General features: G+C 43.6%; 4 protein-coding genes across 4 annotated transcripts; all 4 read right to left on the bottom strand.

Moving 5' to 3' along the window:
- Positions 1 to 2,967: 2,967 nt before the first annotated feature.
- On the bottom strand, positions 2,968 to 17,014 carry LOC134395537 (vomeronasal type-2 receptor 26-like). Its single transcript, XM_063121701.1, has 5 exons — positions 16,733 to 17,014; positions 7,417 to 8,214; positions 5,751 to 5,978; positions 4,933 to 5,059; positions 2,968 to 3,878 (listed from the first exon to the last, which is right to left on the bottom strand). Exons 1-5 carry the CDS (start codon positions 17,012 to 17,014, stop codon positions 2,968 to 2,970), a joined length of 2,346 nt encoding a protein of 781 aa, XP_062977771.1.
- An 8,257-nt stretch (positions 17,015 to 25,271) lies between these two features.
- Positions 25,272 to 84,492, bottom strand: LOC134395536 (vomeronasal type-2 receptor 26-like). The gene is made up of 7 exons (XM_063121699.1): positions 84,211 to 84,492; positions 81,589 to 82,386; positions 79,884 to 80,111; positions 76,748 to 76,874; positions 74,628 to 74,917; positions 28,401 to 28,671; positions 25,272 to 25,327 (listed from the first exon to the last, which is right to left on the bottom strand). Exons 1-7 carry the CDS (start codon positions 84,490 to 84,492, stop codon positions 25,272 to 25,274), a joined length of 2,052 nt encoding a protein of 683 aa, XP_062977769.1.
- An 8,193-nt stretch (positions 84,493 to 92,685) lies between these two features.
- Positions 92,686 to 124,710, bottom strand: LOC134395535 (vomeronasal type-2 receptor 26-like). The gene is made up of 8 exons (XM_063121698.1): positions 124,567 to 124,710; positions 117,809 to 117,881; positions 116,080 to 116,218; positions 115,457 to 115,748; positions 113,261 to 114,058; positions 110,871 to 111,098; positions 110,055 to 110,181; positions 92,686 to 93,596 (listed from the first exon to the last, which is right to left on the bottom strand). The coding sequence occupies exons 1-8, from the start codon at positions 124,708 to 124,710 to the stop codon at positions 92,686 to 92,688; spliced, it is 2,712 nt and encodes a 903-aa protein (XP_062977768.1).
- Positions 124,711 to 128,843: 4,133 nt separating this feature from the next.
- LOC134395534 (vomeronasal type-2 receptor 26-like) lies at positions 128,844 to 143,709 on the bottom strand. Its single transcript, XM_063121697.1, has 6 exons — positions 143,549 to 143,709; positions 140,780 to 141,071; positions 138,411 to 139,220; positions 135,885 to 136,112; positions 132,136 to 132,262; positions 128,844 to 129,754 (listed from the first exon to the last, which is right to left on the bottom strand). The coding sequence occupies exons 1-6, from the start codon at positions 143,707 to 143,709 to the stop codon at positions 128,844 to 128,846; spliced, it is 2,529 nt and encodes an 842-aa protein (XP_062977767.1).
- Positions 143,710 to 144,179: the final 470 nt, after the last annotated feature.

Below are 144,179 nucleotides of genomic sequence, written 5' to 3'. Positions count from 1 at the left end.
AGGCAATAAGAGATATTCCTTTGTACCACCAACCCATTCCCTCTACTGATACTCTTCTTTTACAAATCCTATAAACCTGTCTTTCTCATGTTTTCCATATTTCATCCCCTCAGGAGGGCTTGCTATGCTGGAATACTTCATTCGTTCATGTCAGAAAGTAAAAACATTATAACTGTTTGTTTATATTCCCGTAATAGTAAATGGGTTTGGATCCGAGACAAAACAACCTGCTTTCTGAGTTACCAAATTGAGATCTGAACTGAATCTTCTTTAATACTATTTCAGATTCTGAGCCCATAACAAAGTGAGAAATGACCATTTGTAAAGAGAATGGCTTCAGGCTAGAGCTGTATTTGAAATTCAGCTTTAGTTCATTTTTATTAGGATTTACCCAGTTCACACTTTTCAACCCAAACATTCACTCCAACACAACCTGTGGTTGAAATCCGAGCTTGCATGTGATGTATGGACCCAAAGGAAATGTGGTCAACAGTATGCGTACCTTTGAAGAAATGTGCATGAAAAATGAATTGCACCCAGGCTTTCAGCAGCGGGAGAAGAATCCATACATTTCAAAGATCTGCACAATTATTGTATACACTTAGGAATATATGCATGAAAAATGTGGAAAAAACAGAGATCACAAAGCTGTTATGAACATGAGATGGAACAAGCTTCAAGGTGAAATTTGGATCACTTTGGGCTCATCTACACCAAGCAGGAGATTCCACTATGAAAGCGGTATATAAAAGGCAGGAGACACACTACTGCTTTATAGTGATATTGATGAGCACTGCAGGATCTACACTACTGCTTTATAGTGGTAATGAAGTGCACTGACAACTGTTGGGGCCCATTGACACATCTACATCAAGCAGGATGTAATGCTACGAAAGTGGTATGAAAGCAGTATATGGTATGTGTCATGGGTCCCAACAGTTGTCAGTGCACTTCAGTACCACTATAAAGCACTAGTGTGGCTCCTGCCTTTTATATATTCATAGTAGGCATGTGCTCCGCTCCGATTAGGAGCGGAGAAGCAGTAGCGGATTGGCCTGCTCCGCCTTACCCAGAGGCGGAGTAGAAGCGGACCGCGGACCCCTAGAAGCAAGGCGAAGAGAAGCGACCATTTTTCAGAGCTCCTAGATCAGGCGGAGCGCTCCGATCACCATCTTGAAAACATTTCGCCCATAGGATTGCATTGCGGGTAATAATCGCGGATAACTGGGTTGTTATCCCTATAATATGCTCCCGGTCATGATCACATGATCCTAAAGTTAGAGGAGGGTATAGGCAAAACGGGTAACTTGGGATTCTGGGAAACTTCTCTTTCTTAATCTGAATGGACTTTTCCCAGTGTTTTTTAACACAGTAGCCCCACCAAATGCACAAACACAACCTGAAATCATATACTAAGCCAAGAATAAGAGATAGAAACACAGCACTGCTACCCACCCTAACTTTGGGGAACAACTGAAAAGATGTGGTGCAAGGGGATGAGCTCCCCTAGGGCATCTCATCGTGGACGTGCCCCCACTCTCTCCTGTACTGGAAGGCCATTAGAGCCTTCCAAAGAGTAAAACGGTGGAGCAATGCCTATCATGAGTCGAAGTGAGCGTTCTACTTCTCTCTTAGTGGTGGAGCGATGCCTATTATGAGTTGAAGTGAGCGTTTACTTCTTAGAGCTGTTGGTGAGGCAATGGCTTTCTTGAGCTGAACTGGCAGCTGCTTCCCTCTCCCCTGGGCACGTCCCCCTATTGCTGGTAAAAGACAGATATAACCTTTTTTAAAAAGTTCTTCTTGCTGTTTATTCAGCAACACTGCTGCTTTTAATTCCACCCCTCCTTCGTTTATTTATTTGTTTATTTATTCCATTTTATATGCATTACTGGCTTATCCTTGGCTCACTTCCTTATGCCCCCAGAAATGCCAGCTGCATGCCTGCCTGCCTTCCCTCCCTCCTCCCCTGCCCACCTCGCAGGGATGTTGTGTGTGTGTGGCTTTGACTCAGGGGAGAAGTCCTTCCTGCGCTCACTTGGTTTTGGAAGTTCCAAATTTTGCAGGTTTAAGCCCCGCCAAAAAACAGGGGATGATGGGACTGCCTTGAGTCTCGGCATGCGTATGTATCCCTGGATAAGCTTTCATGGTAGCGAGTTTGAGGTTTCTAACGTGTAAATTGATGGAGCTATGGAAAGGGGTGTGAATGGGGTGCCCGATTTTCAAAAATTCCCCAAAAATCAGGGGATGATGGGACTGCCTTGAGTCTCGGTGTGCATCTGTATCCCTGGATAAGCTTTCATGGTTGTGAGTTTGAGGTTTCTAACGTGCAAATTGACGGAGCTATGGAAAGGGGTGTGAATGGGGTGCCCGATTTTCAAAAATTCCCCAAAAATCAGGGGATGATGGGATTCCCTTGAAACTTGGCGTACGTGTGTATACCTCCATGAGGTGTCATGGTGCCAAACATGAGTTTTCTAACTTGAACAGAAAAAAAGTTGTATAATTTTTTAGCTTTCAATGCAACCCTATGGGGGGGGAAAAACGGAGCTCCGATCCGGATCCGGAGCTCCGAGCGGAGCAGAGCGGAAGTGGGCAGAGCGGGGGCGGGGCGAAGTGGCCCGCTCCGAAAATCACGGATCTGCAAGTGAAGCGGAGCGGGGGGTCCGTGCACACCCCTAATTCATAGTGGAATATTATTATTATTATTATTATTATTTATTTATATAGCACCATCAATGTACATCTGCTTGGTGTGGATGAGCCCTTAGACAAATACAAGTTTTACTTGTGCAAACATCCCTACCTGAAGCCTTCCTGGGTTCCTTATTCATTCATCATGATTAAAACAAGTCTGTTTTGTTTTTACATGGAGAGAAGAGAAATTATTTGAAGTAGTATAAAAAAGAAGTTCACTCCCACATTGGTTTTAGTATTTTTGCTGGACCAAAAAAAATATGTACTAAAAGATCAGATGCCATCTTTAGATTTCATCATTAAATGCTCTTTGCTATTTAGATCTCGCCTTAATATGATAATGTAGCTTTTGGGGATGAAGATGCAAACCAATAAACCCAAACTGGAAGCCAAGATAGAGAAGACCTGCACAGCTACCATGTATTTCCCTTTGGTGCTCAGGTAGGCCGGCACAAAGGACACCCAAACACTGGAAAAGACCAACATGCTGAAGGTGATCAGCTTGGCTTCATTGAAGGCTCCAGGCAGCTTCCTGGCTAGGAAGGCCACCGTGAAACAGATGGCAGCCAGGAAGCCCATGTAGCCAAGGGCAGTATAAAACATGACTGCAGACCCTTCGTTACATTGCAGGATGATCTGACCAGGCTGGGAATGCATGTCAGAATCTGGGAATGGGGGAAAGATTCCCAGCCAGATCATGCAGATGCCCACTTGGACACTGGAACAAGAAATTACAATGGAGTTGGCCAAACTCTTCCCCAGCCATTTCCTCATCCTATTCCCTGGCTTTGTGGCCATAAATGCCACCACCACCATGACAGTTTTTGCCAACAAGGACGAGACGGCAACTGAGAAGATGATGCTGAAGGTGGTTTGTTGGAGAAGGCAGGTCACCTTCTGGGGCCGTCCAATGAATAAGAAGGAGGACAAGAAGGATAGCAGGAGGGAGACAAGGAGTATGTAGGTGAGATCTCGGTTGTTGGCTTTGACCACTGGAGTTTCTCGATATTTCATGAAGATTCCTAAAAGTAGGCCAGTGGTTAGGGACAAGATTAGGGCAAATAAAGCTAGGATGATTCCCAGAATTTCTTCATAGGAGAGGAAGCTGATAAGCTTCAGAACACATTGATCTCGGGCCTTGTTTGGATGCTGGTCATCCGGACACTTGGTGCAATGGTCTGCATCTGACAAGAACAAGAACCGCAGCAGCATTTATGTAAATTGTTTTCCACCAATCATAGTCTGTGGTTTCCTGCATTCCCTAAAAGGTGTATAGTGCTCCTCTGACCCATTGTGGTTTCTGCAGGCCCCACCCTGTCTCTGAAACTGGGAAAAGCACTTTTCTCGTGGAAGCTGATAAATAGCCATTGAAATTGCATTCCATCTATGTGCTTGCCAAAAATGTCATCATTACTGATTAAGATTAATCAGAAATAAGCAGTTCTCGAATAACATCACCCTTACCAAGCTGTCTGCATCTCTACTCAGAAGTAAAGTAGAGCAACATGTCTACTCATACATCAGCACATCAAAAAATTGCATGTCTACTCACATGTAAGCAGGGCAGGTCTCTGCAGGACAAGCCTCAGAAGTAAGCAGGACTGGATGCCTTGCTTATTAAGATATGCGGGGCAGCATTCGATATTGCCTATCTGTGAACTGGCTCCATCACTGCTTCCACTCTGCAAGCTGCAAGCCCCACTGATTTCGTTCTGTAAGTGCTGCCCACCCCTTGTAGAACTGAAATGAGCAAAAGGCTCATATCTACAACAGGGCAGCTCTCCAGAGCAACCTTATGTGAGCTTTGCCAGCCTGGTCCATTCCAGAAACTAATGTTTCTGCTTGTTTGGGGTTGCCCTAAATACCACTAAATCTAGGGTGACCCTATGAAAAGGAGGGCAGGGCTCCTGCATCCTTAAAAGTTGTATATAAAAAAGGGAAATTTCATCAAGTGTCATTTGTATGCATGCAGCACCTGTGAAATTCCCTCTTCCTAAAAACAGACATTAGAAGAAGATATTGTTGGCAGCCTATGTTGCATTCTCATATGGTAGCCCACTAAGTTATTTTCACTCAATTTGTGGAATTAAATAGCAAATACACTAATAATTAGCTATACACAAAGCAACAAAGAAATCAAGTTCAGTTTAGAACAAAACAAAAAACCCTCTCTAGCCACGTGCGAGTGGGTGTTTGTTCTCTTTCTCAAGGGCAGCTCCTCGCTCTGGAGTCACTTACCTTCCTGGGAGGAGATGGTTCCTTCGGGACATGGGACACAATCGTAGCAGCAGATGGGCTCTCCTTCCCTAATCGTCTTGGCGTGTCCAGGCAGGCAACTTCTAGTACATCTAGAAAAAGGGACTGTCTAACCATATAAAGAGAAGGTGCGTCAAGCATAACGTTGCGGAAAGGGGGCTTTATTAACTGCTGGAAATGAGTTATATCATGGAAGTGACCCTATGGAAGGCAGGACAGGGCTCCTGTGTCTTCAACAGTTGTACAGAGAAGGGAAATTCAGCAGGTGCCCTTTGTATGCATGCAGCACCTGGTGAAACACCGTCTTCATCACAACAGTTAAAGCTGCAGGAGCCTTGCCTAGTGTGACAAGTTACAAAAGAGGGCATATTACAGGAAGCTGCTTACCATAGGGGCAAATGGTTTATACATGCCACCATGAGGGTCCAGTCTTCCACTGGCCAACCTCTGTTGTCTATTAAATGGTGTCCTAGCCTTTGTGCGTTTCCCCCCCTTCTCCTGGGATTAATTAAAGGCAGGAAGAGCTTTAGTCTACACTATGCTGGTATGTTTTGTGTCTTGTCCCCACTTCCTTTGACTTCAGCCCCGCCCACCACTGGCATATGAGCCCTTACAGCTACGTTGTTGCTGTTTTGCGGCATGAAGAAGGCTAGAAGGGGCGGGAGGCAAACATTGCAAGAGGAGACTCGCGAAAACCTGTGAGTGCCCAGTAACGAATGTTCAATAAAATGCTCATCTGATGGCGCTCTCAGTGATGGCTAGATAGGAAAGGGAACAAGGAAACGAGTGGTTTCCCCTACCTGGTTAAATGTTCTGGGCCACGTAATGGCATTCTGATCAATGGTGAACTTTATCTCAGAGGAGGACAGTCTCTCTATACTGCCAACATTCACTCCAGCAGTGGACTTGTTGGGAAACATCACCCAGTTCATGATATCAAAGTTGGCTGCCAGATCTCCATTTTCATCCAAATAAGCTCCGTCCATGGAAGTATTATAAAGCTGAAAGTTTCTCAGGAAAGGGTGAAGCTAGAATAGAGGGGGGGAAGAAGTTGTTATACTGCAAGTCCCATCAGCTCTAGCCAGGATAACCAAGGGTGAGGGATGATGGGAGTTACAGTCCTACGACATCTCAAGGAACACATGCTACCCAACCCTGTCACAGAAAAGCACGTGCATTTAGGAAACAGGAAATCCCATTCTACATCTCAGCCTGACTCATTAGGAGGTCTCATCACAACCAGTTCTTCCAAGCTCATAGTGGCTATGAATTTTGTTTTCATTATTTATGTTTACAATGCACCTGAGATCCCTTTCTAAATTTCCTTTTTCTGTTTTGCCATTTTGGGGAGGTAATAAAAATGTTCTATAAGCCTTGTTTGGCATCCTAAGAAAGTTCTGACACCAGGGGCTGGTCCTATTATTAGGAAAAGTGGGGTTAGTTAATAAACCCAACAAGGCAGAGATTTATCAATGACTGACCAACTGCATTCCGTACCTCCGTCCCTAGATTATCATCATCCCATCCAGGGCAAAAAAAGTAGAACCTGAGTGTGTCCTCCTGCTATGTAAGTAAGCCTGATATCATTTGGGACAGTCCACCAAGGCCATGACGTCCTGTTCAAAATGTTGAAGTGACCCAACCCAATCCATTTAGGAGACTGCAATACGAACCCATCTCAGACCACACCAGCTAGCTGAGGTAATCAGGTTGTTGAGGGGAGGACCGAAAGCATCCTCATACTGTCCCAGCTGCCTTGCCCCATTCTGCTGGGCAACTCAAACCTGGATTGCTCATTTGGGCACCTCATAGACCCCCGCAACTCTGCCACATCTGCGCCTCCTGATGCCTCTGCCTAGAACAAAGCCATTAATTAGGTCTGTGCACTGCCTCGCATCCAAATTTGGATCCTGTACCTATGCAGGCCAGTTGGGCCCTCCTCTGTCTATATCTGGATTGGGCTGCAGTGGAGGGGACCAGGCCTGAGGAGCTTCTGGAAATGGCCCTTTCCAGCTGCTGTAGTTTGAAATTAGATCTAGGAAATGGACGACCTGCCATCTTCCTTAAAAATGGCAGCTCTCATTGAAGACAGGCGGCTTCCAGATGGGTCAGATAAGTCCATGGGAGGGGAGAAGCAAAGGCTCTCTCAGATCAGGAAGCAAGCACAGAGGGGGGAATGAGGAGCAGGAGGATGAGTGAGGAGGAAGGCAAACATGGAATCCAGTGGATTCCTGGTCGGCCTCATAGCTGGGAACACACAACATCTGACCCGCTTCAGATGTCTGGATCTCACTTCAGCTCAGGAACCAAAGTGAGTCGCACTGGGACATAAGCTGCTCCAGGCAGATCAGGGCTGATTTGGAACCTCCAACGCAGCCTCTGAAGAAATCAGGAAATCTCTGCACAGACCTATAATGAATGGTGATTTACAAAGGCACTCTCTGTGAAGGAGAAGGAATACTGTACCCTTTGAAGACCCAGCCGGTCTCCACCCACCATCCCCATCCGGTTCAAATGGGATGAGTACGCAGCATGTAAGGTCCAGGCCACAGCCTGGATGGAATTGTAAATACTGTAGGTGTCTTGAGAGAGGATACTTTCAATCACATCCTGGGGCAGGTTGTCCCAATTCTCTTTTTCTCTGCATCTTTCCCAGACTTTCACAGACAACATGTCTCTTGAATAGAAACAATGAAATGCTTTAGTCTCAAACTGCTGGATAGCCAAGAGAAGTGCACCAAAATTATCATGTCGTGTCCTTTTGTGCGTCTTGATTAAGAAGGACAAAGAAACATGGGTGTGCTGGAGATCAATCATCTTGTAAAACATTCTCAAGCTGAGGTCCTGCAAAGTTGTTGTAATACATACTTTTCCTACAGTTGAATTTTTGATCTTTTCAATATTTTGCATGAATAGTGCTAGAATTAAGATGGCATTGGTGTCCACTTGACAAACAACTACATTAACTTGAGTGTCCAGCAAATATAATATCAGGTTGAAATGTCTTTCCCATTTCACTGTCGCTGGGATACTTTTGGAATAGGCAATGCAAATACCATTGTTTATGACCACTGGCATGAAGGTGCTCATGAATCTTTCTCCACTGTCATTCTCTGGAGCAATGAGACCAATCCACGTCCATCTGAAATGCCGGAGCAGTTTAACAATCCCCAGGTAATGCGGTTCTGATTTTGGGACCATCCGGTAGATAAAAGGAAACTGATGTTTGTCCTTAGGGATTTGACTAACAAAACCATAACTGACCTATTAAAAAGTGAAAGAGATAAGTGTTTGACTTGCTTTTAAGGACAACACTCAGGCCGTTGCTAGACAAGGACTTAGCCCGGTGTGAGGCCCGGGCTCCCTGCTGTGCATCCAGATGACGCACAGGGGATCCTGGGGTCAGGCCAGGCTAAGTCCTCCCTTGACCCGGGATAAGCGGATCCGCTTATGGCCCGGCTTTTCCGCAGCCCCGGGCTGAGGCCGGGGCAGTGGAAAGCCTAGCAACTCCCGTGGCTTTTCCCGGCTGCTCGCTTACTCGCGAGAAGCTGGGAGAAGCCACACACTGGGCACAGCATTCCATAGGAGCGCTGTGCCCATCAGGCCGTGGCGGAAATCACGGGTGGGGGAGATTGGGGCTGGGGGAAAGAGCGGACCCAGCAGAAGAATGGGGATGGGCATGGCGGACCGTGTGAAGAACGGGGACAGGGCTTGGCAGACAGGGGGGAGAAGAACGGGAACGGGCATGGCGGACGGGGACAGGGCATGGCGGATGGGGGGAAGAAGAATGGGGATGGGCATGGCGGACGGGGACAGGGCAAGGCGGATGGGGGGAAGGAGAACGGGGACGGGCATGGCAGACGGGGACGGGGCATGGTGGACGGGGGAAGAACAGGGACGGGCATGGCAGATGGGGACAGGGCATGGTGGACAGGGGGGAAAGAAGAACAGGGATGGGCATGGCGGACGGGGACAGGGCATGGCGGACGGGGGAAGAACAGGAACGGGCATGGCAGACAGGGACAGGGCATGGTGGACAGGGGGAAAAGAAGAACAGGGATGGGCATGGCGGATGGGGACAGGGGGGAAGAACAGGGTCGGGCATGGCAGACGGGAACAGGGCATGGTGCACAGGGGGGAAAGAAGAATGGGGACAGGCAAGGCGGACAGGGACAGCGGATGGCGGACAGGGAGAAGAACGGGGACAGGCATGGTGGACAGGGACGGGCATGGCAAGCGGGGACAGGCATGGCGAGCGGGGGACGGGCATCGTGAGCGGGGGGAGGACGGGCGAGCAAGCAGGCGGGGGGCATCAGGCATTGTGGGGGGTAAATCAGGGACAGGGGTAGTGGGGAACCCTTTATTTTTTTAAAAAAAACACTTACTGTTTCGTTGGTGCGCTCCTGCGCACATGGCCCTTTAAGGCAAAAAAATATGGCGGATGCGACGGGGCTTCCCTCGGCCCTGTCACGTGTGGACGGGGTCTACTTCTAGCGCGGCCTGACCCCTCCTCCCACACTATTATCAGGTAGGTCTAGCAAGGCCCTCAGTTGTTTATTAATCTAAAATATCAGTAAATACCAATAAAATATCAATTGCCACTTAGATACTGTAAAATAATAAACCTTCCTGCATTTAAAAATACTTTGAAGGTTTATTTCTCTCACCTTGTAAGTCAGGCCAGATCTACACTACTGCTTTAAAGTGCTTTAAAGTGCCTTATAACAGTTTTGACAACTCTATATGGAGTGTGTCCTGGGCCTCCACAGTTCTCAAAACTGTTTTTAAAAATCCCCTTTGTATTCCTTCCCCACAGCAGACCCATCCCATCCGTCCTTTCTATCTGAACTACTGTATTGGATAACTGCGTTATGTAGACAAGATTTTATCTTCCAAAGCTAACTTAAAGTGGCCTCTATGATCCACAAAAACATATGCCATGATAAATCGAATGTGCAGAATGGAGAACCCACTCCAACAGGTTGCTGTCATTCGAGAGAATAGTTGACTGCAATTTGAAAATAGAGATCTCTGGTAATAATACATGCACTCAGTTCTTGTTTATGTCTATTTATTTTATTTATTTATTTAAAACATTTATATCCGGGGCGGAGCTGGACACCATGAGAGGGTAAGACTTCTTTTTGAGAGGCCCCCTTATGGGAGATCTGAGAACTCAATTATCTCATTTAAAAAGGCATGGGTCTTTATTGAAAATTAATGGAAATGACTATGACTTTTAACTGTGTGTGAAAATGTTATCTTTGGAACCATAATCAGTATAAGGAGTGAGGAAATTAGCCCAGTGCTCAGGCTTGTAAATTAGTCGGGTGGAGCGGAGAGCGGAAGAACGAAATTGAAAGTAGAGTGTTATTATTGGAGCTCTTCCATCGCCTGGTCTGACAAATTACTGTGAAATATACTCCTTATCTGGGAAGAACGAATAATTGGCAATAAATTCACCCATCAGAAAGCATCGAAAGAGGAAAGTGCTTTATATGCATGGAAAGAGAGACGGTGTTGATTGTTATTCGGGACATTAAGCAATAGTTATAAATAGATCTATGCCGAACGTTAAAAAAAAACCCTCCTGGAAAAGCTACTTGGTAGCGAATACGCCCCTCTAATAATCATAGAATCATAGAATAGCAGAGTTGGAAGGGGCCTACAAGGCCATCGAGTCCAACCCCCTGCTCAATGCAGGAATCCACCCTAAAGCATCCCTGACAGATGGTTGTCCAGCTGCCTCTTGAAGGCCTCTAGTGTGGGAGAGCCCACAACCTCCCTAGGTAACTGATTCCACCGTCGCACTGCTCTAACAGTTAGGAAGTTTTTCCTGATGTCCAGCCGGAATCTGGCTTCCTTTAACTTGAGCCCGTTATTCCGTGTCCTGCACTCTGGGAGGATCAAGAAGAGATCCTTGCCCTCCTCTGTGTGACAACCTTTTAAGTATTTGAAGAGTGCTATCATGTCTCCCCTCAATCTTCTCTTCTCCAGGCTAAACATGCCCAGTTCTTTCAGTCTCTCTTCATAGGGCTTTGTTTCTTGCCCGTCTTGAAAAGGTGCCCACAGAAGAAGTTACATGAAGTAGTGGGAGTGGGAGTGGGAATGAGAGCAAAAACAGGACTGACAAGATGGTGGAGAAAGCTGGCGTGGCGCCAACTTCTATGTAGGAACTTAAGAGCTTGATATTGGATAGCAACGCAACTCTGATTAAAAAGATGGATGAACATTCCAAGAAGGCAGATAAGCGCATGGGGATGCTGGCTGACAAGATTGCCCAGAATGACAGAGCTATAAAGATGTTAGAAGTTGAAGTAAAATCATTGGAGAAAAGGCAGGATGTCTTTGAAAAAAGCTGTGATGTGAAGTCCCAGGATCAAGAATTAAAGTTGATCCATTTACAGGATCAAGATCGAAGATGTAATCTACGAATTAAAAACTTTATTGAAGAACCAGGAGAGGATTTGAGAAAAATAATTTTGAAGTGGTTTAAAGACATGATGCCTGATCTGGAATTAAAAGACTGTGACCTGGAAAGGATTCATAGGGTGGGAGGAGCAAACTACACAGGAGCAATCAAAGACATCCTAGTGAAATTTGGCAGTTATTACAAAAAAGAGCAAATTATGAAGAAATTGAGGTCTATGGCTATGATAAAATATAAAGGCAGAGCAGTGCAAATCTGCAATGATCTTTGTCAGCAAACACTCCAATGGAGATGCAGCGTTAAGCAAATAACTGAAACGTTAACAAAGAATGCAATAAAGTATGCTTGGGGTTACCCTGTTTTTTTAAGGTTTGCACATGGTGGGAGGCAGTACAGAGTAACCTCTTTGGATCAGGGCAAGGAGTTGCTGAAGAGTTTGGTTTGTTTAAGGTTGCAAGTCTGGAAGCTGAAGTTGGGAATGGAGCTGAAGCTGGGGCGTCTGGGACGCAATAATTTGATAAATGGTTTATGAGATAATAATACATAAAAGTTGTTAAATATAGAGGTCTTGCCGCTGAGGCGGAGCACTGCCTCCCCCTCCCTTAAGGTAGAAAATGGCCGGAGTGGTAGACTTACGGGGATCTGGGGGGGGAAGAGGTGGGGGTGGGATGGGGGCAGGGGGGGTTAATAGGGAGGGAGGGAGGGATTTGAAGGGGTTTAGGGTTTTTGTGTTTTGCTGTATGTGTTTATGAGTTGCAGAGCACACGGGATCGGAAGGAGTATCAAAAGATTAAATATGGATAAGAAAATTAAAGTATCAACGCTCAGTGTTAAAGGTCTGGGGGCAGTCGTGAAAAGGAGGAGAATTGAACAAATGTTAAATAGAGAAAGATCTGATATCATTATGTTGCAAGAAACTCACCAAGGGTTCGATGGAATAAACAAAATACGTACAAAATGGTCAGTTTATTATGAAAAGTCACTGGGGACAACAACAAAAAATGGAGTAGCTATTTTGATTTTTTTAAAAAGTGGATTTACATTAGAAACTATAAAAAAGGATGATAACGGTAGATATCTTATGATAAAGGAACAAATTGAAAGTGAAGCATATACATTAGTTAATGTTTATGCCCCCAATGAGAGACATAGAGAGTTTTATATGGAATTATTTAAAGAAATAGAGGAGTTTAAGGAGGGGTATGTTATTTTAGCTGGGGACTTTAATATGGTAATGGATAATAGATTGGACAGGTCAAACCCCACTAATGCGGAAAAGAGAAATAACATTAGTATATTGAATAAACTAGTAAAAGAAAAAGATTATGTGGATTGTTGGCGTTTACTTAGTGGGGCGAACCCTGGCTTTTCTTACTACCCTTCAGTTCATCATACATACTCTAGGATAGATTATATATTTGTTTCAAAAGAGTTTGCAACTAAGGTATGTAAAATGGAAACGGGGGTAATAAAGGTATAAGATCACGCATTGTTAAGTTTAGAGTTTACAGTTAGAAAGAATTATAAAGAAGCGTTTAGGTGGAAATTAAATACAAAAATTTTGAAGTATAATGAAGTGGTAGAAAAAATGCAAAGGGAACTGTCAGAGACTTGGGAAATTAATGAGAAGGGAGGAACGACAAGGGCAGTTGTTTGGGATACCATGAAGGCAGTAGCAAGAGGGATATGTATTAGAGAAATGTAATTTAAGGAGGCAACAATTTGTAGATCAGGAAAAGTTGGAGGAAGAGATTAAAAAATTGGAGAAAGATTATTGGCAATTTAAAAATAAACATAAATTAATAGAAATACAAGCAAAGAAAAAACAATTAGAAAATTTAAATTTAGAGGAAGTTCAGAAAAATTAAATTTATATGAAAAGGGAGTATTTTGAAAATAGCAATAGAAATTCTAGATTGCTTGCCAGACTCACACAAAAGGAGAAAGCCAGGAATGGGATAGGAATATTGAAAGATAAACAAGGGAACTATTGTCATATAATGAAGGGTAAAATAAAAAAATTTCAAGAATTCTATCAAGAATTATATAAGGGAAAGGATATTCAAAAAAAGAAGTTGGAAGCCTATATAGAAAAGTATATAAAGAAGCGAATAAAAATAGAACATAAAGAGTTAATGGAGAAGGTAATAACTCAAAGAGAAATTGAAGAAGTAATTGAGAATTTGAAAGTGGGTAAATCACCTAGGGTAGATGGTTTAGGATCGGAATATTATAAGGTTTTTAAAACCTTCTTAGTACCGAAATTATTGAAGCTGTACAATTCCATATTGGAAGGAGAAAGGACATCAGAATCATGGGAACATTCATTAATAATTTTAATACCAAAACCAGATAAAGATTTGACTGTCCCTGATTCATATAGACCTATTTCATTAATAAATCAAGATGCTAAAAAATTTTCAACTATTTTAGCAAGGCGGTTGAATAAATTTATAGGTGAATATATAGGGGAAGATCAATGTGGATTTGTAGCAGGTAGACAAATGCATAACTTAGTGGGAAGAGTTTTAAATGCAATACAGGTGATAAAAAAGGCTAAGATCAAAGCGGGAATTTTGGCATTGGATATTTTCAAGGCTTTTGATTGTGTGAGCTGGCAAGCTTTAAAGATGGTTCTAAATAAAATGGGATTTGGAAATAAATTTAAAGCTATAATAGAACAGTTGTACTCTCAAAATACAGCCGTAGTGGTAGTGAATGACGGAGTTACGGATAAGATACGACTAGCCAGAGGGACAAGACAAGGATGTCCACTCTCGCCGGTCCTGTTTGTAATGGTAATGGAATTATTGGCGAATGCAATAAGAGATGATGGGGAGATAGAAGGAATAGGTAGTATTAAAAAAATAAAATTGAATATGTTTGCAGATGATACCTTGCTAAGTATTAAAAATCCTATAGGAAAGATGGCAAGAATTAAACAACAATTGAGAGAATTTGAGGATATTACTGGGTTAAGAATAAATTGGTCCAAATCAGAGATGACGTTATTTAATTATACTAAAAAGGAAGAGAAGGATTGGGAAGAAAAGGGAAGAGAAATGAGAGTTAAGGAACAGATTAGATATTTGGGAATTAAAATTACACAGAATTTAGAGAGTTTAGAGAAAGAGAATTTAAATAGTTTAAAAAAAGAGATTTTAGTAAAATTGGAAAAATATAAAAGATTAACTTTATCCTGGTTTGGAAGAATAGCATTAATAAAAATGAAGATTTTAGCAAAGATTAATTTTGTGTTTAGGATGTCACCAATAAAAATTTCAGAATTAGAGATAAAAAGTTGGCAAAATATCATAAATAATTATTGTAATGGAGATTAGAAAGCGAGGGTAAATAAGAATAAATGGTATTTAAGTCAAAAAAAGGGAGGATTGGGTCTTCCAAATATTAAACTATATTACGTAGCTAATAGGCTAAGACATATTGTGGAGGCAATTATAGGAATAGGAGAATTAGATTGGATGGATGATAAAACTACAAGTAATATAGAGATTAATTTGGAAAATGTATTTTTTAGGGAAGGGAGGAAAAATGGGTGGAAAGTATAGGTAACCCGCTCTTGAGGTTTCACTGGGAAATTTGGAGTAAATATAAAGGTGAGTTGCTCTGAGCAACTCACCTCTATCACCGGTAATAATGTTAAAGAATTTCCCGGAGGAATTAAAGAGTAGATTAAGTAAAGTCTTAATAGAAAAAAATAAAATGAAATTAAGGGAATGGTTAAGAGAAATGAATACAAGAGAGGATTTGGAAGAGGTTTTAAAAGATAAAAAAATTAACTTGGTTAAATTATTGGCAATTAGAACAGTGGACTAAAAAGTGGGTAAGAGAAAATGGAGATTGTAGAGAATTGACGAAGTTTGAGGAATTAATAGTTAAGAAAGAAAATGATAAGGGAAAAAGAACAGTGTCAAAAGGATTAATGAGTGAAATTTATAGAATACTGTTGGAGAAAGGGTTGAGGGATAGTTCAGGTAAAATGGTTTGGGAGACAGACTTGAATGTACAAATAGGACAACAGAGCTGGGAGGGACTTTGGAAACAAAGAGTGTTGAGAAATATATCAGTGAGAATAAAAGAGAATTACTTTAAAATTATATGGAGGTGGTACCTAACCCCGGTTAGATTGAATAACATAAATAATCAGCACTCAGCAAATTGTTGGAGAGGTTGTGGGGGGAAAGGAACATATTTACATATGTGGTGGGAATGCAAATATGTACAAAGATTGTGGAAGATGCTGTTTTTGGAGATTGAAGAAATAGGGGGAATGAAGATAGAACGAACACCAAAAGTTGCATTACTGTCACTATTTGAAGATTTAAAATGTAAAAAAGAAACTAAGGAATTGATATCGAATTTGCTGACTGCGGCACGATTGATTGTAGCTAGGAACTGGATGACTTAAGGGGATTATTGTATTGAAGAACGGTATAAAGAAGTTTGGGATATAGCTATTAATGATAAATTGACTTGTAATATTAAATTGAGAAGAGGTATAGCTAAAACAAATGATTTTGAAGGAATTTGGAAACAGTTCCTAATATTTGTATTTTCTAAGGGAAGTGGGAAACCGCCAGCAGAAGAAAGTATGAGATTTTGGAATCAGGAATGAGATCCCGAGGTGGGGGGAGCACTTATATGTTAAGTTTGATTATGTTATGTAGACATGATATTATGTATTCAACATTTATTCAACATTTATGTAGTATGTTGTTTTCTTTAATTGTATGCGGTATGTTTAAGTATTGTAGAAAATAAAAATATTTTTTTAAAAAACACATTTATATCCCGTCCTCTATCATTAAGATCTCAGAGCGGCGTACAGATAAAAACATACAGTATAAAATAATAAATATACACAGTTAAAAACAAATTAAACTATGATCTAAGTTAAAACAATACATAACTGAACAGCAATAAAAGCAGTTAAAAGCAGTCTACTTATATTTGAAATTTTTATATCCCACCCTGGATGGTTTACATTAATCTTAGTACATTAGTACATTATAGGTTGGATTGCCGTTGAAAAGTAAAGTCACGGTTACAATGGGACTCAGGTGCGATTCACTTGGTCTGGATTTAATTCAATATCAAAAGCTATGTCATCCCCAAAATCACAAAAATCCCCATGCAGAGCTGACAGGAGAACCCGTTTATTCTAGAGAAAGTTAAACCTCTCTCAAACCATATTCAGCTCTTTTGAGAAGTGCTGCCTTTCTCTGGCCTTACTTGGTGATGTCCACCCCAGGGCCACCTTCTGGACTCTTCTGGAAAGATTGCAAAGTGGCAGCAGACTCAGTCTACATCCCCCACCCACCCCATTCCTACCTGTGGGATTTTGTAGATGCCCAGCATGGTTGAAATCTGGTTGGAGAGTTCAAAGTTGGCCCCTTCAAGGACCGCCAAGAGCTTATTCTGTCCTCCACATCTGTAGTTTGGAACATGCTGCTGCCCAAGAGACATCAGGTCTACCAAGGCCTCATAAGTCATTCTTGGGTTGAAATAGTTCTCATAGATGTTGTAGCCCAGGGTGATATTGGGCAAGAGCCTCGGATTCTGGTTGATCTCATGAATGGCAAACAAGAAGGGAAGGATGTGCCACTGGCTCATACTTTTTACACTGCAACAAAAACAGATGCCATCAGATTTTTATCCTTCATTCCATAAAAACAGAAAGCAATTCCTGCAACGCTTAGTAAAGAAGAAATCTCTTAGAACCATACTCCCATTCAACTGATGCGAATGGGAATTTTCTTCCCAATGCAAATCGCAGGGTTAGGGCAACAACGTTTGTCAACACCATGGCAGGAAGGAAAAGGGCTCAATTCCCCCTCCCCTCTCCAATGCAAGGAGTTTTGAGCCTGATTGTCGACACTTCCCAGCATCCGTTTGTCTGGTTTTTTTAAAATGAACCCATTAAATGGAAAAACACATTTTGTGTCATGTTTGGTTTAGCCGTCATGCTAAATCAATCTGAGAGCATAAAGCATCAGATCTGATCCCAACATTATTGGTTGTGCCTAATGGAGAACCGCCTGCAACAAGGCCCTCGTCTATACGACTTCGATAAAATTGCACCCGGCGGCATGAGCTGGGGCACAGCCGCATTGATGCTCCTTCCCAGCGTCTTAATTTCCCCTTAATCTAAAGAAACCCCTACTCACACTGAGCACACGCTAAGATACAAAAAAGTGCAGGAAAGGGCAACCCAAATGACCTATGGGCTGGATCAAGTCCCCTATGGGAAGAGTTTGCAATGTCTGGGATTGTTTAGCTCAGAAATAAGGTGAGTAAGGGAGACATGTTTCCCCCTGATGTATGGTGTGGAGAAAGCATATAGGGAGACATGTTTCTCCCTCTCTCAAAAGACTAGAACCCCATGGGGTCACCCCGTGAAGCTGATTGTTGGGAGATTCAGGACAGATAAAAGGAAGGACACCTTCACACAGTGCATAGTTAAACCATACAATTATAGCTTACCTATGTACAGGTGATATCCACTGATTTTAATGGCTTTAAAAGGGAATTAGACAAATTCATGGAGGATAATGCCAACGATGGCTACTAGAATCATAAAATCTTGGAACAGTAGTTGAAAGAGGCCTACAAGGCCATCGAGAACTACCCCCTGCTCAGTGCAGGAATAAACCACACAAGTTGGAAAGCTTGATATGGCAGGTTGTGCACTGACTAAACGGTGTCTCAGCATTTCTGCATCTGCCCCAAGCATTTTCCCACCCACTCCCCGAAGCAAAATTGGACTAAACAGAATCATGATTCACATGATTTATGAGGAGCAGCTTCCACAAAAGAGAGATTCTCTGTCCCTGCTTAAAGAAGAAAAAAAAGTGACACCTGGAAAGTATGAATTCAGAGTCAGTTGAGCTCCTGATCACTTACGAGGTAAAACTGTTAGAAGGAGGCTTGAAGAAAACATATGGACTAAACATTGTATTTGAGGTAGATATAATTCCACTAATCAGGTAGTCTCCTAGCCTGTAATAATTAAAAGGTTTGTTCCGGTCACTTCTCACATGCAGTGGGCATTTGGTTTTTCTTGTTCCACAGGTGGGGCAGGGCAGCAGCAGCATAAAACTTAGCAGCAGCCACCATATCATGCTGGAGAATCTCTCTCTCTCTCTCTCTCTCTCTCTCTCTCTCTCCCTCCCTCCCTCCCTCCCTCTCCTACACACACACACACACACACACACACAGCCTTGTGACTAGTCTCAGAGACAGCTAATTGGAAGCCAAACCCTTTCACAAAAGCACAGTGGCAGAGACTTTGCTAAAAAAAAAAAAATGGAGCCCAGCCACGGTCTTAGAACTGAAGGAGGGGAGTGAAAGGCACAGTCCCTGCCTTCCCTAAATCTCACCCCAGGCTCTCGGGGGCACAGCAGGTATTTATGCCCCAGCTTTTCTGGCTTTGTATATCAGGAATGACCAAGCATTGCTCTTGGTTTGTGATTTCTTGCATCACTTTCAAAAGTCATCTTGAGGGGAATCCTTTGAGCTTTGGTGAGAACTCAAGTAAATCACCATGATTTTGATAATTATAAGGGAGCAAGGATCACTCCTGCAATGGCATTGATTCCCTGCGTGGCTCCATGCGCAGGTGTGCAGCTGGAGAAAACATGTTAGCGTGACTCTCTCGTGAAGCGCTAGTGCATGGTCAGTGAGGGGGCAGTTCAGCACAGTTCAACTGACCTTTAGCGCAGAATAAAAATCTTGAGGTATTAAAGGTTACAGTATGACAGTTCCCAAAGTCCTCTCCAGACATGTGTACCGATGTTCCAATGTACACTTGTCTAAGGTGTCTTTCAACTTGATCATAGCACTCCTTGGCAGAAGGGACCCAGTGACCCTCACATACACAGGTTTCTTCGAGATTACAGGACACGAAATAATGGGCTCAAGTTACAGGAAGCCAGATTCCAACTGAACATCAGGAAAAACTTCCTGACTGTTAGAGCAGTACGACAATGGAACCAGTGACCTAGGGAGGTTGTGGGCTCTCGTACACTAGAGGCATTCAAGAGGCAGCTGGACAACCATCTGTCAGGGAAGCTTTAGGGGGGGATTCCTGCACTGAGCAGGGGGTTGGACTCGATAACCTTATAGGCCCCTTCCAACTCTACTATTCTATGATTTTAGGAACAGGGGCATTGTTATTAAAAACATAAGAATCTCATATATATATACACACACACACACACACACACACACACACACACACACACACACATTTTACTGCCCAATAGCTGAAGCTCTCTGGGTGGTTCACAAAAATTAAAATCATGAAGAGCATAAAAACAACCAACAATCTAAAAACACAAATACAAAATACAATATAAAAAGCACAACCAGGATAAAATCACACAGCAAAAATTGATATAGGTTAAAATATGGAATTAAAACAGCGAAGTTTAAATTTAAGTTAAATTAGGTGTTAAAAGATTGAGAAAATAAAAAGGTCTTCATCGGGTGACGGAAGGAGTACAGTGCAGGCGCCAAGCGAACCTCTCTGGGGAGCTCGTTCCACAGCCGGGGTGCCACAGCAGAGAAAGCCCTCCTCCTATATCTAGCCAACTATGCACATATCCCTGTACAGAATACCTTAGGAAACTGGTTGGATGGCAAAATGCACTATATCAGTCATTCCCAAAGTGGGTGGTACCGTCCCCTTGCGAGTTTTGGGATTGCATAGGCGGGCATTAAGAGGCAAGGGGGCGGCAGGGGCTGCTAAGAGGCAAAGGGGCAGCAGGGGGTGCTAAGAGGCAAAGGGGCATTAGGGGGGCATTCAAGGTGGTCTTTTCCGAGAAGCGCCTCTCCGAAGGTCTTAAAACTCAGGGACATTTTTATGGGAGAATGTAGTTTGGTCCCAAGCCATATAGGGGAAGAATCCACACATGTATTAATACTGTTTAAGAAGAGTCCTTTTAACGGTGAATTGAAATGTTTCAAAAGCACCAAAACACTAATCAAGAGACATACCTTGCTTGGTGTGCCCTGCCACGCCTGCTGCAAAACAGGCGTTTGCTCTCTTTTCACTCCCTCCCTCGGCAAGCCTGCGGCGGGTGCTTCCCATTTAAAGGGGTCAATTGAGCTTCAAAATGATATTGAGCTAAAACCAAAGTTTATGAAATCGTACCAGGAGTTTTGGTTACAGAAGGAAATTTCTGATCGCTACCTTACTCTATGGAGAGTGGTTCAGAAGCTCCTGGTTGCATTTCCAACATCATATTTGGTGGAATGTAATTTTAGTGTGGTCGGCCTACTTCTCTCCAAGCAAAGAAATTGACTCCAGATTACTAAACGTGGTGATTTAAGACTCAGGTTAAGTGACTTTAAACCAGACATTGGGAAAGTGGTATCACTTCATCAGGCCCATCCATCACATTAAGGATTTACAGAAAAGTGAAGTACTCTACCTTAGTTACTAAATGTGATACCTAATATTTTTGCTAAATGACTATCAGACTTTGAAAATATGAAATCACTGGATCAAGTTCATGAATTATGTTTAATTGAATAAACGAAAAAAATGTAATTGGATTTTGAAGAAATATTCAATTAATGGTTACTGTTTTGAATTTCATTGGTATTATCTTTCTTAGTGGGTCGTTGAAAACGGCTATTCTGAAGAAGGATTTTTGTAGAGTAGGGTAGGGGGCACTGGGCATGAGTTTGTGGAACCAAGGGGGCGGTTACCTGAAAAAGCTTGAGAGCCACTGCACTATATGAACTCCAGGATATAATGTATCCTAGACAAACATAGGGCTTCTTCACCTGAGCAAAATAAGGCACCCTCGTGACCGGCCTTTCTTGCAGCCATATCGCACTGTTGGCTCATATTCAGCTTGTGATCTACAATAATTCCAAGATCCTTCTCGTTTGTAGTATTGCTGAGCCAAGTATCTCCCATCTTGTAACTGTGCATTTGGTTTCTATTTCCTACATGTAGAACTTGGCATTTATCCCTATTAAATTTCATCCTGTTGTTTTCAGCCCAGCACTCCAGCCTATCAAGATCACTTAGAAGTTTGTTTCTGTCTTCCAGGGTATTAGCTATCCCACCCAATTTTCTGTCATCTACAAATTTGATCAGCGTTCCCTGCACCTCCACGTCCAAATCATTAATAAAAATGTTGAAGAGCACTGGGCCCAGGTCTGAGCCCTGCGGCACCCCACTCATTGCCTCTCCCCAGTTTGAGAAGGTTCCGTTGATAAGTACTCTTTGAGTCTGATTCTGTAGCCAACTGTGAATCCACCTAATAGTTGTTCCATCTAGCCCACTTTTAGCTAGTTTGTTAATCAGAATATCATGGGGAACTTTGTCAAAAGCTTTGCTGAAGTCAAGATATATGACGTCCACAGCATTCCCACAGTCCACAAGGGACGTTACCCAATCAAAAAATGAGATCAAATTAGTCTGACAGGATTTGTTCCTGACAAATCCATGTTGGCTTCTAGTAATCACTGCATTGATTTCAAGGTGTTTACTAGGCATGTGCTCCGCTCCGATTAGTAGCGGAGAAGCAGTAGCGGATTGGCCTGCTACGCCTTACCAAGAGGCGGAGTAGAAACGGACCGCGGACCCCTAGAAGCAAGGCGAAGAGAAGCGCCCATTTTTTGGAGCTCCTAGTTCAGGCGGAGCGCTCCGATCGCCATCTTGAAACATTTCGCCCATAGGATTGCATTGCGGAAAACAATCGGGGATAACTGGGTTGATTTTTAAGCTATCATTCTGAAAATTCTTGTGCACAGAGAGTCGTGGATGGGGGTCATTTTGAGACTACTCTCACCTCTCTGCGTGGTGCGGGTCGCGCGCTAGAATTTTTGGAAAAATCGGTGGGAAAAATACCTTTTTCAAAGGGCTGAGGGGCAGAGTCAGCTCCCGGTCATGATCACATGATCCCAAAGTTAGAGGAGGGCATAGGCAAAACGGGTAACTTGGAATTCTGGGAAACTTCTCTTTCTTCATCTGAACGGACTTTTCCCAGTGTTTTTTAACACAGTAGCCCCACCAAATGCACAAACACAACCTGAAATCATATACTAAGCCAATAATAAGTGATAGAAACACAGCACTGCTACCCACCCTTTGGGGAACAACTGAAAAGATGTGGTGCAAGGGGATGAGCTCCCCTAGGGCATCTCATCGTGGACGTGCCCCCACTCTCTCCTGCACTGGAAGGCCATTAGAGCCTTCCAAAGAGAGTAAAACGGTGGAGCAATGCCTATCATGAGTCGAAGTGAGCGTTTACTTCTTAGTGGTGGAGTGATGCCTGTTATGAGTTGAAGTGAGCGTTTACTTCTCAATCTCAGAGCTGTTGGTGAAGCAATGGCTTTCTTGAGCTGAACTAGCAGCTGCTTCCCCCTCCCCCGGGCACGTCCCCCTATTGCTGGTAAAAGACAGATATAGCCTTTTTAAAAATATTATTCTTGCTGTTTATTGAGCAACACTGCTGTTTTTAATTCCATCCCTCCTTTGTTTATTTATTTATTTATTCCATTTTATATGCATTACTGGCTTATCCTTGGCTCATTTCCTTATGCCCCCAGAAATGCCAGCTGCATGCCTGCCTGCCTTCCCTCCCTCCTCCCCTGCCCACCTTGCAGGGATGTTGTGTGTGTGTGTCTTTGACTCAGGGGAGAAGTCCTTCCTGCGCTCACTTGGAGTTTTGGAAGTTCCAAATTTTGCAGGTTTAAGCCCCGCCAAAAAACAGGGGATGATGGGACTGCCTTGAGTCTCGGCGTGCGTATGTATCCCTGGATAAGCTTTCATGGTGGTGAGTTTGAGGAGTTTTTTTAATGTGCAAAATTGACGGAGCTATGGAAAGGGGTGTGAATGGGTGTTGGATTTTCAAAAATTCCCCACAAATCAGGGGATGATGGGATTTGCTTGAGACTCAGCGTGCATATGTATCCCTGGATAAGCTTTCATGGTGGCGAGTTTGAGGTTTCTAACGTGCAAATTGACGGAGCTATGGAAAGGGGTGTGAATGGGGTGCCCAATTTTCAAAAATTCCTCAAAAATCAGGGGATGATGGGATTGCTTTGAAACTTGGCGTGCGTGTGTATACGTCCATGAGGTGTCATGGTGCCAAACGTGAGGTTTCTAACTTGAACAGAAAAAATGTTGTATAATTTTTTAGCTTTCAATGCAAGCCTATGGGGGGGGAAACGGAGCTCCGATCCGGATCCGGAGCTCCGAGCGGAGTGGAGCGGAAGTGGGTGGAGCGAGGGCGGGGTGAAGCGGCCCGCTCCGAAAATCATGGATCTGCAAGTGAAGCGGAGCAGGGGGTCTGTGCACACCCCTAGTGTTTACAGATTGACTTCTTTATAATCTGCTCCAGAATTTTCCCAGGGATGGATGTCAGACTGACTGGTCTGTAGTTCCCAGGTTAAACCTTTTTGCCCTTTTTGAAGATAGGGACAACGTTAGCCCTCTTCCAGTCGTCCTGCACCTCACCCGTCTTCCATGATTTTGCAGAGATAATAGACAAAGGTTCTGAGAGTTCTTCTGCTAGCTCCTTCATTACTCTAGGATGCAGTTCATCGGGCCCTGGAGATTTGAACTCATTCAAGGAAATTAGGTGTTTTTTGACCATTTGTTTATCAATCTCAAACTGCAATCCTGCCCCCTCAACTTCTGCTTCACTTTTTCCAGGGGGGTCATAGACCCACTTTTGGGAGAAGACTGAAGCAAAGAAGGAATTGAGCACTTCAGCCTTTTCTTTGGCATCTGTTATCAATTTGCCATCCTCATTAAGCGGTTGAACCACCATTTCTTTCCTCTGTCTTTTACTACTCACGTATCTAAGAAAGCCTTTTTATGCTTTTAGCATCCCTCGCTAATCTCAGCTCATTCACAGCTTTAGCCTTCCTGATGCCATTTCGGCACTTCCGTGCCACTTGTCTGTACTCTTCTTTTGTAGCCTGGCCTTCCTTCCACTTCCTATATGTATCCTTTTTTGTTTTCAGGTCATCTCTAAGCTCTTTGTGGAGCCACATTGTTTTCCTCTGTTGTCTTCTATCTTTTCTCCTTGTTGGAATTGTTTGTAACTCTGCCTTTAAAATTTCCTTTTTAAAATACTCCCACCCATCCTGCACTCCTTTTCTCATTAGGCTCATTTGCCACGGGACCTTACTTATCATAGTTCTGAGTTTATTCAAATCAGCTTTGCTAAAATCCAGAGTACGTTTATGGCTACACTCAACTTTTGTGTCCTTCATAATCAAGAATTCAAGTATGACGTGGTCACTTTCCCCCAGACTTCCCGTATACTATTTCTGTACAAATGGCCCCCAAAACCACTGAGGCAATAAGAGATATTCCTTTGTACCACCAACCCATTCCCTCTACTGATACTCTTCTTTTACAAATCCTATAAACCTGTCTTTCTCATGTTTTCCATATTTCATCCCCTCAGGAGGGCTTGCTATGCTGGAATACTTCATTCGTTCATGTCAGAAAGTAAAAACATTATAACTGTTTGTTTATATTCCCATAATAGTAAATGGGTTTGGATCCGAGACAAAACAACCTGCTTTCTGAGTTACCAAATTGAGATCTGAACTGAATCTTCTTTAATACTATTTCAGATTCTGAGCCCATAACAAAGTGAGAAATGACCATTTGTAAAGAGAATGGCTTCAGGCTAGAGCTGTATTTGAAATTCAGCTTTAGTTCATTTTTATTAGGATTTACCCAGTTCACACTTTTCAACCCAAACATGCACTCCAACACAACCTGTGGTTGAAATCCGAGCTTGCATGTGATGTATGGACCCAAAGGAAATGTGGTCAACAGTATGCGTACCTTTGAAGAAATGTGCATGAAAAATGAATTGCACCCAGGCTTTCAGCAGCGGGAGAAGAATCCATACATTTCAAAGATCTGCACAATTATTGTATACACTTAGGAATATATGCATGAAAAATGTGGAAAAAACAGAGATCACAAAGCTGTTATGAACATGAGATGGAACAAGCTTCAAGGTGAAATTTGGATCACTTTGGGCTCATCTACACCAAGCAGGAGATTCCACTATGAAAGCGGTATATTAAAGGCAGGAGACACACTAATGCTTTATAGTGATATTGATGAGCACTGCAGGATCTACACTACTGCTTTATAGTGGTAATGAAGTGCACTGACAACTGTTGGGGCCCATTGACACATCTACATCAAGCAGGATGTAATGCTACGAAAGTGGTATGAAAGCAGTATATGGTATGTGTCATGGGTCCCAACAGTTGTCAGTGCACTTCAGTACCACTATAAAGCACTAGTGTGGCTCCTGCCTTTTATATATTCATAGTAGGCATGTGCTCCGCTCCGATTAGGAGCGGAGAAGCAGTAGCGGATTGGCCTGCTCCGCCTTACCCAGAGGCGGAGTAGAAGCGGACCGCGGACCCCTAGAAGCAAGGCGAAGAGAAGCGACCATTTTTCAGAGCTCCTAGATCAGGCAGAGCGCTCCGATCGCCATCTTGAAAACATTTCGCCCATAGGATTGCATTGCGGGTAATAATCGCGGATAACTGGGTTGTTTTTGAAGCTATCGTTCTGGAAATTCTTGTGCTCAGAGAGTCGTGGATGGGGGTCATTTTGAGACTACTCTCACCTCTCTGCGTCATGTGGGTCGCATGCTAGAATTTTTTACAAATCAGGTAAACAAACGGACAGCGTGGGTCAAACTGCGGTTTTCGCCCATAGGATTGCATTGAGGAAAACAATCGGGGATAACTGGGTTGATTTTTAAGCTATCATTCTGAAAATTCTTGTGCACAGAGAGTCGTGGATGGGGGTCATTTTGAGACTACTCTCACCTCTCTGCGTGGTGCGGGTCGCGCACTAGAATTTTTTTTAAAAATCGGCGGGAAAAATACCTTTTTCAAAGGGCTGAGGGGCAGAGTCAGCTCCCGGTCATGATCACATGATCCTAAAGTTAGAGGAGGGTATAGGCAAAACGGGTAACTTGGGATTCTGGGAAACTTCTCTTTCTTAATCTGAATGGACTTTTCCCAGTGTTTTTTAACACAGTAGCCCCACCAAATGCACAAACACAACCTGAAATCATATACTAAGCCAATAATAAGAGATAGAAACACAGCACTGCTACCCACCCTAACTTTGGGGAACAACTGAAAAGATGTGGTGCAAGGGGATGAGCTCCCCTAGGGCATCTCATCGTGGACGTGCCCCCACTCTCTCCTGTACTGGAAGGCCATTAGAGCCTTCCAAAGAGAGTAAAACGGTGGAGCAATGCCTATCATGAATCGAAGTGAGCGTTCTACTTCTCTCTTAGTGGTGGAGCGATGCCTATTATGAGTTGAAGTGAGCGTTTACTTCTTAGAGCTGTTGGTGAAGCAATGGCTTTCTTGAGCTGAACTGGCAGCTGCTTCCCTCTCCCCCGGGCACGTCCCCCTATTGCTGGTAAAAGACAGATATAACCTTTTTTTTAAAGTTCTTCTTGCTGTTTATTCAGCAACACTGCTGCTTTTAATTCCACCCCTCCTTCGTTTATTTATTTGTTTATTTATTCCATTTTATATGCATTACTGGCTTATCCTTGGCTCACTTCCTTATGCCCCCAGAAATGCCAGCTGCATGCCTGCCTGCCTTCCCTCCCTCCTCCCCTGCCCACCTCGCAGGGATGTTGTGTGTGTGTGGCTTTGACTCAGGGGAGAAGTCCTTCCTGCGCTCACTTGGTTTTGGAAGTTCCAAATTTTGCAGGTTTAAGCCCCGCCAAAAAACAGGGGATGATGGGACTGCCTTGAGTCTCGGCATGCATATGTATCCCTGGATAAGCTTTCATGGTAGCGAGTTTGAGGTTTCTAACGTGTAAATTGATGGAGCTATGGAAAGGGGTGTGAATGGGGTGCCCGATTTTCAAAAATTCCCCAAAAATCAGGGGATGATGGGACTGCCTTGAGTCTCGGTGTGCATCTGTATCCCTGGATAAGCTTTCATGGTTGTGAGTTTGAGGTTTCTAACGTGCAAATTGACGGAGCTATGGAAAGGGGTGTGAATGGGGTGCCCGATTTTCAAAAATTCCCCAAAAATCAGGGAATGATGGGATTCCCTTGAAACTTGGCGTACGTGTGTATACCTCCATGAGGTGTCATGGTGCCAAACATGAGTTTTCTAACTTGAACAGAAAAAAAGTTGTATAATTTTTTAGCTTTCAATGCAACCCTATGGGGGGGGGAAAACGGAGCTCCGATCCGGATCCGGAGCTCCGAGCGGAGCAGAGCGGAAGTGGGCAGAGCGGGGGCGGGGCGAAGTGGCCCGCTCCGAAAATCACGGATCTGCAAGTGAAGCGGAGCGGGGGGTCCGTGCACACCCCTAATTCATAGTGGAATATTATTATTATTATTATTATTATTTATTTATATAGCACCATCAATGTACATCTGCTTGGTGTGGATGAGCCCTTAGACAAATACAAGTTTTACTTGTGCAAACATCCCTACCTGAAGCCTTCCTGGGTTCCTTATTCATTCATCATGATTAAAACAAGTCTGTTTTGTTTTTACATGGAGAGAAGAGAAATTATTTGAAGTAGTATAAAAAAGAAGTTCACTCCCACATTGGTTTTAGTATTTTTGCTGGACCAAAAAAAATATGTACTAAAAGATCAGATGCCATCTTTAGATTTCATCATTAAATGCTCTTTGCTATTTAGATCTCGCCTTAATATGATAATGTAGCTTTTGGGGATGAAGATGCAAACCAATAAACCCAAACTGGAAGCCAAGATAGAGAAGACCTGCACAGCTACCATGTATTTCCCTTTGGTGCTCAGGTAGGCCGGCACAAAGGACACCCAAACACTGGAAAACACCAGCATGCTGAAGGTGATCAGCTTGGCTTCATTGAAGGCCCCAGGCAGCTTCCTGGCTAGGAAGGCCACCGTGAAACAGATGGCAGCCAGGAAGCCCATGTAGCCAAGGGCAGTATAAAACATGACTGCAGACCCTTCATTACATTGCAGGATGATCTGACCAGGCTGGGAATGCATGTCAGAATCTGGGAATGGGGGAAAGATTCCCAGCCAGATCATGCAGATGCCCACTTGGACACTGGAACAAGAAATTACAATGGAGTTGGCCAAACTCTTCCCCAGCCATTTCCTCATCCTGTTCCCTGGCTTTGTGGCCATAAATGCCACCACCACCATGACAGTTTTTGCCAACAAGGAAGAGACGGCAACTGAGAAGATGATGCTGAAGGTGGTTTGTTGGAGAAGGCAGGTCACCTTCTGGGGCCGTCCAATGAATAAGAAGGAGGACAAGAAGGATAGCAGGAGGGAGACGAGGAGTATGTAGGTGAGATCTCGGTTGTTGGCTTTGACCACTGGAGTTTCTCGATATTTCATGAAGATTCCTAAAAGTAGGCCAGTGGTTAGGGACAAGATTAGGGCAAATAAAGCTAGGATGATTCCCAGAATTTCTTCATAGGAGAGGAAGCTGATAAGCTTCAGAACACATTGATCTCGGGCCTTGTTTGGATGCTGGTCATCCGGACACTTGGTGCAATGGTCTGCATCTGAAAAGAACAAGAACCGCAGCAGCATTTATGTAAATTGTTTTCCACCAATCATAGTCTGTGGTTTATTGCATTCCCTAAAAGGTGTATAGTGCTCCTCTGACCCATTGTGGTTTCTGCAGGCCCCACCCTGTCTCTGAAACTGGGAAAAGCACTTTTCTCGTGGAAGCTGATAAATAGCCATTGAAATTGCATTCCATCTATGTGCTTGCCAAAAATGTCATCATTACTGATTAAGATTAATCAGAAATAAGCAGTTCTCGAATAACATCACCCTTACCAAGCTGTCTGCATCTCTACTCAGAAGTAAAGTAGAGCAACATGTCTACTCATACATCAGCACATCAAAAAATTGCATGTCTACTCACATGTAAGCAGGGCAGGTCTCTGCAGGACAAGCCTCAGAAGTAAGCAGGACTAGATGCCTTGCTTATTAAGATATGCGGGGCAGCATTCGATATTGCCTATCTGTGAACTGGCTCCATCACTGCTTCCACTCTGCAAGCTGCAAGCCCCACTGATTTCGTTCTGTAAGTGCTGCCCACCCCTTGTAGAACTGAAATGAGCAAAAGGCTCATATCTACAACAGGGCAGCTCTCCAGAGCAACCTTATGTGAGCTTTGCCAGCCTGGTCCATTCCAGAACCTAATGTTTCTGCTTGTTTGGGGTTGCCCTAAATACCACTAAATCTAGGGTGACCCTATGAAAAGAAGGGCAGGGCTCCTGCATCCTTAAAAGTTGTATATAAAAAAGGGAAATTTCATCAAGTGTCATTTGTATGCATGCAGCACCTGTGAAATTCCCTCTTCCTAAAAACAGACATTAGAAGAAGATTTTGTTGGCACCCTACGTTGCATTCTCATATGGTAGCCCACTAAGTTATTTTCACTCAATTTGTGGAATTAAATAGCAAATACACTAATAATTAGCTATACACAAAGCAACAAAGAAATCAAGTTCAGTTTAGAACAAAACAAAAAACCCGCTCTAGCCACCTGCGAGTGGGTGTTTGTTCTCTTTCTCCAGGGCAGCTCCTCGCTCTGGAGTCACTTACCTTCCTGGGAGGAGATGGTTCCTTCAGGACATGGGACACAATCGTAGCAGCAGATGGGCTCTCCTTCCCTAATCGTCTTGGCGTGTCCAGGCAGGCAACTTCTAGTACATCTAGAAAAAGGGACTGTCTAACCATATAAAGAGAAGGTGCGTCAAGCATAACGTTGCGGAAAGGGGGCTTTATTAACTGCTGGAAATGAGTTATATCATGGAAGTGACCCTATGGAAGGCAGGACAGGGCTCCTGTGTCTTCAACAGTTGTACAGAGAAGGGAAATTCAGCAGGTGCCCTTTGTATGCATGCAGCACCTGGTGAAACACCGTCTTCATCACAACAGTTAAAGCTGCAGGAGCCTTGCCTAGTGTGACAAGTTACAAAAGAGGGCATATTACAGGAAGCTGCTTACCATAGGGGCAAATGGTTTATACATGCCACCATGAGGGTCCAGTCTTCCACTGGCCAACCTCTGTTGTCTATTAAATGGTGTCCTAGCCTTTGTGCGTTTTCCCCCCTTCTCCTGAGGATTAATTAAAGGCAGGAAGAGCTTTAGTCTACACTATGCTGGTATGTTTTGTGTCTTGTCCCCACTTCCTTTGACTTCAGCCCCGCCCACCACTGGCATATGAGCCATTATAGCTACGTTGTTGTTGTTGTTGCTGCTGTTTTGCGGCATGAAGAAGGCTAGAAGGGGCGGGAGGCAAACACTGCGAGAGGGGACTCGCGAAAACCTGTGAGTGCCCAGTAACGAATGTTCAATAAAATGTTCATCTGATGGAGCTCTCAGTGATGGCTAGATAGGAAAGGGAACAAGGAAACGAGTGGTTTCCCCTACCTGGTTAAACGTTCTGGGCCACGTAATGGCATTCTGATCAATGGTGAACTTTATCTCAGAGGAGGACAGTCTCTCTATACTGCCAACATTCACTCCAGCAGTGGACTTGTTGGGAAACATCACCCAGTTCATGATATCAAAGTTGGCTGCCAGATCTCCATTTTCATCCAAATAAGCTCCGTCCATGGAAGTATTATAAAGCTGAAAGTTTCTCAGGAAAGGGTGAAGCTAGAATAGAGGGGGGGGAAGAAGTTGTTATACTGAAAGTCCCATCAGCTCTAGCCAGGATAACCAAGGGTGAGGGATGATGGGAGTTACAGTCCTACGACGTCTCAAGGAACACATGCTACCCAACCCTGTCACAGAAAAGCACGTGCATTTAGGAAACAGAAAATCCCATTCTACATCTCAGCCTGACTCATTAGGAGGTCTCATCACAACCAGTTCTTCCAAGCTCATAGTGGCTATGAATTTTGTTTTCATTATTTATGTTTACAATGCACCTGAGATCCCTTTCTAAATTTCCTTTTTCTGTTTTGCCATTTTGAGGAGGTAATAAAAATGTTCTATAAGCCTTGTTTGGCATCCTAGGAGAGTTCTGACACCAGGGGCTGGTCCTATTATTAGGAAAAGTGGGGTTAGTTAATAAACCCAACAAGGCAGAGATTTATCAATGACTGACCAACTGCATTCCGTACCTCCGTCCCCAGATTATCATCATCCCATCCAGGGCAAAAAAAGTAGAACCAGAGTGTGTCCTCCTGCTATGTAAGTAAGCCTGATATCATTTGGGACAGTCCACCAAGGCCATGACGTCCTGTTCAAAATGTTGAAGTGACCCAACCCAATCCATTTAGGAGGCTGCAATACGAACCCATCTCAGACCACACCAGCTAGCTGAGGTAATCAGGTTGTTGAGGGGAGGACCGAAAGCATCCTCATACTGTCCCAGCTGCCTTGCCCCATTCTGCTGGGCAACTCAAACCTGGATTGCTCATTTGGGCACCTCACAGACCCCCGCAACTCTGCCACATCTACCCCTCCTGATGCCTCTGCCTAGAACAAAGCCATTAATTAGGTCTGTGCACTGCCTCGCATCCAAATTTGGATCCTGTACCTATGCAGGCCAGTTGGGCCCTCCTCAGTCTATATCTGGATAGGGCTGCAGTGGAGGGGACCAGGCCTGAGGAGCTTCTGGAAATGGCCCTTTCCAGCTGCTGTAGTTTGAAATTAGATCTAGGAAATGGACGACCTGCCATCTTCCTTAAAAATGGCAGCTCTCATTGAAGACAGGCGGCTTCCAGATGGGTCAGATAAGTCCATGGGAGGGGAGAAGCAAAGGCTCTCTCAGATCAGGAAGCAAGCACAGAGGGGGGAATGAGGAGCAGGAGGATGAGTGAGGAGGAAGGCAAACATGGAATCCAGTGGATTCCTGGTCGGCCTCATAGCTGGGAACACACAACATCTGACCCGCTTCAGATGTTCGGATCTCACTTCAGCTCAGGAACCGAAGTGAGTCGCACTGGGACATAAGCTGCTCCAGGCAGATCAGGGCTGATTTGGAACCTCCAACGCAGCCTCTGAAGAAATCAGGAAATCTCTGCACAGCCCTATAATGAATGGTGATTTACACAGGAACTCTCTGTGAAGGAGAAGGAATACTGTACCCTTTGAAGACCCAGCCGGTCTCCACCCACCATCCCCATCTGGTTCAAATGGGATGAGTACGCAGCATGTAAGGTCCAGGCCACAGCCTGGATGGAATTGTAAATACTGTAGGTGTCTTGAGAGAGGATACTTTCAATCACATCCTGGGGCAGGTTGTCCCAATTCTCTTTTTCTCTGCATCTTTCCCAGACTTTCACAGACAACATGTCTCTTGAATAGAAACAATGAAATGCTTTAGTCTCAAACTGCTGGATAGCCAAGAGAAGTGCGCCAAAATTATCATGTCGTGTCCTTTTGTGCGTCTTGATTAAGAAGGACAAAGAAACATGGGTGTGCTGGAGATCAATCATCCTGTAAAACATTCTCAAGCTGAGGTCCTGCAAAGTTGTTGTAATACATACTTTTCCTACAGTTGAATTTTTGATCTTTTCAATATTTTGCATGAATAGTGCTAGAATTAAGATGGCATTGGTGTCCACTTGACCAACAACTACATTAACTTGAGTGTCCAGCAAATATAATATCAGGTTGAAATGTCTTTCCCCTTTCACTGTCGCTGGGATACTTTTGGAATAGGCAACGCAAATACCATTGTTCATGACCACTGGCATGAAGGTGCTCATGAATCTTTCTCCACTGTCATTCTCTGGAGCAATGAGACCAATCCACGTCCATCTGAAATGCCGGAGCAGTTTAACAATCCCCAGGTAATGCGGTTCTGATTTTGGGACCATCCGGTAGATAAAAGGAAACTGATGTTTGTCCTTAGGGATTTGACTAACAAAACCATAACTGACCTATTAAAAAGTGAAAGAGATAAGTGTTTGACTTGCTTTTAAGGACAACACTCAGGCCGTTGCTAGACAAGGACTTAGCCCGGTGTGAGGCCCGGGCTCCCTGCTGTGCATCCAGATGACGCACAGGGGATCCTGGGGTCAGGGCAGGCTAAGTCCTCCCTTGACCCGGGATAAGCGGATCCGCTTATGGCCCGGCTTTTCCGCAGCCCCGGGCTGAGGCCGGGACAGTGGAAAGCCTAGCAACTCCAGTGGCTTTTCCCGGCTGCTCGCTTACTCACGAGAAGCTGGGAGAAGCCACACACTGGGCACAGCATTCCATAGGAGCGCTGTGCCCATCAGGCCGTGGCGGAAATCACGGGTGGGGGGAGATTGGGGCTGGGGGAAAGAGCGGACCCAGCAGAAGAATGGGGATGGGCATGGCGGACCGTGTGAAGAACGGGGACGGGCATGGTGGACGGGGACAGGGCTTGGCAGACAGGGGGGAGAAGAACGGGAACGGGCATGGCGGACGGGGACAGGGCATGGCGGATGGGGGGAAGAAGAATGGGGATGGGCATGGCGGACGGGGACAGGGCATGGCGGATGGGGGAAGGAGAACAGGGATGGGCATGGCAGACGGGGACAGGGCATGGTGGACAGGGTTGAAAGAAGAACAGGGATGGGCATGGCGGACGGGGACAGGGCATGGCGGACGGGGGAAGAACAGGAACGGGCATGGCAGACAGGGACAGGGCATGGTGTACAGGGGGAAAAGAAGAACAGGGATGGGCATGGCGGATGGGGACAGGGCACGCCGGACGGGGGAAGAACAGGGTCGGGCATGGCAGACGGGAACAGGGCATGGTGCACAGGGGGGAAAGAAGAATGGGGACAGGCATGGCGGACAGGGACAGCGGATGGCGGACAGGGAGAAGAACGGGGACAGGCATGGTGGACAGGGACGGGCATGGCAAGCGGGGACAGGCATGGCGAGCGGGGGACGGGCATCGTGAGCCGGGGGAGGACGGGCGAGCAAGCAGGCGGGGGGGCATCAGGCATTGTCGGGGGGAAATCAGGGACAGGGGTAGTGGGGAACCCTTTATTTTTTAAAAAAAACACTTACTGTTTCGTTGGTGCGCTCCTGCGCACATGGCCCTTTAAGGCAAAAAAAATGGCGGATGCAACGGGGCTTCCCTCAGCCCTGTCACGTGTGAATGGGGTCTACTTCTAGCGCGGCCTGACCCCTCCTCCCACACTATTATCAGGTAGGTCTAGCAAGGCCCTCAGTTGTTTATTAATCTAAAATATCAGTAAATACCAATAAAATATCAATTGCCACTTAGATACTGTAAAATAATAAACCTTTCTGCATTTAAAAATACTTTGAAGGTTTATTTCTCTCACCTTGTAAGTCAGGCCAGATCTACACTACTGCTTTAAAGTGCTTTAAAGTGCCTTTTGACAACTGTATATGGAGTGTGTCCTGGGCCTCCACAGTTCTCAAAACTGTTTTTAAAAATCCCCTGTGTATTCCTTCCCCACAGCAGACCCATCCCATCCGTCCTTTCTATCTGAACTACTGTATTGGATAACTGCGTTATGTAGACAAGATTTCATCTTCCAAAGCTAACTTAAAGTGGCCTCTATGATCCACAAAAACATATGCCATGATAAATCGAATGTGCAGAATGGAGAACCCACTCCAACAGGTTGCTGTCATTTGAAAGAATAGTTGACTGCAATTTGAAAATAGAGATCTCTGGTAATAATACATGCACTCAGTTCTTGTTTATGTCTATTTATTTTATTTATTTATTTAAAACATTTATATCCGGGGCGGAGCTGGACACCATGAGAGGGTAAGACTTCTTTTTGAGAGGCCCCCTTATGGGAGATCTGAGAACTCAATTATTTCATTTAAAAAGGCATGGGTCTTTATTGAAAATTAATGGAAATGACTATGACTTTTAACTGTGGGTGAAAATGTTATCTTTGGAACCATAATCAGTATAAGGAGTGAGGAAATTAGCCCAGTGCTCGGGCTTGTAAATTAGTCGGGTGGAGCGGAGAGCGGAAGAACGAAATTGAAAGTAGAGTGTTATTATTGGAGCTCTTCCATCGCCTGGTCTGACAAATTACTGTGAAATATATTCCTTATCTGGGAAGAACGAATAATTGGCAATAAATTCACCCATCAGAAAGCATCGAAAGAGGAAAGTGCTTTATATGCATGGAAAGAGAGACGGTGTTGATTGTTATTCGGGACATTAAGCAATAGTTATAAATAGATCTATGCCGAACGTTAAAAAAAAAAACTCCTGGAAAAGCTACTTGGTAGCGAATACGCCCCTCTAATAATCATAGAATCATAGAATCATAGAATAGCAGAGTTGGAAGGGGCCTACAAGGCCATCGTCCAACCCCTGCTCAATGCAGGAATCCACCCTAAAGCATCCCTGACAGATGGTTGTCCAGCTGCCTCTTGAAGGCCTCTAGTGTGGGAGAGCCCACAACCTCCCTAGGTAACTGATTCCACCGTCGCACTGCTCTAACAGTTAGGAAGTTTTTCCTGATGTCCAGCCGGAATCTGGCTTCCTTTAACTTGAGCCTGTTATTCCGTGTCCTGCACTCTGGGAGGATCAAGAAGAGATCCTGGCCCTCCTCTGTGTGACAACCTTTTAAGTATTTGAAGAGTGCTATCATGTCTCCCCTCAATCTTCTCTTCTCCAGGCTAAACATGCCCAGTTCTTTCAGTCTCTCTTCATAGGGCTTTGTTTCTTGCCCGTCTTGAAAAGGTGCCCACAGAAGAAGTTACACGAAGGAGTGGGAGTGGGAGTGGGAACGAGAGCAAAAACAGGACTGACAAGATGGTGGAGAAAGCTGGCGTGGCGCCAACTTCTATGTAGGAACTTAAGAGCTTGATATTGGATAGCAACGCAACTCTGATTAAAAAGATGGATGAACATTCCAAGAAGGCAGATAAGCGCATGGGGATGCTGGCTGACAAGATTGCCCAGAATGACAGAGCTATAAAGATGTTAGAAGTTGAAGTAAAATCATTGGAGAAAAGGCAGGATGTCTTTGAAAAAAGCTGTGATGTGAAGTCCCAGGATCAAGAATTAAAGTTGATCCATTTACAGGATCAAGATCGAAGATGTAATCTACGAATTAAAAACTTTATTGAAGAACCAGGAGAGGATTTGAGAAAAATAATTTTGAAGTGGTTTAAAGACATGATGCCTGATCTGGAATTAAAAGACTGTGACCTGGAAAGGATTCATAGGGTGGGAGGAGCAAACTACACAGGAGCAATCAAAGACATCCTAGTGAAATTTGGCAGTTATTACAAAAAAGAGCAAATTATGAAGAAATTGAGGTCTATGGCTATGAAAAAATATAAAGGCAGAGCAGTGCAAATCTGCAATGATCTTTGTCAGCAAACACTCCAATGGAGATGCAGTGTTAAGCAAATAACTGAAACGTTAACAAAGAATGCAATAAAGTATGCTTGGGGTTACCCTGTTTTTTTAAGGTTTGCACATGGTGGGAGGCAGTACAGAGTAACCTCTTTGGATCAGGGCAAGGAGTTGCTGAAGAGTTTGGGTTTGTTTAAGGATGCAAGTCTGGAAGCTGAAGTTGGGAATGGAGCTGAAGCTGGGGCATCTGGGACGCAATAATTTGATAAATGGTTTATGAGATAATAATACATAAAAGTTGTTAAATATAGAGGTCTTGCCGCTCAGGCGGAGCACTGCCTCCCCCCTCCCTTAAGGTAGAAAATGGCCAGAGTGGTAGACTTACGGGGATCTGGGGTGGGAAGAGGTGGGGGGGATGGGGGCAGAGGGTTTAATAGGGAGGGAGGGAGGGATTTGAAGGGGGTTTAGGGTTTTTGTGTTTTGCTGTATGTGTTTATGAGTTGCAGAGCACACGGGATCGGAAGGAGTATCAAAAGATTAAATATGGATAAGAAAATTAAAGTATCAATGCTCAGTGTTAAAGGTCTGGGGGCAGTCGTGAAAAGGAGGAGAATTGAACAAATGTTAAATAGAGAAAGATCTGATATCATTATGTTGCAAGAAACTCACCAAGGGTTCGATGGAATAAACAAAATACGTACAAAATGGTCAGTTTATTATGAAAAGTCACTGGGGACAACAACAAAAAATGGAGTAGCTATTTTGATTTTTTAAAAAAGTGGATTTACATTAGAAACTATAAAAAAGGATGATAACGGTAGATATCTTATGATAAAGGAACAAATTGAAAGTGAAGCATATACATTAGTTAATGTTTATGCCCCCAATGAGAGACATAGAGAGTTTTATATGGAATTATTTAAAGAAATAGAGGAGTTTAAGGAGGGGTATGTTATTTTAGCTGGGGACTTTAATATGGTAATGGATAATAGATTGGACAGGTCAAACCCCACTAATGCGGAAAAGAGAAATAACATTAGTATATTGAATAAACTAGTAAAAGAAAAAGATTATGTGGATTGTTGGCGTTTACTTAGTGGGGCGAACCCTGGCTTTTCTTACTACTCTTCAGTTCATCATACATACTCTAGGATAGATTATATATTTGTTTCAAAAGAGTTTGCAACTAAGGTATGTAAAATGGAAACGGGGGTAATAAAGGTATAAGATCACGCATTGTTAAGTTTAGAATTTACAGTTAGAAAGAATTATAAAGAAGCGTTTAGGTGGAAATTAAATACAAACATTTTGAAGTATAATAAAGTGGTAGAAAAAAGGCAAAGGGAACTGTCAGAGACTTGGGAAATTAATGAGAAGGGAGGAATGACAAGGGCAGTTGTTTGGGATACCATGAAGGCAGTAGCAAGAGGGATATGTATTAGAGAAATGTGTAATTTAAGGAGGCAACAATTTATAGAGCAGGAAAAGTTGGAGGAAGAGATTAAAAAATTGGAGAAAGATTATTGGCAATTTAAAAATAAACATAAATGAATAGAAATACAAGCAAAGAAAAAACAATTAGAAAATTTAAATTTAGAGGAAGTTCAGAAAAATTAAATTTATATGAAAAGGGGGTATTTTGAAATTAGCAATAGAAATTCTAGATTGCTTGCCAGACTCACACAAAAGGAGAAAGCCAGGAATGGGATAGGAATATTGAAAGATAAACAAGGGAACTATTGTCGTATAATGAAGGGTAAAATAAAAAAATTTCAAGAATTCTATCAAGAATTATATAAGGGAAAGGATATTCAAAAAAAGAAGTTGGAAGCCTATATAGAAAAGTATATAAAGAAGCGAATAAAAATAGAACATAAAGAGTTAATGGAGAAGGTAATAACTCAAAGAGAAATTGAAGAAGTAATTGAGAATTTGAAAGTGGGTAAATCACCTGGGGTAGATGGTTTAGGATCGGAATATTATAAGGTTTTTAAAACCTTCTTAGTACCGAAATTATTGAAGCTGTACAATTCCATATTGGAAGGAGAAAGGACACCAGAATCATGGGAACATTCATTAATAATTTTAATACCAAAACCAGATAAAGATTTGACTGTCCCTGATTCATATAGACCTATTTCATTAATAAATCAAGATGCTAAAAAAATTTCAACTATTTTAGCAAGGCGGTTGAATAAATGTATAGGTGAATATATAGGGGAAGATCAATGAGGATTTGTAGCAGGTAGACAAATGCATAACTTAGTGGGAAGAGTTTTAAATGCAATACAGGTGATAAAAAAGGCTAAGATCAAAGCGGGAATTTTGGCATTGGATATTTTCAAGGCTTTTGATTGTGTGAGCTGGCAAGCTTTAAAGATGGTTCTAAATAAAATGGGATTTGGAAATAAATTTAAAGCTATAATAGAACAGTTGTACTCTCAAAATACAGCTGTAGTGGTAGTGAATGACGGAGTTACGGATAAGATACGACTAGCCAGAGGGACAAGACAAGGATGTCCACTCTCGCCGGTCCTGTTTGTAATGGTAATGGAATTATTGGCGAATGCAATAAGAGATGATGGGGAGATAGAAGGAATAGGTAGTATTAAAAAAATAAAATTGAATATGTTTGCAGATGATACCTTGCTAAGTATTAAAAATCCTATAGGAAAGATGGCAAGAATTAAACAACAATTGAGAGAATTTGAGGATATTACTGGGTTAAGAATAAATTGGTCCAAATCAGAGATGACGTTATTTAATTATACTAAAAAGGAAGAGAAGGATTGGGAAGAAAAGGGAAGAGAAATGAGAGTTAAGGAACAGATTAGATATTTGGGAATTAAAATTACACAGAATTTAGAGAGTTTAGAGAAAGAGAATTTAAATAGTTTAAAAAAAGAGATTTTAGTAAAATTGGAAAAATATAAAAGATTAACTTTATCCTGGTTTGGAAGAATAGCATTAATAAAAATGAAGATTTTAGCAAAGATTAATTTTGTGTTTAGGATGTCACCAATAAAAATTTCAGAATTAGAGATAAAAAGTTGGCAAAATATCATAAATAATTATTGTAATGGAGATTAGAAAGCGAGGGTAAATAAGAATAAATGGTATTTAAGTCAAAAAAAGGGAGGATTGGGTCTTCCAAATATTAAACTATATTACGTAGCTAATAGGCTAAGACATATTGTGGAGGCAATTATAGGAATAGGAGAATTAGATTGGATGGATGATAAAACTACAAGTAATATAGAGATTAATTTGGAAAATGTATTTTTTAGGGAAGGGAGGAAAAATGGGTGGAAAGTATAGGTAACCCGCTCTTGAGGTTTCACTGGGAAATTTGGAGTAAATATAAAGGTGAGTTGCTCGGGAGCAACTCACCTCTATCACCGGTAATAATGTTAAAGAATTTCCCGGAGGAATTAAAGAGTAGATTAAGTAAAGTCTTAATAGAAAAAAATAAAATGAAATTAAGGGAATGGTTAAGAGAAATGAATACAAGAGAGGATTTGGAAGAGGTTTTAAAAGATAAAAAAATTAACTTGGTTAAATTATTGGCAATTAGAACAGTGGACTAAAAAGTGGGTAAGAGAAAATGGAGATTGTAGAGAATTGACGAAGTTTGAGGAATTAATAGTTAAGAAAGAAAATGATAAGGGAAAAAGAACAGTGTCAAAAGGATTAATGAGTGAAATTTATAGAATACTGTTGGAGAAAGGGTTGAGGGATAGTTCAGGTAAAATGGTTTGGGAGACAGACTTGAATGTACAAATAGGACAACAGAGCTGGGAGGGACTTTGGAAACAAAGAGTGTTGAGAAATATATCAGTGAGAATAAAAGAGAATTACTTTAAAATTATATGGAGGTGGTACCTAACCCCGGTTAGATTGAATAAGATAAATAATCAGCACTCAGCAAATTGTTGGAGAGGTTGTGGGGGAAAAGGAACATATTTACATATGTGGTGGGAATGCAAATATGTACAAAGATTGTGGAAGATGCTGTTTTGGGAGATTGAAGAAATAGGGGGAATGAAGATAGAACGAACACCAAAAGTTGCATTACAGTCACTATTTGAAGATTTAAAATGTAAAAAAGAAACTAAGGAATTGATATCGAATTTGCTGACTGCAGCACGATTGATTGTAGCTAGGAACTGGAAGACTTAAGGGGATTATTGTATTGAAGAATGGTATAAAGAAGTTTGGGATATAGCTATTAATGATAAATTGACTTGTAATATTAAATTGAGAAGAGGTATAGCTAAAACAAATGATTTTGAAGGAATTTGGAAACAGTTCCTAATATTTGTATTTTCTAAGGGAAGTGGGAAACCGCCAGCAGAAGAAAGTATGAGATTTTGGAATCAGGAATGAGATCCCGAGGTGGGGGGAGCACTTATATGTTAAGTTTGATTATGTTATATAGACATGATATTATGTATTCAACATTTATTCAACATTTATGTAGTATGTTGTTTTCTTTAACTGTATGCGGTATGTTTAAGTATTGTAGAAAATAAAAATATTTTTTTAAAAAACACATTTATATCCCGTCCTCTATCATTAAGATCTCAGAGCGGCGTACAGATAAAAACATACAGTATAAAATAATAAATATACACAGTTAAAAACAAATTAAACTATGATCCAAGTTAAAACAATACTTAATTTAACAGCAATAAAAGCAGTTAAAAGCAGTCTACTTATATTTGAAATTTTTATATCCCACCCTGGATGGTTTACATTAATCTTAGTACATTAGTACATTATAGGTTGGATTGCCGTTGAAAAGTAAAGTCACGGTTACAATGGGACTCAGGTGTGATTCACTTGGTCTGGATTTAATTCAATATCAAAAGCTATATCATCCCCCAAATCACAAAAATCCCCATGCAGAGCTGACAGGAGAACCCGTTTATTCTAGAGAAAGTTAAACCTCTCTCAAACCATATTCAGCTCTTTTGAGAAGTGCTGCCTTTCTCTGGCCTTACTTGGTGATGTCCACCCAGGGCCACCTTCTGGACTCTTCTGGAAAGATTGCAAAGTGGAAGCAGACTCAGTCTACATCCCCCACCCACCCCATTCCTACCTGTGGGATTTTGTAGATGCCCAGCATGGTTGAAATCTGGTTGGAGAGTTCAAAGTTGGCCCCTTCAAGCACCGCCAAGAGCTTATTCTGTCCTCCACAACTGTAGTTTGGAACATGCTGCTGCCCAAGAGACATCAGGTCTACCAAGGCCTCATAAGTCATTCTTGGGTTGAAATAGTTCTCATAGATGTTGTAGCCCAGGGTGATATTGGGCAAGAGCCTCGGATTCTGGTTGATCTCATGAATGGCAAACAAGAAGGGAAGGATGTGCCACTGGCTCATACTTTTTACACTGCAACAAAAACAGATGCCATCAGATTTTTATCCTTCATTCCATAAAAACAGAAAGCAATTCCTGCAACACTTAGTAAAGTAGAAATCTCTTAGAACCATACTCCCATTCAACTGATGTGAATGGGCATTTTCTTCCAACTGCAAATCGCAGGGTTAGGGCAACAACGTTTGTCAACACCATGGCAGGAAGGAAAAGGGCTCAATTCCCCCTCCCCTCTCCAATGCAAGGAGTTTTCAGCCTGATTGTCGACACTTCCCAGCATCCGTTTGTCTGTTTTTTTAAAATGAACCGATTAAATGGAAAAACACATTTTGTGTCATGTTTGGTTTAGCCTTCATGCTAAATCAATCTGAGAGCATAAAGCATCAGAGCTGATCCCAACATTATTGGTTGTGCCTAATGGAGAACCGCCTGCAACAAGGCCCTCGTCTATACGACTTCGATAATGCTGCACCCGGCGGCATGAGCTGGGGTGCAGCCGCATTGATGCTCCTTCCCAGCGTCTTAATTTCCCCTTAATCTAAAGAAACCCCTACTCACACTGAGCACACGCTAAGATACAAAAAAGTGCAGGAAAGGGCAACCCAAATGACCTATGGGCTGGATCAAGTCCCCTATGGGGAGAGTTTGCAATGTCTGGGATTATTTAGCTCAGAAATAAGGTGATTAAGGGAGACATGTTTCCCCCTGATGCATGGTGTGGAGAAAGCAGATAGGGAGACATGTTTTTCCCTCGCTCAAAAGACTAGGACCCCATGGGGTCACCCCATGAAGCTGATTGGTGGGAGATTCAGGACAGATAAAAGGAAGGACTCCTTCACACAGTGCATAGTTAAACCATACAATTATAGCTTACCTATGTACAGATGTAGTGATATCCACTGATTTTAATGGTTTAAAGTGGAATTAGACGAATTCATGGAGGATAAAGCCAACGATGGCTACTAGAATCATAGAATCTTGGAATAGTAGTTGAAAGAGGCCTACAAGGCCATCGAGACCAACCCCCTGCTCAGTGCACGAATCCACCTTAAGGCATCCCTATGTATCATCACAATTCTTTTTAACTGAGGGACAGTATATAGGTGAGCTAGTTCGGGAGTTGAAGGGTTTCTGGTCAAAATGCTTCTTTGGCTCTGCCAAACCTGTGATGCATTTACCTATGTTTGGAGAGTGGGTGTGTTGAAGTGGACAGTGGTTACAAGCGCTGAGTCTAGGACTTGGAGACTTGGGTTCACAGTCCCCACTCAGCCATTTAGTTTACTGGGTGAACTTGGGCCCCTCTCACTCTCTCAGTCTAACGTACCTCACTGGGGGGCTTACTAGATGAGGCCTTAGCATGCCTTTTCACCCGGTTTCCCTGCTGTGCGTCCAGATGACGCACAGGGGAATCCGGAGACAGGCAGCGCTGAGGCCTCCTTCAACGCGGCATAAGCAAATGCGCTTATGGCGCGCTTTTTCCCCAGCTCCAGCCTCAGGCCGGAGCTGGGGAACGTCTAGCGACTTTCGCGGCTTTTCGCAGCTCCTCGCTTACTCGTGAGGAGCCGCGAAAAGCCGCGGACCGGCCTGGCACAGCGCTCATATGAGCGCTGTGCCCATCGGCCTGGAGGCGGGGGGTAAAGAGAGGGGAGGGCGAAGGATGGGAGGGTGGGTGGCAAGGGGGGGCGGGTGACAGAGGGTGCGCCGCTCGCCGCCGCTCGCAAGCAGGCGAGTGCCGCTTGCCCGGGCAAGCGGAGCTCGCCTGCTTGCGAGCGGCGGCGGCGGCGAGTGGCACTCCCTTTGTCAACCGCCCCCCTTCCCACCCACCCTCCCATCCTCCCCCCCCCCCGGTTTTTACAAAAACACCCCTTACCTTCACGAAGTCTTCGGGCCACCCGTGGCCCCTTTAAACAAAAAAAAAATGGCGGACGCCGCAGGGCTTGCGTCCTCCCTGCGGCTCATCTACACCAAGCAGGATATTGCAGTATGAAAGCGGTATATAAAAGCAGGAGCCACACCAAGCAGGATATAGCACAATGAAAGTGGTATATGGTACGTGTCAGTGGGCCCCAACAGTTGTCAGTGCACTTCAATACTGCTATAAAGCAGTAGTGTGGCTCCTGCCTTTTATATACCGCTTTCATACTGCATTATCCCGCCTGGTGTAGATGAGGCCATGGTTAATATAACATAGGAAGAACCCTGTTGGATCAGACCAAGGGTTCATCTAGCATCCTGTTCACACAGTGGCTGACCAGCTGCCTGTGGAAAACCTACATATGCAAGACATGTGTGCAGTAGCATCCTCCTGGTCATGTCCCCCAACCACCAGGATACATAGCCATATAGCCTCTGAAACTGGGCACAATATATAGCCATCAGGTCGATGCTTTAAGGTGGATTCCTGCAATGAGCAGGGGGTTGGACTCTATGGCCTTGTAGGCCCCTTCCAACTACTGTTCCACGATTCTATGATTCTAGGAGCCTTATAGGCCGCTTCCAACTGTACTATTCTATGATTCTAGGGGACCAGTTGCTAGCGGAAGACAGAACTGAGTCCAAGGGCAAGAGCTGAGGAAAGCTTGTCGAACTCCCCCGCAAATGGATTCTTTGACATCCCTAAACTGCACCATGGCTAACAGCTGCCCAACGACTGAAGACCTCAAAAATAAACTACACAAGTTGGAAAGCTTGATATGGCAGCTTGTGCACTGACTAAATGGTGTCTCAGCATTTCTGCATCTGCCCCAAGCATTTTCCCACCCACCCCCTGAAGCAAAATTGGAAAAAACAGAATCATGATTCACATGATTTATGAGGAGCAGCTTCCACAAAAGATAGGACCATATTTGGGAAACCAAAAAAGAGGACACCTAGTGTGTGTGTGGGGAAGCAGCTTTCTGAGTCCTGCAGAAAGTACGTTATTCCCCCGCCATCTTAAAGAACCCGATTGGAGTGGAGGAGGAGAAAGGATTTTATTCTGCACCACCACCATCCACTCCAATTGGGGCCTTTTCTATAATGTCCACGAATGACCCACTTTCCCCTTTAAGACCTCAATTGGAGCTCAGGGTGGGGGAATGATGTGCCTCAAGAAAGCATGTCATTCTCTCCTGCCATGCTAACGGCAGCCTTAAAGAGGAAGGTGTGTCATTCCAGGACATTTTTGAAAATTATAGAAAATCCCCCCTGACACCATGGAAAGAACAAAAACCAGGACAAATCTGGGGAAATCCTGACAGTTGGTCACCCTAACAAAAGAGAGATTCTCTGTCCCTGCTTAAATAAGAAAAAAAAGCGACACCTGGAAAGTATGAATTCAGAGTCAGTTGAGCACCTGATCACTTACGAGGTAAAACTGTTAGAAGGAGGCTTGAAGAAAACATATGGATTAAATACTGTATTTGTGGTAGATATAATTCCACTGATCAGGTAGTCTCCTAGCCTGTAATAATTAAATGGATCTTTCCGGTCACTTCTCACATTCAGTGGGCATTTGGTTTTTCTTGTTCCACAGGTGGGGCAGAGCTGCAGCAGCATAAAACTTAGCAGCAGCCACCATATCATGCTGGAGAATCTCTCTCTCTCTCTCTCTCTCTCTCTCTCTCTCTCTCTCCCTCTCTCTCCCTTCCTCTCCTACACACACACACACACACACACACACACACACACAAACACACACACACCCTTGTGACTAGTCTCAGAGACAGCTAATTGGAAGCCAACCCCTTTCACAAAAGCACAGTGGCAGAGACTTTGCTAAAAAAAAAAGATGGAGCCCAGCCACGGTCTTAGATCTGAAGGGGGGTGGGGAGTGAAAGGCACAGTCCCTGCCTTCCCTAAATCTCACCCCAGGCTCTCGGGGGCACAGCAGGTATTTATGCCCCAGCTTTTCTGGCTTTGTATATGAGGAATGACCAAGCATTGCTCTTGGTTTGTGATTTCTTGCATCACTTTCAAAAGTCATCTTGAGGGGAATCCTTTGAGCTTTGGTGAGAACTCAAGTAAATCACCATGATTTTGATAATTATAAGGGAGCAAGGATCACTCCTGCAATGGCATTGATTCCCTGCGTGGCTCCATGCGCAGGTGTGCAGCTGGAGAAAACATGTTAGCATGACTCTCTCGTGAAGCGCTAGTGTGTGGTCAGTGAGGGGGCAGTTCAGCACAGTTCAACTGACCTTTAGCACAGAAAAAAAAAATCTTGATGTATTAAAGGTTACAATATGACATTGAAAACTGTACAGTTCCCAAAGTCCTCTCCAGATATGTGTACCGATGTTCCAATGTACACTTGTCTAAGGTGTCTTTCAACTTGATTATAGCACTCCTTGGCAGAAGGGACCCAGTGACCCTCACATACGCAGGTTTCTTCAAGATTACAGGACAGGAAGTAATGGGCTCAAGTTACAGGAAGTCAGATTCCAGCTGAACATCAGGAAAAACTTCCTGACTGTTAGAGCAGTACGACAATGGAACCAGTGACCTAGGGAGGTTGTGGGCTCTCCTACACTAGAGGCCTTCAAGAGGCAGCTGGACAACCATCTGCCAGGGATGCTTTAGGGGGGATTCCTGCACTGAGCAGGGGCTTGGACTCGATAATCTTATAGGCCCCTTCCAACTCTACTATTCTATGATTTTAGGAACAGGGGCATTGTTTTTAAAAACATAAGAATCTCAGATATATAGATATACACACACACACACACACACACACACACACACACATTTTACTGCCCAATAGCTGAAGCTCTCTGGGTGGTTCACAAAAATTAAAATCATGAAGAGCATAAAAACAACCAACAATCTAAAAACACAAATACAAAATACAATATAAAAAGCACAAACAGGATAAAATCACACAGCAAAAATTGATATAGGTTAAAATATGGAATTAAAACAGCGAAGTTTAAATTTAAGTTAAATTAGGTGTTAAAAGACTGAGAAAATAATAAGGTCTTCATCTGGTGATGGAAGCGAACCTCTCTGGGGAGCTCGTTCCACAGCCGGGGTGCCACAGCAGAGAAAGCCCTCCTCCTATATCTAGCCAACTATGCACATGTCCCTGTACAGTACGGTGACCAAACGTCCGGATCTGCCCGGACATGACAGGAAATGGGCGGGGAAATGCCCGTCCGGCTGGAAATGGCCTTCCCCCCCCCCTTTTGCCCGGCAAAAAACGCTTCCCCGGCTTCTATCAGGGCATGGCGACCAAGGAGAGGCCCCGATAGAAGCCGGGGGAGCCTTAAAACGCTTGTTTCCCAAATGCAGAAACACCCGGCTTAAGATCCGCCCGCCTCATCCAATCGGGTCTCTCCTATGACGTCGACGTCATAGGAGAGACCTGGATGGATGAGGTGGGCGGGTCTTAAAGCTGGGTGTTTCCACGTTTGGGAAACACGCACGCTGGGGGCTTCTATTAGGGCGTCTCCATGGAGGAGACCCCCCCACTTTCGCCGCCTTCCTGCTTTTTCCCCTTCTCAGGAGCTGCACCACATGAAGGGGTGAGGAAGGGAAATGATGGGGGAGGAAAAGGAGGCATGGTTGGTGGGTTAGTACTGCGTCCTTCCAGCCACCACCACCCCTGCAACTAATATCTCTCAGCCTCGTTGGGAATGGGGGGAGGCGTATAATTGTAAAATATAATCTTGAAGCCAAGTTCCTGGATTACAGCAGCTGCCCGATGCACAGTTCTCCTGGAGAGATGAAGGATCTGGGATTTGGGTTGGGACTTACTCCCGAGGAAGCATGCATAGGTGGTGTCTGGTTGGTTGCCTGTCGGGAAAGGCAGAGGATGGTTTCCTTCATCCCTCAATTTCCCCCTCCCCCATTTCTTTTCCATTATTATTATTATTATTATTATTTATTTATCAATGTACATGGTGCTGTACAGCATAAAACAGTAAATAGCAAGACCCTGCCGCATAGGCTTACATTCTAATAAAATCATAGTAAAGCAATAAGGAGGGGAAGAGAATGCATACAGGCGCTGGGTAGGGTATGTGTATGTGGGGTGTGTGTGATGATTATTGGAGACAGAGGGATTCTCCCCCCACCCCCGTTTGAAGGGTACAGTTGGAGGAAGGAGATTGACGAAATTAAAAGTCTATCTCCCTCTGTGTGTTATTATTTTGATCAGTCATTTTGAACTAGAATGTATTATTCAAGTCCCTTGCAACTGACTTGCTTCTATGTAAATATGTGTGAGCTGCAATGTGGTAGTGACTCGAGATCTATTATAGTTTTAACTGATGTAATGTCTAATAGGTTGTTTGGATAAAGAAATGTATTTTGCAGTCATGCTTTTTTTGGGAAATCTGCTACAAGGTAATACAATTTAAATTTCTACCTTTTGTTAGGTGGTGGAGAAAGCTATAAATCAAGCAGAACTGTAAAACTTACCAATTTATTAATTTCTGGTCGTGTTGCTTTACTAGTTGGTTTGTTTTACTTGTAACTATTGCATGTTGTTTAAGAATTAACTGTTTGTCAATTGTGTATCCTATAATATTTTGGTATATCAAGTTCTGATACTAGATGGAGATTAGGGCTTTGCTCACTTACTCACAAGTAACTGTCATGAACATAGTGAATTACTTTTAGTTGTGCATGTTTACTCAGAAGTAAGTCTCACTCATTTCATTGGGACTTACTCCTTGCTTAGGATTGTCACCTAATTTAGCAGTTAATTTAAAATCATGTAAGATTTGGGCAGTTGCTTGAGGTGAAGTTATCAGAAATATTTGAGTCTTTGTTTTGTGCACATATGTTTTTGTCCACTCAGTGCATGACCCTGCCAGCTGCCTGGGTGTAACTGACATTTCTGAAAACCACCTTGCTTGAAAGAAACCAAAAAAACAGCCATGACACCTTTTTAAAAAAATCTTTGTAGCATATCAAGAATTCCTTAAACACATACTTGTAATGGCTTAGAAAATGATACTTTTCTACATGTAACCCAAGCAACCTGCAAAATCTAATTGCAGAGTTCAGGAAACTTCTATGCTCCCGCCTCATCTGAGAATAGATATGATCCAGTTGTGGAAAGCAGTTGCAAGGGATTTTATCTCCACTGAGTTACATGCATTGCAGGTCATGGGGTGATTGTAGAAGGCTTTCTGGGTCATATTTTATTGTACTATTAAATTCTTTTGAGAGTTTTCAAGATATTTTTCATTATTTTGTTATTTTACTTTAACTGCTGGAAATAGCAATTTTAGCTTTGTCTTAAAAAAAAGCCACTGAAAACTAGTAAAGAATACACAAATACTGCACATTTTCTTTAACATGCAGGTAGTTGTATGTATGATATAAAATGAACTACGTATGTTCTGGATACCAAGTTGCATGTGCCAAGATTAGGACAAGAAGAAAATAATGGAAAGTGCAAAAGGGAATTAAATCCAGTGTTACACACGTGGTCTTCCACTTGTGCAATAGGAATTTCTATTCCCCACATGTTCTCAAATCTGCTCTGGAGCACATTTGGTATGTGTGAGTGAATTCAACCTACCCATGGTGTCCATTCTACTGGTGTAAAGACACAATTGCATAGGACCGAGAAATTCAGATTCGAGGGGATCGCATTAAAAAGGAAGCTTACATGACATGGGACAGTTTCTTTCTTATCCTCAAAATCCTTCCCCAAAATTTACTCCTCTTCTCCCTGCTGCATACTTACGGGGGAATTGTTTCTAGCTCAATTAAGGGAATGGGAGAAAGAGTATATGGAAAGTCTAGGGCAAAGTGTGGCAGTCTCCTACTGTATGCAGTGAATGTTTGCCCCAGGAAATACGTATTGAGCTGCCATGGGATTTCCTTAGCAGTGCTTTGTGTGAAACAAGGGTTACAGATTTAAGTTAAGCAATAGCAAAGTGTCCCAGTTTCTGATGCATCTCATTGGCTTCAAAAGTCCCATCCTTCACAAGAATATGATTGGTAGGTACTGTAGTGCAAGTTATTAGGGGTTGATATGCCTTCTATTCTGTGGCAGTTCTGAGTTAAAACTCAATAACAGGAATGAATAACAGTGGATTGTCAAATTCAGAACATTATGTGTGGGGTATCCTAGAACTCATTGCAGTTCTGCTTCCTACAGTTATATTCTGTGGGTGGACTGAGACACTGGGCAAAGGAGAAGAGCAAGTCCCTCTTCCTGTAAATAGTGCCAGAGTTACTGTTATTTATATAGCACCATCTTTGTGAATGGTGCTTTACAGAGTCTCTGCCCTGAGGAGTTTACAATCTGATGTGATGCTGGTGACTGATGTGACTAACGAAATAATTGTAACTTTTTCCTGTTGCCATAGTTCTTTAACTTCCATAACCAGTGGTGATATTTTTCTCTCTTTTCATCTTCTTTTCTGCAACATTTTTGCCATTAGGTATTGCCATGTCAATGAGGTAGGTGTGTTTTTCTTGGTTGTTTTTGACTGTTACGTCTGGTTGAAGTTGAACAAGCTAAGAGGTGCTAGCCTTTAATCCATTTTGTTCCATGGCTAATGTTTGCAGGGGAATAGTAGTTTATACTCTTTCTAAATGCTTAGTTGCTGGTTTGTTGTACTAGATTTTTCTGTACTTGTGAACTGCTTCATTTGCTCAGTGGTAACAGTATGCTGATTCCAGTAATTTTAACATTAAGATGTTATGTAGAACAGGTTTGTCTTGTGTGCTGTGAAATCAGACATGTGACCAAGGCCATGTTTGGCTGGGCACGCCCCCTTGTGGGCTGGACATGCTGGTGGGTACACCCCTTGGGGGCTGGACATGTTGGTGAGCACACCCCTTTGGGGGCTGGACATGTTGGTGGGCACGCCCCCTTGGGGCGGCCATGTTGTCCTCCTTTATGGTTTCCAAAATATGGTCACCCTACTGTACAGAATACCTTAGGAAATTGGTTGGATAGCAAAATGCACTATATCAGTCATTCCCAAAGTGGGCGGTACCACATCCTTGGAAGTGGTGGGATTGGGGGGGCGGAGCCGGACGCCATGACTGGTAAGATCTCTCCTTAAGACCTCCCAATCGGGAAAATCTGGAAAGCTAATTATCTCATTTAAAAAGGCATGGGTCGTTAATGAAAAAGAAGGTTGATCATTATGAGTGCTAAGAGAGGGTGAAAATCCTGTTTTTAGAAGCAGACTCAGAAAAAGGAGGGAGGAAGCAGCCCGTTCCTTGGCTGTAAACAGACGGAAGGAGGGGGGAGTTAGAAAACGAAACTAACTACGACAGTTCTCCCGTCTCCTAAGTCTGATAGGCGGTGATTTATACTCCTAATCTGAGAGAAAGGTTTATTTGGCAGTAAATTCACCCTTTAAAAAAGCACCGAAGAAGGTTTATTTTGCAGAGAATGAGAGATGGGTGGAATGTAACGGGACATTGACTCAGAGTTAAAAATAGACCCATGCCGTACGTTAGAAAAAAAGGGGAAAAAACCCCGGGGAAGGCTACTTGGCAAAGAGTTCATCCTTCTAATCATAATTTGGCCCGTCTTGCGAAAGTGTCTGTAGAAAAAGACTTACAAAGTTCTGAAAGTGATTCCGACGGATCTGTCAAGATGGCTGAGGGTTCTGGCACGGTGCCAATTTCAGCTGCATTGGAAGAATTGAAGAAACTGATTCTGAAAAGCACTGCTACTTTGAGCAAGAAGATGGATATTAATGAAAAGAACGCAGCAGCACGAATGGGGATGCTTGCAGATAAGATCGCGCAAAATGATAGAGAGATAAAGAAGCTGGATGTGGAAGTTAAAGCACTTGTGAAAAAACAGGATGTCTTTGAAAAAAGTTGTGAGGTAAAATTTCAAAGTCAAGATTTACAGTTGATCCAACTTCAAGATCAGGATCGGCGTTGCAATGTACGCATTAAACAATTTGCTGAAGAACCAGGAGAGGATTTGAGAAAAATAGTTTTGAAGTGGTTCAACGATATGATGCCAGATTTGGATATAAAAGACTGTGATATTGAAAGGATCCATAGAGTGGGAGGAGCAAAGTATAGAGGATCAACCAGAGACATTCTTGTGAGATTTGGCAGTTACTACAAAAAAGAGCAAGTGATGAAGAAATTGAGGGCTATGGTCATGATTAAATATAAAGGCAAAGCAGCGCAAGTATACAACGATCTTTGTCAGCAAACACTCCAATGGAGGCGCAGCGTTAAGCAAATAACTGAAACGCTAACAAAAAATACAGTGAGATATGCTTGGGGTTACCCTGTTTTTTTAAAGTTTTCCTATGCTGGGGCGATCACAGAGTAACCTCTCTGGAGCAAGGCAAGGAGCTGCTGAAGAGTTTGGGGTTATTTAAGGATGCAAATCTTGGAGATGGAGATGGGAATGGAGCCAAAGCCGGGGCGTCTGGGACGGGGTAAATGGGGAATGCTGTTATGAGATAATTAATATGATAAGTAATTAAGTACAGAGATCTTGCCGTTAGGGCGGGGCACCGCCTCCCCCCTCTCCCCTAAGTTAGATGGCCGGAGTAATAGACTCACGGGGATATGGGGAGGGGGAAAGTAGTGGGGGGGAAGAGGGGTTGGGGGGGATTAATAGGGTGGGAGGGAGGGGGATGAAGGGGGGTTCAGGGTTTATTTTTATTTTTGTTGTTGTATATGTTTATGAGTTGCAGAGCACACGGGATCGGAAGGAAAATCAAAAGGGTGATTATGAATAAGAACATTAAAGTATCAACGCTCAATGTTAAAGGTCTGGGGGCAGTCGTGAAAAGGAGGAGAATAGAACAAATGTTAAATAAAGAAAGATCGGATATTATTATGTTGCAAGAAACACACCAAAAATTTGATGGCGTAAATGAAATTCGGACAAGGTGGTCTGTTTATTATGAAAAGTCATTAGGGACGTCAAAAAAAATGGAGTAGCAATTTTGATTTCAAAAAAAAGTGGATTCATATTGAAAACTGTAAGAAAGGATGATAATGGGAGATATCTTATGATAAAGGGGCAAATAGAAAGTGAGCAATATACATTAGTAAATGTTTATGCCCCTAATGAGAGACATAGAGAGTTTTTTATGAATTTATTTAATGAAATAGAGGAGTTTAGGGAAGGATATCTAATTTTAGCTGGGGATTTTAATATGGTAATGGATAATAGAGTGGATAGATCAAACCCCACAAATGTGGAAAAAATAAATAATATTACTATATTGAATAAACTAGTAAAAGAAAAAGATTATGTAGATTGTTGGCGTTTACTGAATGGCCTGAATCTGGGATTTTCTTATTACTCCTCAGTTCATCAGACATACTCTAGAATAGATTATATAATGGTTTCAAAAGAGTTTTCAAGTAAGGTATGTAAAATGGAAATGGGGGTGATAAAGGTAACAGACCATGCATTGTTAAGTTTAGAATTTACAGTTAAAAAGAATTATAAGGAAGCGTTTAGGTGGAAACTAAACACAAAACTTTTGAAGTATAATAAGGTGGTAGAAAAAATGCAAAGAGAATTGACAGAGGCTTGGGAAATTAATGAGAAGGGAGGAACATCAAGGGCAGTAGTTTGGGATACCATGAAGGCAGTATCAAGAGGGATATGTATTAGGGAAATGTGTAATTTAAGAAGGCAACAAGTAGCAGAGCAGGAACAATTGGAGGAAGAGATTAAGAAAATGGAGAAAGATTATTGGCAACATAAAAATAAATATAAATTAATAGAAATACAAGCAAAGAAAAAACAATTAGAAAATTTAAATTTAGGGGAGGTTCAAAAGAATTTAATATATATGAAAAGGGAGTATTTCGAAAACAGTAACAGGAATTCTAGAGTGCTTGCCAGGCTCACACAAAAAGAAAAAGCCAGGAACGGGATAGGGATTTTGAAGGATAAACAAGGGAAGTATTGTCATACAATGAAGGATAAAGTAAAGATTTTTCAGGAGTTTTATCAAGAATTGTATAAGGGAAAGGATATTCAAAAACAAAAGTTGGAAGCTTATATAGAAAAATATATAAAGAAGAGAATAAAAATAGAGCATAAAGAGTTAATGGAAAAGGTAATAACTCAAGGAGAAGTAGAAGAAGTAATTGAGAATTTGAAGCCGGGTAAATCACCGGGGGTAGATGGTTTAGGACCAGAATATTATAAAGTTTTTAAAGGAATTTTAATACCAAAATTAATAAATTTGTATAATTCCATATTGGAAGGGGATAGAACGCCAGAATCATGGGAACATTCATTAATAATTTTAATACCAAAACCAGATAAAGATTTGACTGTCCCTGATTCATATAGACCTATTTCATTAATAAACCAAGATGCTAAGCTTTTTTCAACTATTTTAGCAAGGCGGTTGAATAAATTTATAGAGGAATACATAGGGGAGGACCAATGTGGATTTGTGGCAGGTAGACAGATGTCTAATTTAGTGGGAAGAGTATTAAATGTAATACAGGTGATAAATAAGTCTAGGGCTAAAGCTGGAATTCTGGCATTGGATATTTTTAAGGCTTTTGATTGTTTGAGCTGGCAAGCTTTAAAGATGGTTTTAAATAAAATGGGGTTTGGAAATAAATTTAAAGCGATAATAGAACAGTTATACTCTCAAAATACAGCTGTAGTGGTAGTGAATGATGGTGTGACAGATAAGATACGACTAGCCAGAGAGACAAGGCAAGGTTGTCCGCTCTCACCAGTCCTATTTGTAATGGTAATGGAATTATTGGCGAATGCAATACGAGAAGATGAGGAGATTGAAGGAATAGGTAGTATGAAAGAAATTAAATTGAATATGTTTGCAGACGACACCTTGTTGACGATAAAGAATCCAATAGAGAAGATGGGGAGAATTAAACAGCAACTGAGAGAATTTGAGGATATTACGGGGTTAAAAATAAATTGGTCTAAATCAGAATTGATGTTGTTTAATTATACTAAAAAGGAAGAGAAGGATTGGGAAGAAAAGGGAAGAGAAATGAGAGTTAAGAATCAGATTAGATATTTGGGAATAAAAATCACGCAGAAGCTAGAGAGTTTAGAGAAAGAGAATTTAAATGTGTTAAAAAAAGAGATTTTAGCAAAATTGGAAAAATATAAAAGGTTAAATTTATCTTGGTTTGGAAGAATAGCATTAATAAAAATGAAGATTTTAGCAAAGATTAATTTTGTGTTCAGGATGCTACCAATAAAAATTTCAGAATTAGAGCTAAAAAGTTGGCAAAGGATTATAAATAATTATTGTAACGTTGATAAGAAAGCGAGGGTAAATAAAAGTAAATGGTATTTGTGCCAAAAAAAGGGAGGATTGGGTCTCCCGAATATTAAATTATATTATGTAGCTAATAGATTAAGATGTATAGTGGAGGCAATTACAGGATTAGGGGAATTAGATTGGATGGAAGAAAAAATTACGAGTAATATAGAGACTAAATTGGAAAATGTATTTTTTATGGAAGGAAAAAAAAATGGGTGGAAAGTATAAATAACCCGCTTTTGAGGTCTCACTGGGAAATTTGGAGTAAATATAAAGGGGAGCTGCTTCCAAGCAGCTCTCCTTTGTCACCGGTAATAATGTTGAAGAATTTCCCGGAGGAATTAAAGAGTAGATTAAGTAAAGTTTTAATAGAAAAAAATAAAATGAAATTAAGGGATTGGTTAAGAGGAATGAGTATAAGAGAGGATATGGAAGAGGTTTTGAAGGATAAAAAAATTAACTTGGTTAAATTATAGGCAATTAGAACAGTGGACTAAAAAGTGGGTAAGAGATAATGGAGATTGTAGAGAATTAACAAAGTTTGAGGAACTAATAGTTAAGAAAGATAATGAAAGGGAGAAAAGAACAGTGTTAAAAGGGTTGATGAGTGAAATATATAGAATATTGGTGGAGAAAGGGACGGTGGATAATTCGGGTAAAATGGTTTGGGAGACAGATTTGAAGGTACAAATAGGACAACAGGGTTGGGAGGGATTATGGAAACAAAGAGCGTTGAGAAATATGTCAGTAAGAATAAAAGAGAATTATTTTAAAATTGTATGGAGGTGGTACCTAACTCCGGTTAGATTGAATAAGATAAACAATCAGCAATCAGAAAATTGTTGGAGAGGTTGTGGGGTTAAAGGAACGTATTTGCTAGGGGTGTGCACAGACCCCCCACTCCGCTTCACTTGCAGATCCGCCATTTTCCGGATCGGGCCGCTCCGCCCCGCCCCCGCTCCGCCCACTTCCGCTCCGCTCCGCCCGGAGCTCCGGATCCGGATCCGGAGCTCCGTTTCCCCCCCCCCCCCATAGGCTTGCATTGAAAGCTAAAAAATTATACAACTTTTTTTCTGTTCAAGTTAGAAACCTCATGTTTGGCACCATGACACCTCATGGGGATATACACATGCATGCCAAGTTTCAAAGCAATCCCATCATCCCCTGATTTTTGGTGAATTTTTGAAAATCGGGCACCCCACACACAACATCCCTGCGAGGTGGGCAGGGGAGGAGGGAGGGAAGGCAGGCAGGCATGCAGCTGGCATTTCTGGGGGCATAAGGAAGTGAGCCAAGGATAAGCCAGTAATGCATATAAAATGGAATAAATCAATCAATAAACAAAGGAGGGGTGGAATTAAAAGCAGCAGTGTTGCTCAATAAACAACAAGAAGAACTTTTTTTAAAAGGCTATATCTGTCTTTTACCAGCAATAGGGGGACGTGCCCGGGGGAGGGGGAAGTAGCTGCCAGTTCAAGACACTGACAGCCACAGCTCTGAGAAGAAGTAAAACGCTCACTTCGACTCATAACAGGCATTGCTCCACCACTGAAAAGTGACCATTCACTTCAACTCATGATAGGCATTGCTCCACCGTTTTACTCTCTTTGGAAGGCTCTAATGGCCTTCCAGTGCAGGAGAGAGTGGGGGCACGTCCACGATGAGATGCCCTAGGGGAGCTCATCCCCTTGCACCACATCGATTCAGTTGTTCCCCAAGGTTAGGGTGGGGAGCAGTGCTGTGTTTCTATCTCTTATTCTTGGCTTAGTATATGATTTCAGGTTGTGTTTGTGCATTTGGTGGGGCTACTGTGTTAAAAAACACGGGGAAAAGCCCGTTCAGATGAAGAAAGAGAAGTTTCCCAGAATCCCAAGTTACCTGTTTTGCCTATGCCCTCCTCCAACTTTGGGATCATCATGACCGGGAGCTGACTCTGCCCCTCAGCCCTTTGAAAAAGGTATTTTTCCCGCCGATTTTTTAAAAACGTCTAGCCCGCGACCCGTACGATGCAGAAAGTTGAGAGTGGTCTCAAAATGACCCCCATCCACGACTCTCTGTGCACAAGAATTTTCAGAACGATAGCTTTCTTGAGGTTTATATAATTTATAAACCCTTTTGTTCACTATACCAGTGAACTAGCAGAATAGCAGCGGGTCTTAACTATGAAAGTCAGCAAAGACCAAATTAACTTCAAGACAGAGTCTGTTTTGTTTGATACAAAAATAAAGTATTTTACTGATAGAAAATAACACAGTTTATGGCAATACAAATTTACACCAACATACTCACACACTTGGTCATACAGATTACAGCAGGGCTCACAGCAGTAGAGAGGGAATATTTTAATCTGGTTACAAAGCTCCAAAACTCTCTTTATATACACTTCCCTGAACAAATGATGAAACCACTAATTGGCAATGGCAAGACAATTAGACTTTTGCATCATCCCAATAATTCAATAAAGTCCAGCTGCAAACTTGACCTTTAAGCTGATTGACTGATGCTGAGTCTTCAGTTTCTTCCAGGTTTTACAGGCTTGTACAAAGATATGGAAATCACAAAAAACCAGTCCTAATTCAGGACTCCCAACACCCCTTCTTTTTTGGGTTTTCCACTATTTCACCACGTTACAACATTTGTACAGTTAATCACATTTTTAGCCCTCCCTGAAACCTAACGTTTCACAAATCTCCCAATGTTTGATGGCTCCTAACGGTTTTGTAAAGACGTCTGCCAAATTATTCTGGGACTCACAGTAGACTATGTGTTTTAAACTTTAACAGTCACTGGCTTCACCACTGGGACCTTAAAGTCCTTTATTGCTGGATCAGTCAAGTAACTTTACCACTCACCAGCACCATACTTAGCCTTTTTGTAAATCGCCATACAACTCTTGCTTCTTGGAACTTCCATGATTTAGGCTTTCTTCCAAATATCAACATTCCAACGTTGCTTTTCTATCATTTGCACAGCCAATGCCAATTTGAATCAAAATAGCACAAAAATTCTCATCTGACCTCTGCAGAAAAATTTCTCCAGTGCTCCAAGGTTCGAGATACCTTAAGATTCCCTTAGACACTCCAGGCTGAATTTGTTTTACTACATAGAATAAGCACAAAGAGTAAAGCATATGATTTCACAGTAGAGAAAATGACGTTAAAGTCCCTCCCTATCCTGACTAAATTCCTTGGCGACTAGTTTCTAAGAAACTCTGTTTACAAGCGGCTTGCTGTTAAAAACTTCTTCTCAGTGGCAAGTTAAATACTTCTGTCCCGAATGCAAAACAACTTCTCCTCCAAAAACCTTGTTGACTCGAAGACTAAGAATTAGGCTCACAGCTCATATTTCAAGCATGTATTCCAAGCCTATGGGGAGGCACGCCTTTGTTTTGTCTTTGAGACCTACGGGGGATCTGCACCTCCTCCTCCTCCTCTTGCTCTCTGTCTTCTGGCTCGGTCTGAGTTGCTACAGGCGTTTGCCTGCTAGAAGAATCTAAATCTAGTAAAACTGACTGATTATCTCTTGAAGAAATATCTCCTTCTCCACCTTGGCTCCTGTCCAGGATAAACAAACCGTTTTTTAAACTGGCAGTTCCCTTCAGTTCTCCATGCCTGGAAATAAAACATTTCCCCTCCTCAAAGGAGACAGAGAACTTTTTCTCCATTAGATTTGACACACCTAAAAGAGAATGACTTAAGTTGGGAACAAAAATAGCATTAGCAAAGCTTTCGTTAAGGACAGGAATATGGCAAATTCCTTCTCCCTTCACTTCCTGCTTTGAGCCGTCAGCAAGGAAAATAAATCTGTTAGACGTGACTCTGAAGTCCAGGAAGCTTTCCATTCTAGTAGAAATAACTGAATTACAAGCTGAGTCTATCAGCCAGATAGCTGAGCTTCCGTTTCCTTCCTCCTTCGACATCTTGCTCACTCCGGCTGTAACGAGCTGTGCTGACTTCTTTGAACAAGAAGCATTTTTCCAGCGATGCTCAGAAACTTTCTCAGGTTGTAATCTCACTCTACAGTCAATCTTCTTATGTCCAATTTTGCCACACTGCCAGCAAACAATTGTTTTTTGTGGCTTGTGCTTTTTAGAAACTGAATAAGCAGATTCAGTCTCCTCCTTTTTCACAGTCCCGGTCTTAACCCCTTCAGAACCAGACCATTGTTGAAATGAGTCTGCCTTGCCGTTTGAGCTCACGGCTTCTCTCTTGGAATGTCTTTTCTGTTGTTCTTCTAATAATTTTCCACACACATAATTCAGGGTTAAATCACGGACAGTCACTCCCTCTAGGGTAGTCACCAACACGTCCCAAGACGTTGGTAAGCTAGACAAAATAATATAAGACTTCATTTCCTCTGAAAGAGTCAAGCCAGCCGATGCTAAACTTTGGAATATTTCTCTCAGCTCCTGCAAATGTTTGCCAATATCTCCAGATTCTTTTAGCATCGTCCTATACATTCTGCGTGTTAAATTTATTCGAGAACCTGCTGTATCTCTTACATATACTTCACGCAATTTTGTCCAGATCACATGAACAGCATCCTCTCTATTAACATAGAATAGCTGATCATTCCTCATACAGAGGATTATGTGGGTTTTTGCTTTCTCTGCATTTCGATTCCACTCTCTCAAATCAGCTGCACTTAAATCTTCATCGGGTGGGTCTGTAACTACTTCCCACAGCCCTTGGTTTCTTAAACTCATTTCAATCTTAAATGACCAAGTAATATAATTTGTGTCTGTGAGTTGTTCCATTTGTGTATTCATTCCTATTTGAAGTGCCATAACTGCTAATTGGTTGTTTTTTCAACCCTTGTGTTATTTGAATTTCCTTTTTGGGAACTGACCAGCTTAACAACCTCAGAATCCCTTTTCAAATTCAAAAATAGCCTTCTATCAGACAGCGTGTGACTTTGCAAGACAAAAAGCTTTACAAAAAAACTTCTTCCTTTGTCTAAATCCCAACGTTCTTTAGAAAAAGCAACGCTCCAGGGCAATTAGTCAACGCACGGCTTCTCTGTCTTATCAGGTCCTACTGTTTCTCTGTTAAGAACTAGAATTATGTCCAGACTGTTACTGGGCCATAACCTCTTGAGGTTTATATATTATTTATAAACCCTTTTGTTCACTATACCAGTGAACTAGCAGAATAGCAGCGGGTCTTAACTATGAAAGTCAGCAAAGACCAAATTAACTTCAAGACAGAGTCTGTTTTGTTTGATACAAAAATAAAGTATTTTACTGATAGAAAATAACACAGTTTATGGCAATACAAATTTACACCAACATACTCACACACTTGGTCATACAGATTACAGCAGGGCTCACATCAGCAGAGAGGGAATATTTTAATCTGGTTACAAAGCTCCAAAACTCTCTTTATATACACTTCCCTGAACAAATGATGAAACCACTAATTGGCAATGGCAAGACAATTAGACTTTTGCATCATCCCAATAATTCAATAAAGTCCAGCTGCAAACTTGACCTTTAAGCTGATTGACTGATGCTGAGTCTTCAGTTTCTTCCAGGTTTTACAGGCTTGTACAAAGATATGGAAATCACAAAAAACCAGTCCTAATTCAGGACTCCCAACAAGCTTAAACCCCCCCCCCCAGTTATCCCCGATTCTTTCCCTCAATGCAATCCTATGGGCGAAAAGCCGAAAACGCAGTTTGAGCCGCGTGGTTGACCCGATTTTCACAAAAATATAGCCCGCGACCCGTACGATGCAGAAAGTTGAGAGTGGTCTCAAAATGACCCCCATCCACGACTCTCTGTGCACAAGAATTTCCAGAGCGATAGCTTAAACCCCCCCCCAGTTATCCCCGATTCTTTCCCTCAATGCAATCCTATGGGCGAAAAGCCGAAAACGCAGTTTGAGCCGCGCGGTTGACCCGATTTTCACAAAAATATAGCCCGTGACCCAGACAACGCAGAAAGTTGAGAGTGGTCTCAAAATGACCCCCATCCACGACTCTCTGTGCACAAGAATTTCCAGAATGATAGCTTCAAAAACAACGTAGTTATGCGCGATTATTTGCCGCAATGCAATCCTATGGCGAAATGTTTTCAAGATGGCGACCGGAGCGCTCCGCCTGAACTCGGAGCTCCGAAAAATGGGCGCTTCTCTTCGCCTTGCTTCTAGGGGGTCCGCGGTCCGCTCCTACTCTGCCTCTGGGTAAGGCGGAGCAGGCCAATCCGCTACTGCTTCTACGCTCCTAATCGGAGCGGAGCACATCCCTAGTATTTGCATATGTGGTGGGAATGTAACTATGTTCAGAAATTGTGGAAGATGGTGTTTTTGGAGATTGAAGAAATTGTGGAAATGAAGATAGAACGAACACCAAAAGTTGCATTGCTGTCACTATTTGAAGAAGACTTTAAATGTAAAAAGGAAATTAAGGAACTGATAACGAATTTGTTGATCGCAGCAAGATTGATTGTAGCTAGGAACTGGAAGATTCAAGGGGAATATTCTATTGAAGAATGGTATAAAGAAGTATGGGATATAGCTATTAATGATAAATTAACAAGTAATATTAAATGGAGAAGAGGTATAGCTAAATCAAATGATTTTGAAGGAATTTGGAAACAGTTCCTAATATTTGTGTTTTCTAAAGGAAGTGGGAAACCACCAGCAGAAGAAAGTATGAGATTCTGGAATCAGGAATGAGATCCCGAGGTGGGGGGTGCACTTGTATGTTAATCTTGATTATGTTATTAAGATAAGATATTATGTATTCAATATTCAACATTATGCAGTATGTTGTTGTTGTTGTTGTTGTTTTATGTGAAATGTAAATGTGTATGTTTAAGTAATGTAGAAATATATATATATATATATATATATATATAAAGGAAGTGGTGGGATTGCTACATCAAGGGGGCGGCAGGGGGGGCTAAGAGGCAAAGGTGCAGCAGGGGGGCTTTCAAGGTGTTTTTTTTCCAAGAAGCGCCTCTCCAGAAGGTCTTAAAACTCAGCGACATTTTTATGGGAGATGGTAGTTTGGTCCCAAGCCATATAGGGGAAGAATCCACACATGTATTAATACCGTTTAAGAAGAGTCCTTTTAACGGTGAATTGAAATGTTTCAAAAGCACCAAAACACTAATCAAGATGTTAGATCAATGTTCTTTTCACCCAAGGACGAGATCCAAACAGCCCTTAGGCACGACTCCACCATTCCAGCGACAGAGGGTTCAAAAGCGCTTTATTGATTAGTAATCAAGGCCTGGTCTCTTCAAAGGGAGCAATCAGACAAAAGACATAGGGAATATGGTACAGTATTAAAGCTTTCAAGGGGCAGGGCCCAGTAGCAGCATTAACCAATCAGAACATAACACTGAGGCATAGCTAATTATGCTAAACAGTCCTGTAAACAATACCTTTGGCCTGACAGTAAGTTACAGAGAGTTAACTTCGACACAGACAGCTGGAGCCAGGACTCTTGTTTATATTAGTAATCAAGGATGCAAGGACGCACACAAGGAGACATTCTCATACAGGGCATTATGACATTTTGCTTGGTGTGCAATGGAGATTTTACAGTTTCCTGTTAAAAATGGAGGTGGTTCTGCTAACAATTTCCCCCCTTTTAAAGCAATTCAAAACTCAAGCTTGCTAGCTTCTTTTAGATCATCTGTGGCTTAGGCTTCACAATACAAATACATTTGCTGGTGGATTACAGACTTTGCAAGACTTTTCACAAAAGACAAAATACAGGGAAGGCAAAAAGCAAGGATAAACAAAAATCATTACAATGGAACAAAATACAATGCAAGAAATCCCTCTTTTAACTACTCCATATTGGATAACTAATACTCTGGAAGACAGAAACAAACTTCAAAGTGATCTTGAGAGGCTGGAGTGCTGGGCTGAAAACAACAGAATGAAACTTAATAGGAATAAATGCCAAGTTCTACATTTAGGGAATAGAAACTAAATGCACAGTTACAAGATGGGGGACACTTGGTTCAGCAATACTACAAACGAGAATTGTTGTAGATCACAAGCTGAATATGAGCCAATAGCGCAATATGGCTGCAAGAGAGGCAAATGCTATTTTGGGCTGCATTAAGAGAAGTATAGCTTCCAAATCACGTGAGGTACTGGTTCCTCTCTATTCAGTCCTGGTTAGGCCTCACCTAGAGTATTGTGTCCAGTTCTGGGCTCCACAATTCAAGAAGGACGCAAACAAGCTGGAGCGTGTTCAGAAGAGGGCAACCAGGATGATCAGAGGTCTAGAAACAAAGCCCTATGAAGAGAGACTGAAAGAACTGGGCATGTTTAGCCTGGAGAAGAGAAGATTGAGGGGAGACATGATAGCACTCTTCAAATACTTAAAAGGTGGTCACACAGAGGAGGGCCAAGATCTCTTCTCAGAATGCAAGACACGGAATAACAGGCTCAAGTTAAAAGAAGCCAGATTCCGGCTGGACATCAGGAAAAACTTCCTAACTGTTAGAGCAGTGCGACAGTGAAATCAGTTACCTAGGGAGGCTCTCCCACACTACAGGCATTCAAGAGGCAGCTGGACAACTAACTGTCAGGGATGCTTTAGGGTGGATTCCTGCATTGAGCAGGGGGTTGGACTTGATGGTCTTGTAGGCCCCTTCCAACTCTGCTATTCTATGATTCTTTGTTAACTTTCTTTTACAACTAACGTAGGGCTCTAAAAGTCCTTGGGTAGAATCATAGTATGTGTACACAATTCTGAACCTTTAATTATCTAATATTTTGGCTTGTGTGGTGATCACAAGCTTTTGCAAGGAAGATAAGCGTTTGCAAAGAACATTTGGCAATTGTGGAACGAAGCCAAGTCACTTATGAGTGGTAAAAGGCACAAATCCTTTCTTAAAAACATTTGCTATGGCAATTAAAGAAACACTTAGAACTACTAAAGTAACAATTATCAAAATTACAGCTACATAATCTTCACACACATGTAAGATAACTTTAGTGTCCTTTAAATGTTGGGTTGAGTACCTAGGTTGCTCCGTGCTGGTTTCTTCGCCTATGTTGCTGGTGGCTTCCGGTGCACCAGAAGGCAGATGAACTTTGCTTTGCCTGTGTCCTTCTGGCACAGGGGAGGCTTTATTTTAGAACAATGTGTCCATTTATGTGTCTATAATAATTTCACTTACAAGTACAAAGCAGCAAGGGCTTTCTCAATCCTGGGGTCCTACTTTTAAGCAGGTAGGCTGGAACAAGCAGGGTTCTTCTAACGACAATCTCTGGAAAGGTGCAGGTAACGATGGAGCTGGAAAAGAGAAAACTGCAGGGCAATTACATATTCTTGGAATAAAACATTTCCCAATTCCTATTTAATTCTTTTTTCTTGTTCCCCCACTAAAGACTGAGAGGAAAAGCCAAACATTAGTTCAAAAGAAAACAATTTAAGACTTTTTCTGACTTTAACAATGCAATTGGAAATACATCCACCCATTTCAAGGAAATTTCTAATTTAATTTTTGCTAGGGTCTCTTTTCAGGGTCCTATTAACTCTATCTGCCTACCAGACTGGAATCTTCATGAGATGCCAGCCTATTATTAGGACAAAAGTGCCATGTTCTACACTACCTAAGAAGTAAAATAGCTTTCTAGATCTGATTTTATGGTTTCAGGCCTGAACAAAACAGTAGGTGTTCAGAAAAAACCTGAACAAAAACAAGTAGGCGTTCAAAAAAACTTTTACATTTCAACAAAGTCAATCTGGATTCTTAAAAAAAGATAACAAGTCCATGTCTGCAGGGGCTTTTCTTTTGATGCATTTACAAATGAAGCCAGTAAAAACAATTCACTGAGCATTTATATTCCTTGGCTGATCATGGTTCTCAAAAAAGTCTTTCAGTCATTGAAGAGTCTGATCAATGTCCATCTTGTGAGGTCTTTAAACACCTGGTCTTTAAACAGGGCGGTCATGATGATTCTTGGCACATCAGGGGTAACAAATCCCATCTTTCTGGGTTCTTGAAAACTTTGAGTTATTGTGCTAATTCCAAGTCTTCTTTTTCATAAGGTGGATTCAAATACTGAGAAATGGGCTAGCTCCAATTATGGCAGCTCGCTTGTAGACAAATTAGCCAATTCTTTTGGCAACATCAGGGCTTTTAACAGATCAACTGTTAATTCTCCATGGGTCACTGCTCCATGGGCAGTCACAAATCTTCTTTCTTTCCAAATCTGTCCATGTGATATTTTGAATCAGTAAATATAGTCTTTTGCCTGAAACAAGCATCAGGGCTTCTGTGCATACTACGAGTTCAGCTGCTTGTTGTACAATTGTAGCTGGATCCATCAGTAAACAACTCGAGGTCATCGTATAGGTCTGGGCGAGGTTTGGTGCCAAGTTGCAAGACTTCAAGGCATTCATGCTCTGGAACTTCTTTTCTTTGTAGTTCAGGTATCAACGTGGCAGGATTCAATGAGGCAAGCCTTGGGTCCACGAGGAGGTTGATCTCACATCTGGACTGGCAGGCAGGGTTCAGGTGTCAGCTTCTTCCACTGTACTCCACTGGTCTGTGCCACGTTTTTAGCACAGCACACTTGAGACTGGTAGTGCAAACACAGTAATGCAAGCTGGAGTTTTTAATTGCTTTAATCATTTCACAAGTCCATTTTTAAAAAGCAATAGCTGTATTCTTCTTCTGGCTTCTAATTTCAAAGGATACTGATGCAAGAACACAGGGGTGCTTTTAGGCTTCAATTGTAGCTGCATTTAGGGCTCAGGCTCAGGGCTCAAAGCATTTCAAAAGTTCTATTAGGCCAAAGTTAGAATATCTCTGCCCCCCCAAAAAAGAACCACTGGGCAATTTTCAGAACACAACGTTCAAAACACACACAAAAATATAGCAATTCAGTATTTCCAGTCTTCATCAGCAGAGGATGCAAGATTGTCCATTCACTAACTTTTTCAAGGCAGGGCTTCTTCACCCCCCTTTTCCTTCTGGTCAAAAACCATGCCACGTACACTAACCTTCAAACACTTTCCTTTTTCACTACATTTCAACTTCTCATCTTCTTCACCTCTGCTATTCACATACTTTACTCTTCTTCAAATCAACTTCACTTCAAATCAACATCTTTGCAAAACAACCAAAACAACCTTTTTAAAAGTCTTTCAAACTATCTCTTCTGCACAGCCTTCTCTCTCTCTCTCTCTCTCTCTCTCTTTCAGACATTTCTCTTATCCACTTTTAACAACATACTTTTCCTTTCTCTCATTTTGGCAAAACGGTTGGCAACAAGGACTTGAGCTTTTCAACTCAGGCAGTGAATCTTCAAAGCTATGGAAGACATTTCTTCCGTGAAAATGGGGTTCTACATTTTCTAATTATCTGAGGTTTGTGAAAGACAAAATACACAAAGTCTTCAAAATCTAAAACAAAAACTTTCACTGAAAATAAAACTGCTTATCTCTAGCTGCTAAGCATAGGAGAAGCAAAAAAAAAACACTAGGGAGGAGAAGGAAAACAAAAACTTCAAATTTCTTTCACTTGGGCCGGGTGGAAAACACAGACTGACAATTTTTTCCTTTCACTTTAACACAACACCAACTTTTCTGTAATTCACATTCCAACACTAAAGGGCGATCCTTTGAGAGGTACATTTACTCAATTACATTTCTATGTTTGCAAATTGATTCCAATGACACAGCTGAAATTAACTTTGGATCAAGTTCAAAAAATCCACAAGGGGCAATCTAACATAAAAAAGACATCCATTCACAATCACAAACATTTTTAACTCATTGTTACACTGTTACAGTTTCAAAATCCCTTTTTCAATTTCACTGAAAGCTTTTCCAAAGACAACAACTTTAACCAAAGGGCTCGGGGACTCTTTTCCAATACGAACTATAAGCTTCCCATTTCTGAGGTCAATTGTGAACACCCACTCCCTCCATTTCCCGTCAGGGTCCATGGGATTAAAGGTTTCACTCACCAAATAGCCGTCTCCCGTCTTCGCCCTTTCTAATCACGTCTGATTGCAAATTGTTGTTGCCTGTTCCCTTCCATCTGTCGGGTGGAGTCGATTTTGTAACCTTGGCTCGAATGGTCCCATCAATTCGGTCTCCATGTCTGCACAGTGCATGTTAACCTACTTGAGGCAAGAGAAATCTCTCTTGGCGATCGCTCCTCAATCTAGGTTCCACTGGCAGGCATGAATCCGTCTTGGGGTAGATCCAAGTCACGGCACCATTTGTTAGATCAATGTTCTTTTCACCCAAGGACGAGATCCAAACAGCCCTTCAGCACGACTCCACCATTCCACCATTAGTAATCAAGGCCTGGTCTCTTCAAAGGGAGCAATCAGACAAAAGACATAGGGAATATGGTACAGTATTAAAGCTTTCAAGGGGCAGGGCCCAGTAGCAGCATTAACCAATCAGAACATAACACTGAGGCATAGCTAATTATGCTAAACAGTCCTGTAAACAATACCTTTGGCCTGACAGTAAGTTACAGAGAGTTAACTTCGACACAGACAGCTGGAGCCAGGACTCTTGTTTATATTAGTAATCAAGGATGCAAGGACGCACACAAGGAGACATTCTCATACAGGGCATTATGACATTTTGCTTGGTGTGCAATGGAGATTTTACAGTTTCCTGTTAAAAATGGAGGTGGTTCTGCTAACAAAGAGACATACCCTGCTTGTGCGCCCCGCCCCGCCAGCTGCAAAACAGATATTGAACTGAAGCCAAAGTAAGAAATCCTTCACCCTCCCCTCTCTTCGCCCCCCCCCCGCCGATGGGCACAGCGCTGGTATGAGTGCTGTGCCAGGTCTGCGGCTTTTCGCGGCACCTCGCGAGTAAGCGAGGAGCCGTGAAAAGCCGCGGGAGTCCCTAGACGTTCCCCAGCTCCGGCCTGTGGCCGGAGCTGGGGAAAAGGCGCGCCATAAGCGACTTCGCTTATGGCGCGTAAGACCAGGCTTCAGCGCGGCCTGTCTCCGGATTCCCCTGTGCGTCATCTGGACGCACAGCAGGGAAGCCGGGTCAGAATGCACGCTAAGGCCTCGTCTAGGAAGGCCCTTGGTTACAGAAGGAAATTTCTGATCGCTATCTTGCACTATGGAGAGTGGTTCAGAAGCTCCTGGTTGCATTTCCAACATCATATTTGGTGGAATGTAGTTTTAGTGTGGTCTGCCTACTTCTCTCCAAGCAAAGAAATTGACTCCAGATTACTAAACGTGGTGATTTAAGATGCATGTTAAGTGACTTTAAACCAGACATTGGAAAAGTGGTATCACTTCATCAGGCCCATCCATCACATTAAGGATTTACAGAATAGTGAGGTACTATCACATTTAGATATTACTAAATGTGATACCTAATATTCTTGCTAAATGACTATCAGACTTTGAAAATATGATATCACTGGATCAACTTCATGAATTATGTTTAATTGAATAAACTAAAAAAATGTAATTGGATTTTGAATATATATTCAATTAATGGTTACTGTTTTGAATTTTATTGTTATTATCTTTCTTAGTGGGTTGTTGAAAACGGCTATTCTGAAGAAGGATTTTTATAGTGTACAGTAGGGGGCACTGGGCATGAGTTTGTGGAACCTAGGGGGCGGTTACCTGAAAAACTTGGGAGCCACTGCACTATATGAACTCCAGGATATAATGTATCCCAGACAAACATAGGGCTTCTTCACCTGAGCGAAATAAGGCACCCTCGTGACCGGCCACTCACAGAGGTTTGTGGGTCTTTTAGCGATATTGGCCACCTCCTGCACGTCTCCCACGCCTTCCAGTGATGATTCCGTGTTGTTGATGTTACTATTAGAATGACCTATTTTATCGAATAATGGACCACTGTTTTGGCATCAGTATCTGATATGTCAATGGATCTCCGATTACATCTTATTCCGCAAAAATTACTGTTTCAGCTCTATTGGACACCACAGCATCTGTTTAATAAAGGTTCCTCCAAATTGACTAATTGTTGGAGGAGTCATACAACTAACGCTTCTTTTGTTCATATGTTCTGGAAATGTCCAATAGTCACCTCCTTTTGGGAGGAAATTATCAGACTCATCAATTCTGTATTAGAAAGATCTTTAATATCTTTGGATGTACATGTCACCTTAAATTACTTACCGGCCTCTTGGAAAATAACACATGATGAACGTAATTTGATTGTTTGTGCTGCCAAAAGACTGATTCTACAATATTGGAAAGATAAAACCTCACTGCATTGATTTCAAGGTGTTTACAGATTGACTTCTTTATTATCTGCTCCAGAATTTTCCCAGGGATGGATGTCAGACTGACTGGTCTGTAGTTCCTAGGTTAAACCTTTTTGCCCTTTTTGAAGATAGGGACAACGTTAGCCCTCTTCCAGTCGTCCGGCACCTCACCTGTCTTCTGTGATTTTGCAAAGATAATAGACAAAGGTTCTGAGAGTTCTTCTACTAGCTCTTTCATTACTCTAGGATGCAGTTCATCGGGCCCTGGAGATTTGATCTCATTCAAGGAAATTAGGTGTTCTTTGACCATTTGTTTATCAATCTCAAACTGCAATCCTGCCCCCTCAACTTGTGTCACTTTTTCCAGGGGGGGTTGTCATAGACCCACTTTTGGGAGAAGACTGAAGCGAAGTAGGAATTGAGCACTTCAGCCTTTTCTTTGGCATCTGTTATCGATTTGCCATCCTCATTAAGCAGTTGAACCACCATTTCTTTCCTCTGTCTTTTACTACTCACATATCTTAGAAAGCCTTTTTATTGCTTTTAGCATCTCTCGCTAATCTCAGCTCATTCACAGCTTTAGCCTTCCTGATGCCATTTCAGTACTTCTGTGCCACTTGTCTGTACTCTTCTTTTGTAGCCTGGCCTTCCTTCCACTTCCTATATGTATCCTTTTTTTTTTTGTTTTCAGGTCATCTCTAAGCTTTTTGTGGAGCCACATTGGTTTCCTCTGTTGTCTTCTATCTTTTCTCCTTGTTGGAATTGTTTGTAACTGTGCCTTTAAAATTTCCTTTTTTAAATACTCCCACCCATCCTGCACTCCTTTTCTCATTAGGCTCACTTGCCATGGGACCTTACTTATCATACTTCTGAGTTTATTAAAATCAGCTTTCCTAAAATCCAGAGTACGTTTATGGCTACACTCAACTTTTGTGTCCTTCATAATCAAGAATTCAAGTATGACGTGGTCACTTTCCCCCAGTGTTCCCGTATACTATTTCTGTACAAATGGCCCCCAAAACCACTGAGGCAATAAGAGATATTCCTTTGTACCACCAATCCATTCCCTCTACTGATACTCTTCATCTACAAATCCTATAAACCTGTCTTTCTCATATTTTTCATATTTCATCCCCTCAGGAGGGCCTACTATGCTGGAATACATTCATTCATGTCAGAAAGTAAAAACATTATAACTGTTTGTTTATGTTCCTGTAATAGTAAATGGGTTTGGATCCGAGACAAACAACCTGCTTTCTGAGTTACCAAACTGAGATCTGAACTGAATCTTCTTTAATACTATTTCAGATTCTGAGCCCACAACAAAGTGAGAAATGACCATTTGTAAAGAGAATGGCTTCAGGCTAGAGCTGTATTTGAAATTCAGGTTTAGTTCATTTTTATTAGGATTTCCCCAGTTCACACCTTCCAACCCAAACATGCACAAAAACACAATCTGCAATCGAAATCCGAGCTTGCATGTGATGAACGGACCCAAAGGAAATGTGGTCCTCAGCTGTCTCCTTCTTTAATTCCTCCTTATCTTCAACTCTTGATAATCTTGCTCCATCTACAACTCGGATAGTTCGCCCTTCTCAACCCCAACCGTGGCTCACCTCTTCCCTCCGCTACCTTCGCTCTTGTTCCCGGGCAGCTGAACGCCTTTGGCGTAAGACCAGGGACCGGGCAGACTTTGTCCATTACAAATTTGTACTTTCCTCTTTCTCTTCTGCCATCTCACTGGCCAAACAGCAGTACTACTCAACGCTGATCCAGTCAAATGCTAGGCATCCTCAGCGGCTCTTTGCATCCTTCAATTCTCTTCTGAAGCCTAATCCGCCATCTCTCCCCGCCTCTCTGTCTGCTAACAACTTTGCCTCTTTTTTCAATGCTAAAATCCAAACTATCCGCTCTGATCTGGCCAGCTCTGCTCCTCTTCCAGTTCCTGTTCCTCATCTGTCAGCTCCTCCTGCAAATTTCTCTGCGTTTCCTTCAGTCTCTGCGGATGAACTGTCTACAATACTGCGCTCTTCGAAGCCTTCCACTTGTTCTCGTGATCCGATTCCTTCTCGCGTCTTTATTAATCTTATTCCTGCTATCCTCCCTTCCTTGCTACATATTATTAATCTTTCTCTGTCCTCTGGTTCATTTCCTTCTGCTTTTAAACATGCTACAGTCTCTCCCATTCTCAAGAAACCTACTCTTGATAGGCTATCTCTGTCTAACTACCGACCTGTCTCTTTGTTGCCGTTTGTTTCAAAGATCCTGGAGCGTGCGGTCTACTCTCGCTGTCTTGACTTTCTTTCTAGTAACTCTGCTTTGGATCCATTTCAATCTGGATTCCGTCCTCTGCATTCCACCGAAACAGCCCTTACTAAGATCACCAATGATCTCCTTACTGCCAAGTCTAAAGGCCATTATTCCGTTCTTATTCTCCTTGATCTAACTGCAGCCTTTGACACGGTTGATCATGAACTTCTCTTAGATTCCCTTCATGACCTTGGATTTTGTGGCTCTGTCTATAACTGGTTTGCCTCCTATCTAGCGGGTCGCTCTTTCAGCGTGTTGACTAATGGCAGCTCGTCTTCCTCCTTTCCCCTTTCAGTAGGGGTTCCGCAAGGCTCGGTGCTTGGCCCGTTGTTGTTTTCCTTATACATGTTGCCCTTGGGCAAGCTTATTCAATCTCATGGTCTCCAATATCATCTGTACGCCGATGATACACAACTATATCTGTCATCTCCGGAACTTTCTCCTGATGTTCACGATCGTATCTCGGCATGTCTTTCAGATATCTCAGCTTGGCTGCTTCATCGTCGCTTGAAGCTTAACATGGCAAAGACTGAATTGCTTGTTTTTCCTCCTAAACCTTCTCCTCATCTCTCATTCTCTCTTACTGTCAATGATGTTACGCTTACTCCGGTCAAGGAAGCTCGTAGCCTTGGCTTTATCTTCGACTCCTCGCTCTCCTTTATTCCTCATATTGAGGCAGTAGCTAAATCTTGTCGATTTTTCCTGTATAATATTGCCAGGATTCGATCATTTTTGTCTGTCTCTTCTGCCAAGACGCTTGTTCATGCACTGGTTATTTCACGGTTGGACTACTGCAACCTTCTTCTCTCTGGCCTTCCTTCTTCTCACATCAGCCCGTTGGTTTCTGTTCACCACTCTGCCGCAAAGATCATCTTCTTAGCACGCCGCTCCGACCATGTTACTCCGCTTCTGAAATCTCTTCATTGGCTTCCAATTCACTTCAGAATCCAATATAAACTTCTCCTGTTAACCTTCAAAGCTTTTCACGGTCTAGCTCCTTCCTATCTCTCCTCTCTCATCTCACACTATTGCCCCGCTCGTGCTCTTCGCTCCTCTGATGCCATGTTTCTCGCCTGCCCAAGGGCCTCTACTTCCCTTGCTCGGCTTCGTCCATTTTCGTCTGCTGCCCCTTACGCCTGGAACGCTCTTCCAGAACATTTGAGAACTACAAGTTCAACCACAGCTTTTAAAGCTCAACTAAAAACTTTTCTTTTTCCTAAAGCTTTTAAAACTTGATGTTGTGCAGACTTCTACTGTTACTTTCTACTGTTAGTTTTTCCCTACCCTGTGCCTGCTTACCCTTCCCTGTACCTGTTGGCATTCTCTTCCCCTCCTTATTGTTTTACTATGATTTTATTAGATTGTAAGCCTATGCGGCAGAGTCTTGCTATTTACTGTTTTACTCTGTACAGCACCATGTACATTGATGGTGCTATATAAATAAATAATAATAATAATAATAATAATAATGGTCAACAGCATGCGTACCTTTGAAGAAATGTGCATGAAAAATGAATTGCACCCAGGCTTTCAGCAGCGGGAGAAGAATCCATACATTTCAAAGATCTGCACAGTTATTGTATACACTTAGGAAAATATGCATGAAAAATGTGAAAAAACCAGAGATCACAATCTGTTATGAACATGAGATGGAACAAGCTTCAAGGTGAAATTTGGATCACTTTGGGCTCATCTACACCAAGCAGGAGATTCCACTATGAAAGCGGTATATAAAAGGCAGGACACACACTACTGCTTTATAGTGATATTGATGTGATATTGATGTGCACTGCAGGATCTACACTACTGCTTTATAGTGGTACTGAAGTGCACTGACAGGATGTAATGCTATGAAAGTGGTATGAAAGCAGTATATGGTATGTGTCATGGGTCCCAACAGTTGTCAGTGCACTTCAATCCCACTATAAAGCACTAGTGTGGCTCCTGCCTTTTTATACCACTTTCATAGTGGAATATCTGTTTGGTGTGGATGAGCCCTTAGACAAATTCACATTTTACTTGCGCAAACATCCCTACCTGAGGCCTTTTTGGGTTACTTATTCATTCATCATGATTAAAACAAGTCTGTTTTGTTTTTACATGGAGAGAAGAGAAATTATTTGAAGTAGTATAAAAAAGAAGTTCACTCCCACATTGGTTTTAGTATTTTTGCTAGACAAAAAAAAAGTACTAAAAGATCAGATGCCATCTTTAGATTTCATCATTAAATGCTCTTTGCTATTTAGATCTCGCCTTAATATGATAATGTAGCTTTTGGGGATGAAGATGCAAACCAATAAACCCAAACTGGAAGCCAAGATAGAGAAGACCTGCACAGCTACCATGTATTTCCCTTTGGTGCTCAGGTAGGCCGGCACAAAGGACACCCAAACACTGGAAAAGACCAACATGCTGAAGGTGATCAGCTTGGCTTCGTTGAATGCCCCGGGCAGCTTCCTGGCTAGGAAGGCCACCATGAAACAGATGGCAGCCAGGAAGCCCATGTAGCCAAGGGCAATATAAAACATGACTGCAGACCCTTCGTTACATTGCAGGACGACCTGCCCAGGCTGGGAATGCATGTCAGAGTCTGGGAATGGGGGAAAGATTCCCAGCCAGATCATGCAGATGCCCACTTGGACACTGGAACAAGAAATTACAATGGAGTTGGCCAAACTCTTCCCTAGCCATTTCCTCATCCTGTTCCCTGGCTTTGTGGCCATAAATGCCACCACCACCATGACAGTTTTTGCCAACAAGGAAGAGACAGAAACTGAGAAGATGATGCTGAAGGTGGTTTGTTGGAGAAGGCAGGTCACCTTCTGGGGCCGTCCGATGAATAAGAAGGAGGACAAGAAGGAAAGCAGGAGGGAGACGAGGAGTATGTAGGTGAGATCTCGGTTGTTGGCTTTGACCACTGGAGTTTCTCGATATTTCATGAAGATTCCTAAAAGCAGGCCAGTGGTTAGGGACAAGATTAGGGCAAATAAAGCTAGGATGATTCCCAGAATTTCTTCATAGGAGAGGAAGCTGATAAGCTTCAGAACACATTGATCTCGGGTCTTGTTTGGATGCTGGTCATCCGGACACTTGGTGCAATGGTCTGCATCTGAAAAGAACAAGAACCGCAGCAGCATTTATGTAAATTGTTTTCCACCAATCATAGTCTGTGGTTTCCTGCATTCCCTAAAAGGTGTATAGTGCTCCTCTGACCCATTGTGGTTTCTGCAGGCCCCACCCTGGGCCTTGCTAGACCAGGCCTTAGTGCGCCTTCCAACCCGGTTTCCCTGCTGTGCGTCCAGATGACGCACAGGGGAATCCGGCGGCAGGCCGCAATGAGGCCTGGTATAGCGCGCCATAAGAGAATGCGCTTATGGCACGCTTTTTCCCCAGCTCCGGCCTCAGGCCGGGGCTGGGGGAAGTGTGGAGACTTCCGCGGCTTTTCGCGGCTCCTCGCTTACTCGCGAGGAGCCGCGAAAAGCTGCGGACCTGGCACAGCGCTCATAGGAGCGCTGTGCCCATCGGCGGGGGGGAAGAGAGGGGAGGGCGAAGGATGGGAGGGTGGGTGGCACGGGGGGCGGGCGGGGGCGATTGCGCTGCCACCGCCCGAGCAAGCAGCCGAGCGGCGCTTGCCAGGGCAATGCCGCCCCATCCCGGGCATTGCCAGGGCAAGCGCCGCTTGGCTGCTTGCTCGGGCGGTGGCAGCGCGATCGCACCCGCCCTCCCCCCGTGCCACCCACCCTCCCATCCTTCGCCCCCCTCCCCCCATTTTAAAAATAAAAATAAAAAAGCCACTTACCTTCCCGGAGTCTTCGGGCCACCCGCGGCCCCTTTAAACAAAAACAAAAAAATGGCGGATGCCGCAGGGCTTGCATCCTCCCTGCAGCTCCGCCGTCTCGAAGCCTGGCTGAGGCGCGCTAACGTTAGTGCGCCTTGGCCCCGCCTCCCTGCCGGCGTAAGCCGGCAGGTCTAGCAAAGCCCCCTGTCTCTGAAACTGGGAAAAGCACTTCTCTCGTGGAAGCTGATAAATAGCCATTGAAATTGCATTCCATCTATGTGCTTGCCAAAAATGTCATCATTACTGATTAAGATTAATCAGAAATAAGCAGTTCTCGAATAACATCACCCTTACCAAGCTGTCTGTATCTCGACTCAGAAGTGAACTAGAGCAACATGTCTACTCATACGTCAGCACATCAAAAATTTGCATGTCTACTCACATGTAAGCAGGGCAGGTCTCTGCAGGACAAGCCTCAGAAGTAAGCAGGACTGGATGCCTTGCTTATTAAGATATGCGGGGCAGGATTCGATATTGCCTATCTGTGAGCTGGCTCCACCACTGCTTCCACTTTGCAAGCTGCAAGCCCCACTGATTTCGTTCTGTAAGTGCTGCCCACCCCTTGTAGAACTGAAATGAGCAAAAGGCTCATATCTACAACAGGGCAGCTCTCCAGAGCAACCTTATGTGAGCTTTGCCAGCCTGGTCCATTCCAGAAAATAATGTTTCTGCTTGTTTGGGGTTGCCCCCAATAACACTAAATCTAGGGTGACCCTATGAAAAGGAGGGCAGGGCTCCTGCATCCTTAAAAGTTGTATATAAAAAAGGGAAATTTCATCAAGTGTCATTTGTATGCATGCAGCACCTGTGAAATTCCCTCTTCCTAAAAACAGACATTAGAAGAAGATATTGTTGGCACCCTACGTTGCATTCTGTGAATGAGATCGGGCAATTGTTCAATGGAAATCTCAAATGGTAGCCCACTAAGTTATTTTCACTCAGTTTGTGGAATTAAATAGCAAATACACTAATAATTAGCTACACACAAAGTAACAAAGCAATCAAGTTCAGTTTAAAACAAAAAAAACCCCTCTCTAGCCACGTGCGAGTGGGTGTTTGTTCTCTTTCTCAAGGGCAGCTCCTCGCTCTGGAGTCACTTACCTTCCTGGGAGGAGATGGTTCCTTCGGGACATGGGACACAATCGTAGCAGCAGATGGGCTCTCCTTCCCTAATCGTCTTGGCGTGTCCAGGCAGGCAACTTCTAGTACATCTAGAAAAAGGGACTGTCTAACCATATAAAGAGAAGGTGCGTCAAGCATAACGTTGTGGAAAGGGGGCTTTATTAACTGCTGGAAATGAGTTATATCATGGAGGTGATGCTATGGAAGGCAGGACAGGGCTCCTGTGTCTTCAACAGTTGTATTGAAAAGGGAATTTCAGCATTAGTCATTTGTATGCATGTAGCACCTGGTGAAACACCCTCTTCATCACAACAGTTAAAGCTGCAGGAGCCCTGCCTAGTGTGACAAGTTACAAAAGAGGGCATATTACAGGAAGCTGTTTACCATAGGGGCAAATGGTATATACATGAAACCATTTATTTATTTGTTTTATTCATTTAAAGCATTTCTTGGTCATCTTTCATCGTGGAAGCCCTTGCAAGGCGGTTTACACCAATACTGTTCTTTCTGTCCTTCATTCTACCTTTCATTCTAACTTTCATTCTGTCTTTCAAAGTATATTGAAATTATATTTTTGAGGAGGTGGCCTTAAACATTGTACCCAAACCAGAACACATGACCTCCTCCCACCCTTCCCATGGGAAAACCACTAGTTCAACTGGCAGGGGGCGTATTTAGGGTGACCTACTGTCAGGGTTTCCCTGGATTTTTCCAGCTTTTTGTTCTGTCCTGGGAGTTAGGGGGATTTTCTGTAATTTTCTGTAATGTCCTGGAATGTCATGCTTTCCCCTTTAAGGCTGCCATTAGTGTGGCAGAGGGAAGGATGCGCTTTCTGGAGGTGTGTCATTCCCCTCCCCACTTCTCCAATCGGGGCCTTAAAAAGGAAAGCGTGTCATTCCCAGATATTATAGAAAAGGATGCAATTGGAACAGGGGGCGGGGCAGGAATGACATGCTTTTCCCTCCTCCTCTCCAGTCGGGGCCTTTAAGGTGGCAGGGGGAATGGCGTGCTTTTCAGGGCCCTAGAAAGCTGCTTCCCCACCCGTCCCACATTGAGTGTCCTCTTTTTTGATCTCCCATATATGGTCAGCCTATGCATAATCTCAAAGAAAGGTAACTTGTCCATTACCCTACATTCAAGACAGAAATGAGATTTGAGCTCCAATCATGAAACCACTTCTTTTAAATTGACTGGTTTCTGCATGAACGTCAATTTCACAGAAGGTAAAAAATTGAGGCTCACAGATAAATAACTGTATCAAGAAACTGAGGCCAAGGCAGGGACAGGATCTGAACCCAAGATGCCAAATCACATATTTGTGTCCACAAAGTGCAACAAAATACCCACTTCCCCAGATGTAAAGCTGGTAGTGCTCAGGAAACACAGCCAGCCTGCCACACACACAGGCAAGACTCCCAGCCAAATCCCAGAGCCAGACAGCCCCCAAGAAACCAAGGTAAAACCAAAACTACACATCCAAACAAAATATAGGTGGAGAAACACATATTCAGGTAAAACACTGCAGTGCACTACGCAAAAACAATCTAACACACACACACAAACAAACACATCACACTTCCTTCCTAAAACGGCAACACAGATGTGTATAACATGTTTGATAGCTGGAGCAGGAAGGTTCGAGCATATAAGACCGATTCTAGCCTGCTTGCATTGGCTGCCTATACGTTTCCGAGCCCAATTCAAGGTGCTGGTTTTAACCTATAAAGCCCTACATGGCTTGGGACCGCAATACCTGAAGGAACGCCTCTCCCGACATGAACCTACCCGGACACTGCGCTCAACATCTAAAGTCCTCCTCCGAGTGCCTACTCCGAGGGAAGCTCAGAGGATGGCAACAAGGGAGAGGGCCTTTTTAGTGGTGGCCCCCCAACTGGGGAATGATCTCCCCGATGAGGCTCGTCTGGCTCCAACAATGTTATCTTTCAGGTGCCAGGTCAAGACTTTTCTCTTCTCCCAGGCATTTAATAGAATTTAGTAACGCTAAGTTTGTTTTCTAATGGACCCCAGAACAGTGGTTTTTATACTGTTGTTTTTATGTTTCTGGTGGTTTTAATATTTTGTATACTTTTTAATGTTTACTGTTTTAACCTTTGTGAACTGCCCAGAGAGCTTCGGTTGTGGGGCGGTATATAAATGTAATAAATAAATGACGCAGCCAAACTGCTCCCTCACTCTTCACCACCCCCTCTAGAGCTCTCTCTAACACCAGCCTACTTTGATGGTGCTTTGGACACATTCTCTGAGCCGAACCCTCTGCCCAAGCTCAGGGGGATGTGAGCAATTTTATCATGGGCTCGATTAGTTATCACCACAGCAGGCCTCTGAGGGTTCTTTAAAATCACCCAATGGCCATTTCTACACCACCCCAGTGTAGCGGGAAGGAGGGGGGAGGATCTAACGATATCCTGACCCTGACCCTGCTCCCCCCCACCCCCAATTCCTCCCAGTCCAGTCCCTTCCCTCTACTGATCACTGCTACATGCAGGGAGGAGGGAAGAAGCCGGAAGGGGCGGCCACACCTCCCACTGTCTCGGGATTATCCCTGGGAAAACCCGTTCCGGGCCCTCCTTCCTCCCGGGCGTCCCTGTGTGTCATTTGGATGCACAGGGACTTGGCCGTGACCAGCCTGCATTTTCTGGCTGGTGTAGAAATGGCCTATGATACAGGAGGGGAACCTCAGGCCTAGAGGCGAAATCCAGCCCTCCTGAGGGTCCAGTCTTCCACTGGCCAACCTCAGTTGCCCATTAAATGGTGTCCTAGCCTTTGTGCGTTTCTCTCCCTTCTCCTGAGGATTAATTAAAGGCAGGAAGAGCTTTAGTCTATACTATGCTGGTATGTTTTGTGTCTTGTCCCCACTTCCTTTGACTTCAGCCCCGCCCACCACTGGTATATGAGCCATTATAGCTACGTTGTTGTTGTTGTTGTTTTACGGCATGACGAAGGCTAGAAGGGGCGGGAGGCAAACATCGCGAGAGGGGACTCGCGAAAACCTGTGAGTGCCCAGTAACGAATGTTCAATAAAATGCTCATCTGATGGAGCTCTCAGTGATGGCTAGATAGGAAAGGGAACAAGGAAACGAGTGGTTTCCCCTACCTGGTTAAACGTTCTGGGCCACGTAATGGCATTCTGATCAATGGTGAACTTTATCTCAGAGGAGGACAGTCTCTCTATACTGCCAACATTCACTCCAGCAGTGGACTTGTTGGGAAACATCACCCAGTTCATGATATCAAAGTTGGCTGCCAGATCTCCATTTTCATCCAAATAAGCTCCGTCCATGGAAGTATTATACAGCTGAAAGTTTCTCAGGAAAGGGTGAAGCTAGAATAGAGGTGGGGAAGAAGTTGTTATACTGCAAGTCCCGTCAGCTCTAGCCAGGATAACCAAGGGTGAGGGATGATGGGAGTTACAGTCCTACAACATCTCAAGGAACACATGCTACCCAACCCTGTCACAGAAAAGCACGTGCATTTAGGAAACAGGAAATCCCATTCTACATCTCAGCCTGACTCATTAGGAGGTCTCATCACAACCAGTTCTTCCAAGCTCATAGTGGCTATGAATTTTGTTTTCATTATTTATGTTTACAATGCACCTGAGATCCCTTTCTAAATTTCCTTTTTCTGTTTTGCCATTTTGAGGAGGTAACAAAAATGTTCTATAAGCCTTGTTTGGCATCCTAGGGAGAGTTCTGACACCAGGGGCTGGTCCTATTATTAGGAAAAGTGGGGTAAGTTAATAAACCCAACAAGGCTGAGATTTATCAATGACTGACCAACCGTATTCTGTACCTCCATCCCTAGATTATCATCATCCCATCCAGTATGAAAAAAAGAGAACCAGGGTGTGTCCTCTTGCTGTGTAAGTAAGCCTGATATCATTTGGGACAGTCCACCGAGGCCATGAAGTCCTGTTCAAAATGTTGAAGTGACCCAACCCAATCCATTTAGGAGACTGCAATACGAACACATCTCAGACCACACCAGCTAGCTGAGGTAATCAGGTTGTTGAAGGGAGGACCGAAAGCATCCTCATACTGTCCCATTATTATTATTATTATTATTATTATTATTATTATTATTATTATTATTATTTTATTTTATTTATTTATATAGCACCATCAATGTACATGGTGCTGTACATTCTGCTGGGCAACTCAAACCTGGATTGCTCATTTGGGCACCTCATAGACCCCCGCAACTCTGCCACATCTGCCCCTCCTGATGCCTCTGCCTAGAACAGAGCCATTAATTAGGTCTGTGCACTGCCTCGGATCCAAATTTGGATCCTGTACCTATGCAGGCCAATTCGGCCCTCCTCAGTCTATATCTGGATTGGGCTGCAGTGGCCTGAGGAGCGTCTTAAAATGGCCCTTTCCGGCTGCTGTAGTTTGAAATTAGATCTAGGAAATGGACGACCTGCCATCTTCCTTAAAAATGGCAGCTCTCATTGAAGACAGGCGGCTTCCAGATGGGTCAGATAAGTCCCATGGGAGGGGAGAAGCATAGAGGGAGGAATGAGGAGCAGGGGGATGAGTGGGGAGGAAGGCAGACATGGAGTCCAATGGATGCCTGGTCAGCCTCATGCCTGGGAACACACAACATCTGACCCGCTTCAGATGTCTGGATCTCACTTCAGCTCTGGAACCGAAGTGGGTCTCACTGGGACATAAGCTGCTCGAAGCAGATCGGGGCTGATTTGGAACCTCCAATGCAGCCTCTGAAGAAATCTCTGCACAGACCTATAATGAATGGTGATTTACACAGGAACTCTCTGTGAAGGAGAAGGAATACTGTACCCTTTGAAGACACAGCCGGTCTCCACCCACCATCCCCATGCGGTTCAAATGGGATGAGTACGCAGCATGTAAGGTCCAGGCCACAGCCTGGATGGAATTGTAAATACTGTAGGTGTCTTGAGAGAGGATACTTTCAATCTCATCCTGGGGCAGGTTGTCCCAATTCTCTTTTTCTCTGCATCTTTCCCAGACTTTCACAGACAACATGTCTCTTGAATAGAAACAATGAAATGCTTTAGTCTCAAACTGCTGGATAGCCAAGAAAAGTGCATCAAAATTATCATGTCGTGTCCTTTTGTGCGTCTTGATTAAGAAGGACAAAGAAACATGGGTGTGCTGGAGATCAATCATCCTGTAAAACATTCTCACGCTGAGGTCCTGCAAAGTTGTTGTAATACATACTTTTCCTACAGTTGAATTTTTGATCTTTTCAATCATTTGCATGGCTGCTGCTAGAACGAAGATGGCATTGGTGTCCACTTGACCAACAACTACATTAACTTGAGTGTCCAGCAAATATAATATCAGGTTGAAATGTCTTTCCCATTTCACTGTCGCTGGGATACTTTTGGAATAGGCAACACAAATACCATTCTTTATGACCACCGGCATGAAGGTGCTCATGAATCTTTCTCCGCTGTCATTCTCTGGAGCAACGAGACCAATCCACGTCCATCTGAAATGGCGGAGCAGTTTAACAATTCCCCGGTAATTCGGTTCTGATTTTGGGACCATCCGGTAGATAAAAGGAAACTGATGTTTGTCCTTAGGGATTTGACTAACAAAACCATAACTGACCTATTAAAAAGTGAAAGAGTTAAGATAACGGGGATGGGCATGACAGACACAGACAGTGCATGGCGGATGGGGTGGAAGAAGAATGGGGACGGGCATGGTGGACGTGGACTGGGCATTTTGGTCGGGGGAAGAAAAATGGGGACGGGCATGGCAGACGGGGACAGGGCATGGAGGATGGGGGAAAGAACAGGAATGAGCATGGCAGATGGGGACAGGGCATGGCAGACGGGGGGAAGAAGAATGGGGACGGGCATGGCGGACGGGGACAGGGCATTGTGGACGGGGAAGAACAGGGACGAGCATGGCAGATGGGGACAGGGCATGGCAGACAGAGGGGAAGAAGAACGGGGATGGGCATGGCGGACGGGGATGGGCATGGCGGACAGGGATGGGCATGGCAAGCGGGGACAGGCATGGCGAGCGGGGGACGGGCATGGTGAGCGGGGGAAGGACGGGCGAGCAAGCGGGCAGGGGGGGCATCAGGCATTGTGGGGAGGGAAATCAGGGACAGGGGGAGTGGGGAACCCTTTTTTTTAAAAAAAACACACTATTCCGTTGGTGCGCTCCTGCGCACATGGCCCTTTAAGGCAAGCTTCCCTCAGCCCCGTCATGTCTCACATATGGATGGGGCCTACAGGCCGCGCTATTTCTAGCGCGGCCTGACCTCTCCTCCCACACGGATTATCAGGTAGGTTTAGCAAGACCCTCAGTTGTTTGTTAATCTAAAATATCAGTAAATACCAGTAAAATATCAATTGCCACTTAGATACTGTAAAATAATAAACCTTTCTGCATTTAAAAATACTTTTAAGGTTTATTTCTCTCACCTTGTAAGTCAGGCCAGATCTACACTACTGCTTTAAAGTGCTTTAAAGTGCCTTATAACAGTTTTGACAACTCTATATGGAGTGTGTCCTGGGCCTCAACAGTTCTCAAAACTGTTTAAAAAAATCCCCTGTGTATTCCTTCCCCACAGCAGACCCATCCCATCCGTCCTTTTCTATCTGAGCTACTATATTGGATAACTGCGTTATGTAGACAAGATTTCATCTTCCAAAGCTAACTTAAAGTGGCCTCTATGATCCACAAAAGCATATGCCATGATGAATCTAATGTGCAGAATGGAGAACCCACTCCAACAGGTTGCTGTCATTGGAGAGAATAGTTGACTGCAATTTGAAAACAGAGATCTCTGGTAATAATGCATGCACTCGGTCCTTGTTTATATCTATTTATTTTATTTATTTATTTAAAACATTTATATCCCACCCTATATCATTAAGATTTCAGAGTGGCGTACAGATAAAAACATACAGTATAAAACAATAAATATACACAGTTAAAAACAAATTAAACCATGATCCAAGTTAAAACAATATATAATTTAAAAGCATTAAAAGCAGTTAAAAGCAGTCTACTTATATTTGAAATTTTTATATCCCACCCTTCCGTTTTACAGCTTCCAGGATGGTTTACATTAGTCTAAGTACATTAGTACCTTAGAGGTTGGATTGCCGTTGAAAAGTTAAGTCACGGTTACAATGGGACTTAAGTGTGATTCACTTGGTCTGGATTTAATTCAATAACAAAAGCTTTATCATCCCCAAAATCACAAAAATCCCCATGCAGAGCTGACAGAAGAACCCGCTTCTTCTAGGGAAAGTTAAACCTCTCTCAAACCATATTCAGCTCTTTTGGGAAGTGCTGCCTTTCTCTGGCCTTACTTGGTGATGTCCCCCCCAGGGCCACCTTCTGGACTCTTCTGGAAAGATTGCAAAGTGGCAGCAGACTCAGTCTGCATCCCCCACCCCATCCCATTCCTACCTGTGGGATTTTATAGATTCCCAGCATGGTTGAAATCTGGTTGGAGAGTTCAAAGTTGGCCCCTTCAAGGACCGCCAAGAGCTTATTCTGTCCTCCACAACTGTAGTTTGGAACATGCTGCTGCCCAAGAGACATCTGGTCTACCAAGGCCTCGTAAGTCATTCTTGGGTTGAAATAGTTTTCATAGATGCTGTAGCCCAGGGTGATATTGGGCAAGAGCCTCGGATTCTGGTTGATCTCATGAATGGCAAACAAGAAGGGAAGGATGTGCCACTGGGTCATACCTTTTAAACTGCAACAAAAACAGATGCCATCAGATTTTTATCCTTTATTCCATAAAAACAGAAAGCAATTCCTGCAACGCTTAGTAAAGTAGAAATCTCTTAGAACCATACTCCCATTCAACTGATGCGAATGGGGATTTTCTTCCAACTGTAAATCGCAGGGTTAGGGCAACAACGTTTGTCAACACCATGGCAGGAAGGAAAAGGGCTCAATTCCCCCTCCCCCCTCCAACACAAGGAGTTTTGAGCCTGATTGTCGACACTTCCCAGCATCCGTTTGTCTGGTTTTTTAAAATGAACCCATTAAATGGAAAAACACATTTTGTGTCATGTTTAGTTTAGCCTTCATGCTAAATCAATCTGAGAGCATAAAGCATCAGAGCTGATCCCAACATTATTGGTTGTGCCTAATGGAGAACCGCCTGCAACAAGGCCCTCGTCTATACGACTTCGATAATGCTGCATGAGCTGAGACGCAGCCGCATTGATGCTCCTTCGCAGCGTCTTAATTTCCCCTTAATCTAAAGAAAGCCCTACTCACACTGAGCACACGCTAAGATAAAAAAAGTGTAGGAAAGGGCAACCCAAATAACCTATGGGCTGGATCAAGTCCCCTTTGGGGAGAGGTTGCAATGTCTGGGATTGTTTAGCTCAGAAATAAGGTGAGTAAGGGAGACATGTTTCTCCCTGATGCTTGGTGTAGAGAAAGCAGTTTCTCCCTCGCTCAAAAGACTAGAACCCCATGGGGTCACCCCATGAAGCTGAATGGTGGGAGATTCAGGACAGATAAAAGGAAGGACTCCTTCACACAGTGCATAGTTAAACCATACAATTATAGCTTACCTATGTACAGATGTAGTGATATCCACTGATTTTAATGGCTTTAAAAGGGAATTAGACAAATTCATGGAGGATAAAGCCAACGATGGCTACTAGAATCATAAAATCTTGGAATAGTAGTTGGAAGAGGCCTACAAGGCCATCGAGACCAACCCCCTGCTCAGTGCAGGAATCCACCTTAAGGCATCCCTATGTATCATCATAATTCTTTTTAACTGAGGGACAGTATACAGGTGAGCTAGTTCGGGAGTTGAAGGGTTTCTGGTTGAAATGCTTCTTTGACTCTGCCAAACCTGTGATGCATTTACCTATGTTTGGAGAGTGGGTGTGTTGAAGTGGACAGTGGTTACAAGCGCTGAGGCTAGGACTTGGAGACTTGGGTTCACAGTCCCCACTCAGCCATTTAGTTTACTGGGTGAACTTGGGCCCCTCTCACTCTCTCAGTCTAATGTACCTCACTGGGACCTCATCTACGCCAAGCAGAATAGTGCAGTATGAAAGCGGTATATAAAAGGTAGGAGCCACACCAAGCAGGATATAGCACAATGAAAGTGGTATATGGTACATGTCAATGGCCCCCAACAGTTGTCAATGTACTTCAATACTGCTATAAAGCAGTAGTGTGGCTCCTGCATTTTATATACCACTTTCATACTGCATTATCCCGCTTGGTGTAGATGAGGCCATGGTTAATATAACATAGGAAGAACCCTGTTGGATCAGACCAAGGGTTCATCTAGCATTCTGTTCACACAGTGGCTGACCAGCTGCCTGGGGAAAACCTACATGTGCAAGACATGTGTGCAGTAGCATCCTCCTGGTCATGTCCCCCAACCACCAGGATACATAGCCATATAGCCTCTGAAACTGGGCACAATATATAGCCATCAGGTCGATGCTTTAAGGTGGATTCCTGCAATGAGCAGGGGGTTGGACTCGATGGCCTTGTAGGCCCCTTCCAACTACTATTCCAAGATTCTATGATTCTAGGAGCTTTATAGGCCACTTCCAACTGTACTATTCTATGATTATTATTATTTTTTATTATTTTTTTATATAGCACCATCAATGTACATGGTGTACATGATTCTAGGGGACCTGTTGCTAGTGGAAGACAGAACCGAGTCCAAGGGCAAGAGCTGAGGAAAGCTTGTCGAACTCCCCCGCAAATGGATTCTTCTGACATCCCTAAACTGCACCACGGCTAACAGCTGCCCAATGACTGAAGACCTCAAAAATAAACCACACAAGTTGGAAAGCTTGATATGGCAGGTTGTGCACTGACTAAACAGTGTCTCAGCATTTCTGCATCTGCCCCAAGCATTTTCCCACCCACTCCCCGTAGCAAAATTGGACTAAACAGAATCATGATTCACATGATTTATGAGGAGCAGCTTCCACAAAAGAGAGATTCTCTGTCCCTGCTTAAAGAGGAAAAAAAAGCGACCCCTGGAAAGTATGAATTCAGAGTCAGTTGAGCACCTGATCACTTACGAGGTAAAACTGTTAGAAGGAGGCTTGAAGAAAACATATGGATTAAATACTGTATTTGTGGTAGATATAATTCCACTAATCAGGTAGTCTCCTAGCCTGTAATAATTAAATGGATATTTCCGGTCACTTCTCACATGCAGTGGGCATTTGGTTTTTCTTGTTCCACAGGTGGGGCAGGGCAGCAGCAGCATAAAACTTAGCAGCAGCCACCATATCATGCTGGAGAATATCTCTCTCTCTCTCTCTCTCTCTCTCTCTCTCTCTCTCTCTCTCTCTCTCCCTCTCTCCCTCTCCTACACACACACACACACACACACACACACAACCTTGTCACTAGTCTCAGAGACAGCTAATTGGAAGCCAACCCCTTTCACAAAAGCACAGTGGCAGAGACTTTGCTAAAAAAAAAAGATGGAGTCCAGCCACAGTGTTAGAACTGAAGGGGGGGAGTGAAAGGCACAGTCCCTGCCTTCCCTAAATCTCACCCCAGGCTCTTGGGGGCACAGCAGGTATTTATGCCCCAGCTTTTCTGGCTTTGTATATCAGGAATGACCAAGCATTGCTCTTGGTTTGTGATTTCTTGCATCACTTTCAAAAGTCATCTTGAGGGGAATCCTTTGAGCTTTGGTGAGAACTCAAGTAAATCACCATGATTTTGATAATTATAAGGGAGCAAGGATCACTCCTGCAATGGCATTGATTCTCTGCGTGGATCCATGCGCAGGTGTGCAGCTGGAGAAAACATGTTAGCGTGACTCTCTCGTGAAGTGCTAGTGCATGGACAGTGAGGGGGCAGTTCAGCACAGTTCAACTGACCTTTAGCGCAGAAAAAAAATCTTGATGTATTAAAGGTTACAATATGACACTAAAAACTGTACAGTTCCCAAAGTCCTCTCCAGACATGTGTACCGATGTTCCAATGTACACTTGTCTAAGGTGTCTTTCAACTTGATTATAGCACTCCTTGGCAGAAGGGACCCAGTGACCCTCACATACACAGGTTTCTTCGAGATTACAGGACACGAAATAATGGGCTCAAGCTACAGGAAGCCAGATTCCAACTGAACATCAGGAAAAACTTCCTGACTGTTAGAGCAGTACGACAATGGAACCAGTGACCTAGGGAGGTTGTGGGCTCTCCTACACTAGAGGCATTCAAGAGGCAGCTGGACAACCATCTGTCAGGGAAGCTTTAGGGTGGATTCCTGCACTGAGCAGGGGGTTGGACTCGATAACCTTATAGGCCCCTTCCAACTCTACTATTCTATGATTTTAGGAACAGGGGCATTGTTATTAAAAACATAAGAATCTCAGATATATATATATATATATATATATATATATATATACATACATACACACACACACACACACACACACACACACACACACATTTTACTGCCCAATAGCTGAAGCTCTCTGGGTGGTTCACAAAAATTAAAATCATGAAGAGCATAAAAACAACCAACAATCTAAAAACACAAATACAAAATACAATATAAAAAGCACAAACAGGAGAAAATCACACAGCAAAAATTGATATAGGTTAAAATATGGAATTAAAACAGCGAAGTTTAAATTTAAGTTAAATTAGGTGTTAAAAGATTGAGAAAATAAAAAGGTCTTCATCTGGTGACGGAAGGAGTACAGTGCAGGCGCCAAGCGAACCTCTCTGGGGAGCTCGTTCCACAGCCGGGGTGCCACAGCAGAGAAAGCCCTCCTCCTATATCTAGCCAACTATGCACATATCCCTGTACAGAATACCTTAGGAAACTGGATGGCAAAATGCACTATATCAGTAATTCCCAAAGTGGGTGGTACCGTCCCCTTGCGAGTGGTGGGATTGCATAGGCGGGCATTAAGAGGCAAGGGGGCGGCAGGGGCTGCTAAGAGGCAAAGGGGCAGCAGGGGGTGCTAAGAGGCAAAGGGGCATTAGGGGGGCATTCAAGGTGGTCTTTCCCGAGAAGCGCCTCTCCGAAGGTCTTAAAACTCAGGGACATTTTTATGGGAGAAGGTAGTTTGGTCCCAAGCCATATAGGGGAAGAATCCACACATGTATTAATACTGTTTAAGAAGAGTCCTTTTAACGGTGAATTGAAATGTTTCAAAAGCACCAAAACACTAATCAAGCCCTGCCACGCCTGCTGCAAAACAGGCATTTGCTCTCTTTTCACTCCCTCCCTCGGCAAGCCTGCGGCGGGTGCTTCCCATTTAAAGGGGTCAATTGAGCTACAAAATGATATTGAGCTGAAGCCAAAGTTTAAGAAATCGTACCAGGAGTTTTGGTTACAGAAGGAAATTTCTGATTGCTATCTTGCACTATGGAGAGTGGTTCAGAAACTCCTGGTTGCATTTCCAACATCATATTTGGTGGAATGTAATTTTAGTGTGGTCTGCCTACTTCTCTCCAAGCAAAGAAATTGACTCCAGATTACTAAACGTGGTGATTTAAGACTCATGTTAAGTGACTTTAAACCAGACATTGGGAAAGTGGTATCACTTCATCAGGCCCATCCATCACATTAAGGATTTAATGAATAGTGAGGTACTCTACCTTAGTTACTAAATGTGATACCTAATATTTTTGCTAAATGACTATCAGACTTTGAAAATATGAAATCACTGGATCAAGTTCATGAATTATGTTTAATTGAATAAACGAAAAAAATGTAATTGGATTTTGAATAAATATTCAATTAATGGTTACTGTTTTGAATTTTATTGTTATTATCTTTCTTAGTGGGTCGTTGAAAATGGCTATTCTGAAGAAGGATTTTTATAGTGTAGGGTAAGGGGCACTGGGCATGAGTTTGTGCAATCAAGGGGGCGGTTACCTGAAAAACTTGGGAGCCACTGCACTATATGAACTCCAGGATATAATGTATCCTAGACAAACATAGGGCTTCTTCACCTGAGCAAAATAAGGCACCCTTGTGACCGGCCTTTCTTGCAGTCATATCGCACTGTTGGCTCATATTCAGCTTGTGATCTACAACAATTCCAAGATCCTTCTCGTTTGTAGTATTGCTGAGCCAAGTATCTCCCATCTTGTAACTGTGTCTTTGGTTTCTATTTCCTACATGTAGAACTTGGCATTTATCCCTATTAAATTTCATCCTGTTGTTTTCGGCCCAGCACTCCAGCCTATCAAGATCACTTCGAAGTTTGTTTCTGTCTTCCAGGGTATTAGCTATCCCACCCAATTTTCTGTCATCTACAAATTTGATCAGCATTCCCTGCACCTCCACATCCAAATCATTAATAAAAATGTTGAAGAGCACTGGGCCCAGGACTGAGCCCTGCGGTACCCCACTCGTTGCCTCTCCCCAGTTTGAGAAGGTTCCGTTGATAAGTACTCTTTGAGTCCGATTCTGTAGCCAACTGTGAATCCACCTAATAGTTGTTCCATCTAGCCCACTTTTAGCTAGTTTGTTAATCAGAATATCATGGGGCACTTTGTCAAAAGCTTTGCTGAAGTCAAGATATATGACGTCCACAGCATTCCCACAGTCCACAAGGGACGTTACCCAATCAAAAAATGAGATCAAATTAGTCTGACAGGATTTGTTCCTGACAAATCCATGTTGGCTTCTAGTAATCACTGCATTGATTTCAAGGTGTTTACAGATTGACTTCTTTATAATCTGCTCCAGAATTTTCCCAGGGATGGATGTCAGACTGACTGGTCTGCAGTTCCCAGGTTAAACCTTTTTGCCCTTTTTGAAGATAGGGACAACGTTAGGCCTCTTCCAGTCGTCCAGCACCTCACCCGTATCCATGATTTTGCAGAGATAATAGACAAAGGTTCTGAGAGTTCTTCCGCTAGCTCCTTCATTAGTCTAGGATACAGTTCACTGGGCCCTGGAGATTTGAACTCATTCAAGGAAATGAGGTGTTCTTTGACCATTTGTTTATCAATCTCAAACTGCAATCCTGCCCCCTCAACTTCTGCTTCACTTTTTCCAGGGTTGGTCATAGACCCACTTTTGGGAGAAGACTGAAGCAAAAAAGGAATTGAGCACTTCAGCCTTTTCTTTGGCATCTGTTATCAATTTGGCATCCTCATTAAGCGGTTGAACCACCATTTCTTTCCTCTGTCTTTTACTACTCACGTATCTAAGAAAGCCTTTTTATTGCTTTTAGCATCCCTCGCTAATCTCAGCTCATTCACAGCTTTAGCCTTCCTGATGCCATTTCAGTACTTCTGTGCCACTTGTCTGTACTCTTCTTTTGTAGCCTGGCGTTTCTTCCACTTCCTATATGTATTCTTTTTTGTTTTCAGGTCATCTCTAAGCTCTTTGTGGAGCCACATTATTTTCCTCTGTTGTCTTCTATCTTTTCTCCTTGTTGGAATTGTTTGTAACTCTGCCTTTAAAATTTCCTTTTTTAAATACTCCCACCCATCCTGCACTCCTTTTCTCATTAGGCTCACTTGCCACGGGACCTTACTTATCATAGTTCTGAGTTTATTAAAATCAGCTTTGCTAAAATCCAGAGTACGTTTATGGCTACACTCAACTTTTGTGTCCTTCACAATCAAGAATTCAAGTATGACATGGTCACTTTCCCCCAGACTTCCCGTATACTATTTCTGTACAAATGGCCCCCCAAACCACTGAGGCAATAAGAGATATTCCTTTGTACCACCAACCCATTCCATCTACTGATACTCTTCCTCTACAAATCCTGTAAACCTGTCTTTCTCATATTTTCCATATTTCATCCCCTCAGGAGGGCTTGCTATGCTGGAATACTTCATTCATTCATGTCAGAAAGTAAAAACATTATAACTGTTTGTTTATATTCCCGTAATAGTAAATGGGTTTGGATCCGAGACAAAACAACCTGCTTTCTGAGTTACCAAATTGAGATCTGAACTGAATCTTCTTTAATACTATTTCGGATTCTGAGCCCACAACAAAGTGAGAAATGACCATTTGTAAAGAGAATGGCTTCAGGCTAGAGCTGTATTTGAAATTCAGGTTTAGTTCATTTTTATTAGGATTTCCCCAGTTCACACCTTCCAACCCAAACATGCACAAAAACACAATCTGCAATCGAAATCCGAGCTTGCATGTGATGTACGGACCCAAAGGAAATGTGGTCAACAGCATGCGTACCTTTGAAGAAATGTGCATGAAAAATGAATTGCACCCAGGCTTTCAGCAGCGGGAGGAGAATCCATACATTTCAAAGATCTGCACAACTATTATATACACTTAGGAAAATATGCATGAAAAATGTGAAAAAACAGAGATCACAATCTGTTATGAACATGAGATGGAACAAGCTTCAAGGTGAAATTTGGATCACTTTGGGCTCATCTACACCAAGCAGGACATTCCACTATGAAAGCGGTATATAAAAGGCAGGAGACACACTAATGCTTTATAGTGATATTGATGTGCACTGCAGGATCTACACTACTGCTTTATAGTGGTAATGAAGTGCACTGACAACTGTTGGGGCCCATTGACACATCTACATCAAGCAGGATGTAACACTATGAAAGTGGTATGAAAGCAGTATATGGTATGTGTCATGGGTCCCAACAGTTGTCAGTGCACTTCAATACCACTATAAAGCACTACTGTGGCTCCTGCCTTTTATATACCACTTTCATAGTGGAATATATGCTTGGTGTGGATGAGCCCTTAGACAAATTAAAGTTTTACTTGTGCAAACATCCCTACCTGAGGCCTTTCTGGGTTCCTTATTCATTCATCATGATTAAAACAAGTCTGTTTTGTTTTTACATGGAGAGAAGAGAAATTATATGAAGTAGCATACAAAAGAAGTTCACTCCTACATTGGTTTTAGTATTTTTGCTGGACAAAAAAAAATATGTACTAAAAGATCAGATGCCATCTTTAGATTTCATCATTAAATGCTCTTTGCTATTTAGATCTGGCCTTAATATGATAATGTAGCTTTTGGGGATGAAGATGCAAACCAATAAACCCAAACTGGAAGCCAAGATAGAGAAGACCTGCACAGCTACCATGTATTTCCCTTTGGTGCTCAGGTAGGCTGGCACAAAGGACACCCAAACACTGGAAAAGACCAACATGCTGAAGGTGATCAGCTTGGCTTCATTGAATGCCCCGGGCAGCTTCCTGGCTAGGAAAGCCACCGTGAAACAGATGGCAGCCAGGAAGCCCATGTAGCCAAGGGCAGTATAAAACATGACTGCAGACCCTTCGTTACATTGCAGGACGACCTGCCCAGGCTGGGAATGCATGTCAGAGTCTGGGAATGGGGGAAAGATTCCCAGCCAGATCATGCAGATGCCCACTTGGACACTGGAACAAGAAATTACCATGGAGTTGGCCAAACTCTTCCCCAGCCATTTCCTCATCCTATTCCCTGGCTTTGTCGCCATAAATGCCACCACCACCATGACAGTTTTTGCCAACAAGGAAGAGACAGCAACTGAGAAGATGATGCTGAAGGTGGTTTGTTGGAGAAGGCAGGTCACCTTCTGGGGCCGTCCGATGAATAAGAAGGAGGACAAGAAGGATAGCAGGAGGGAGACGAGGAGTACGTAGGTGAGATCTCGGTTGTTGGCTTTGACCACTGGAGTTTCTCGATATTTCATGAAGATTCCTAAAAGTAGGCCAGTGGTTAGGGACAAGATTAGGGCAAATAAAGCTAGGATGATTCCCAGAATTTCTTCATAGGAGAGGAAACTGATAAGCTTCAGAACACATTGATCTCGGGCCTTGTTTGGATGCTGGTCATCCGGACACTTGGTGCAATGGTCTGCATCTGACAAGAACAAGAACCGCAGCAGCATTTATGTAAATTTTTTTCCACCAATCATAGTCTGTGGTTTATTGCATTCCCTAAAAGGTGTATAGTGCTCCTCTGACCCACTGTGGTTTCTGCAGGCCCCACCCTGTCTCTGAAACTGGGAAAAGCACTTCTCTCGTGGAAGCTGATAAATAGCCATTGAAATTGCATTCCATCTATGTGCTTGCCAAAAATGTCATCATTACTGATTAAGATTAATCAGAAGTAAGCAGTTCTCGAATAACATCACCCTTACCAAGCTGTCTGCATCTCGACTCAGAAGTAAACTAGAGCGACATGTCTACTCATACGTCAGCACATCAAAAATTTGCATGTCTACTCACATGTAAGCAGGGCAGGTCTCTGCAGGACAAACCTCAGAAGTAAGCAGGACTGGATCCCTTGCTTATTAAGAAATGTGGGGCAGCATTCGATATTGCCTATCTGTGAGCTGGCTCCACCGCTGCTTCCATTTTGCAAGCTGCAAGCCCCACTGATTTCGTTCTGTAAGTGTTGCCCACCCCTTGTAGAACTGAAATGAGCAAAAGGCTCATATCTACAACAGGGCAGCTCTCCAGAGCAACCTTATGTGAGCTTTGCCAGCCTGGTCCATTCCAGAAACTAATGTTTCTGCTTGTTGGGGTTGCCCCCAATACCACCAAATCTAGGGTGACCCTATGAAAAGGAGGGCAGGGCTCCTACATCTTTAAAAGTTGTATATAAAAAAGGGAAATTTCATCAAGTGTCATTTGTATTAGGGGTGTGCACGGACCCCCCCGCTCCGCTTCACTTGCAGATCCGCCATTTTCCGGATCGGGCCGCTCCGCCCCGCACCGCTCCGCCCACTTCCGCTCCGCTCCGCCCGGAGCTCCGGATCCGGATCCGGAGCTCCGTTTCCCCCCCCCATAGGCTTGCATTGAAAGCTAAAAAATTATACAACTTTTTTTCTGTTCAAGTTAGAAACCTCATGTTTGGCACCATGACACCTCATGGGGATATACAAACGCACGCCAAGTTTCAAAGCAATCCCATCATCCCCTGATTTTTGGCGAATTTTTGAAAATCGGGCACCCCACACACAACATCCCTGCGAGGTGGGCAGGGGAGGAGGGAGGGAAGGCAGGCAGGCATGCAGCTGGCATTTCTGGGGGCATAAAGAAGTGAGCCAAGGATAAGCCAGTAATGCATATAAAATGGAATAAATCAATAAATAAACAAAGGAGGGGTGGAATTAAAAGCAGCAGTGTTGCTCAATAAACAGCAATACCAGCAATAGGGGGACGTGCCCGGGGGAGGGGGAAGTAGCTGCCAGTTCAAGACAGCCACCAACAGCTCTGAGAAGAAGTAAAACGCTCACTTCAACTCATAACAGGCATTGCTCCACCACTGAAAAGTGAGCATTCACTTCAACTCATGATAGGCATTGCTCCACCGTTTTACTCTCTTTGGAAGGCTCTAATGGCCTTCCAGTGCAGGAGAGAGTGGGGGCACGTCCACGATGAGATGCCCTAGGGGAGCTCATCCCCTTGCACCACATCTATTCAGTTGTTCACCAAGGTTAGGGTGGGGAGCAGTGCTGTGTTTCTATCTCTTATTCTTGGCTTAGTATATGATTTCAGGTTGTGTTTGTGCATTTGGTGGGGCTACTGTGTTAAAAAACACGGGGAAAAGCCCGTTCAGATGAAGAAAGAGAAGTTTCCCAGAATCCCAAGTTACCCGTTTTGCCTATGCCCTCCTCCAACTTTGGGATCATCATGACCGGGAGCTGACTCTGCCCCTCAGCCCTTTGAAAAAGGTATTTTTCCCGCCGATTTTTTAAAAACTTCTAGCGCGCGACCCGTACGATGCAGAAAGTTGAGAGTAGTCTCAAAATGACCCCCATCCACGACTCTCTGTGCACAAGAATTTTCAGAATGATAGCTTAAACCCCCCCCCAGTTATCCCCGATTCTTTCCCTCAATGCAATCCTATGGGCGAAAAGCCGAAAACGCCGTTTGAGCCGCGCGGTTGACCCGATTTTCACAAAAATATAGCACGCGACCCAGACAACGCAGAGAGGTGAGAGTGGTCTCAAAATGACCCCCATCAACGACTCTCTGAGCACAAGAATTTCCAGAACGATAGCTTCAAAAACAACGTAGTTATGCGCGATTATTTGCCGCAATGCAATCCTATGGCGAAATGTTTTCAAGATGGCGACCGGAGCGCTCCGCCTGAACTAGGAGCTCCGAAAAATGGCCGCTTCTCTTCGCCTTGCTTCTAGGGGGTCCGCAGTCCGCTCCTACTCCGCCTCTGGGTAAGGCGGAGCAGGCCAATCCGCTACTGCTTCTACGCTCCTAATCGGAGCGGATCACACCCCTAATTTGTATGCATGCAGCACCTGTGAAATTCCCTCTTCCTAAAAACAGACATTAGAAGAAGTTATTGCTGGCACCCTATGTTGCATTCTCTGAATGACATAGGGCAATTGTTCAATGAAAATCATAGAATCATAGAATCATAGAATAGCAGAGCTGGAAGGGGCCTACAAGGCCATCTAGTCCAACCCCCTGCTCAATGCAGGAATCCACCCTAAAGCATCCCTGACAGATGGTTGTCCAGCTGCCTCTTCAAAGCCTCTAGTGTGGGAGAGCCCACAACCTCCCTAGGTAACGGATTCCACCGTCGCACTGCTCTAACAGTCAGGAAGTTTTTCCTGATGTTCAGCTGGAATCTGGCTTCCTGTAACTTGAGCCCGTTATTCCTTGTCCTGCACTCTGGGAGGATCGAGAAGAGATCCTGGCCCTCCTCTGTGTGACAACCTTTGAAGTATTTGAAGAGTGCTATCATGTCTTCCCTCAATCTTCTCTTCTCCAGGCTAAACATGCCCAGTTCTTTCAGTCTCTCTTCATAGGGCTTTGTTTCCAGACCCCTGATCATCCTGGTTGCCCTCTTCTGAACACGCTCCAGCTTGTCTGCATCCTTCTTGAATTGTGGAGCCCAGAACTGGACACAATACTCTAGATGAGGCCTAACCAGGGCTGTATAGAGAGGAACCAGTACCTCACGTGATTTGGAAGCTATACTTCTATTAATGCAGCCCAAAATAGCATTTGCCTTTCTTGCAGCCATATCGCACTGTTGGCTTATATGCAGCCTGCGATCTACAACAATTCCAAGATCTTTCTCGTTTGTAGTATTGCTGAGCCAAGTGTCCCCCATCTTGTAACTGTGCATTTGGTTTCTATTCCCTAAATGTAGAACTTGGCATTTATCCCTATTAAATTTCATTCTGTTGTTTTCAGCCCAGCACTCCAGCCTATCAAGATCACTTAGAAGTTTGTTTCTGTCTTCCAGGGTATTAGCTATCCCACCCAATTTGGTGTCATCTGCAAATTTGATCAGCGTTCCCTGCACCTCCTCGTCCAAATCATTAATAAAAATGTTGAAGAACACTGGGCCCAGGACTGAGCCCTGCGGCACCCCACTCGTTGCCTCTCCCCAGTTTGAGAAGGTTCCATTGATAAGTACTCTTTGAGTCCGATTCTGTAGCCAACTGTGAATCCACCTAATAGTTGTTCCATCTAGCCCACTTTTAGCTAGTTTGTTAATCAGAATGTTATGTGGTACTTTGTCAAAAGCTTTGCTGAAAAGATATATGACGTCTACAGCATTCCCACAGTCCACAAGGGAGGTTATCCTATCAAAAAATGAGATCAAATTAGTCTGACAGGATTTGTTCCTGACAAATCCATGTTGGCTGCTAGTAATCACTGCATTGATTTCAAGGTGTTTACAGATGGACTTCTTTATAATCTGCTCCAGAATTTTCCCAAGGATGGATGTCAGACTGACTGGTCTGTAGTTCCCAGGTTAAACCTTTTTGCCCTTTTTGAAGATAGGGACAACGTTAGCCCTCCTCCAGTCGTCCGGCACCTCACCCGTCTTCCATGATTTTGCAAAGATAATAGACAAAGGTTCTGAGAGTTCTTCTGCTGGCTCCTTCATTACTCTAGGATGCAGTTCATCGGGCCCTGGAGATTGAACCACCATTTCTTTCCTCTGTCTTTTACTACTCACGTATCTGAAGAAAGCCTTTTTATTGCTTTTATTATCCCTCGCTAATCTCAGCTCATTCACAGCTTTAGCCTTCCTGACGCCATTTCGGCACTTCTGCGCCACTTGTCTGTACTCTTCTTTTGTAGCCTGGCCTTCCTTCCACTTCCTATATGTATCCCTTTTTGTTTTCAGGTCATCTCTAAGCTTTTTGTGGAGCCACATTGGTTTCTCTGTTGTCTTCTATCTTTTCTCCTTGTTGGAATTGTTTGTAACTGTGCCTTTAAAATTTCCTTTTTTAAATACTCCCACCCATCCTGCACTCTTTTCTCATTAGGCTCCCTTGCCACGGGACCTTACTTATCATACTTCTGAGTTTATTAAAATCAGCTTTCTTAAAATCCAGAGTACGTTTATGGCTACACTCAACTTTTGTGTCCTTCATAATCAAGAATTCAAGTATGATGTGGTCACTTTCCCCAGAGTTCCCATAACTGCCATTTTATTCACTAAGTCATCCCTATTGGTCAATAACAAGTCAAGGATTGCCGATCCTCTAGTTCCTTCCACCACTTTCTGTAGGAGAAAGTTATCACCCATATATGTCAGGAATTTCTTGGAAGGGCCGCTTTTGGCAGTAATGGTCTCCCAACAGATATCAGGGTAATTGAAGTCCCCCATCACTACTACTCTGAAACTCTGGCAATTTGTTTCTCAAAAGTTTCGTCCTCGTCTTCTCCTTGATTGGGTGGTCGGTAGTAGACTCCGATTATCATATTCTTTTTAGGGGTGTGCACGGACCCCCCGCTCCGCTTCACTTAGAGATCTGCCATTTTTCGGAGCGGCCCGCTTCGCCCTGCCCCCGCTCCGCCCACTTCCGCTCCGCTCCGCTCGGAGCTCCGGATCCAGATCCGGAGCTCCGTTTTTTCCCCCCCATAGGGTTGCATTGAAAGCTAAAAAAGTATACAACTTTTTTTCTGTTCAAGTTAGAAACCTCATGTTTGGCACCATGACACCGCATGGGGGTATACACACGCACGCCAAGTTTCAAGGCAATCCCATCATCCACTGATTTTTGGCGAATTTTTGAATATCGGGCACCCCATTCAGACCCCTTGGGATAGCTCCGTCAATTTGCATGTTAGAAACCTCAAACTCGGCACCAGGACAGCTTATCAATGTGTCCACATGGACGCCCAGACTCAAGGCAGTCCCATCATCCCCTGATTTTTGGCGCAGCTCTAACCTCTAACGCACCACCCATAACCCTAATTCACACCCCTTTAGATAGCTCCGTCAATTTGCAGGTTAGAAACCTCAAACTTGGCACCATGATAGCTTATCCACGTGTCCACATGGATGCCAAGTTTCAAGCAAATCCCATCATCCCCTGATTTTTGGCGAATTTTTGAAAATCGGGCACCCCATTCACACCCCTTGGGATAGCTCCGTCAATTTGCATGTTAGAAACCTCAAACTCAGCACCAGGACAGCTTATCCACGTGTCCACATGGACGCCCAGACTCAAGGCAATCCCATCATCCCCTGATTTTTGGCACCCCAAATCAAGTCCCATTCTACAACTACGTCAATTTGCATGTTAGAAACCTCAAACTCAGCACCAGGACAGCTTACCCATGTGTCCACATGGATGCCAAGTTTCAAGGCAATCCCATCATCTCCTGATGTTAGGGGAAGTTTTGAAAATCGGGCACTCCAGTATGTCAGGGATTTAAAGTTGCAATGCAGACAGCTCAATGGGGCCAGTTCCAAGGAAATCCCAACATGCCATGAGATAACCCTAAATCTTCTTCCACACTTGAAAAATGGATTTTTGAACTTGATAAAGTCTAAGTGAGCACAGGAAGGACTTCTCCCCTGAGTCAAAGCAAGACACATACACCATCCCTGCAAGGCGGGAAGGGGAGAAGGGAGGGAAGGCAGGCAGGCAGCATGCATTGTAGTGCCGCAAGGATGGCTTGAGCACTAACGCATAGCAAACCAACCTGTAAGCGGGCGCAAGGAGCAAGTGAGGCAAAGATGGCTGGTTGTTTCTTTCTAAGCCAGCAGTTACACCTTGAGGGGCACAGAGGAGGACGACTGGGAGCAAGCGTGCCGGAGGGTGCTGGGCACGAACCGCAAAGCCCATCTCCCAGGCACCAGGCGGGCAGAGCAGGCGAGGAGTCAGTCCTGGCAGATGCCCCACCACAGCAGCACCCCGGGGGAGGCGGGCAGACAGGCAGGCAGGCATGGGTTGGCGGACCCAGAAAAGCTGGTACCTTGCACAAGTAAGCCAGGCTCTGCCTGCTGCTTGTCCTGCTTCTGTTTTGGAGCAGTCAGCCAAGGAGTTGCCCGTTTGATTTTCACAGCAGGAGAGGCAGCCTGCTTACTGGTGCCAGCCTGAGCCTTGCTGCTTTCAGCATGCCTGCTCCCTCTTTTCATGATGACTAATAAAATATTAATACTACTAATAATATGTATAAGGTACTACTAAGAATATGTATAAGAAGAATATATGTTTAAATGTAGGGAAATGGGACAAGAAGTGTGTATGCTGTATAAAAAGAATAAAATATTATACTACTAATATAATATGTATGAGAATATACTAATATATATACTACTAAGAATATCTAAAAGAATATAATAATATGTTTAAGAATATTACTAATAAATGTAGGGAAATGGGACAAGAAGTGTGTGTATGCTTTCCCCAAAATGCTCAATCTGTGGCTGCCTGTTGCACTTCACAAAAGCAGCACACTCAGTCCAAGTTACACAGAGAAGAAAAAGAGAATAAAATTTTTTTGGTATTTTTTGGTATTTTTTGGTATATAGAAGATAGAAGGAAACACAATCAGGCTTTAAGAGAGGGGAGGGGGGGAAAGAACCAACCAAACACTACTACTAATATGTATAAGAAGAATAAAATATGAATACTACTAATAATATGTATGAGAATATACTAATATACTACTAAGACTATGTAAAAGAATATAATAAAATATGTTTAAGAATATTACTAATAAATGTAGGGAAATGGGACAAGAAGTGTGTGTATGCTTTCAAAAGAAAGCTTTCACAAAAGCAGAACAGTCGGGGGGGGGGCAACCAACCCAACCCACCAAACACACACTCCAAAATTTAAAAATAAAGTTTATATTAAATCAAAGTAAGGGAAAAACACAGGGCAAACTAAGCTATAAGTCAGAAAGAAGCAAACAAACACACACACGCGCGCCAAACTAAATCTATCCTAATCTATCTCCAAAGTCCAAAGCAGGAGCACTAACTAACTAAGTGTTCCCTCACGAACGCCAACCCACAAAGAGACACAAAACAGAAAGTTCTCAGGGTGGGTCTGCCTTAGTCCCCCCTCCAACGCTGGGATTGGAGGATGATGCTTTCTGAGGAGATCAATTCTCATCAGGATTGGGAGTTGAATGTGCCTGTCATTGCTTCCAAAAAAAACCCCAAACCCCGATTTTTAAAAAAATATTGCACAAGAACCACAGGGCACAGAAAGTTGAGAGTAGTCTCAAAATGACCCCCATCCACGACTCTCTGTGCACAAGAATTTTCAGAACGATAGCTTAACCCCCCCCCCCAGTTATCCCCGATTCTTTCCCTCAATGCAATCCTATGGGCGAAAAGCCGAAAACACCGTTTGAGCCGCGTGGTTGACCCGATTTTCAAAAAAATATAGCACGCGACCCGCACGACGCAGAGAGGTGAGAGTGGTCTCAAAATGACCCCCATCCACGACTCTCTGAGCACAAGAATTTCCAGAACGATAGCTTCAAAAAGAACGTAGTTATCCGCGATTATTTGCCGCAATGCAATCCTATGGCGAAATGTTTTCAAGATGGCGACCGGAGCGCTCCGCCTGAACTAGGAGCTCCGAAAAATGGTCGCTTCTCTTCGCCTTGCTTCTAGGGGTCCGCGGTCCGCTCCTACTCCGCCTCTGGGTAAGGCAGAGCAGGCCAATCTGCTACTGCTTCTACGCTCCTAATCGGAGCGGATCACACCCCTAATTCTTTTTATTCCTAGCCCCATTTATTTTAATCCAGACGCTCTCGATGGGGCTCCCAGTCTCATCCGCCTGTATTTCTGTGCAGGGATAGGTATTTTAACATATAGTGCAACTCCACCTCCCTTTCTATTTCTTCTGTTCTTTTTGAACAAGTTATATCCTTCAATTGCTATATTCCAGTCATGGGAGTTATCCCACCAAGTTTCAGTTATACCTATCAAGTCGGATTTGCTTTCATGTAATAAGAGTTCAAGTTCATTCTGTTTGTTTCCCATGCTCTGGGCATTAGTATATAGACATCGAAGACCATGTGTTTTATAGTCTGGCTTTGTTCCTACATTGTTGCAGACACTATTTTGGGACACTGTTGGAGCTGTTCTCTGCACTGTGGTGCATTGGCCTTCATCCATTGTTGCCTCGAAATGTTGCCTCATATGGTAGCCCACTAAGTTATTTTCACTCAATTTGTGGAATTAAATAGCAAATACACTAATAATTAGCTATACACAAAGCAAGAAATGTTAAGTATATGAAAAGAAATACTTGCTTAGTCATTAAAATTGTGTGTGTATGGCTATCTCAGGGTTAAACAGAGAAAGACTATCTGTGGGCAATTACCTTGAGATAGAGGCTGTTCTGGGAACCTTGCCAAGATTCTAAGTTAGCCTCATCACAGCTGTATGTAATGTAGATAAGAATTGTGTAGATCTGTATATAGTTTCTCACTTGTGTAAAATGGATATGATCACTGCTCTCTGATCACTGCTCTATGATCACTGCTCTCTGTGTATGCCTCAGTGTGCTGATCTGAACTGATCTGAATTGAACTGCACAGAAGCCTGAAGGAAATAAACCAGCTCTGCTGTGTAAGACCTGTGTGATGTGTGTTTGTTTCTGAGCACAAACAGAGTTCCAGAGAGAGAAAAGTTCTGGCACAATAACCCAACAAAGGTTATGGGCCCAGTCCAGTCCAGGAAGCCTACGCCAGCCTAACCCAGGCAGAAGAACCAGAACTTGGTGGGAACGGTGCAGTATCAGAACCAGAACCAGGAGTCTGCTAAAAAAAACAGAAAACTGTTGATGAAGGAAGACATCAAGCTAAAGCCAGTGCTGCAAAGTGAGGAAAAATCTCAGTCGGCTGACTCTGAGGAGGACTCTGAGCAGGAGGACGGTGAGATACAAATTCCTAAAGCAGAGGGAATGGCAGGAGCTAATATGTCTGGTTTGCATCAATTGTTGGAAAAGCTGAATGACTCTAACTATGCATTATGGTCTTACAAAATGCAAATGTATCTGATTCAGGCTGAACTGTGGTATGTAGTCACAGAGGATCCACCAGATAGAGCAGATCCACAGAATGCTAAATGGTTTAAGGACGATGCAAAAGCAATGGCAGTTATTGCATTAGCTGTGGAAGACTCTCAAATTTCCTTCATTCAGTTTTTGAATACATCAAAAGAGTGCTGGAATGCGCTACAAGCTGTATATCAAAGAGAAACAGCGGGCAGTAAAGTAATTCTAACCCGGAAACTGTATGGAATGAAGCTGAAACCAGGGGAGTCTATGTCAAACCATTTGAAAAGCATGAGAGAAATCTTCAATCAACTCAGGGCACGAGGGATGGAGTTTACAACTATACACCAAGTCTATGTGATTTTGTCAAGTCTTGATTCATCGTACGACGCGGTTGTCACCATGATGGAAAGTCAAGAGGAGAAAAATTTAACCCTCGAGTATGTAGCTGGAAAACTACTGGAAACCTATGAAAGAAGACAAGCTTCAAAACAACAGAGCCTTAAACATCCTGTGGCTGAATTTCAACAAAGCCATAAAACTTTTGACGTGGTGGCTGCATTAAAGGCAAGGAAATGCTTTAACTGTGGTTCCACAGGACACTTAAGGCGGGATTGCAACAACAAGAAGAAAAAGCTGTTGACAGCAAAGTGGAGAGAAGAAAACAACATGAATGAAGCTGAATCAACAAAGAAGTGTCTTCTAGCAAGAGTCAAAGAGACAATGAATCCTTGGTTTTTGGACTCTGGGGCTTCAATAAGTATGGCAAAAGACAAACTTTCATTTGTAACCTTGGAAACTTCTACTTCAGAGCAAAAGTGTGTTACCCTTGCAAATGGAACAAAAATCCAGATTTGTGGTGTGGGTAATGTATATTTTGATTGTCTGGGAGTTGAACTACAAAGTGTTTTATATGTACCAGAATTAGAAACAAACCTTCTAAGTGTGTTTCAGTCAACAGAAATGGGGTATGAGGTTTGTTTTACTGAAGAAAATTGTACTATAAAAAAGGGAAACAAGGTGTGTGTGCAGGGAATAATGAAAGAATCTTTGTATGTGATTAATACTTGTACAGAAAATGAAGTTGTAGCCAGCAAAGTCACAACAAAAACAATAGCCAATTGCAAACCACACCAAGAGTGTATCCATTTAACTCATAAAAGGTTTGGTCATGCTAACTATAAAACAATTTCTAAGATTCCAGAATTGTGTGAAGGGGTGAAAATCAAACCATGTTCTAACTATGTAGAATGTAATGTATGCAGTGAAACCAAGTGTCATAAGTCAAACATTCCAAAACATAGTGAGAGAACAACAAAAAGAATTTTTGAATTAATTCATGCAGATCTTGCAGGTCCTTTTGAGACAAGTCAAGGAGGAAACAGATTTTTCTTGTCTATTGTTGATGATTACAGTAGATTTGGATTTGTGTATGTGTTAAAACAGAAGAGTGAAACTTTTGGAAAGTTCAAAGCCTTTGTTAAGTGGAGTAAAAATAGATTTAAAGAACCTATAGCTAATCTAAGAACGGACCGGGGAGGTGAATTTCTTAGCAACCAATTTAAAAAATTCCTCAGTGATGAGGGTATACAACATGACCTTACTGCTCCATATTCACCATTTCAAAATGGAGTTGCAGAAAGGAAAAACAGAACCTTGCAGAACATGTTAAGAGCTCTATTGAAAGAGTCAGGATTGTCTAACCTGTTCTGGGCAGAAGCTTTGTCCACCTCAAATTATTTGTTAAACAGGCTTTACCACTCTGTACATGAAAAAACCCCATATGAAATGTTTTACAAAAGAAAACCTAGAGTGTCACATATAAGGGTTTTTGGAAGTAAATGTTTTGCTCATGTTCAGAAAGAAAACAGACCAGGAAAGCTAGCTCAAAAAGGTTTGGAATGTAAACTGTTGGGATATGATACACAAACAAAAGGCTATCGTTTGTGGTCTCCATATCACAAAAGTGTAATTGTGAGCAGAGATGTAGTTTTTCATGAACAAATGCAGGAAACAAAACAGTATGTAAGTTTGCCTGTAGAACAGAAAGCTGTAGAAACAGAAGAAATTCCTGAACAATCTCAGCAAGAGAGGGAGGGGGAAGAAACTGTAAAGGAGGAAACTGTGCCTGTAACTATGCCAAAGCGACCAGAAAGGGAACGCAAAGCTCCAATTCGTTATTCAGATGAATACCAAAGCAAACAGGTTTCTCATAGAGCTTTACTAATAGCCTATGAACCTACTTCATTTGAGGAAATTCAGGAAATGGAACCTACAGAAGCTCAGGGCTGGCATGAAGCAATGTCAGAGGAAATCAGAGCAATGGAAAAAAATGAAACGTGGAAGCTAGTACCTTTACCTGAAGGTCGTAAAGCCATTACCTGTAAATGGGTATTCAAAGTAAAACAAAATGAGAAAGGACAGGTGGAACGTTCAATGGTAAAACACAAAGAGATGCTTTTAAAGCTGGGTCTCAGATTGTAACACAATTTAAACAACATGCGCAAGAGGAGGACTGTTAAGTATATGAAAAGAAATACTTGCTTAGTCATTAAAATTGTGTGTGTATGGCTATCTCAGGGTTAAACAGAGAAAGACTATCTGTGGGCAATTACCTTGAGATAGAGGCTGTTCTGGGAACCTTGCCAAGATTCTAAGTTAGCCTCATCACAGCTGTATGTAATGTAGATAAGAATTGTGTAGATCTGTATATAGTTTCTCACTTGTGTAAAATGGATATGATCACTGCTCTCTGATCACTGCTCTATGATCACTGCTCTCTGTGTATGTTGGGTTATTGTGCCAGAACTTTTCTCTCTCTGGAACTCTGTTTGTGCTCAGAAACAAACACACATCACGCAGGTCTTACACAGCAGAGCTGGTTTATTTCCTTCAGGCTTCTGTGCAGTTCAGTTCAGATCAGCACACTGAGGCATACACAGAGAGCAGTGATCGTAGAGCAGTGATCAGTAAGCAGTGATCATATCCATTTTACACAAGTGAGAAACTATATACAGATCTACACAATTCTTATCTACATTACATACAGCTGTGATGAGGCTAACTTAGAATCTTGGCAAGGTTCCCAGAACAGCCTCTATCTCAAGGTAATTGCCCACAGATATACTTTCTCTGTTTAACCCTGAGATAGCCATACACACACAATTTTAATGACTAAGCAAGTATTTCTTTTCATATACTTAACAGTCCTCCTCTTGCGCATGTTGTTTAAATTGTGTTACAATCTGAGACCCAGCTTTAAAAGCATCTCTTTGTGTTTTACCATTGATACTGGTTTTGTGAATAAATCAGCCAACATCATTTCAGATGGACAATTTTCAAGCTTAATCCAGCCCTTCTGAATTATATCTTTCACATGAGAATAACGAACATCCACATGTTTAGTTCTTGGTTTACACTTTTCAGATGTAGCCATACTAATACATGCCTGATTATCCTCAAATATGGTTACTGGTGTCTCAATTTCCAACCTTAGATCAGCAAATAATTGTTTATACCACTCAATCTCATTACAAGCCAGAGATAAGCTGATATATTCTGCTTCTGCACTAGAGGTTGCTACACAATTTTGTTTTCTTGTATACGTTCCACCTGTCCTTTCTCATTTTGTTTTACTTTGAATACCCATTTTCAGGTAATGGCTTTATGACCTTCAGGTAAAGGTACTAGCTTCCACGTTTCATTTTTTTCCATTGCTCTGATTTCCTCTGACATTGCTTCATGCCAGCCCTGAGCTTCTGTAGGTTCCATTTCCTGAATTTCCTCAAATGAAGTAGGTTCATAGGCTATCAGTAAAGCTCTATGAGAAACCTGTTTGCTTTGGTATTCATCTGAATAACGAATTGGAGCTTTGCGTTCCCTTTCTGGTCGCTTTGGCATAGTTACAGGCACAGTTTCCTCCTTTACAGTTTCTTCCTCCTCCCTCTCTTGCTGAGATTGTTCAGGAATTTCTTCTGTTTCTACAGCTTTCTGTTCTATAGGCAAACTTACATACTGTTTTGTTTCCTGCATTTGTTCATGAAAAACTACATCTCTGCTCACAATTACACTTTTGTGATATGGAGACCACAAACGATAGCCTTTTGTTTGTGTATCATATCCCAACAGTTTACATTCCAAACCTCTTTGAGCTAGCTTTCCTGGTCTGTTTTCTTTCTGAACATGAGCAAAACATTTACTTCCAAAAACCCTTATATGTGACACTCTAGGTTTTCTTTTGTAAAACATTTCATATGGGGTTTTTTCATGTACAGAGTGGTAAAGCCTGTTTAACAAATAATTTGAGGTGGACAAAGCTTCTGCCCAGAACAGGTTAGACAATCCTGACTCTTTCAATAGAGCTCTTAACATGTTCTGCAAGGTTCTGTTTTTCCTTTCTGCAACTCCATTTTGAAATGGTGAATATGGAGCAGTAAGGTCATGTTGTATACCCTCATCACTGAGGAATTTTTTAAATTGGTTGCTAAGAAATTCACCTCCCCGGTCCGTTCTTAGATTAGCTATAGGTTCTTTAAATCTATTTTTACTCCACTTAACAAAGGCTTTGAACTTTCCAAAAGTTTCACTCTTCTGTTTTAACACATACACAAATCCAAATCTACTGTAATCATCAACAATAGACAAGAAAAATTTGTTTCCTCCTTGACTTGTCTCAAAAGGACCTGCAAGATCTGCATGAATTAATTCAAAAATTCTTTTTGTTGTTCTCTCACTATGTTTTGGAATGTTTGACTTATGACACTTGGTTTCACTGCATACATTACATTCTACATAGTTAGAACATGGTTTGATTTTCACCCCTTCACACAATTCTGGAATCTTAGAAATTGTTTTATAGTTAGCATGACCAAACCTTTTATGAGTTAAATGGATACACTCTTGGTGTGGTTTGCAATTGGCTATTGTTTTTGTTGTGACTTTGCTGGCTACAACTTCATTTTCTGTACAAGTATTAATCACATACAAAGATTCTTTCATTATTCCCTGTACACACACCTTGTTTCCCTGTTTTATAGTACAATTTTCTTCAGTAAAACAAACCTCATACCCCATTTCTGTTAACTGAAACACACTTAGAAGGTTTGTTTCCAATTCTGGTACATATAAAACACTTTGTAGTTCAACTCCCAGACAATCAAAATATACATTACCCACACCACAAATCTGGATTTTTGTTCCATTTGCAAGGGTAACACACTTTTGCTCTGAAGTAGAAGTTTCCAAGGTTACAAATGAAAGTTTGTCTTTTGCCATACTTATTGAAGCCCCAGAGTCCAAAAACCAAGGATTCATTGTCTCTTTGACTCTTGCTAGAAGACACTTCTTTGTTGATTCAGCTTCATTCATGTTGTTTTCTTCTCTCCACTTTGCTGTCAACAGCTTCTTCTTCTTGTTGTTGCAATCCCGCCTTAAGTGTTCTGTGGAACCACAGTTAAAGCATTTCCTTGCCTTTAATGCAGCCACCACATCAGAAGATTTATGGCTTTGTTGAAATTCAGCCACAGGATGTTTAAAGCTCTGTTGTTTTGAAGCTTGTCTTCTTTCATAGGTTTCCAGTAGTTTTCCAGCTACATACTCGAGGGTTAAATTTTTCTCCTCTTGACTTTCCATCATGGTGACAACCGTGTCGTACGATGAATCAAGACTTGACAAAATCACATAGACTTGGTGTATAGTTGTAAACTCCATCCCTCGTGCCCTGAGTTGATTGAAGATTTCTCTCATGCTTTTCAAATGGTTTGACATAGACTCCCCTGGTTTCAGCTTCATTCCATACAGCTTCCGGGTCAGAATTATTTTACTGCCCGCTGTTTCTCTTTGATATACAGCTTGTAGCGCATTCCAGCACTCTTTTGATGTATTCAAAAACTGAATGAAGGAAATTTGAGAGTCTTCCACAGCTAATGCAATAACTGCCATTGCTTTTGCATCGTCCTTAAACCATTTAGCATTCTGTGGATCTGCTCTATCTGGTGGATCCTCTGTGACTACATACCACAGTTCAGCCTGAATCAGATACATTTGCATTTTGTAAGACCATAATGCATAGTTAGAGTCATTCAGCTTTTCTAACAATTGATGCAAACCAGACATATTAGCTCCTGCCATTCCCTCTGCTTTAGGAATTGGTATCTCACCGTCCTCCTGCTCAGAGTCCTCCTCAGAGTCAGCCGACTGAGATTTTTCCTCACTTTGCAGCACTGGCTTTAGCTTGATGTCTTCCTTCATCAACAGTTTTCTGTTTTAGCAGACTCCTGGTTCTGATACTGCACCGTTCCCATCAAGTTCTGGTTCTTCTGCCTGGATTAGGCTGGCGTAGGCTGGTCTAGGCTAGACTGGTCTAGTCTGGGCCCATAACCTTTGTTGGGTTATTGTGCCAGAACTTTTCTCTCTCTGGAACTCTGTTTGTGCTCAGAAACAAACACACATCACGCAGGTCTTACACAGCAGAGCTGGTTTATTTCCTTCAGGCTTCTGTGCAGTTCAGTTCAGATCAGCACACTGAGGCATACACAGAGAGCAGTGATCGTAGAGCAGTGATCAGTAAGCAGTGATCATATCCATTTTACACAAGTGAGAAACTATATACAGATCTACACAATTCTTATCTACATTACATACAGCTGTGATGAGGCTAACTTAGAATCTTGGCAAGGTTCCCAGAACAGCCTCTATCTCAAGGTAATTGCCCACAGATATACTTTCTCTGTTTAACCCTGAGATAGCCATACACACACAATTTTAATGACTAAGCAAGTATTTCTTTTCATATACTTAACAGTGTATGCCTCAGTGTGCTGATCTGAACTGATCTGAATTGAACTGCACAGAAGCCTGAAGGAAATAAACCAGCTCTGCTGTGTAAGACCTGCGTGATGTGTGTTTGTTTCTGAGCACAAACAGAGTTCCAGAGAGAGAAAAGTTCTGGCACAATAACCCAACAAGAAAGAAATCAAGTTCAGTTTAAAACAAAAAAAAACCCTCTCTAGCCACATGCGAGTGGGTGTTTGTTCTCTTTCTCAAGGGCAGCTCCTCGCTCTGGAGTCACTTACCTTCCTGGGAGGAGATGGTTCCTTCAGGACATGGGACACAATCGTAGCAGCAGATGGGCTCTCCTTCCCTAATCGTCTTGGTGTGTCCAGGCAGGCAACTTCTAGTACATCTAGAAAAAGGGACTGTCTAACCATATAAAGAGAAGGTGCGTCAAGCATAACGTTGCGGAAAGGGGGCTTTATTAACTGTTGGAAATGAGTTATATCATGAAGGTGATGCTATGGAAGGAAGGACAGGACTCCTGTGTCTTCAACAGTTGTATTTAAAAGGGAATTTCAGCAGGTGTCATTTGTATGCATGTAGCACCTGATGAAACACCCTCTTCATCACAACAGTTAAAGCTGCAGGAGCTCTGCCTAGTGTGACAAGTTACAAAATAGGGCATATTATAGGAAGCTGTTTACCATAAGGGCAAATGGTTTATACATGCCACCATGAGGGTCCAGTCTTCCACTGGCCAACCTCTGTTGTCCATTAAATGGTGTCCTAGCCTTTGTGCGTTTCTCCCCCTTCTCCTGAGGATTAATTAAAGGCAGGAAGAGCTTTAGTCTACACTATGCTGGTATGTTTTGTGTCTTGTCCCCACTTCCTTTGACTCCAGCCCCGCCCACCACTGGCATATGAGCCATTATAGCTACGTTGTTGTTTTGCGGCATGAAGAAGGCTAGAAGGGGCGGGAGGCAAACATCGCGAGAGGGGACTCGCGAAAACCTGTGAGTGCCCAGTAATGAATGTTCAATAAAATGCTCATCTGATGGAGCTCTCAGTGATGGCTAGATAGGAAAGGGAACAAGGAAACGAGTGGTTTCCCCTACCTGGTTAAACGTTCTGGGCCACGTAATGGCATTCTGATCAATGGTGAACTTTATCTCAGAGGAGGACAGTCTCTCTATACTGCCAACATTCACTCCAGCAGTGGACTTGTTGGGAAACATCACCCAGTTCATGATATCAAAGTTGGCTGCCAGATCTCCATTTTCATCCAAATAAGCTCCGTCCATGGAAGTATTATAAAGCTGAAAGTTTCTCAGGAAAGGGTGAAGCTAGAATAGAGGTGGGGAAGTTGTTACACTGCAAGTCCCATCAGCTCTAGCCAGGATAACCAAAGGTGAGGGATGATGGGAGTTACAGTCCTACGACATCTCAAGGAACACATGCTACCCAACCCTGTCACAGAAAAGCATGTGCATTTAGGAAAAAGGAAATCCCATTCTACATCTCAGCCTGACTCATTAGGAGGTCTCATCACAACCAGTTCTTCCAAGCTCATAGTGGCTATGAATTTTGTTTTCATTATTTATGTTTACAATGCACCTGAGATCCCTTTCTAAATTTCCTTTTTCTGTTTTGCCATTTTGGGGAGGTAATAAAAATGTTCTATAAGCCTTGTTTGGCATCCTAGGGAGAGTTCTGACACCAGGGGCTGGTCCTATTATTAGGAAAAGTGGGGTTAGTTAATAAACCCAACAAGGCAGAGATTTATCAATGACTGACCAACCGCATTCCGTACCTCCAACCCTAGATTATCATCATCCCATCCAGTACAAAAAAAGGAAAACCTGGGTGTGTCCTCCTGCTATGTAAGGAAGCCTGATATCATTTGGGACAGTCCACCAAGGCCATGACATCCTGGGCCACTCCCAACAGGGCAACCTGTTCAAAATGTTGAAGTGACCCAACCCAATCCATTTAGGAGACTGCAATACGAACCCATCTCAGACCACACCAGCTAGCTGAGGTAATCAGGTTGTTGAGGGGAGGACCGAGAGCATCCTCATACTGTCCCAGCTGCCTTGCCCCATTCTGCTGGGCAACTCAAACCTGGGGCAGATCCACACTTAAGCTTTGGGACGCCCTCACGGCGCATTGGGGCATCCCGAAATCGATGATGTGAACCCTACCTTAAGCGTTGCAAGAAGAGGCGGCGGCGGAGGAGGAGGAGGAGGCCCCTCGCGGGGACGGGAAGAAGTGTAAACTGCGCCCGGCGCCTTCGCCGGGCAATCAGCTGCCTCCCACCTACCCGCCGGCCTCCTTTTGCTGGCGAAAGAGTCACCTGGGGCCCACCCGGGTTGGAGAGCTTCGCAGAAGAAATCGCCGCTGGCTTCCGCCGAGCTCTATGACCTACGAAGGTGCCGGGCGCAGTTTACTCTTCATACCGTCCCCGCAAGGGGCCGCCTACTACTCCGCCGCCGCCGCCTCTTCTTGCAACGCTTAAGGTAGGGTTCACATCATCGATTTCAGGACGCCCCAATGCGCCATCAGGGCGTCCCAAAGCTTAAGTATGGATCCTCTCCAGGATTGCTCATTTGGGCACCTCATAGACCCCCGCAACTCTGCCACATCTGCCCCTCCTGATGCCTCTGCCTAGAACGGAGCCATTAATTAGGTCTGTGCACTGCCTCGGGTCCAAATTTGGATCCTGTACCTAAGCAGGCCAATTCGGCCCTCCTCAGTCTATATCTGGATTAGGCTGCAGTGGTCTGAGGAGCTTCTTAAAATGGCCCTTTCCAGCTGCTGTATTTTGAAATTAGATCTAGGAAATGGACAAACTGTCATCTTCCTTAAAAATGGCAGCTCTCATTGAAGACAGGCAGCTTCCAGATGGGTCAGATAAGTCCCATGGGAGGGGAGAAGCAAAGATTCTCTCAGTTCAGGAGGTGAGCAGAGAGGGGGGAATGAGGAGCAGGAGGATGAGTGAGGAGGAAGGCAAACATGGAGTCCAATGGATTCCTGGTCAGCCTCATGCCTGGGAACACACAACATCTGACCCGCTTCAGATGTTCGGATCTCACTTCAGCTCTGGAACCGAAGTGGGTCGCACTGGGACATAAGCTGCTCGAGGCAGATCGGGGCTGATTTGGAATTTCCAACGCAGCCTCTGAAGAAACCAGGGCCTCATCTACACCAAGCAGGATATTGCACTATGAAAGCAGTACATAAAAGGCAGGAGCCACACGACTGCTTTATACAGCAGTATTGAAGTGCACTGACAACCGTTGGGGCCCATAAGATACATACCATATACCGCTTCCATACCGCTACATCCTGCTTGGTGTGGTTCCTGCCTTTTATATACCGCTTTCGTACTGCTTTCATAGTGCAATATCTTGCTTGGTGTAGATGAGGCCCAGGAAGTCTCTGTACAGCCCTATAATGAATGGTGATTTACAAAGGAACTCTCTGTGAAAGAGAAGGAATACTGTACCCTTTGAAGACCCAGCCGGTCTCCACCCACCATCCCCATCCGGTTCAAATGGGATGAGTACACAGCATGTAAGGTCCAGGCCACAGCCTGGATGGAATTGTAAATACTGTAGGTGTCTTGAGAGAGGATACTTTCAATCACATCCTGGGGCAGGTTGTCCCAATTCTCTTTTTCTCTGCATCTTTTCCAGACTTTCACAGACAACATGTCTCTTGAATAGAAACAATAAAATGCTTTCATCCCAAACTGCTCGATAGCCAAGAGAAGTGCGTCAAAATTATCATATCGTGTCCTTTTGTGTGTCTTGATTAAGAAGGACAAAGAAACATGGGTGTGCTGGAGATCAATCATACTGTAAAACATTCTCACGCTGAGGTCCTGCAAAGTTGTTGTAATACATACTTTTCCTACAGTTGAATTTTTGATCTTTTCAATCATTTGCATGGCTGCTGCTAGAACGAAGATGGCATTGGTGTCCACTTGACCAACAACTACATTAACTTGAGTGTCCAGCAAATGCAACATCAGGTTGAAATGTCTTCCCCATTTCAGTGTCGCTGGGATACTTTTGGAATAGGCAATGCAAATACCATTGTTTATGACCACTGGCATGAAGGTGCTCATGAATCTTTCTCCGCTGTCATTCTCTGGAGCAACGAGACCAATCCACGTCCATCTGAAATGCTGGAGCAGTTTAACGATCCCCAGGTAATTTGGTTCTGATTTTGGGACCATCCGGTAGATAAAAGGAAAGTGATGTTTGTCCTTAAGGACTTGACTAACAAAACCATAACTGACCTATTAAAACGTGAAAGAGATAAGTGTTTGTCTGGCTTTTAAGGACAACACTTAGTTGTTTGCTAATCTAAAATATCAGTAAATACCAGTAATATATCAGTTGCCACTTAAATACTGTAAAATAATAAACCTTCCAGCATTTAAAAATACTTTGAAGGTTTATTTCTCTCACCTTGGCCAGATCTACACTACTGCTTTAAAGTGCCTTATAACCATTTTGACAGCTGTATATGGAGTGTGTCCTGGGCCTCAACAGTTGTCAAAACTGTTATAAAGCACTTTAAAGTGCTTTAAAGCAGTAGTGTAGATCCTGCCTCATTTGCAGGCCTGTTTTATAGCACTTTGCCCACACATTGGAGAACCCACTCCAACAAGTTGCTGTCATTTGAGAGAATAGTTGACTGCAATTTGAAAATAGAGATCTCTGGTAATAATGCATGTACTCAGTCCTTGTTTACTTGTACTTATCTTTGAAATCTTTATATCCCACCCTGGAATGTTTACATTAGTCTTAGTACATTAGTACATTATAGGTTGGATTGCCACTAGAAAAGTTGTCACGGTTACAATGGGACTCAGGTGCGATTGACTTGGTCTGGATTTAATTCAATATCAAAAGCTATATCATACCCGAAATCCCCATGCAGAGCTGACAGAAGAACCCGTTTATTCTAGGGAAAGTTAAACCTCTCTCAAACCATATTCAGCTCTTTTGAGAAGTGCTGCCTTTCCCTGGCCTTACTTGGTGATGCCCACCCCAGGGTCACCTTCTGGACTCTTCTTGAAAGATTTCAAAGTGGCAGCAGACTCAGGGCCTTGCTAGATGAGGCCTTAGCGCGTTTTGTGGGCCGGTTACCCTGCTGTGCGTCCAGATGACACACAGGGGAATCCGGCGCCAGGCCGCACTGAGGCCTCCTCTAACGTGCCATAAGCGAAGTCGCTTATGGTGCGCCTTTTTCACAGCCCTGGCCTCAGGCCGGGGCTGCGAAACGTCTAGGAAGGTCCGTGGCTTTTTGCAGCTACTCATACGAGCGCTGTGCCCATCGTGCTGGGGGGTGGGGTGATCCGGGGGGGAGATGGGGGAGGGAAGGCCGGACCGGCAGGAGAGGGGATGGCGGGGGGCGACGAACGGGAGATGGCAAGGGAGGACGGATGGGGGGGTTAACAAAAAAAAAACCTTACCTTCTCCGGAGTCTTCGGGCTGCACGTGGCCCCTTTAAACTAAAAAAAAAAAATGGCGGACGCTGCAGGGCTTGCGTCGTCCCTGCGCGTCTGGCGTCTGGAAGCTGAGGCGGCGCGCGCTAACGTTAGCGCGCCGTGGCCCCGCCTCCTTGCCGGCTTATCCCGGCAGGTCTAGCAAAGCCCTCAGTCTACATCCCCCAACCACCCCATTCCTACCTGTGGGATTTTGTAGATTCCCAGCACGGTTGAAATCTGGTTGGAGAGTTCAAATTTGGCCCCTTCAAGGACCGCCAAGAGCTTATTCTGTCCTCCACATCTGTAGTTTGGAACATGCTGCTGCCCAAGAGACATCAGGTCTACCAAGGCCTCATAAGTCATTCTTGGGTTGAAATAGTTCTCATAGATGCTGTAGCCCAGGGTGATATTGGGCAAGAGCCTCGGATTCTGGTTGATCTCATGAATGGCAAACAAGAAGGGAAGGATGTGCCACTGATGCATACCTTTTGCACTGCAACAAAAACAGATGTCATCAGATTTTTATCCTTCATTCCATAAAACCAGATAACAATTACTGCAACACATATTAAAGTAGAAATCTCTTCGAACAATACTCCCATTCAATTGATGCGAGTAGAGTTAGGGCAGTAATGTTTGTCTACACCATGGCAGGGAGGAAAAGAGTTCAATTCCCCACTCTCCTTTCCAACCCAAGGAGTTTTGAGCCTGATTGTCGACACTTCTCAGCATCTGTTTGTCTGGGTTTTTTTTAAAAATGAACCCATTTAATGGAAAAACACATTTTGTGTCATGTTTAGTTTAGCCTTCATGTTAAATCAAACTGAGAGCATAAAGCATCAGAGCTGATCCTAACATTATTGGTTGTGCCTAATGGAGAACCGCCTGCAACAAGGCCCTCGTCTATACGACTTCGATAATGCTGCACCCGGCAGCATGAGCATTGATGCTCCTTCGCAGCGTCTACATGGGAAAGAGTGCAGTTGAGGGTTTCCAGGCTTAAACATTTATGTAAGATAGAGGGCTTGAACTAACGTTGGGTAGAATGCTATTAACCTTCAAGATTTTGATACGGCTGAGAAGAGAGATCTTGTCACAATGAGAAGCCTGCCAAATATGCCTATGCAGGGTCCTTAGACAGCCATCACTTCCTGACATTTGGGAGCGTGAGTGAACATCCAAACCCCTAAACACAACAAGATTTGAGCAAACCATGGCTGCAAATTGTGCCAATTTGTGTAATTTGTGCAGTTCAAGCTGTGCATTGTTCCTATTTGCATAATTTGTGCAAATTACAGCTGTAGGGGATGCAAATTTGCACAATGGACAGCCAGAGAACTTCGGCTAATGGGCGGTATAAAAATGTAATAAATGAATAAATAAAAATAAATAGTTTGCACAATCCTTTTACACACAAAAATAATAATTCCACCAGCTGGCTCGATGGGGTGCATAATGAGTCAGGCCAGCTGGTGGAAGACAGAATGGGGTCTAGGGGTAAGAGCTGAGGAAAGCTTGTCGAACTCCCCCACAAATGGATTCTTCCACCATCCCTAAACTGCACCACAGCTAACAGCTGCCCAATGACTGAAGACCTCAGAAATAAACCACACAAGCTGGAAAGCTTGATATGGCAGATTGTGCACTGACTAACAGGACACACTCCATATACAGTTGTCAAAACTGTTATTAAGCGCTTTAAAGTGTTTTAAAGCAGTAGTGTAGATCCAGCCTAGGTTAACCATATGAAAAGGAGGAAAGGGCTCCTGTATCTTTAACAGTTGTATTGAAAAGGGAATTTCAGCAAGTGTCATTTGTATATATGGGGAACCTGGTGAAATTCCCTCTTCATCACACCAGTTAAAACTGCAGGTGCCCTGCCCTCTTTTAAATTTGGTCACAGAATAGCTGCAGTATAGCTCCTGCAGTTTTAACTGTTGTGATGAAGAGGAAATTTCCCCAGGTTCTCCATATATACAAACAACACCTGCTGAAATTCCCTTTTCTATGCAACTGTTAAAAATACAGGAGCCCTTTCCTCCTTTTCATAGGGTCACCCTAATCCGGCCTAAACGGTGTCTCAGCATTTCTGCATCTGCCCCAAGCATTTTCACACCCACCCCCCGAAGCAAAATTGGACAAAACAGAATCATGATTTACATGATTTACGAGAAGCAGCTTCCACAAAAGAGAGATTCGGTGTCCCTGCTTAAAGAAGAAGAAAAAAAGCGACCCCTGGAAAGTATGAATTCAGAGTCAGTCAGGCATCTGAACACTTACGAGGTAAAACTGTTAGAAGGAGGCTTGAAGAAAACATATGGCTTAAATACTGTATTTGTGGTAGATATAATTCCACTGATCAGGTAGTCTCCTAGCCTGTAATAATTAAATGGATCTTTCCGGTCACTTCTCACATGCAGTGGGCATTTGGTTTTTCTCATTCCACAGGCAGGGCAGGGCAGCAGCAGCAGCAGCACAAAAATTAACAGCAGCCACCATATCATGCTGGAGAATCTCTCTCTCTCTCTCTCTCCTACACCTACACACACACACCCTTGTGACTAGTCTCAGAGACAGCTAACTGGAAGCCAACTCCTTTCACAAGAACACAGCTGCAGTGACTTTGCTAAAAAAAAAAAAAAAGATGGAGTCCTGTCACAGTCTTAGATCTGAAGGGGGGGGAGTGACAGGCACAGTCCCTGCCTTCCCTAAATCTCACCCCAGGCTCTCGGGGGCACAGCAGGTATTTATGCTCCAGCTTTTCTGGCTTTGTATAGGAGGAATGACCAAGCATTGCTCTTGGTTTGGGATTTCTTGCATCACTTTCAAAAGTTATCTTGAGGGGAATCCTTTGAGCTTTGGTGAGAACTCAAGTAAATCACCATGATTTTGATAATTATAAGGGAGCAAGGATCACTCCCGTAATGGCATTGATTCCCTGCGTGGCTCCATGCGCAGGTGTGCAGCTGGAGAAAACATGTTAGCGTGACTCTCTCGTGAAGCGCTAGTGCATGGACAGTGAGGGGGCAGTTCAGCAAAGTTCAACTGACCTTTAGTGCAGAAAATAAATCTTGATGTATTAAAGGTTACAATATGACACTAAAAACTGTACAGTTCCCGAAGTCCTCTCCAGACATGTGTACAGGTGTTCCAAGATACACTTGTCTAAGGTATCTTTCAACTTGATTATAGCACTCTTTGGCAGAAAGGACCCAGTGACCCACAAATACACAGGTGTCTTCAAGAGTGCAGGACACGGAATAATGGGCTCAAGTTACAGGTAGCCAGATTCCGGCTGGACATCAGGAAAAATGTCCTGACTGTTAGAGCAGTACGACAATGGAAGCAGTTACCTAGGGAGGTCGTGGGATCTCCCACACTAGAGGCCTCCAAGAGGCAGCTGGACAACCATCTGTCAGGTATGTTTTAGGGTGGATTCCTGCATTGAGCAGGGGGCAGGACTCGATGGCCTTATAGGCCCCTTCCAGCTCTACTATTCCATGATCCTAAGAACAGGGACACTGCTATTTAATACATATGAATCTCATATATATAGCACATGTCACTGTACAGAATACCTTTGGAAATTGGTTGGATGGCAAAATGCACAATATCAATCAATCAATCAATTAATCATCAGTTTATTGTGCTAGCCGAAGGCCAGCAGTTTCTACTTCCCATTTAAAAGGGCCGCGTGCAGCACGGCCCCTTTTTCATTCTCAGCTCCTCAGCTCAACTCCTGCGCCTGGCCGCCACCACTGCTGCTCAACCCAGGCGCCCAGACCAGCAGGATACAGAAGAGCGGGGGACCTTTAAATGGGAAGCACCCACCCCAGGCTTGCCGAGGAAGGGAGGGAAAAGAGAGTGAACGCCTCTGTTTTGCAGCAGGCATGACGGGGCACAACAAGCAGGGTATGTCTCTTTATTAGCATTTTGGTGCTTTTGAAACATTTCAATTCACTGTTAAAAGGACTCTTCTTATGTGTGGTTTGAGGAGGGTCTTGTTGGCAGCATGGCTCCTGACAACTTGGGATGATGGAGCGCCTCTCCCAGCATGACCCTACCCAAATATACTACACTTATCATCTAAGGCCCTCCTCAGAGTGCCTCCTCCTAGCAGAGGTTTGCAAAAAATTGAGATTTTTTTTTTAAAAAAATTAAGTTAGGATACTGCTGTGATTGACCTGCTTTTTAAGCACATGCGTTCTCTTGCAGCAGCATTTTGGCTCCGCTGGGCACTCCTTGGTGCGGGGCTTAATCCCTCCCCCCTCCCTCCCTGACCCCATTGGACTCCAAGGGGGCACTGGGCATGAGTTTGTGGAACCAAGGGGGCGGTTACCTGAAAAAGTTTGTGAACCACCGATGTATACTATTTCTGTACAAATGCCCCCCCAAACCAATGAGGCAATAAGAGATATTCCTTTGTACCACCAACCCTCCCCCAACTGATACTCTTCTTCTACAAATCCTATAAACCTGTCTTTCTCATATTTTTTCATATTTCATCCCCTCAGGAGGGCCTACTATGCTGGAATACTTCATTCATTCATGCCAGAAAGTAAAAACATTATAACTGTTTGTTTATATTCCCGTAATAGTAAATGGGTTTGGATCCGAGACAAAACAACCTGCTTTCTGAACTACCAAAGTGAGATCTGAACCGAATCTTCTTAATACCATTTCGGATTCTACTTGGCACTGAGCCCACAACAAAGTGAGAAATGTCCATTTGTAAAGAGAATGGCTTCAGGCTAGACTGTATTTGAAATTCAGGTATAGTTCATTTTTGTTAGGATTTACCCAGTTCACACCTTCCAACCCAAACACGCACTCCAACACAATCTGCAGTTGAAATCCGAGCTTGCATGTCATGTACATACAGACTCAAAGGAAATGTGGTCAACAGTATGCAAACCTTTGAAAAAATGTACATGAAAAATGAATTGCACCCAGGCTTTCAGCAGCGGGAGAAGAATCCATACATTTCAAAGATCTGCACAATTATTGTATACACTTGGGGGAAAAGGATGAAAAAATGCACAAATGTTCATGTGGAAAAAACAGAGATCACCTGAGATGGAACATGAGATGGAACAAGCTTCAAGGTGAAATTTGGATAACTTTGGTCTCATCTACACCAAGCAGAATATTCCACTATGAAAGCGGTATATAAAAGGCAGGAGACACACTACTGCTTTATAGTGATATTGATGTGCACTGCAGGATCTACACTACTGCTTTATAGTGGTAATGAAGTGCACTGACAACTGTTGGGGCCCATTGACACATATACATGCAGCAGGATGTAATGCTATGAAAGTGGTATGAAAGCAGGATATGGTATGTGTCATGGGTCCCAACAGTTTTCAGTGCACTTCAATACCACTATAAAGCACTAGTGTGGCTCCTGCCTTTTATATACCACTTTCATAGTGGAATATCCTGCTTGGTGTGGATGAGCCCTTAGACAAATTCAAGTTTTACTTGTGCAAATATCCCTACCTGAGGCCTTTTTGGGTTCCTTATTCATTCATCATTATTAAAACAAGTCTGTTTTGTTATGTACATGGAGGGAAGAGAAATTATATGAAGTAGCATACAAAAGAAGTTCACTCCTACATTGGTTTTAGTATTTTTGCTGGACAAAATTTTTTTTAATAAAAGATCAGATGCCATCTTTAGATTTCATCATCAGATGCTCTTTGCTATTTTGATCTGGCCTCAGTATGATAATGTAGTTTTTGGGGATGAAGATGCAAACCAATAAACCCAAACTGGAAGCCAAGGTAGAGAAGACCTGCACAGCTACCATGTAATTTCCCTTTGGTGCTCAGGTAGGCCGGCACCAAGGACACCCAAACACTGCAAAACATGCTGAAGGTGATCAGCTTGGCTTCATTGAATGCCCCGGGCAGCTTCCTGGCTAGGAAAGCCACCGTGAAACATATGGCAGCCAGGAAGCCCATGTAGAAGACTAGGAGGGGTGGGAGGCGTGTGGGAGGTAGACAACGTCATGAGAGGGACCCACGAAAATTTGTGAGTGCCCAGTAATGAGCATGCAATAAAACACTTATTTGATGGCATTCCCATACAGAAGTTTCTCTAACTCTGCTCCTTCCTGCAGCTACATATTTAAAATGCTAAAGTATGTCCTGACATGCTGAATGCATTCTCTTCCATTGGAATCACAACCAATGTTGCAACTGGCTAATTTTAGACTCTGGACCTAATGGTCTTCTGGGATCCCCTTTAGATGGCCACAATATTACTGCAGTTGTGAAGTACACAATATTTCTCTTCTCCCTAAAATTGTCAGCATGATGTCCAAAGGGTTATTAAAAAACTAATCAACCCACTAGTCAACCCATAGTTTTGTGGTTCGGTTAACCATTCAACAACCCATCTGTCTGGGTTTACACATGATGCTGGAAATGTCTGGTCGTGTTGATTGGGGGTTGTTGAGAGTAACTGGCTGATACACAATTTGGGAGTTAAATATCCCTTGAAAAGTGGAACAGGAAGTCATAGGATAGACATAGGATCCTGAGATATTGTCCCCCTGCCCAAGAAAAATCCTTTTTGTCAAACCTGATTTTTTTTAAAAAAAAGTCAGCATGTGCAGTTTCACTCTTTAAGCTCACTGAATTAAATCATAGCACCGTCATAATAATAGGAATAAAATGGAGTTTGCTTCTGTGGCGCTGACGCAGAACACATTTACTTGGGAATAAACATCGTACTGTTGAAAGAAAAGGTCATGTATGTTGAAAAATAATAAAATAAGGATCTCTAACCATACCCATACCTAGCTGTTTATTTCTCCCTTACAAAGGGAGAGGCAGGTAAGAATTATTATTATTATTATTATTATTATTATTATTATTATTATTATTATTATTTCGTTATTTTCCCCTAGAATCTTTTCCCTTGAAGGAAAGATGGACAAAAATAGGGATGAGAATTAGCAGACCCACTGGCCATAGCTAGACCTAAGGTTTATCCCTGGATCGTCCAGGGGTCAAACCTGTTCATCTAGGTGACACACAGGGAATCCAGTAGGCATGTGCTCCGCTCCGATTAGGAGCGGAGAAGCAGTAGCGAATTGGCCTGCTCCGCCTTACCCAGAGGCAGAGTAGAAGCGGACCGCGGAGCCCTAGAAGCAAGGCAAAGAGAAGCGACCATTTTTCAGAGCTCCTATTTCAGGCGGAGCACTCCGATCGCCATCTTGAAAACATTTCGCCCATAGGATTGCATTGCGGGAAATAATTGCGGATAACTGGGTTGTTTTTGAAGCTATCATTCTGAAAATTCTTGTGCTCAGAGAGTCGTGGATGGGGGTCATTTTGAGACTACTCTCACCTCTCTGCGTGGTGCGGGTCGCGCGCTAGAATTTTTGGAAAAATCGGCGGGGAAAAATACCTTTTTCAAAGGGCTGAGGGGCAGAGTCAGCTCCCGATCATGATGATCCCAAAGTTGGAGGAGGGGATAGGCAAAACGGGTAACTTGGGATTCTGGGAAACTTCTCTTTCTTAATCTGAACGGACTTTTCCCAGTGTTTTTTAACACAGTAGCCCCACCAAATGCACAAACACAACCTGAAATCATATACTAAGCCAAGAATAAGAGATAGAAACACAGCACTGCTCCCCACCCTAACCTTGGTGAACAACTGAATAGATGTGGTGCAAGGGGATGAGCTCCCCTAGGGCATCTCATTGCGGACGTGCCCCCACTCTCTCCTGTACTGGAAGGCCATCAGAGCCTTCCAAAGAGAGTAACCCAGTGGAGCAATGCCTATCATGAGTCGAAGTGAGCGTTTACTTCTTAGTGGTGGAGCAATGTCTTTCATGAGTTGAACTGACAGTGTTGCTTCTTAAAAGACTGGTCAATAGGACCAGTCAAATTGGCAGCTGCTTCCCCCTCCCCCGGGCACGTCACCCTATTGCTGGTAAAAGACAGATATAGCCTTTTTTAAAAAGTTCTTCTTGTTGTTTATTCAGCAACACTGCTGCTTTTAATTCCACCCCTCCTTTGTTTATTTATTTATTTATTCCATTTTATATGCATTACTGGCTTATCCTTGGCTCACTTCCTTATGCCCCCAGAAATGCCAGCTGCATGCCTGCCTGCCTTCCCTCCCTCCTCCCCTGCCCACCTCGCAGGGATGTTGTGTGTGTGTGGCTTTGACTCAGGGGAGAAGTCCTTCCTGCGCTCACTTGGAGTTTTGGAAGTTCCAAATTTTGCAGGTTTAAGCCCCGCCAAAAAACAGGGGATGATGGGACTGCCTTGAGTCTCGGCGTGCGTATGTATCCCTGGATAAGCTTTCATGGTGGTGAGTTTGAGGGGTTTTTTTAACGTGCAAAATTGACGGAGCTATGGAAAGGGGTGTTAGATTTTCATAAATTCCCCAAAAATCAGGGGATGATGGGATTGCCTTGAAACTTGGTGTGCGTGTGGATACGTGGATAAGCTTTCATGGTGCTGAGTTTGAGGTTTCTAACGTGCAAATTGACGGAGCTATCCCAAGGGGTCTGAATGGGGTGCCCGATTTTCAAAAATTCCCCAAAAATCAGGGGATGATGGAATTGCCTTGAAACTTGGCGTCCATGTGGACACATGGATAAGCTATCATGGTGCCAAGTTTGAGGTTTCTAACATGCAAATTGACGGAGCTATCGAAAGGGGGGTTATGGGTGGTGCGTTAGAGGTTAGAGCTGCGCCAAAAAACAGGGGATGATGGGATTGCCTTGAGTCTGGGCGTCCATGTGGACACATGGATAAGCTTTCATGGTGCCAAGTTTGAGGTTTCTAACATGCAAATTGATGGAGCTATCCCAAGGGGTCTGAATGGGGTGCCTGATTTTCAAAAATTCGCCAAAAATCAGGGGATGATGGGATTGCCTTGAAACTTGGCATGCATGTGTATATGTCCATGAGGTGTCATGGTGCCAAACATGAGGTTTCTAACTTGAACAGAAAAAAAGTTGCATAATTTTTTAGCTTTCAATGCAACCCTATGGGGGGAAAAAACGGAGCTCCGAGCGGAGCGGAGCGGAAGTGGGCGGAGCGGGGGCGGGGCGAAGCAGCCCACTCTGAAAATCACGGATCTGCAAGTGAAGCGGAGCGAGGGGTCCGTGCACACCCCTAGAATCCAGTGCTCAGGCAGGGGTGAACCCTGGATGATCCCAGGATAAACCTTAGGTCTAGCTGTGGCCACTGTCTCTGCTTGAAAGGGACAGCTTACCAGAAAAGAGATTCACTGCCCCCTTCTCTGCTGAAAGGGACAGCTGGAGAGCATGAACATCACTTACCAGACAAATGTGGTAGAGGGAGGCTTCAAATGGAGTATTGGCTGTACAGGTGATCCCGCTGATCAGGTAGTCTCCTGGCCTGTAAAAATTAAAGGACTCCTTCCGATCACTTATCACACTCCATGGGCAGTTTTCCTTCGACATGCCGCAGGGGGTGTGGGGCAGCAGAATAAGAAATGCAAGCAGCAGCATGCTGGAAACATTGGCTGCAGTCTCCTTCTGTTTCTCATGTGTGCGTATATGCATACACAGCCCTGTGACTAGTCTCAGGAACATCTCATTAGAAGCTAACCCCTCTCACAACTGCAGTAACTTTATTAATAAAGATGTGGTCTAGCATGACCAGCTCTGAAGAGGACATTATGTAGAGAGGTGTAAATATAGAAATAATAACTATTGTTGAGATGGAAATATAAGACAGTTAACCATAGTGGAGAGGCTGACTAGGAGGGGATCTACACAGCGCCGTGAAGGCGCTTGGGTGCGCCTCCAGTGCGCCGCGAAACTCATTGTGTAGATCCTGCCCATTGGACTCAGCTCTTCTTCCATCCCGTCCCCCTCTCTGGCCGCGGCATTGCTGCTGCCCAGGAAAGAACTACAGTCAGCGCTCGGGGGCCTGTAGGGACGGAGCTGGGGGAAAACGCAAAGGTTCTGAGGCGCTCGGGCGGGGGGGAGGGGGCCTGGGCGGAAGCGCGCATCAGGTGGAAACCGCGCGAGCGGAGGGTCAGCCTCCAGGAGGCAGGGCAGAGCCGAAGAGGCGGTGGCACAGGCGGAGCCAAGGCGCTGGGGTTGCGCCTGAGCGAGACGGAGAGCACTGGCAGGGAAGCACCCACCCGTCCGCCCAGCCCGGGAGCTGCAGCAACGCCTCGCGTCGCCTCCGGGCGAGAGATCCCCACTGCTCAGAGTGCCCCGCTCCCTGCCTCTCGCTCACGGCGGCGGGGAGCCGTGCCGCTAGATGTCCCTCATTGTCCCTTCCCCCTTCTACACCTCCCCCCCGCCTGAGCGCCTCAGACCCTTTGAGTTTCCCCCCAGCTCCGTCCCTCCAGGTCCCCGAGCGCTGACTGTAGTTCTTTCCTGGGCAGCAGCAATGCCGCGGCCAGAAAGGAGGATGGGACGGAAGAAGAGCTGAGTCCAATGGGTAGGATCTACACAATGGGTTTCGCGGCGCACTGGAGGCGCATGCAAGCGCCTTCACGGTGCTGTGTAGATCCCCTCTAGGTGACCTGTGGGACTGCTCAGTTGGCTGACCAGCTTTAATTGCTAGACAACTTGAAGGCCCCTGTGTCCTGTTCCTCCTTGTGGTTCTTTATTTTTAAACCAAACTTGGACTGGACAGCCCATCTAAGAGAGAACACCTTCAAATATAGGACTGTCCTATGCTTGCTCTCCAAAATGGTGCTCTGTGATGTAAGAGCACCCTAGAAGAGGATGGCATCAAACCTCACCCTGGCATAGTCCCTGCCTTCCCTACATCTCATACCAGGCTCTCAGGGGCTCGGGAGCTATTTATGCACCAGTTTTTGAGGCATCGTATGTGAGGAGAATTGGTGTTGCTCTTGGTTTTAGGATTCTTGCATTGTTTTCAAAGTTGATCTCTGGAAATAAAAATCCCTTTGAGTTTTGGTGAGCAGTAGAATAAATACCCATGATTTTTATAATTTTAAGGGAGCAAAAACCACTCCTGCAACTTTGTGCAGGTGCACATCTGGAGAATACATCTTTGAACAACTCACCTTATTATTATTATTATTATTATTATTATTATTATTATTATTTATTTATTTATTTATATAGCACCATCAGTGTACATGGTGCTGTACAGAGTAAAACAGTAAATAGCAAGACCCTGCCGCATAGGCTTACAATCTATTTCATGGGTCAGTGATGGAGTAGTTCAAAAAGTTTGAAAGACCTTACGCTTTATCTTAAATGCAACCGAGCATTTCTGAACTTATTTCTGCTTAGTTCATGACTAAAGATACTCAATTGGACACTTTATTGAGTTCTTTGACCTAGGTTGTGGGTGGTCTTACTGACAGCTGGACCACTTGGAAAATAGTATGAGGTTTGTGCATTTGATTTGGATGAATCCTGGGCCAACTCTGGCTGCTTCCCAGATATCTGGGATGCTCCCAAAGTGAAGCAGGTGTCCACTGAGGCATCAACATCTAAGACACATCCCAAAACTTGGCAAAGCCTCCGAGTTCCCAAAAAACTCTCACAGACTGAGACCATCTCTTTGACATGGTAGCATTTTCCCAAGCTCTCTATATAAGGAGAGGGGGAGTGAAGAGGAGGACATGAAGTGATGTTATTGCTATTTCTAACTTCCAACCAGGACTTTTCTTTTGTATAATTGTAGAAGGGTATAGTTGGAAGGGAACTTGATGATCATCTCCTCCAATCCGCCACTCAGTGCAGGCTCTCCAGTGTAGGATGCGGCTGCAGCCTTTGTTCAGAAACTAGGGCTGTGCAGCACCTCAGGCTGAGGCCCCGAATATGAGTGGGCTGATTTGGCCAGCCACGACTCGGTTCTGGGGCGATTCGAGCGAAGCCTGAGGCACCCCAAAGCCAAAGCCAATTGGCTCCAAAGCTTCAGGGCATCTCAACACTTTGGAGCAGCCCTCAGCGATCCCTTACCTGCTGCTGCTGCCACCATCCACTGCCACTGTCTGTTGCTGTCCACCGCCATCCAACGATGACGCCATCTACCTCCGCCTCCATCCTTGCTTCCGCAGTGGCCTACTTCAGGTCATATGCGTCGGTGGCAGCAGAAGCCGGCAGATGCAAGGATGGCAGCAGCGGACAGCAGCGGTGGCAGGCGGTGGTAGTGGACGGCAGCAGCGGACAGCAGCGGTGGCAGGCGGTGGTGGTGGACGGCAGCAGCGGACAGCAGCGGTGGCAGGCGGTGGTGGTGGACGGCAGCAGCGGACAGCAGCGGTGGCAGGCGGTGGTAGTGGACGGCAGCAGCGGACAGCAGCGGTGGCAGGCGGTGGTGGTGGACGGCAGCAGCGGACAGCAGCGGTGGCAGGCGGTGGTGGTGGACGGCAGCAGCGGACAGCAGCGGTGGCAGGCGGTGGTGGTAGACGGCAGCAGCGGACAGCAGCGGTGGCAGGCAGTGGTGGTGGACAGCAGCAGCAGGTAAGTGCAGAAAGGGAGCCTTCCCTGAGTGCCTGCTGTGCAGCCGGCACCCAGAAAAGTCCAAGTCACCTTGGAGGGCCCAAATCTCATCTCGGCTTCAGCACCAAGGTGGGTTGGGCAACCCCCGAAGCACCCCTGACCCGAACCAGGGCTGCTTCAGGGGCTCTGAGCCAACCTTCGAGGCGAATCAGGGGTGGGTGCACAGCCCTATCAGAAACCAACCTCTGCTCAAAAACCTCCAACCAAAGAGATCCCACTGCTTCCCAAAGAAGCCTTATCCATACAAAGCCTGTAATATAAACTCCTAATATACATATAATGAACTATACACATAAAGCGGAGAGAGAGAGAGAGAGAGAGAGAGTAGTCCGGTACAAATAGCTGTTTCGAAGATTCTTCCTCAGTATGATGCAACTGGTTTACAAAAGGAGCCACGGCTACACAATTAGAAAGGAACCCACCAGGGTTTATCACCATATCATTCTTACGTCCTCCAAGCCGGCTACTGAGGAAGAATCTTCGAAACAGCTATTTGTACCGGACTACTGTATATATATATATATAGGCGCTTTATGTGACTAGTTCATTATATGTATATTAGGAGTTTATATTACAGGCTTTGTTGTGAATGTTGGTGTGAACATCCTAGAAATATTGTTAATGTGCCTGTTCTTTGTACATTTGTAAAGTTTTTGAATTATTCATCTATGAAAGTTGTTTTGATGTTTTTGTGGTTTGAGTGTTATCACTCTTATTATACTGCTGTTGCCATACCAGGCACTGAGCTGGAGAGGAAGCTCCAAGTGACTCAATTTCCAACTAGTTTCCAGCTTCTGGCACAGGCAAAGGCCAACTGAGGACTAAGCAGACATAAAATATCCTGGATTTTCACACTCTTCCTTAATGCTGAATGTCCCCTACTTACCTAACACACACACACACAAAATCAGTCTATACCACCCTGGTAGCCTCAAGATGTGCTGAACATATTCTAGGATCATCCAACCAGCCGTTTGTTTTTGCAGTGTATTTGGAAGAAAAAGGGATTCACTAGAATACCATACAAATGAAGTTCACTCCCAAGTGAAATACATTGTTTTTATTACTGCCAATGCTGAACAAAATAAGTGAACAAATCATATGCAATGTTTTGTTTTCATTATTAGATGCTCCTTTTTATTCAGTTCCGGCCTCAATACAATAATGTAGCATTTGGGGATGAAGATGCAACCCAGTAAGCCCAGACTGGAGGCCAGGATAGAGAAGACCTGCACAGCTACCATGTATTTCCCTTTGGTGCTCAGGTAGGCCGGCACAAAGGATACCCAAACACTGCAAAACACCAGCATGCTGAAGGTGATCAGCTTGGCTTCATTGAATGCCCCTGGCAGCTTCCTGGCTAGGAAGGCCACCGTGAAACAGATGGCAGCCAGGAAGCCCATGTAGCCAAGGGCACTATAAAACATGATGGAAGACCCTTCATTACATTGCAGGATGATCTGTCTCGGTTGGGAGTGCATGTCAGTGTACGGAAACGGAGGAGAGATTCCAAGCCAAATAATGCAGATGCCAACTTGAAAGCTAGAGGAAGAAATTACAATGGAGTTTGCCAAACTTTTACCCAGCCATTTCCTCATCCTGTTTCCTGGCTTTGTGGCTAGAAATGCCATGATCACAGTGATCGTTTTTGCCAACAAACAAGACACAGCGACTGAGAAGATGATGCTGAAGGCAGTTTGTCGGAGAAGGCAGGTCACCTTCTGGGGTCGTCCGATGAAGAGGAAGGAGGACAAGAAGGAAAGCAGGAGGGAGATGAGGAGCATGTAGGTGAGGTCCCGGTTGTTGGCTTTGACCACTGGAGTTTCTCGGTGTTTAATGAAGATGCCTAACAGAAGACTAGTGGTTAAGGACAAGAAAAGGGCAAAGAGAGCTAGGGCGATCCCCAAAGTTTCTTTGTAGGAGAGGAAGTTTATAACCTTAGGAACACATAGATCTTGGTCTTGGTTTGGATGCTGATCATCCGGACAATTCTTGCAATGCCCTGAATCTGGAAAAGAGAGGAGGGAAGAGCAGATGCCTCATCATTATAATTCAGCCTTATCCAAAGGGTGGTGCACTGATCATGTTTCAGACTACAGTGCCCTGCATTCCTATTGGCCATTATGGCTTGGCCTAATGGCAGTTGAACTCCACAACATCTGATGAGAACCAGATTAGGGGAAAGTTACTAAATCTGTCTTACATCACAATTAGTCTCTAATCTATTACATTCTGTAAAATGGGTGGAGAGAAAAAAGATCTCCAGATGTTTTGGAGCACAAATTCCAGCTTCCTCTCCATTGGCATTAGCAGTGGCTTCTGGATGTTGAATTCCCAAACATCTGGAGATCTACTCTCTGTCCATCCCTGCTCTAAGAGATATATTAGGGGGAGAACACATATATGCCACAAGAGGAAGATGAGATAAGGAGAAAGGAGAAGGCACAAACTAACAACATGGATTAGGGATGAGAAGAGGCGGGATTTCAAAATTCCACACCACAATACATGGTGGTGGCCTGTAGCTTTCAAGAAGGATTAGTTACATTCAAGGACCTTGTAATCATGCTAGCTATATGGTGGCTTCCTCATCCCTGTCCTTCTTGGTCGGTCGCCAAGGGAGGAGATGCAGTTAGATTACAATTACAACGTATTATTAATGCATCTCTAAGGGAGGGGAGCTTCCCATCATGTTTAAAAGAAGCAGTGGTACGGCTGCTTCTAAAAAAAGCCCTCCCTGGACCCCCCTGGACCTTAATAACTATAGACCAATATCAAATCTTCCATTTTTGGGTAAGGTGATGGAGAGGGCGGTTGCCCACCAACTCCAAGCAGTGTTGGATGACAAAGATTTTCTAGACCCATTTCCCACTTTGGGAACAGGAAGCTTGACTATAATGCCCATCGATTTGAACCCACAGGGCTCTCCTTATGTTCAGTGGCCAGGGAAATATTCTGCAAGTAGAAGGTTGTAAGTTCAATCCTGTAAATCACCACCCAAGCCGAGTCCCAGAATGAAGGGACAAGGAAACCCCTTGCCTGAGAATTTGAATTCCCTGCCACTCAAAGTCACTCTGTGGGTGAATGGCTCCAATGTCCAGAACTGCCTTCTTTGGGTGGAGATCCTCTCCCCTGAAAGAGCAGGTGAGTCGTATGGGGGTGCTCATGGAGGCAGCACCATTGTCTTCAATGCTTACGAGTGCCTTTTTCCAGCTCTAGCGAGATTATGGTTATCGGACAGTGAGAGTTTGATCTCTGTGTTCCATGCATTGGTAATCTCAAAGCTAAATTTCTGCAATGCACTTTACATGAGGCAGCCTTGGGCTTGCTTTGGAAACTCCATCTGGTGCTTAATGACCAGCTTGGTTGGTAATGGGAGCAGTTAATCGCCAGCATATAACACCTAGGCTGAGGGAACTCTGCTGGCTGCATGTATGCTGCTGGGCCAGGTTTAAGGTTTTGGTACCTGTTTACAAAGCCCAGGACCAGAATACTTAAGAGATCACCTGAGCCCCTACCTGCCTGCTGAGGAGCTGTGTGCATCAGGGCATAGTATTGGGGGCAAACTGCACATGACACTGTCTTTAAATATTGGTTTCTCCATTGATGTATCAAGCAAGCTGGTGATGGAGGAAACCAAAAGTGTTACAAAAACACACAAGTGGAGTTCTGGTGGATCACGTGAGGATGATCAGGGGATGATCAGAGGTCTGGAAACAAAGACCTATGAAGAGAGACTGAAACAACTGGGCATGTTTAGCCTGGAGAAGAGAAGACTGAGGAGGAGACACGGTAGCACTCTTGAAATACTTGAAAGGTTGTCACACAGAGGAGGGCCAGGATCTCTTCTTGATCCTCCCAGAGTGCAGGACATGGAATAACGGGCTCAAGTTACAGGAAGCCAGATTCCGGCTGGACATCAGGAAAAACTTCCTGACTGTTAGAGCAGTACGACAATGGAACCAGTTACCTAGGGAGGTTGTGGGCTCTCCCACACTAGAGGCCTTCATGAGGCAGCTGAACAGCTATCTGTCAGGGATGCTTTAGGGTGGATTCCTGCATTGAGCAGGAGGTTGGATTCGATGGCCTTGTAGGCCCCCTTCCAGCTTAACTATTCCCCTGGCTGGCTGCTTTCGCCCCTGGACTCCATTACTTCAAGCTTTTGTGAACCGCCCAGAGAGCTTCGGCTGTGGGGCGGTATATAAATGAAATAAATAAATAAGACATTTCTTTCAACTTAGTTAATGAATCCATTAGTTAACGAATCCACTAATAAGTAACTATACAAAGAGCTGGGAAGGAACCAGTGCCTAAAATAACCCTACCTAGAACCTACGTGTGTGTGTGCCCTATTTCTTAAGGGTAGTTCTTTGTTCTGGAGCCACCCACCTTCCTGAGTGGAGATGGTTCCTTCAGGACATGGGTCACAATCATAGCAACAGATCGGCTCTCCTTCCTTTATTGCCTTGGCATATCCAGGCCGGCAACTTTCAGTACATCTAGAAAAAGGCACGGTCTACCATGAAGAGAAGCAGAATACAGGAGAAATTAATTAGGGCTCATTTACACCAAGCAGGATATTCCACTATGAAAGCGATATGAAAGCGGTATATAAAAGGCAGGAGCCACACTACTGCTTTATAGTGATATTGAATTGCACTGCAGGAGCTACACCTGCAGGATCTACAACTGCTTTATAGCGGTACTGAAGTGCACTGACAACTGTTGGGGCCCATTGACACATAGAATCATAGAATCATAGAATAGCAGAGTTGGAAGGGGCCTACAAGGCCATCGAGTCCAACCCCCTGCTCAATGCAGGAATCCACCCTAAAGCATCCCTGACAGATGGTTGTCCATCTACACCATCTACACATCTACACCAAGCAGGATATAACACTATGAAAGTGGTATATGAAAGCGGTATATGGTATGTGTCATGGGTCCCAACAGTCGTCAGTGCACTTCAGTACCACTTTCATACCACTTGCATAGTGGAATATCTGCTTGGTGTAGATGAGCCCTTAGTTTTGTTCAAATCAGTGGAATTTGCATTGCAGGGAACCTTTACCCAGCTGTGGAGAGAGGTTCGCTTGGTGCCTACATTGTTTTCCTTTCGTCGCCAGCTGAAGACCTTTTTATTTTCTCAGTATTTTAACACCTAATTTAACTTAAATTTAAACTCTGCTCTTTTAATTTCATATTTTAACCTATATCAATTTTTGCTGTGTGGTTTTATCCTGGTCGTGCTTTTTATATTGTATTTTGTATTTGTGTTTTAAAATTGTTAGTTGTTTTATTATGCTCTTCATGGTTTTAATTTTTGTGAACCGCCCAGAGAGCTTCGGCTATTGGGCGATATGGAAATGAAATAAATAAATAAATAAATAAAAGGGGAAACTGAGGCATAAGATCATGAGTGCAAAATGTGGAGGGAGATTTACACATTTTATTAAAAAATAAAAAATAAAACATATCCTGCCCTATATTGCTAGGATTTCAGGGGGGTGTACAGATAAAATCATACAAACAGTATAAAACAATAAATATACATAGCTAAAAACAAATTAGAGGCTTGCTCCCTACCCCTTTCCTCCCACCCCTGCGCTCAGTAAGGCGCAATGGTGGATGAATTGCTTCCAAGTGAGCATATTTAGCAGACAGCTCTCCCCCTTCTCTGTGGGATTAGGGGTCATTTGGGGGCATCAACTTTTGAAATCAGTAAGGCTCTGCGTACCTGCAAACCTCCACAAGAGCATACCTTCTCCCTTCCATAACAGCATCATTTTAAAACGACAAGATTGAGGCTTGCTCTACGCCTCCAATCTCCAAACAGTCAGTGAAGTGCAATAAGTATGCATGTTTAACCAGTGCACATTCACAACGGAGAAGTTTCAAAACAACAGGGTTGGCTTTCCCTCTTCCCTTTCCATTATCCTTTTTCTTTCTTTTTTGCTTTTGTCCTTTCACCTCTTCTTCCCTCCTTTCATTTCCATTCTTCTCTCTCTCTCTCTCTCTCTCTCTCTCTCTCTCTCTCTCTCTCTCTCTCTCTCTCTCTTAAACATTCCTTTTTTCCAGCCTTTCCAATATTTAAAATACCAGGCAAGTGAATGCTTGCTTCTGAGTCCTCTGCTTCTGTACTCGACAAAGTGCAATTGAAGTTACTTCTGGGTAGACACGTTTCACCCTCTGCTCTCCCCACACACATCCCATGCAACTTTCCCTTCTGCCATTCAGCACTGCTCTGAGCAGCTCACATCGAGGGCAGTTCAGGGCCTTAGCTAGACCGGGCGAAATCCTGGAGCGAACCCCGGGATCATCCCTGTGCATCCACATGATACACAGGGGATCCTGGGATCAGGGAGGGATGATCCCTCCCTTGCCCAGGGGTCTTGCCCTCCACTTTGGGTCCACTTTTTCCATGGTCCCGGGCACTGGTCAGGAGCACTGTGCTCATTGGGGGTAGGGTGGGGGGAGCGGGGAAATTAAGTTTTTTTTAAAACAACAACAGCAATGCTTACCTTTGCACACAACTGTTCATGCACTCCGTCTTCTTTTAAAAAAAAATTAAATGGCGGGCGCGACACCTCTCCTCCTGAGGTCGTCGTGTCTTATGTGTAAACGGAAGAGGGATCTCGCATTAATCACAACGCAAGATCTTCCCTCCTCCGTTGTGGGATAGAAGGTAGGTCTAGCTAAGGCCCAGGTCACACAGACTCCCAAACCACACTGAAGCTGCCACAATGCGCGCGGGGGGGGGGAGGAATCCATCAGAAAACCAGTTTCCAGAACCCCAGATTTTACAGCAAGAAATAGTGCACTTGCTACGGAGAGAGGCATGTGTCATATGCCCCTATCGTCCTGCGGCCACAGCAGGATTGGAGAAAATATCCCATGTAGATAGGCCCTTAGACACTGGCCCAATCTACACCAGACAGGATATAACTATTTAAAAACGGTATGAAAACGGTATATGTAATGTGTCCTGGGCCTGAACAGTTGTCAAAGCCATTATAAACCATTATAAGCAGTAGTCTAGATCCTGCCAGGGTTTAAAAATGAATAAATAAGATCCAAAAAGGAATGTCCGAACATTTTAACACCCTTAAAATAATAGTCATAAACCAATCTCTCTCTCTCTCTCTCTCTCTCTCTCTCTCTCTCTCACACACACACACACACACACACACACACACACACTATTCAAACAGAACAACCATGCCTTAAAGCAAACTCAGGTCTGATACCTGCACAGGTGACCCAAATATTGCCATACAATGGCATACATGATGGGATGCAGGGGGATCTTTTTCTACACAGCCCTGCTTCTCTGCACCTTCTGCTGACTTCTGTGAAATGGTTGCTTTGTGATGCCCATGCCCATCGTAAGAGCCATTTTGTGAATGGACACACCCTCTCAGGGAAGCCATTTTGTGACAACAACCAGAAGCAATCCCAACTTCTCAAATATGCCCTGTAAAAAATCTGGAGGACACTGGCCTAGCAAACTTCACTGCATGAAAGGATTCCTTTGAGTGATGCTAAAGCCTTTCTATTCATAGTCACTATGTTATTTCAGTATAAATAAATAGGTTAGGTAGGTTGACCATATGATAAGGAGGACAGGGCTCCTGTATCTTTAACAGTTGCGTAGAAAGGGGGATTTCAGCAGGTGTCATTTGTACGCATGAAGCACTTGTTGAAATTCTCTCTTCATCACCACAGTTAAAGCTGCAGGAACCCTGCCCTATTGACCAGATACAAAAGAGGACAGGGCTCCTGTACCTTTAACTGTTGTGATGGAGAGGGAATTTCACCAGGTTCTCCATATATACAAATGGCACCTGCTGAAATTCCCTTTTCTATGTAACTGTTAAAGATACAGGAGCCCTGTCCTCCTTTGCATATAGTCACCCTAGGTTAGGGATCACATCCTTCATGTGCTCTGCACCATAGCTTACAAATTGATGGACCTTAAGGCTGCAATCTTATTCCCACTTACCTGACAGTAAACACCACTGATCTCAGTGGGCAAGCCATATCAAACCCAATGGGACATATACTTCACATTAGATATATATGAGAATGCCTGGGAAGGTATATTAAAGGGCATCAAAAGAAGCAAGTGTTTCCCCCACCTGGTTAAACCACCTGGGCCACCCAATGGCATTCTGGTCAATGGTGAACTTGATCTCTGAGGAGGCCTGGCTCTCTGTGCTCCCCACAACCACTCTAGCCATGGACATATTTGGCAAAACCACCCAGTTCACAATATAGAAGTCGGAGGCCAGTTCCCCGTTCTCATCCAAATAAGCTCCATCCATAGAAGTATTGTAAAGCTGGAATTTTTTCAGGAAAGGGTGGAGCTGGAATGACATAGGAAAAAAAACACATTAAGGAAACTGCAAAATCTATTGGTCATCTGTGCATTTGGAGCTCCAATCTACAATGATTCTTGCAGCCTCCTGAGCCCTGTTCAAATATGCCAGGAATACGATATGTTAGCCTGGATACACAATTTGCAATTCCCTGAAGAGTTCAACTGTTCAAGCGAATGTGCATAGACGGTCATTTCAGGCCATGCAGGTGAAGGCAAAGTGGAGTATTTCTTATAAGTTTTTAAACCCAACAAGATAGTGATCTCTCCATGAGAAATAAACAACTTTCTTTACCTCCAAATCCAGGTTACCAGAGTGATGTCATCTGATACAGCCATGAAACCCTGAGTCAGGCCCAGCAGGGCATCCTGTACATGAATGTTGAAGTGATTCAACACTCTTATATAGGAGACCCCCAACACCACCAACTGAGACCACCCTGTCTAGCTCTGGTTGGCAGATTGTTGAGCAGCTGGGTAAGTGATACACCCACAGGATTCTCATTTGGTTCTGGACATGTTTTCAAAAGAATCTGTACCTATAAAGGTGAAAGTATAGGTGCGGGTTTGTATGTCCGGAAATGTTTACTCACTTCCAGATGAGTTAGAAAATTGAAATTTGGCACATTGATAGGTTTGGCTGTACTATGTACCAGAAAAATCTAAAAACACAAAAAACTAGGCATATGCCTACAATTCCAAGCATGCCTTGGGTGGAACTCCCAGCATGCCTTGCATGGGGGGGGCAGACTTACTGGCCTTTGGCAGCCATTGTGAGATAGAAAACAGTTTGTAAAATAAAATAAGAATCTATTTCTCATGGACTGAGGTGTTTACTCCCCCACTCCCAAATGATTTGGCATTGGAGGCAACCAAGAGCCAAGCAACAAGCCAGCCAAACTCAGATATCATCTATTGCTGTAATTTTTACTTCATATTGGTAAATTGGTCTGCAGGCTGTCGCAGCGGGAAAATAGTACATCCTTTTAAAATAAAGAAACATGAATCTCTGTGGTCACAATAATGCCTACACAACAATGCTCTGAATTCCAGCTGAATTGTCAGTTGCTTAGGGTGACCTAAGAGTCTCGTGTGGCGCAGAGCGGTAAAGCAGCAGTTTCTGCAGCTGAAACTCTCCCCACGGCCTGAGTTTGATCCCAGCGGAAGCTGGTTTCAGGCAGCCGGCTCGGGTCGACTCAGCCTTCCATCCTCCTGAAGTCAGTAAAATGAGTACCCAGCTAGCTGGGGGGAAAGGTAATAACAGCCAGGGAAGGCAACGGCAAACCACCCTGCTATAAGGCCTGCCAAGAAAACGTCAGTGAAAGCTGGTGTCCCTCCAAGAGTCAGTAAAGACTCAGTGCTTGCACGAGAGGTTCCTTTCCTTTCCTTTCCCTAGGGTGACCACATGAAAAGGAGGACAGGGCTCCTGTGTCTTTAACAGTTGCATAGAAAAGGGAATTTCAGCAGGTGTCATTAATATGAATGCAGCACCTGGTGAAATTCCCCCTTCATCACAACAATTAAAGCTGCAGGAGCCCTGGTCATGCTAGCTAAAGATACAGAAGCCCTGTCCTCCTTTTCATTTCAAAATGCTTTTTGGGAGCAGAGTGCACTACATAGATAGTTGTAAGGTTCCAAATATCATTATTCAGGGACCCAGTCAATGCCGCGTATATCTCCTAGTAAACAATAAAAATTGGGAGGATTTCTGACTGGGGCACCAGATAGACCACAGTAACTCCACTACATCCCTGGGTTCAAATCCCCACTATGGTTTTGCTATGAGGCTCACTAGACGGTCTTGGCCAGTCACCAGCACTCAGCTTAACCTAACTTAGAGGACTGTTGTAAGGACAAAAATAGGGACGAGGGAGGGTAGCATATAAATACAATCAATAAGTAAAATGTGTGCATTATTATTGTTACTATTATTATTATATTTATTTGCATCCCGCCTTTTGCCCAATACTGGGCCTCAAGGCGGCCTTACAAAGTTTAAAACATACATTGTAAAACCTAGGAAAAGAAAATTATAAGTCATTAACATAGGTAGAGGGCCAGATTATTCTCCAAAAGCCTGCTGGAACAAACAAGTTTTAGCCTGCCTAGCTTCCCCGGGAAGCAAGTTGCAAAGCACTGGAGCAGCCACCGAGAAGGCCCTCTCCCATGTTCCCACCAAGTGCACCTGTGAGGATGGTGGGACTGAAAGAAGGGCTTCTTCAGAAGATCTCAAAGCACGGGCAGGCTCATAAGGGAGAATATGGTCTTTCAAAGAGAGAAGGAATACCTGCCATGACTGTACCCTTTGAAGTGCCAGCTTCTCTCTGCCCACCATCCATATTCCATTTGATTGGGGTGAGTAGGCAGCATTAAAGGTCCGTGCCACAGCCTGGATGGAATTGTAAATACTGTAGGAGTCTTGAGACAGGATTCTTTCAATCACATCCTGGGACAGGTTCTCTAAGGTCTCTTTTTCCATGCATCTTTCCCAGACTTTCACTGACAGCACATGGCTGGAATATAAACAATGAAACGCTGTCTCCCCAAACTGTTTGAGAGCAACTGCAAATGAGTCAAAATTGTCATATTGTGTCCTTCTATCTTTCTTGATTAAGAAGGACAAAGAAACAGGGGTGTGGTTGAAATTAACCATCTTGTACATGAAGCTTACGCTGAGTTCCTGCAGAGCTGTTGCAATCCAAACTTTCCCCACCGTTGACTTTTTGATCTGTTCAGTTCTTTGCAGTATGAGTACTACAGTGTATATGATCTGAGAGTCCACTGGACAAACAACAACATTGACCTGGGTTTTTATAAAATATGAACCTATCCTGTCCATCCTTCTCCAATCCTGCACTGGGATGCTTTCTGAGAAGGCAATGCAAATTCCATTCTTGATGACCACAGGTGGGAAGTTGCTCATGAACCTTTCCCCATTGTCATTGTCTGGAGCCAGGAGACTGATCCATGACCATCTGAAATAAAGGAGCAGTTTGACAATCCCCATGTAAGGAGGTTCTGGTTTTGGGACCATCCGGTAAATAAAAGGGAACTTGTGTCTATCCTTGGAGACTTGACTGACAAAACCATAACTGACCTGGTGAAGAGGAAAAGAGATTGATGTTTTTCACAAATAATATGCATTTCCATACGTCAGTCAATGGGGGAAAACTGCAGACCTATGAAAAATATACATAGAAATATGCACTTTCCCCTTTTGAACCAGCTGGAAAACAGATCGAAAATAAAACAAGCTTTGAAATGGAGTTCAGAGAATTCTGGCAACTTCAAAACTTGCTAGGTCTACCATTCCTTCCCATTTCACAGATGGTAAACTGATCAGACTGAGAGAAAAGTAGCTTGGCCAAGAAACATAAAAGGCATAGATGATGGCTGAGTCCTCAATCACATATTTGCACCCACAAAGCAATTAAATAAAATTGCTGGTGCTCAGAGAAACACACACATGACCCCAAACACCAACACCACACCCTGTACCCTCCACACCGACCGAGGTAAAGCACACATACGCATGCTGCAGGGATCTGAGCATCGGTTGACAAAGAAAGAGATCTTGGGGCCTTAGTGAAGAGCGCAATGAAAATGTTGACCCAGTGTGCAGCTGCTGTGAAAAAGGCAGATTCTATGTTGGCCATAATGAGAAGCAATAATTAAAAATAAAATGTCAAATGTCATATTGCCCTTCTAGAAGTCTATAGTGGATGCAAACAAAAAAACAAAAAAAAGGGATGTTGGATGTAGAGTTCTGCCTATTCATGTGAAATTCGGCTGGAGCAATAACTATCCCTGAAAATTTCATCTGAACCTGCAAAGAAATCAACCAGTCTCAGGCAGTTCCGAATACGTAGCAAGACACACACGCACACAGGACAAAGGTTGTCACACAGAGGAGGGCCAGGATCTCTTCTCGATCCTCCCAGAGTGCAGGACACGGAATAACAGTCTCAAGTTAAAGGAAGCCAGATTCCAGCTGGACATCAGGAAAAACTTCCTGACTGTTAGAGCAGTACGACAATGGAATCAGTTGCCTGGTGAGGTTGTGGGCTCTCCCACACTAGAGGCCTTCAAGAGGCAGCTGGACAAGCATCTGTCAGGGATGCTTTAGGGTGGATTCCTGCATTGAGCAGGGGGTTGGACTCGATGGCCTTGTAGGCCCCGTCCAACTCTGCTATTCTATGATTCTATGATTCTATGAATTGGATGCCACATGCACACAGCACAAGACTTTTCTCTTCTCCCAGGCATTTAGTAATATGTAATTAGCCTGGGTTTGTTTTTGTATGCTCTGTGATTTTTTGTTTCTAGAAGAATATATGTTAAGGTAAAAGCAGTCTGAATAGCCGCAGAATGCCGTTGGGGTGTTACTGCCAGGAACCCTCCATCTGGAAGCACCCTTAGTTTGGATTCAACCCAATATCAAAAACTTTGTCCTGTTTCAAATACCCCTGTGCAAAGATGACAGGGGAGAATATAAATAAGGGTGTGCTCTAAAAACGGTAAAACTGCTCTCAAAATATATTCCACTCTTTTGATAGGTATTGCCTGTCTCCAGCCAATGGCAAATGCTCTACTGTCCCAGAGAGATGGCAAAGTGGAAATAGACTCAGCTGATAACACTCACCCCCATTCACATACCTGTGGGGTTTTGTAGAGGTCCAGCAGGGTTGAAATCTGATTGGAGAGCTCAGAGTCGGCCCCTTCAAGAACAGCCAAGAGCTTATTCTGTCTTCCACAGCTGTAGTTTGGAACATGCTTTTGCCCGGCAGACATCAGGTCTACTGTGGCCTCATAAGTCATTCTTGCATTGAAATAGTTCTCATAGATGCTGTAGCCCAGGGTGATATTGGGCAAGAGCCTCGGATTCTGGTTGATCTCATGAATGGCAAACAAGAAGGGAAGGATGTACCAGTACCTGAAAGCTTCTATGCTGCAACAAAAATAGACGTCATGAGATTTTTATCCTCTATTCCGTTAAACAAATCTTGCATCATTTATTAAAATGGCCTTTCTATGCAATAGATATCGCTACGTTCCGCTCCTAGAACTAGACTCCTAGTTAAGGTGACCCTATGGAAAGGAAAACAGGGCTCCTGTATCTTTAACCATTGTATAGAAAAGGGAATTTCAGCAGGTGTCATTTGTATCTACACAGTGGTGAGCAAGTCTGGATTCAGCCAGCAGGGCAAGAGAACAAGGAATGGCGAAAGGCAGAAGTACAAAGGCAAGTGAACACACGGTCATTTGAGGTGGTGACACCAGAGGGTCAAGTCTTCAGAAGAAACCGTAGACATCTGTGGAGGAGCAGCCAACTAGTATCAAATGCAGGTGTGCAGAACCACAACCAAGAACAGCAATTCCAGGAGGAGAGAGCACCCACTTCACAGTCTGGCCTCCAGGCAAGAGGTCATTCGGAATCCCCTGCCAGAGAGACTGGGGAGATAGTTGAAATGTCCTCACATCCTAGGGATACCCATGATACCGCTTATCACCCCAGAGAAACTACATCTCCTATAGCAAAACAAGTAAGAACTTGAGACGGTCACCTGGTACAGAAGCCACACCATCTACAAGACTATGTTTAACTTTTTTGGGGGGGGGGGGTAAATGGGAGTTGTAATGTATTGTTGGTTAAAATAAAAAAAGGAAAGATGTATCAATAGGTCGAACTAAGTGAGACACACAGGAAGTTAGATGGAAGAGAAAGTCAGGGACACAGACTTTGATTGAAGGAATACTCGCCCAATCAGGAGGTGACACAGCAGTCAGTGACTCAGCACTCTCAGGAGTCAGTCAGGGCTGGAGAGAAGTTAGTTAGAAGCTATGTTTGTTTGAGGCAATAAAAGTTTTATTTTTATATAATACTGCATTCCTCATTTGCAACAAACCTATCTTTGAAACACATAGGGTCATGCTACTCCCAGTGACACCAAAGGGAACTTTATTCCCAGAGCAAAAAGCACTGCCAGGGGGGGTAATTTCTGTTGGGACCATGGCAGGGGGGAAAGGGTTACACTCCCCTCACCAAAGCATTCTAGTCATGTGCTGAATTGTCCGCCCTCCCTGGCATGTATCGGCATAATTTGTATGTGGGTGTTAGATGCAAAACAAAACAAAAAACACATTTCATGTCACATTTAGTTTTGCCCTTATGCTATCTCCGATCTAGAGCCCAATGCAACAGAGCTAATCCCGGCATTAGGACTTCTCCAAATTACACAGTGGATATCCACTTGCATACAAAATGCCCTGAACAACAACGCTAGGAAAGATGTCCAGTCCAGTGTTGGAAAAAGGCAGTGCATGAACCTCAAAGATCCAGGGCTGCAATCCCAAACATACCTGGCAAGGAATGAAACCCATTGGGCACAGCGAGATCAACCTATATGCATTACAGAATTAGAGACGTGGGAAGCTGCCTCACATTGATTGTCTATCTAGACCAGTAATGTCGGCACTGATTGGCAGAAGCTCTCCAGGGTTTCAGGCAGGAGTTTTTCTAGCCTGGGACCTTTGCCATGCTATACACGTCCTCTACTGGCTGAGCTATGGTCCCTCGCTCTGTAAATCCAATCAAAATATACATTGAAGAATTCAGCCCCAACATCTAGCTCAGCTGTCCAAGGAGGTTAGATCCTGACAACATTCCTGACTGAAGAATTCAAAATGAACCTCACCAGCTGCAGCATTTGAAATTGCAGGCAGGACTCTAATTCCCTCCCAAGAATCTTTTCCCCAAAACAAAACAGGACAAAATAGGGACATCATTTTCCAGAGACAGTCAGCAGAAAAGAAAGACTGGGTTCAGACAACACAATAGCCAATGGTGGTTTAAACAGTTGACGGTTGGTTTTTTAACCCACTGTGGGTTATGATGTTGTGTGGTGGGAGTTTTTTAACCAATGTTTGGTTATTTGGCTGAAATAACCAACACAAATAACCAACGCTGCACAGCGTTGGCTATTTGAACCACCATTGGTTATTGTGTTGTGTGGAGGGCACCATTGGTTATTTCCTCGGTCACTGCTGGTTATTTCGTCAGCCACAAAGTCGCAAGGCAAGAGCGGTCAAAGCGGTGCTGCCCTCTAGTCCAGCTGGCAGGATAGATTTTCAGCAGCAATGGCTGATGGGATACTAGTGGTAAGACTGAGGTGGGAGAGAGGGTGGGGAATGAGTGAGTCAACTCAACATGGACTAATAATCATCTCAGCCCTGATCCTAATCCACACCACGGTTGATTGTTATCATGTTGCGTGGGGAGAACCCTCTAGATAAACAACTGACGAGTTGATTATTACCCCACCGTTGACTATCATGTTGACTGAATGCAGCCAAACTCCTTGTCCCTGCTAAAAATGAACGTCTGGAAAGCATGAATTCAAAGTCAGGGGACTCATTACTACTTACGCACGAAAGGTGGTAGAGGGAGGCTTGACAAAAACATATGGTTCAAATATAGTGTTTATTGTAGAAGTGATCCCACTAATCAGGTACTCTCCTGGCCTGTAATAATTAAAAGGGCTCGTTTGCTCACTGATGAGATTCCGTGGGCATGTGGTCTTCAGCATCCTACAGGAAACATGTGGCAGCAGAATAAGCAATGCTATCCGCGATAAGCAATACATAGACACACGCCCCTGTCGCTGGTCTCAGAGCCAGCTAATTTGAAGCCAGACCTACTCAGAGACAGAGATGGAGTCCAGCCATGGCCTCAGATCTAAAGGGATGATCTCAAACCTCACACTGGCACAGTCCCTGCCTTCCTTAAATCTCACCCCAGGCTCTCAGAGGCACAGCAGATATTTATGCACCAGCTTTTCAGGATTCGTAGATGAGAAGCTACGAGGTGTTTGATGTTTCTTGCATTAGTTTCCAATGTCATCTTGTGGGGGATCCCTTGAGCTTTGGTGAGAAGTAAAATAAATCACCATCATTTTGATAATTATAAGAGAGGAAATATCACTCCTGCAACATCATTGAATTTCTGTGTGGCTCCATGGACAGCCAGGGCAAAACATCTTGGTGCAATTCACCAGTG

This window comes from Elgaria multicarinata, chromosome 3, assembly GCF_023053635.1.
Source record: "Elgaria multicarinata webbii isolate HBS135686 ecotype San Diego chromosome 3, rElgMul1.1.pri, whole genome shotgun sequence".
NCBI lineage: Eukaryota > Metazoa > Chordata > Lepidosauria > Squamata > Anguidae > Elgaria > Elgaria multicarinata.
Note: the sequence above shows the minus strand (reverse complement) of the source record. Positions and strands in the feature narration are given on the sequence as shown.

What these genes read in the sequence shown, in the direction of transcription:
- LOC134395537 (XM_063121701.1), bottom strand. Translation starts at nt 17,014, where the DNA reads ATGAGCCAGTGGCACATCCTTCCCTTCTTGTTTGCCATTCATGAGATC. An exon ending in ACCGGCTGGGTCTTCAAAGG is followed by an intron (nt 5,979 to 7,416) that starts GTACAGTATTCC and finishes CCTCTATTCTAG; the next exon opens with CTTCACCCTTTCCTGAGAAA. An exon ending in AACCATCTCCTCCCAGGAAG is followed by an intron (nt 3,879 to 4,932) that starts GTAAGTGACTCC and finishes TGTTCTTGTCAG; the next exon opens with ATGCAGACCATTGCACCAAG.
- LOC134395536 (XM_063121699.1), bottom strand. Translation starts at nt 84,492, where the DNA reads ATGACCCAGTGGCACATCCTTCCCTTCTTGTTTGCCATTCATGAGATC. An exon ending in GAATCTATAAAATCCCACAG is followed by an intron (nt 82,387 to 84,210) that starts GTAGGAATGGGA and finishes ACTTTTTAATAG; the next exon opens with GTCAGTTATGGTTTTGTTAG. An exon ending in AACCATCTCCTCCCAGGAAG is followed by an intron (nt 74,918 to 76,747) that starts GTAAGTGACTCC and finishes TGTTCTTTTCAG; the next exon opens with ATGCAGACCATTGCACCAAG.
- LOC134395535 (XM_063121698.1), bottom strand. Translation starts at nt 124,710, where the DNA reads ATGTCGAAGGAAAACTGCCCATGGAGTGTGATAAGTGATCGGAAGGAG. An exon ending in GAATCTACAAAATCCCACAG is followed by an intron (nt 114,059 to 115,456) that starts GTAGGAATGGGG and finishes ACGTTTTAATAG; the next exon opens with GTCAGTTATGGTTTTGTTAG. An exon ending in ACCGGCTGGGTCTTCAAAGG is followed by an intron (nt 111,099 to 113,260) that starts GTACAGTATTCC and finishes CCTCTATTCTAG; the next exon opens with CTTCACCCTTTCCTGAGAAA.
- LOC134395534 (XM_063121697.1), bottom strand. Translation starts at nt 143,709, where the DNA reads ATGCTGAAGACCACATGCCCACGGAATCTCATCAGTGAGCAAACGAGC. An exon ending in GGCCCAGGTGGTTTAACCAG is followed by an intron (nt 132,263 to 135,884) that starts GTGGGGGAAACA and finishes TCTTCATGGTAG; the next exon opens with ACCGTGCCTTTTTCTAGATG. An exon ending in AACCATCTCCACTCAGGAAG is followed by an intron (nt 129,755 to 132,135) that starts GTGGGTGGCTCC and finishes TCTCTTTTCCAG; the next exon opens with ATTCAGGGCATTGCAAGAAT.